General features: G+C 42.4%; 1 protein-coding gene across 2 annotated transcripts; it reads right to left on the bottom strand.

Annotated features, from left to right (window-relative positions):
• Positions 1-31,380: 31,380 nt before the first annotated feature.
• On the bottom strand, positions 31,381-121,560 carry EMP3 (epithelial membrane protein 3 (MAM blood group)). 2 transcript variants are annotated; one of them, XM_063437088.1, is made up of 5 exons: positions 121,399-121,560; positions 57,142-57,230; positions 56,293-56,395; positions 41,202-41,342; positions 31,381-32,356 (listed from the first exon to the last, which is right to left on the bottom strand). In XM_063437088.1, exons 2-5 carry the CDS (start codon positions 57,217-57,219, stop codon positions 32,187-32,189), a joined length of 492 nt encoding a protein of 163 aa, XP_063293158.1. In that variant the 5' UTR covers positions 57,220-57,230; positions 121,399-121,560; the 3' UTR covers positions 31,381-32,186. The 2 variants fall into 2 exon arrangements, with proteins under 2 accessions (XP_063293158.1, XP_063293159.1); XM_063437089.1 differs by having other exon boundaries at positions 57,142-57,227; positions 121,399-121,559.
• Positions 121,561-126,994: the final 5,434 nt, after the last annotated feature.

Below are 126,994 nucleotides of genomic sequence, written 5' to 3'. Positions count from 1 at the left end.
TCTATCAACATGTATGTGTCAAGTAGCCTCTGGCTTAACAATTATAACTCTAGAAAGGGCAATGTCACATTTAAGTTTAGATTACATAATTAATATAAAATTGCAGTAGACAGTTTCCCCAATAAGGCAAGGGAATCAATTTGCAGTGGACACTGACATCCCTAAGGAGAGGAGGCCGAAAGATGCTTGTCATCCATAGAGGACACATTTACATAGAATGTGACGGCAGCTAAGATAATACTACTACTTAACATTGGTATGTATGAGACATAAAAAAGCACACAGTTCAAAAGCTTTCACTAATAACTGGTAAAAAAAAAAAAAAAGCTATTTAGCTACATCCCAACTCCACACTGCTTGCCTGATCTGATGAAAATAGCAAATATCCAATAATAACCAAAGAGTGCCTGGTGAACTAACTTTAACAAAAAAATAATAATTTTACTACAGGTGATTAAAGCGACACTGCGAAACATAATTTCAACTGAGTATGGTTTAACAGGTTATGATGCCAGGAGTCCATTAGGAGAGATGCTATATCTCCAGGTTACCAGGCGTGCGTACAGTAATAGGCTGAAAGCATCAGCTGACAACTCTCAGCCAATCCCTGATAAGATGAATTGGTATGGTTCTTCACCTAAGCTATCTTGTAATTGAGATAGTTGACTGGGACCAAGAATCTCTGTTAAATGGTGAGTAAACTGTTGAGCTATGGTGCAGCACCTGGCACCCATGGACTACAGGCACCATAACCACTTCAATTAACTAAGTAGTGTAGGTCCCTACATTATTCATTTAATAATAAAATGTAACTGAATATTTAAAAAAAAAATTGACAGCCACATGCAATAAACAGTATCTCTTCCAGTATTAAGTGTCTAGGTATGTCTTATGATACTGTGAATGTTCATTTTGTAAGTGGATTTCTCAAAAACAATTTAAAAGATACTTTTAATACTAAATTATAATAAAATTGATGGATGAGCTCATTATACCTTTGCACATGGCAGTGGGAGGTTAGCTGCTATATATCCCAAATCCCTATGCACATTTAAATAGAAATTTAGCACCACTCTAATGGCCATTAATGTGTAAGATCACCATCCCTGTCAAGGCATATCTCCTGTGTGAGTTCTAAACTAACAATTTACCTTGGAGTGGTACTAAAAGGGATTTGGAATAGTCCACAGGTAATGTATTTGCTTTTTTTTTTCTGTGCATTTGGGCTGATGAATACTATGAGCCGTTGCTGCTGCCCAAGAGCAGTGGGAGTTTAAGCCCAGGGCTTAATTTTTGAACTATAAAGCCATGTTACAGACCTGTCACTCACCCCATGTGTATCCTATTATTAGATTTCATTTAATAAGTGTGTAGGGGTTCATATGAATACCACTTTCTGTCTCATTATAGAGGTTGCCTTTGAAAGCAGCAAGGTGAATTGATAGTGGAAGATGGGACAAGTGAGCGCATGGGCGTCAACAAGGGGGGGCACTTGCCGCCCCTGGATTTTCCAGCTTGTGCTGCTATTTTTTTAGTTTGTGTGAGAATACAGTGCAATATCTATGCCGGCCAACGCTGTGAATGGAGAAAGGCAGGGAAAGGAAGCTACAGCTTATCCCTGCTTCTTTCTCCTGACTGCATCCGCAGGGGAGCAGCACAGAGTGCAGCCAGCAGAGAGAGCCTACAAATCAGGTAAATGAGGGGTGGGGGGCAGTCTACAGATCAGGTAAGTGAGTTATGGGGTGGGGCAGCCTACAGATCATGTAAGTGAGGCATGTGGGGGGCAGCCTACAGATCAGGTAAGTGAGGCATGTGGGGGGCAGCCTACAGATCAGGGAAGTGAGGCATGTGGGGGGCAGCCTACAGATCAGGGAAGTGAGGGATGGGTTCAATCTACAGATCAGGTAAGTGAGGGATGGGGGGGGGGGAGACAGCCTACATGAAGGTAAAGTAGAAGGAGCAGAAAGGTTCTGCAAGGGGCAGAAGGGGTCAGCAAGGAATAGGAAGGGGTAGGAAAGGTTTGCAAATAGCAGGGGGTGAAGTAGAAGTGGTCTGCAAGGGACATGAGGGGTCAGCAAGGAGTAGAAAGGGTCAGCAAGGAGATAGAAGGGCAAGCAAGGAGAAAGAAGGGGAAGCAAGGAGAAAGAAGGGGCAGCAAGGAGAAAGAAGGGGCACAAAGGTAAAGTAGGAAAAGGAACAGAAAGGGTCTACATGGAACAGGAAGGAGCTGCAAGAAGCTGGAAGGGGACATAAAGAAGGAGGAAGGGTGTGCAATGAGCAGGAAGGGAAATCAAGGAGCAGAAAGGGTCAACAATTATCTAGAAAGGGCAGAAGTAGCACAAAGGTAAAGTAGGAAAAGGAGCAGGAAGGGTCTGCAAGGAGCAGAAAGAGAAAGGAGCAGAAGGGCGCAAAATAGGCAGAAAGGTAAAGGAGCAGAAGGTGCTAAGGAGAAGAGAAAACCGTGTCAGAAGAAAAAGAAGACTGTGTCAAATGAAGGAGAAGAAAATGAGATTGGAGCAGGAAGGACAAGTGAAGTTATCCCTCCACTTCATTCATTCTGGACACCACATCATAAGGCTTTGGTACCTGGGCCTGGCAGGAAACTTTGGCCCTTCTCATCTCCCCAGGTAAAAAAACATATCAGTGTTAATGTGTTCACTTGTATTTACTGAGTGTCAGGAAACACAGAGGACCGCTGGGTAGGGATGCCACTGATTGGCCACTCCGTTCATCTGGCACTCCAAGCCAATCAGTAGCTCCCCAGCAAAAAGTCTGAAGGTAATGATTCTACTCACCAGAGCAAATTCAATAAGCTGTAGTTGTTCTGGTGACTATAGTGTCCCTTTAACTATTTCATACAAAGTTTATTGCAGCGGCATACTTTTCATTTCGTCACTTATTTTTCATATTCTGTCTGAAATCTTTTTCTTCTGTCTCAGATCTCTTTATTCTGTCACCATACAGATCTCTTTATTCGGTCTCAGATCTCTTTATTCTGTCCCTTCTCTCTTTATTCTGTTTTAAATCTCTTTATTCTGTCTCAAATCTAAGTAATCTGTGCCTTCTCTCTTTATTCTTTCTCTCTTTATTCTGTCCCTTCTCTCTATTCTGTCTCTTCTCTCTTTATTCCTCCTCTCTTTATTCTGTCTCTTCTCTCTCTGTCCCTGATCTTTTTCTGTCCCAGCAGGGAGAAGGAACGCGCCAAATCCCGCGACGTCCAAGAGATCGCGAGAACGCAGACTGAGGACATGCAGTCATGGGCGTCCGCCGGGGGGTTAAAGGGAGGCACTTCCCCCTCCCCCCCCCCTGGATTTTCCAGCGGTAAGTGAAGGATAGGGAGCAGCCTACAGATTAGGTAAGTGAGGGATGGGGGGGGCAGCCTACAGATCAGGTAAGTGAAGGATGGGGGGGGAGGCAGCCTACAGGAAGGTAAAGTAGAAGGAGCAGAAATGAGCAGAAAGGTTCTGCAAGGGGCAGGAGGGTTCAGCAAGGAATAGGAAGGAGCAGGAAGTGGAAGCAGGAAGGGGTAGGAACGGTTTGCAAGGAGCAGTAGGGTGAAGTAGAAGGAGCAGAAATGAACAGGAAGGGGCAGCAAGGAGCAGGAAGGGTCAGCAAGGAGCAGGAGGGATCTACAAGGGGCAGGTGGGGTCTGCAAGGGGCAGGATGGGTCAGCAAGGAGCAGGAAGAGGCAGCAAGGAGCAGAAAGGGTCTGCAAGAAACAGGAAGGGGCAGCAAGGAGAAAGAAATGGCAGCAATGAGCTGGAAGGGGCAGAAAGAATCAGAAGGGGCATAAAGGTAAAGTAGGAGAAGGAACAGAAAGGGTCAACAAGGAGCTGGAAGGGGCAGAAAGAAGCAGGAAGGGGCAGCAAGAAGGAGGAAGGGTCTGCAATGAGCAGGAAGGGAAATCAAGGAGCAGAAAGGGTCAACAATTATCTGGAAGGGGCAGAAGGAGCACAAAGGTAAAGTAGGGAACAGAAAAGGAACAGAAATGAGCAGCAAGGAGCAGGAAGGGTCTGCAAGAAGCAGGAGGGCGCAGAAAGGGGCAACAAGGAGCAGGAAGGGGCTGCAATGAGCAGAAAGGGATCAGAAAGAGAAAGGAGCAGAAGGGCGCAAAATAGGCAGAAAGTAGCAGAAGGAGGGGGGAGTAATAAGAGGGAGAGGGGGGAGTAAGAAGATAAGGGGAGGGGGAGTAAGAAGAGGGAGGGGGTAAGAAGAGGGGGAGGGGCAGTAAGAAGAATGGGAGGGGGGAGTAAGAAGGAGGGGAGATAAGAAAAAGAGGGGGAGAAGAAAAAGGGGGAGTACGAAAAAGAGGGGGGAGTAAGAAGAAGAGTGGGGAGTAAGAAGAAGGGAGTTGTAAGAAGGAGGGGAGATAAGAAAAAGAGGGGGTAAGAAGAAGAAGAGTGGGGAGTAAGAAGAAGAGGGGGTAAGAAGAAGAAGGGGGAGTAAGAAGAAGAGGGGGAGTAAGAAGAAGGGAGTTGTAAGAAGGAGGGGAGATAAGAAAAAGAGGGGGTAAGAAGAAGAAGAGTGGGGAGTAAGAAGAAGAGGGGGTAAGAAGAAGAAGAGGGGGTAAGAAGAAGGGGGAGTAAGAAGAAGAAGAAGAAGGGGTGTAAGAAGAAGAAGGGGGTAAGAAGAAGAAGGGGGTAAGAAGAAGAAGGGGGGGTAAGAAGAAGAAGGGGGAGTAAGAAGAAGTAGGAGGGAGTAAGAAGAAGTAGGAGGGGGTAAGAAGAAGAAGGGGGGAGTAAGAAGAAGAAGAGGGGGGTAAGAAGAAGGGGGGAGCAATTAGAAGAAGAGGGAGTAATAAGAAGAAGGGGGAGTAAGAAGAAGGGGGAGCAATAAGAAGGGGGGAGTAAGAAGAAGAAGGGGATACAAAGAACAGGTGGGGGAGTAAGAAGAACAAGGGGGGAGTAAGAAGAACAAGGGGGGAAGTAAGAAGAACACAGGGAGGAGGGGGGATAAGAAGAACACATGGGGGGTGAGGAGAACACCTGGAGGGGGGAGAGTGAGAAGAACACAGGGAGGGTGGAGGGGGGGTGAGTGTGAGAAGATACCGCTAGGGGAGGGTGGGGGAGAGCTCTAAGGGACAGAAGGGACAGCTCTATAGGACAGGGGGCAAGACAGGGAGCTCTTTCACACTACGCGCACACACACACACACAATGCATCCCTACACATACACAGAAACACACAATGCATCCCTACACACACAGAAACACAACATGCTTCCCTTACACACAGAGAAACACACAATGCATCCATTACACACACACAATGCAACCCTTACACACAAAGACAATACATCCTTTGCACACATACACAGAAACACACAATGCAAACCCTTACACACACATGCAAACACAAACACTGCTTTTCTTACATACACACAGAAACACAATGTATATCTTACACTCAATGCACACACATATAGACACACACCTTGCAACCCTTATGCATACAAACACAGATTCACGCAATGCATCCCTTACACACAACCAGAAGCACGTAATATATCCCTTATACACAAATACACACTGCTTCCACTACACACAAACACACTGCATCACCTACACAAACTGGTATCCCTATACACTACATACCATAAGCACACATATTAGATCCTCTATAATAACACATAACACATCCCCTACACACTCCACTCCCTGTGAGCGAACTCATGGGTGGGTGGAACATATAAGTGGACTTATGGGGCCCAGACCTTGAGCTGTGTAAGGGGCCCCAAAAAATAGAGCTGCTTCCAATTCTCCTAGAACATTGAATTTTGTGACCACAGTTGCAAACAGCCTCCAGATATCCTGTTCTACACCAGACCAGTGGAGCCAAACTGCAGCCCATCATCATCCTCATCTGGTTGTAAGTAGGCAATCTAGTATATTATTAGTGACACTAATCTATAATTTACCTCACATTAAAGGGGCACTATAGCTTAATTAAGTGGTTCTGGTGTCTATAGCCGGTCCCTGCAGGCTTTTTAATGTAAACACACACTGTGTGCAGCACTGGCGTTCATATGGCAGATCATATGGGTGGGGCATTGTGATGTCACATGGGGGGACGGCAAATTTGTATTTTGTCTTGGGCGGCAAAAATCCTTGCACCGGCTCTGATCCTGGGCAGGTGCACCAGTCTACTGGTGACCCACAGGAGGGGAGTGCACTGATTGCACTGCACTCTCCTCCTGCCCAGACCCGTCTTTACCGCAGTGCAAGTGCCCTCTGCCCCTAATTTACAGTGCCTCACACTCACAACAAGCAGTGCCTAGAGCCCTTTGCAGAGACGGGAACAAAGAGGTTCTGCGGCAGCTGGCCGTCCTGCAAGCATTACATTAAACAGCTGTTCCCATGCAACCACAGGTGGCGCTGTGCTGGGAGAATGTGATTACTCTTCACTTCCTCCCAGCCTACAGAGCAGCACATGGGAGAGAGGAGGAGGCATGATTTAATCTTACAACAAATCAACTAAGCAAATCTTTATACATTTGGAGGGGATCAGCTCTGTTTCCACAGTTTATTGGTGTTTACTCTGATGTCTGTATTAATATTGAGGGATTTCTAAGTAGTAACATCAGTGTGTGTCAGCAGGGCCAGCCATTGGGGTGTGCACGCTGTGTGGTCACGCAGGGTGGCATGACAACAGAGGCGCACGGCAGCCATCACAGATCACAAGTTGGGTACACCAGCATATTAAATTTAAACAATTCGCTGGTGGTCCACTGGTGCGCACCAGCAGTAGATGCAGTCAGATTATATCCTCTCCCTCGTGGTTCCGGCGCTCAGTTAGTGAGTCGGAGCACAGGTTCAGAGATTCTCAGCCTGCACTCTGACAACATTGAAAGTCAGAGCCCGGAAGGAGCAGGTATGGCAAAGAGCTACTGATTAGCATAACATCAATATCCGTTATAAAACCAGAAAAAGGTGGGCATGGATGGTGAACTGATTTGGTGGTGCAATGGGCCACTTGACTGGTTTTGCCCCCCAGGCCTACGGCTGCCAGCCCTCCCCTGGCGGCACCCATGCCTGACATCAATCTGCACTTCTTGACACTCCGTTTCAGAAGCTGAATACCACTGAGAGACCTGGAGGAAGCCTTTGGAGTTAAACAACTTGAGAGCGGTTTCACCTTTTAAAGGAAAGAGAGCACACAGGGGCTTCCTGGCATCATAGCATTTTCATTTAGATGAAGTTGTTATGATGACCAGAATGCTCCTTTAATTTGATTAAAGGAACACTATAGTGTCAGGAAAACAAACATGGCTTTATGTGATAATGACTATGCTCCTCCCCACTGTCAAAAAGGGGCCAAACATGGATGTCATTACAATTATGCCCCCCACCCCTGGAAAAAACCTGCGGACGCCCATGCATGCAGTCCCGCGGCGATTAAAGATCCAGGCAATCTCTGGATCTTTCAACACGGCGGGACTGCACGTCCTCAGCGGCGCTCGGGGATTCACAGGGGGCCACAACATATAGATTAAACAAATTTCCTGTGGGGCCGTATTGAACCGGAACGCAAGCCACAATTGGCCCGTGGGCCAGACTTTGGACATGGCTGCCTTAGGGGGTTTGTGCACGTTCAGTATTATATCAAATACTGGAATCTTAGGATGGCTTATATTTAGATAGTTATTCTTTTTTTTGTTCAATTTATCCCTACTTTTCCCCTCACTAAGGAGACTTACAACTATGTTTTACTTAAGATTTTGTCTCTCCTTTTAATTTTGTATTAATTATCTCATCTCCCAATTGTCTTAATATCTCTTCATTATAATCCTTCCTATTCTAAAACACTAATCAGTCTCTTTGTTTTTGTTTTTTCTTACCCTTTAGAGGAGCAATTTCTCCATTCTTCTCCCTTTTTTGACGTTTCTGTATTAGATTGTTTTTGTAATATTATATGTCACCATGTAAATTTACCAAAAAATATTTTTCCTTTAACCTGTGTTTATTTTGATCTTTTAGCTTTTCTTTCGGGAACCTTTGAATTCTCATCATAGGCATAGTTGTTTTCAAATCTCTTGAAAATTTCCTTTTTTCAAAACATCTTTTCTTAAAAACATCTTTTCCCAACTTATTCAAATATTTTTTCATACTTAATATCAAAACTATGAGACACTCACATGCAAAAGAACTTAGTTTGGACTAGATCATTTCAATTCCTTTGCCCAATACCCAAGTCTCCCTCTTTCTTGCGATTATATTTATCATTTCGAACGAAAAGGACTCCAGTGCAGAATTCCAAATAAACGTAAATTTTTCATCCTACTTATAAAAAGTGAAACTTTTTTTTAACTTTTTTATTATTGTTCTGAAATGTAAATTCTCCCCTTAATTTTGAGAAGTAATCATTCCACATTAGTGGAAATATAATCCAGACTTTGCCCCTGGTTGCTATAATACATGTTCTTCCGTGCCTGATCTCAAAAGATGGGCTCCTTGCCTCTGTCAATCCAAGTATTTGTGTGCCGTGTGCACGCTGTACAGATCACTAACTACCCTTGCCAGTTCCTTCACATTTATGTGCATGTAAAATTTTATGTAATTTAATTGTGCCTGGTAGCATATCCTTTTTTTTGTTTGTTTCTTACAGCATTTGTGCAACACATTATTAAAGAATAAAATCAATTTTTGCCAGTGTACCAGAGATTATATACGGTATAATTTTGATTCACAGAATGCCAGAAACTTTCTAGATCTTTATAAATCTCCCATCTATAACGCCTCATCTGCCAGAGATTTCATGGCCCAGCTACTGTAACTAAAAACACTCATAGAGAAATGCTCCTCTCAGTCTACGTTTCTCTTTCAAGCTTTGCAGAACAAATTTCAAACCTATTATGTGAGAGTAAAAAAAAAAAATATTTATTTTTGAAAGCTGAATCTATCAGCCAGTTCAAAGGCAAGTTTGTGACGGTTACTGTGCATTGCAGGGAGTGGGACAGATATCAGAAAACATATTCATTCTGAAATTGAGCAGAACATCAAGTGGTCTTCAAGCAGCATTCAAAGGATAGACTTCATAGTCAGAATACATTTAAATCTCAGTTTAATTATGTAAACCATCTGCCATGTCATAAATATTAATAGTAGTCATTATTGTGGTCTGTCTACTATTATATATTTATCACACCTTGAATGTGGTTGCATTTAGTGTTTAGCTTGAATTTTATTTTCCTTTTAAGGTCTCATCATAATATTGCTGTTATCTGCTGCATCTCATTTATCCTGCTCTGCAGAGAAATCAGATGATCTCAATTTACTTTACATATTTGTGGCTCATCATAGGCATACAAAGTGACCACTTCAAGCTCAGGATTGCAGGATAGGATTTCTCCAATAGCCTATTAGCACAGAATAAAGTGCTCTTCCAAAAATCTAGAGAGTCTGTAAAATAGACGATGCTATAAAACTTTGTGAAAATAGAGCATGAATGAATATCTAATGGCCAATCCACAAGTTCATTTAATATGATTGAATCTTATTGTCAGGTTATGAAGGCAGCCCGGTACGCAGAGCTTCAATCTTTACCTGTCGTATATAAGGAGAATAATTGGATAGTTTGCGTTTTAGCAGTCCTTAGAATTGCCAGGCATATTGTATGCCTATATATATATGCAAAATAAAAAGAAAACGGACAGAAAATCACTCAACGTCAGGGAATACAGAATAGATGGGCGTTCTTATTCTTAAGAATGGCAAAATGACCAAAAGTTTTGTATGTAGTGTTGGAGTTTGTACTGCCACATACATACACAAACATACACAAAAAACACAGATACAAACACACGTACAGATACACTGACACACATGCAGATACAGACACACTAACACATGCAGATACACACGTAGATACACAGACATACAAAAAATTACACATGCAGATACACAGACACACAAAGTCTCACACATACAAACATGTATGCAAAATGTACACATTTTAAGCCACCTCCCTGTTTCCTACTTTTGCTGGCTGAGGCTGTTTGGAGTCAAAGATTCTCCCACTTTGTGCCCACTCCCCTCTGCCTTATTTTCTCGCGCAGCTCTTCTCATCTTACCAGTGCAGCTGTGATTGCCGGTGCCCAGTCACACTATTAAAGGGCCACAGTGTACAACTGCACCCCTGAAAACACCTAACGCACGATGCAGCGGTAGTTCTTTTATAGCCCCGCCCATAATTGGCAAATGGTGGCTCTAATATAGAATAAAATGGGGTGGCTAGCTCTACCCGAGCACCCACCCATGTATGTGGCTCTAATTACTATAAAAAGAGGGACCGTGGGAACAGATGGAGGCTCTAAATGAATATTGAAAAGGAATGGTGGACATGTCATTGTCCATCCTTGCCAAGTAAAATCTAAAAAATGACTTGCCCACCCCCCCTAAGAGCGGCAAAGTCAATAGCCATCTCCTACCCCAATACCTGTAAGGGGGAAAACAATCATATTGGGTTAGACTTCATAAAATTGTCACTTTTTTAAATCCCAGAATTGGAACAGCTCACTTTCATATTGTTTCTAAGTATATTTATGTAGTCTCATCATTCTTTGCCTGTTTAATAAGACATAGAATGTCTTCATAGATATTGGTCCACCATATGTACTACTTTTCATTTATGTGTTTTCGCTATTATCCTTTTAATTTTGTATGCTTTGCAATAATGCATAAGGCTGTGTTTTCTTATTTCTTTAATTTCATGCATCTTTATGAACAAAGTTAAAATTAATATGTTTACAGGGGTATTTTTTTGCCAATCATTTTTGAATGGTTGTAAGCTGTTAATACACAAATATATAAGTCTAAAGAGTGGTCCTCTTCGTTAAATTTAAACAAAATGACATTAAACTTCTAAAGCTGGACCCTCCAGGATTCCTTATTGTGACTATAAAATCTGCCTTGCTATTGCTACCTCTTTTTTTTTTATTATATATGATATGCAAATTAAAGGAAATTATACAGTGTAGAGAGAATTCACAAAACAAAATAATTACTGACCTGCACTTGCAACATAGCTTTGAGATCCGGCCGTGTATCGGAGATAATTGGGAGAAACACAAGCTAAATGGCGAAGGTTGCTTTGAGCCTAAGTGGGATATCATTAAACCTGAGGAGGCTAACTAATTAAGATACTCGGTAGGAAGACATACAATACTTAGCAATTAGTTGAGATACTCCCTAACTATAGGGAGCCATGGGGATGGGGGAGGAGGATAAGTGTATATCTCTGTGCCTTTTAATAGAAATTTTCTATTGCTTGGAGACAATCTAGAGCTTGGCATAAACATTAAAGCATAAACAAGCAAAACTGGTACAAAATTGTCAGGGATGGAGATATCATAACATGCAAACCTAAAGGAAACAGTAAAGGGACACATGCCAGTCCTTAGAGACTCGAGAGGCCAGGCTAGTGCCTAAGACAGATAAATGAAATGTCTGCAAGCAGACAGAGAATAAACGAGAGACAGACTGAGGTCTTGGATAACAAAGATACAGACAATCAATAGTCAGGCCAAGATCAGGATAACAGAAAGCAAAAATGGTCAAACAAGCCAAGGTCAGAAAACAGTAAATGCAATACATGTTATAAACACACTCTCAAGTAACAAGAACCACGACATGACACGGATAACTAGGAAGTATATTGGTATACGGGTTGTGATTGGTTACAGGAGGCCATGATGTCACAAGTGTGTATATTTAATTAAAAAGCACCACATAGACTGACATTATAAAAGGAGACCAATGGAAGGGTTCCATGTCATATATATGTCATTATGAGGCACAGGAAGCTAGGGATGAGAGAGTGTGCTTCATAACACAGAAGAGACATCACTTCTGTGATTGCACGGTGCTGTGAGGGATAGTTATAGTGACAAAAATAAATGTTAAAAGGAACATATAGAGAGCAAACTTATGTGTACGTAAAGCCTGCAGCCTTCATGCAGTATCCTGTCCCCGTCTAAGGTTGAAGAGAACCAAATTTTGGTGATCCCTGTAGCAGGATGGCCCAGTTGAGGTTGGAGGAGTCCTTTTGTCATTCATCGTAGCGAGACATGCTGTAAATTCTGCTACATAATTAAATCTCTGACTTGTGGACAGGCAGTGATCTTGGAGCAGGCCAGCAATAAGACAGTCCAGCTGTACGTAATAGTAAGGTGGCTGGGCTCATTGATTTCCTCCACTGTAGAGCAGAGCAGCTGAAGTCATTACAAATGGACAGGGGGTGAGACTCAAAAGTAAACAGAGTTTTCCCCTGTGGCAAACATCAGGCGACTCTTGTCTAGCATAGAGTGACCATGGACGATGACATCCATGTGGTTAGATGCAGGTGCCGTAGTCGATTTATTTATTTGATATGCACCGTCAAAGGTCAGCATTTTGGCTTGCTTAGGTGGTATGATGGAGGCAACCAGTCACCTTAACAATGTGGTTGCTTCTCTGCCACTGCTGTGTCTGAAATATATGGTATCTTAATATTGTTCCTTCTGCCTCTATCATCCAGCGAGTCTAAGGATCAGCTCCTGTTTCTGAGTTTGCAGGTGGGAATGTGATTCTTGTAGCTTGGTCAGTACCAGTACATTTTCTTCACTGGCTTGAATTCTGTCGTGTACCTCTGTTTTAATCAGAGTAAAATCTGCAATAAATAGTGATTTTATTTTGGAGAGCAGGCTTTGAATGTCCTCCTTTCTGGAATAGCCAGGTAGGTAAGTATTGGAGGCTCTATGTCCAAGGGGCCTTCACCTGTGGAGGGAAGAGGTGCTTCCTCAACAGTGGGCATATACTATTTAGGCTGCGGCTGGCACTAAAGTAGAGTCCCAATGTTGCGTGAGTCTGTAGACTGAAGGGTTTTAAGATTTCTGAGAGCACCAAACCATGATCAAGCCCCCTGCTTCCCCACTCTCCCCCCTCCCCCCCTGATGGGGGTCAAGTAATCAAGGAGAACATCTACACACTTCTCTAGTGAGGCACTTACTGCACATGGTTTCAGATCACTGAAGGACCCTTTCTTCTTGTGCTGCCAATTTCTGACTGGTGGGTAAAATAGACATGAATTGACAGCTTAAGCCATTTGCTGCAGGTTCTGTCAGGTAAGAATAAAAAAAATGACCACTGTTGGCCCATTTCCTGCAAAAAAAACAAGCCTATGCCACCAGAGCTACACAAGATGGCTTCTGCTCAGAGAAGCTACCAAGCTCTACATTGTCATGTTTATAGGTTTTGACAGCCATTTTACAAGGTCATTGCAGTATCCTTTAGATATAAACTGTGAAAATGTATGATTCCCCATTCAGCATTGATAAGTATTCTAAAGCAAAATTTAGATTTTTTTAATCATTGCCATTTATTTGGTGCCAACATATTCTTCAGTGTTTACTGAAACGATTGTGAGGCTATGACAGCAAATAAAAAATTATCACACGTCCTTCAAAAAAACAATCAGAATAGGAGATACATAGTGGGCACAGCTAATGGTCCTCCATGAGCCTGGACACTAACATATCAACAGAAAAAAAATACCATGGATTAGACCTAAAGAAAAATTTGGCATGGAACTAGGAAATAGTTTGGAAGACCAGAAGTATACTTAGGTCTACCTCCAGGTGGCAGTCTTGATCTAAAATTAAAAATCATAATACACAGTAGAATAAAATAATTTTTTTCCTGTGCACACACACGTGATAAATATTTTAAAATCCATAAATAACAAGTGGAATGCTGGTATAAACCATGCAATAGAAATAAAAACTTGCACTTAAACAATATTCCTAATTGTACATAGTGCCAAATATCTGTGTTGCACTAGATCCCCAAAAAGTGTTTATACTACATATACCTTATTCCAAACAAGCTTGTATGAAATGCTCAATAATACCAGTTGTTTTGATTCTTTTGAGACAATAGCAAACTTTTGACCTCAAACGCTAAGATAGAAAAAGATATAATAGTGCAGGCAGTCCAATAAAACAACCAGGGAATGTAATACAGCTGTGAAGTTTCTAGAGGAAATCACAACTCACATATGCCAGAGCCCACAGTCTAGTTTTGATTTATAAGCAGCGGTGTCTTAAATAGGTGACTCCGTCCCCTCTTCTGATATGCAGGTATCTCGTCACTCTTTTCTTAGGTACAGGGTTCAAACAGATTGTATATATTGGTAAAACAATATAATTGTAATAAAATTATAATAACATATACCATACAGAATTTCACTCACGTATACAGGAGCCTTGAAATTTGGTTCACTGAAATGGCTTTGGTGTCTATTTGCCAGGCGACACTCTCCCTGCTCAGTGATTCAACATTCTCATATATAAAATAATTTCACAACTCGGACTCCAACTTTACTTTATTAAATAAAAGTAATAATAAAAGTCACCCCAAAGAGCTAAAAACCCTTATAAAATAGCCTCTGAAACGTGTTTCACTCTTTAAAATAAGGCTTCCTCAGTCAGTAGGTGTATGCGTTTGTGTATGTTTCAGTTATAGTGTACAAGGCCCCAGGGAGAGTGCACAGCTTAGCGGACAAGGGCACATGTATGAGTGTGGGAATGGATGAAGCATGATTGGCTATTTGTTATGTGTGGGAGTGTGGTATGTAAGGAAGTGGATGGTGACAGATTAGACAGACCTCAGTGCCACTTAGGAGCCGGGCCAGCAACCGTTTCTGTGAAATTCCTCCTGTTTCTGGGCCTGTAGGTAATTTCGGCCTGTGTCATGGATATTGAATCCATCCTGTCAGCTCTCAGCGCTGAAGCAGCAGTGGACGGTGGCCGGCAGCTCCGCTTGCTCACCTATTCCAGCCCCAGCCGTCTGGCGGTGCGGTCTCCTCTCCCAGCGGTGTTGCTCCCTCTGTTCCCCCTCCCGTGGCACTCTCCGGGGGTGGCCGTGCTAGCGCGCGTCGGCTAAGCCCTGCAGCATGGGCCCCGAAGTTGCCTTGGGAGTCTCAGCCTGTGCCTGAGGCAGCACCTTCCTGGCTTCCCCCGCTGCCCCTGGTGTCTGGGCAGCGGCATCACACGTGGGCTGCTCTCTCCCTGGGTTCGGTGGCAGTATGTTGTCCCGGCGATCGACCAGGGTGGCGTGTGTGATGCCGCCCAGGGTCACCCTCCCGCGGCCGGCGGTGGTGAGTGGGCCCCTGCAGGGCACGCGGGATGGGTCTATCCCACTGCTGTCAGGTGGGGGGGGATTCTTCCCCTGCTTCCGGGCCTCTGGGCTCCCCTCCCCTCGCCCCCTCGCCCCTCCATTGTAGGTCTGTCCTCCTCTGGGGTTCCTGTGGCTGGGGCCTCTCCCAGTCAATTTTCCTCTGACTCTGCCTCCCTCCTTCCTGCTGACCCCCCTCCCCCGCCCTTTCTCTGCTTCTCCTGCCCAGCTACACTGGCCTGCCCTTTCCCTGGGGTCTCCTTACCTGTTTTGGCAGCCTCCTGGTCTGGGGCGTGGGCTCACCATCTCTCCACTGCTTCCTCAGGCTTTGGGTGCAGTTGCCGGGTCTGTCCAGCAGGTGGCATCTGGAGCTCCTGTGACCATGGAAACTGCAGTGCAAGCTCTGGAATCCCCTGGTTTCTGCTTCAAACTCTGGTGGATGGTCAGCTGCCTTCGGTGTGGTCCCCTCCTGTCCCCATGGCGGGTTCGTCGGTGGGTGGGAGAGCAAGCTCAGTTCCCGGCGCAGCGGTTGGTGGTGTGTTGGTATTTTCCTCAGCGGTGCCTGCACCCCCAGTGCCCTGCGCGGTCATGGGGGGGGGGGCGAGCAAGGGGTTCTAGAGGGTACGGTGGGAGTTGCTGACATGGCGAAAGGGGCAGCGCATATGTGCTGGTCGGGCCCCTTGGGAAGTTTTAGAGATATTTTCCCTGTTGCCCTCCTCTGGGGGACAAGGATGAGAAGGAGTCGGACAAGGATAAGGAGAAGTTTCGCTATAGGAAGATTCCTAAGACTTTCAGGAACTGGGTTCGGGCGTTCTCCATCTTGGCGAGCGTGATTCAGGAGAAGTCTCCCGGCATTGCTCGGCGCTGTTTTGCTATCAGGACACCATTTGGAACGCTTGTCGGATTTATGGTGATCTGGGTTGGTGGCGCTACGACAAACAATTTTGCCAACAGCTCGCAGTCCGCCCCTCTAACTCTTAGGATCAGATGGACATTGGCCTGTGGCTCTCCATCATGATTGGCCCAGCAGGACACCAAGGGGGGACGTATTCCTTTCTTGGGGGCGGAGCTCCGCCCCATCTGCCTTACATCAACATCCAGGCTGTTGTTGAAAGTTCAATGACAGTCAATGCAAGTGGGGTGCGTTGTGCCGTTTTAAGCATGAATGCTCCCATTGCAGGGGGTGCCCTCTCGGCCTCGCGCTGTTTTAAGCGGGTTAAGTCAGGGGACCTGGGGGCTAAGGGCGACGACGCCAGTGGTAGTAGACAAGATGCGCCCCTGGCTCGCCCATTATAGGAACCGTTGGGTTGCGGGATTGCTTTGTACATGGTTCTGGATTTCCTTTCTCGGAGTGCCCACCCTCCAAGTGGTCCTGGACAAGCTCCAGTAGGAGGTATCGCTGGGGCGGGTGGCAGGGCCATTTGATGTCCCTCCGCTGCCCAATTTGGGCATGTCCCCTTTGGGCTTGGTGCCCAAGAAGGAGGCGGGGAAATTTTGCCTAATTTATCATTTGTCATACCCTCACGGGGGTTCGGTGAATTATGATATCTCTGCTGAGCTGTGTTGGGTGTCTTACATTTCATTCGATGCTGCCATTCGCATGGTCAAGGCAGCAGGCCCTGGGGCATTGCTGGCAAAGGTGGAAGTTGAATCGACGTTTTGCTTATTGCCCGTGCACCCAGATTACCATCACATCCTCGGTTGTGTTTTCGATGGCCGGTATTACGTGGATATGTGCCTTCCGATGGGTTGTTCCATATCCTCTTTTTACTTCGAAGGGGATCGACTCATTGCTGCTCTATCTTGACGACTTTCTGTGTGTGGGCCCAGCGTATTCCCTGGCTTGTAGAATCTTGCTCAACACGGTGGAAAGGGCAGCTTCGGGGTTCCCCTAGAGCATGATAAGACGGTGGGGCCGGTGCCTTAGATTCTTGGGCACCGAGATAGATTCGGTGGCCATGGAGTGCCGTTTGCCGCAGGATAAAGTGCGCAAGGACGTGGCAGGGGCCTGGGGCTTGCGGAAGATAAAGCTGTGCCAGCTGCAATCTCTGTTGGGAAAGTTGAACTTCGCATGTCGTATCATGCCCATGAGCCGGGTTTTCAGCAGGCGCCTGGCGGCCGCGACCACTGGGGTGGCAAGGCCTCTGCATTTTATTTGGCTCACGCGGCAGTTGCGGGACGACCTGGATTTCTGGGATACTTTCCTGGCTGAGTATAATGGGAGGTCGTATTGGTAGGCGCTAGAGGTGTCTGGTTTGGATCTTCAACCCTAAACGGACGCTGAGAGTTCCGTCTGCTTTGGGGCAATCTTAGGGTCGCGCTGGTGCACTGACAATTGGCTGGAGGCATGGTGCGCCTCTGGCCTGACTAGGAATCTTGCCTTCCTTGAGCTTTTCCCCATATTAGTGGCATTGGAGTTATGGGGTTTGGACTTGCGAGACCGGTGGGTAATTTTTCATTGCGATAACCTGGGCGTTGTGCAAGCGATTAACCAACTCCAGTGGAGCTGTGGTCTCTGTTTTCGGCAGACTGATGTACCTGGTTCGCGGGTCGGTGTCTACTTCCACTTGGGCCAGATACTTGAAGGTATGGATTGAATGTCACTAGCTGGAGTCAGAGGTAGGGTTCTTTCAGGATACGCCCGCTCAATTGAAGGGTCTGTTGCGGCTCTTGGAGACTTGGGTTTCAACGGGCATGTCACCTTCAGCGGTGTCCTTGCGCCTGTCCGGGCTGAGTTTTCTGTTTAAATTGCAGGGCTGGGGGGATGTGACCAAAGAGTTTCTGGTGAGGCAAGCAGGTAAGGGGCTGCGCAAGGATCTCATTACTGTGGATTCAAAGAGGCAAGTATCGGGTGCGCTCCTGGAGTAAATATGCCAAGTTCTCCCACAGGTGTGTTTCCCGGACTTTGAGATGGGGCTGTTTCTCCTCGCCTTTTTGTTTGCATTCTTTGGGGCCATGAGGATTGACAGATTTGGGGCCATGAGGATTGACAAATAACAGATTTATTTAATCAATCATTGTTAACAGGAGTAGTCCCAGGAGATTGGAAGTTAGCGAATGTTGTGCCCATTCACAAGAAAGGTAGAAGGGAGGAGTCGGGCAACTATAGGCCAGTAAGCCTTACTTCAGTAGTGGGGAAAGTAATGGAAACCATGTTAAAGGATAGGATTGTTGAACATCTAAAAACACATGGATTTCAAGACCAGAGACAACATGGGTTTACTTCAGAGAGATCATGCCAAACTAATCTTATTGATTTTTTGAATGGGTAACTAAAATAATAGATCAGGTTGGTGCAGTAGACATTGCTTACCTAGATTTTAGTAAGGCTTTTGACATTGTTGCACATAGAAGGCTTATCAATAAACTGCAATCTTTACGTTTGGATTCCAATATTGTTTAATGGGTAAGGCAAAGGCTGAGTGACAGGCAACAGAGGGTTGTAGTCAATGGAGTATATTCAAAGCATGGGCTTGTCACCAGTGGGGTACCTCAAGGATCTGTACTTGGACCCATTCTCTTTAACCCCTTAAGGACCAAACTTCTGGAATAAAAAGGAATCATGACGTGTCACACACGTCGTGTGTCCTTAAGGGGTTAATATTTTCATTAGTGATATTGCAGAAGGTCTTGATGGTAAGGTATGTCTTTTTGCTGATGATACTAAGATATGTAACAGGGTTGATGTTCCAGGAGGGATAAGCCAAATGGCTAATGATTTAGGTAAAGTAGAAAAATGGTCAGAGTTGTGGCAACTGACATTTAATGTGGATAAGTGCAAGATAATGCATCTTGGACGTAAAAACCCAAGGGCAGAGTACAGAATATTTGATAGAGTCCTAACCTCAACATCTGAGGAAAGCGATTTAGGGGTGATTATTTCTGGTGACTTATAGGTAGGCAGACAATGTAATAGAGCAGCAGGAAATGCTAGCAGAATGCTTGGTTGTATAGGGAGAGGTATTAACAGTAGAAAGAGGGAAGTGCTCATGCCATTGTACAGAACACTGATGAGACCTCACTTGGAGTATTGTACGCAGTACTGGAGACCATATCTCCTGAAGGATATTGATACCTTAGAGAGAGTTCAGAGAAGGGCTACTAACTGGTTCATGGATTGCAGGATAAAACTTACAGGGAAAGGTTAAAGGAATTTATCATGTATAGCTTGGAGGAAAGACGAGACAGGGGGGATATGATAGAAACATTTAAATACATAAAGGGAATCAACACAGTAAAGGAGGAGACTATATTTAAAAGAAGAAAAACTACCACAACAAGAGGACATAGTCTTAAATTAGAGGGACAAAGGTTTAAAAATAATATCAGGAAGTATTACTTTACTGAGAGGGTAGTGGATGCATGGAATAGCCTTCCAGCTGAAGTGGTAGAGGTTAACACAGTAAAGGAGTTTAAGCATGCGTGGGATATGCATAAGGCTATCCTAACTATAAGATAAGGCCAGGGACTAATGAAAGTATTTTAAAAATTGGGCAGACTAGATGGGCCGAATGGTTGTTATCTGCCATCACATTCTATGTTTCTATGACCCTACAATGGGTCATTGACAAAGACCCAATGTAGATTTGAAAGCTTGCTGTGCATTTGGTTTCAATACATTTTCCTTGCTGAGCTTTAGAGTACCTGGACCTTTTTCTCTCTCTTTAATCTCAAATAGATGACCATGACAAAAAGTACGGTAAGCCTTGTTTTAAGTTGTTAATCATTTCTGAATTTGCCGCCATCACTAGGTGAGAGATATGGATTGTGTTGATGATAAACACTCAAAAATAGATATATACTCTTCAAAGTCATTCTTCACGATGGGCGGCCAGTGATAGATTGAGAGTGTCTCTACATTTACTCTCAGCCAACAACTGGTGTCCAAGGGAAAATCATTTTCACTATTGCTGTGGCCAGAGAAGAAAACAAAAGAACTGAGTAGGTGGGCACAGAGAGGGCAACTTTAGGGGTTGAACCAAAATGTATGGCAGTGTCCAGGAACTCCAGACCCCATAGCAACTTTATTTTGTTGGAGTTGTTATGGGGGCTACAGTGTTAATTTAATTATTGAGCTGGTATGAATTATTTTTTCCAGTTTGCATATTTTGGTCTGCAGAGTCAAATGCACTCTGAATTTCTAACTACCCACTCAGACAGGGTGAATATCCATTTACTGAATAACTCCACTAAATACATATAACCCTGTTTTTATAAATGTAATTTTAAATTATTTCAAGTAACAGCAATATCCAACTTTTATTCAACACCAAAATCCTAAACATATTTACTCTCTAATGTTGAATTTAAGGAGAACCATCCTAAATACACATTTGGATTTCTTTACATTATTTTCTCCCTTGGACAACGTAATGACTTAAAAAGGATCAATTCCGTCAAAGCAAGCTTAATATTTAATATTTATATAGATGACACTATGTCCTTGAAAGTGAATACCTTTAGGCAATATTTAGAAATGTAGAAACCTGAGGAATGTGATTAAATTCATTCTAGAGATATTTGCTCTATATAAGGCAGCGTCTGTTTGAGCAATCATACTGCAAAGTGCACATTTCATTTTGGTTCCAAAATATGAGACAAAGCTTCAATTCATGGAACTCTAAAGGTTGTTGGCACCTTTGGTTTGTATAAGGAAATTAAAAAGAGTTAAAATCTTCCCTTGTGTGTTTAATAAGCTAAACTTTTTATATCAGATATATATTTCAATCTTTCGTTATTACAGATACTTCAGTTGGTTCATAAATGTTCTTGATGAGAAAGTAAACCGAAATAAATGCCAACTTTTTTCCAGTGGATTAATAGATATCACGTATCCCAAGAGTTTTTTTCAGGAGGGATATTTCATATTTTATACCTTAAACCTTCAACCTTGTCTCCTTCTTTAACATTATCCATTTTAATTAGTTTCTCGACATTTCTATGCTAAAAGGGAAGGTAGTTAATGCTTTATAGACGTATTTTTCATTTTCCATTGTTTTACAAAGCAAAATGTTTAGGGACGTTATTATCACCATAACAACTTTAGTTTAATGGAGTGATTTTGGTATATAGATTATGCTTTTGCAGACTAACTGAAATTACCTTGTTTATACATCATTAGTTCTACCTCCCTGTATGTAACATTCCAAAACCATAGAAACATAGAATGTTACGGCAGATAAGAACCATCTAGTCTGCCCAATTTTCTAAATACTTTCATTAGTCCCTGGCCTTATCTTATAGCAGGGGTGGGGAACCTTCGGTTAATGGGATTGCGTGTATGTAGAGTGAGCTGATTGTGGTGTGGTTTTGTATTAATAGGTTGGTTTCAGTCATGTTGTGTTTGTGGTGCAGTGTAATGTAGGTGTGTCTAGATGTTGTAGAGAGTGTGTGTATAGGTGGCATAGTGTGTATAGGGGATGTAGCGAGTGTGTGCAGTGTGTGTGAGTTGTACAGTGTGTGTAGGGGATGTAGCGAGTGTGTGCAGTGTGTGTGAGTTGTACAGTGTGTGTGTGAGGGTGCTGTGTGAGTTGTGCAGTGTGTGCATGTGAGGGTGCTGTGTGCTAGGTGTGCAGTGGGTGTGTGAGGTGTGCAGTGTGTTTAAGGTGTGCAGTGTGTGAGAGGGTGCTATGTGTTAGTTGTGCAGTGTGTGTAAGTGGTGCAGTGTGTGTGAGGGTGCTGTGTGTGAGGTGTGGAGTGTGTGGGTGAGGGTGCTGTGTGTGTTAGGGTGCTGTGTGAAGGTGCTGTGTGTGTGTGTGCTGTTTTTGTGGGTGCAGTACGCGTGTGAGGGTGCTGTGTCTGGGAGGGTGGTACCATGCTGCCATCCCTGGTGGTGCTAGTGGTGAGTGAACTGCAGCCTGTGGGGCTAGAGTTCACTCCCACGAGACCCGGAGCATTGCCATGGCAACGCTCCGGATCTCGCGAGAGGAACCCAGCTGAGCTGCAAGATAGAGTTCCTCCGGATCCTCTCCTGTCTCCCTCCCCAGCCAGCAGCTGCATCACACTGCATGTGGGTTGGTGAGGGAGATCTTTGATCTCCACACCGGCCCGTCATGGAACACAGCGGGGCCGGCATGGACCGGCCAGGGAGATCCTGTTACCTCCCCTGCTGGCCTCGGCCCATGCCCACCGCGGCCCACTGGCAATTTGCCCTGTGTGCCCGATGGTCAGTCCGGGCCTGCCTGTTACATATCTTAGTATCATCATCAAAAAGACATACCTTACCATTAAGAGCTTCTGCAATATCACTAATAAAAATGTTAAAGAGAATGGGTCCAAGTACAGATCCCTGAGGTACCCCACTGGTGACAAGCTTCGAATATACTCCATTGACTACAACCCTTCCTTTAAAGTGAAATCTAATGTTTACACTTTCTTTTTTACACAGTCTTTTATTTCTGCATGTGACCCACAAAGTCTCCCTACACATTTCCTGTAAATTGTCCTGATCATTTCTCATCTCCTGCTCTGCTAATAGCCTGCAGGAGCATTTTGTATGCAATTAAAGTTCAGTTAACAGAACAGGAGATATTAACTTCTAAAGTAAACACATTGTGCTGTAATCTGATTTGATTGGGGGGAAAAAATATATTTCATGGAGGCTGTGGGAGTAACAGCCAGGATAGGTGTGGCTAGGGCTGCATAAACAGAAACAAAAGTGATTTAATTCCTAAATGGCAGAGAACTGAGCAGTGAGACTGCAGGTGCATGATTTAAATACATAACTTGCTTTATTAAGAAGTTGTTTTGTTGCTTATAGTATCGCTTTAAAAATGTGTACGTATAATTTTGGTATTGAAGGAGTCCTCAGTGAAAGCTAACTTCTTACTGCTATCAATAGGTAAACAGTAGCATTTTGAATATATACATATTTTTTTAAATAAGGGTTTGGAGAACACCCCATCTACAATAGAACTGACTAGAACAGCGTTTACCATAGGTCAGGGGACAAGCACCTTCGTAGCCACAAACTCACGGCAGAGCAAAACGAGAAGGAAATTCTGTACCTTAAGCCATCCACAGTGGACTGTACGGTGTAGGATTTAAGCGATTATTGCTTTTGTGTAGAGATCAAAATAAAAGCACTGTTATTTAGGCTAATTTCCTAAATCCTATTACACTAAATGCAATTGGAGGTTTATGCACTGTGATATAATGTAAGCAATCCTCTTGAGGTTAAAATCTTGTCAATAAGAATATACGGTAATTTAAGATTGCCTATACAATTTTGACTGTTAGCTGCAAATCCTCTGGGTTTACAGAGAACAGGAAGCAATTTATTTTTTTCCAGCAAATCCCCGTCCTCCCTTGATTTTCAATGTAGATGCCGTGCATATTCTATCAAACTCTGCACAAAAAAATAATTTAGCGATTATGCAGTTCAACATTCATGAGTAGAGACATTCATAAATAAAACTACCCAGAAAAGTTCCAGCAAGCACAGGGTGTTTCTGTTAAATTGCCAAGTAGCTTCATTCATTCATGGTTTTACAGGAATGAAACAATTCCTAGCTGCACATGGAGGGCAGATTTGAGAATGCAGGATATGTTCCTGGGACCCATTTTTTTGCGGGGACAGGTTGCCAAAATGCAAGACTGTCCAGGTCTGTTGGTACCTATAGATATATAACTTTTTTTTTATTTTTTTAAATTCTTTATTTTTGTTGTGCACAATATTAACAAATAACCTTGGTGCGCCACAACAGCGACATCAGGGTGAATTGGTGAACATTTGCAATACAAGTTGTGACATTCGCTAAACAGGCACATTTTTATGTTAGAGACATCAGTATTATAATAGTTTAGGTTCTCGTTTAAGTGGGTTAGCGAGGTGCACATGTCAGGAAAGGGTAAACAGAGGAGTGACATAGAGACGAAGTATGACATGTGCAATCATTGAATGAACATGGCTTTACAATGTAGTATATGTTAGGTTGATTCTATCCTATCACTTGTCTGGCTAGGCTGGGAATAAGTGGTTGCATATTGCGCTAGACTTAAACCAGAAATAAGCCTACAGGAAGCATATAACAAGCATGTGTGAAAATACTACTGATGGTTATAGATTTGAGGTGTTCTAAACAAAGGAAATAAAAATAAAAGTGAATGCAATCTAAGTTATAACATGTAAGCAAGGTAAAGCTGGCTGATACCCTGGCTACACTTGGTTTGGTATGATTCCACACAGGACATTTAGCCAATGCCACTTAGAGTCCAAGTCTGATGAGGTAGCTTGGTACCGGATTCTGCCCCACCTTCTTGCTCTTTCTGTGTGCGGCGTCGAACCCGGAAAGATGGCGACCTCCATGGGCCGACGCCTCCTTGCGCCAGGCAGCCCAAGGGGACTGCCCCCGGGTCACACCGCTCCCGCCGAGGGAGTCCGGATCTCCATGGTCAAGGTGGGTAGTAGCGTCCATTCTTGCGCTTTCTCGCTTTGTTAGCCGTGCGGGGGGGGGGAGTTGTGCATATGCTTGCCGCTTCGTGTAGTAGTAGGATGACCCCCGGGACCCGCTTGGCTTTTAGCAGGCATATAGAGTGACTCACTGGGTTGCTCTCCTTCACGAGATTCATTTGGTGTCGCTTCAATAAGAGCCTCCAATTTGGCCCAGAAATCAGCAAAGGTCGCATCCAGTCGCTCCAGCACATACTCAGACGCACCTCCTCGTGTCTCCATGGGCTGATTCAGACCCGGCTGGTGGAGCAGAGGCCTGGCCGCCATCTTAGGTGAGTCAGCCGTGATCAGGCGTCGTGGTATGATAGCTGTGTAGGGTCGACAGAGGTGCCAACCAGTGGATAGCGGGATATCCCCCGCCGGTCCAGAGGGGGGGAGGGAAGAGAAGATAGCTTTGTTCACCGGGACCACATAGCAAATGAAGGAGCTCGGAGAGTGGCCGTCTCTCCAGAGCTCAGGCTTCTGTAGGCCGCTGGCCACTATCAGGAAGTACCGGGTCCAGAAAGGCTCACAACGTGTATCCTCTGGTGCACCGAAGACCCCTTGGCAATATGAGTGCGTATTGCAGTCTGATGGATGGGTGGCTCGGGTGTAAATCTTGATTTATTGGGGCCAGATGCAGGAGCTCTTGCAGAGCACGTCTGGCTTCCTTGGCAGTCAAGCTCCGCCCCCCGGATATATAACTTTTTAAGGACATGCATCCGTAGTTTATAAAGGCATTTGTACAGCAAATAACAGTATTATAAATCTCATATTTTTGTGTCTATAACTTCCAGGAGGAAAGGAGACAGGGAACTAATTGCCCAATGCTTCTATTGTCCCTTTAAATATTGTAAAAGCAAACTTAAAAGGGACGTTTAAACACTGCCTTTGATTCTAATCACACTAATAAAATCTATTATTTTTTTTATTTGCATTAAAAAAAATCGCTAATTGACAACTGTTTACCTAATGACTAGGATAAACAAACCATACTTATAAAATCGTGTACACTTTTGATTGCAATCTCAAATTGGCCCATATAAAAAAAAGGAATAAGACTTTGAGAGAACTGAAATTCTATCTTATTAAACACTTTTTAAATTTTGTTTGCCATGTTTAATCAGAATAGATCTTCTAAAAAAAGTGTTTGTTATGTTTTATTTCGAAGTTTCAGATTTGTATTTCAATTTATAGTTGGGCTATTCCCAGTGGGCTTCTTTCTTGGCTAATTACCAAGGATTATGTCTGAACCTTAGAAAATATTATTTCATTCCTTAATACACAATAAAACACACACATTTACAGTATATATATATTTTTTTAATCTTGTTTTGTGATCATGTTGTAATATTACAAATACTTTGTGTTGTAGTTATCTAATTATATCTACCTACCTTAAGACACAATATTTTAATGGTGCAGTTGACTCCAGTTATTAGGTCCCCCTCTCACTTGTAGCCCCATTCCCACTGGGCTAAAGAGGTTAAAACCCCTTCAGCCACTTACCTTAATCCAGCACCGGCTCCCTCGGCGATGGTGACCTCTCCACCCCTACCGATGTCATCTCTGGATTGGAGCCGAATGCGCGGCCAGAGCCGCGCGCGCATTCAAACCGCCCATAGGAATGCATTACTCAATGCTTTCCTTTAGGGATCTGAACTCTTGCTGCGTGAGTTCAATGCGATTTTCACATTGAGAATCGCTGAAGAGGCCTCTAGTGGCTTTCAGGAAGACAGCCACTAGAGGCTGGATTAACCCTGCAATGTAAACATATGTTTTCAGCTGCAGGGTTTAAACTAGGGGGACCTGGCACCCAGAAGTGGTCTGGGTTCCTATAGTGGTCCTTTAATGTTCATTCTTTTCTTATATTTTTTCAGAATCCTACAATTCTTAGAAATCAAGTTAGTATGATTCGTCATCGTTAGGGAGATTTCTTTAAACTTGTCTTGTTGTTTAACACAGCAAGAAAACCTTTTTTTGGTATTTTTTATTTAATGTTGTCTTTGTTTTATATTTAGTTATATTAAAGCTTTTTAAGCAATAATTCAATATATGTCTGTCTGTTAAGTATCTGTTCAATCTAAATTGGCATTTGTAATTTGCACTAGTTAGTCAACATGTATGGGCCACTAGTATACAAAGTTTGTGGGCTGCATCCTCAGAGCACCAGGGAGGGTACTAGGATGCATTTATACAGAACACTAAACGAGTGAGGCAGCATGCATGGTTTGTATACAGCCTTTTGTTAGCCAAGCACTATGTGAGTTAAGGCTTGGGCTGCTGCTCTCCAAATCTGACCTGGCCAACTAAGAGATTCCCCCATGATCAGGGCCGGAGCTAGACTATTTTATTTTGCGCCCTAGGCAAAGCCAGCTACTTGCAATTCCACCACCACCACCACCCAAAAAAAAAAGAAATGAAAAAAAATTGTCAACTAATATTTTTAAAAAACAGATTTGCAGAAAATAAAAAGTTAAAAGCATAACTTGAAGCTACTAAATTTAATGACATAAGATCACTTCCCCCCAGCACTGCCACAGAGGAAAACAGAAGGGGGCGCTAGGATAAAGTGGTGGGAGCATGACTTGCTACAGTCTTTTTTTTTTATTATACATTTCTATAATTTTTTTTTTTATTACTCTTACACTGTGTAGACATAATAAAAAAGTGCCATTATAAAAAAAATAAATGAAACCCCATGACATCCACACTTTGGGATACACAGACACCATTACAAGTTAAAAAACTCATAATAATTTCCAAGTGGAAGTACCCATTCAATTATTAACAACATGTCATAATCTAATAACATGAACAGATGCAGAGCTCCTTCTCACCTCCCTGCCACTGCCAGCGGCTGCCTTTAGCCATTTGAGACTGACTCATTGGGAGGAAGTAATGTTGCACGGCTTATGGCTCATTGGCTGATGGCCTGAATTCTTTTCCCGGATTGGCTGAAGTTCGTGGGAGATGGCATCAAGCAGACTGAGCGAGGTTAATGTGACCAACAGCTTACAAGGGATCTTAATGCTGTCAGTTAGATGCACTGTTGTGCACAGGGAGCCTTAAGATTCCCTGTCACACTCACTTCCCTCTGTCAGCTTCATGCCGTCTCCGTGAACTTAAGCCAATCTTAACTCTGCCTGTGCTGCGCACAACAGTGAATCTTGGGAGCAGTGCAGTACTTATGTGGAAGCTGGTCCAATGGATAGGCTGCCTAGGGACATTATTAAGAATCACAGGGCCCAAGTGCAAGACTCAAAGAAGAGACTCTCACTGGTACACATACACTGACATACAATCACTGACTGTCACGCAGTCATTAGCACACACACGTTCAATTACAGACACACACTCTCACTGTTACACATACACTGTCAGTGAGTGTGTGTGTCATTGAGTGCATGTAAGGCACAAAGTCATTGGCACACACACATTGTTTAACCAACACACTTTCACTGGCAGACACATGCACTTACTGACAGACATGCACACTCAGAAACACATACACTGACACATACACACACACTCTCGCTTATTTGATGCAAACTGACAGGCACACACACACTTACAGGCACACATGCTCAAAGACCTGCAAACAGTCACTGACAGACACACTCACTGACAGACACACCTGCTCAATGACAAACTCACTGACACACACACACACTCACTGAGTTGACACTCCCACACATACTCTGCTTTAGGGAACAGCTGGCTGCATCCTGGGGGCCCTACGTTGGCCAGCCGTCCAGCTCATGGGCCACCCTGTCAAACGGAACACAGGGGGCCTGGTTGCACTTGTGACATCAGCAACCCCTGTAGTTCTGCCACTGGATGCACATTAGGCAGCTAAGGGCCCTAGACCTCTGCCTAGTTTGCCAAGCAGTAGCGTTGGCCCTGCCTGGGAGACTGCATTCTTTTCTTAATCATTATGTATGGTGTGAAGGAATTTGTTGCAGAACTTGATTTAATGAAGACATTAGTGGCAATGGACTTGCAGGAGACAGAGCCTGCTGTTCTATGACTGCTTTGACATGCTGCGCAAGTCATACTAAAGAAGGTTGCAGGGAAATGTGATATTATACTTTGCATATCCTAAAGCCTTGATCTGGGATAACCATATCAAATTTGCGTAGTGTGAGTAGGACAATCCACACCTAGATCCACCAATTTTGCAAAAAAGCCATTCATTTGTATTTGCGAGGCCTATGTCGATAAGTTAGTTAACTTTGGAAAAAGTCTGTCTAGGAACAGTAATTCTGAGAGATCATACTTTCATAGTTTTCCCAGAATTCCTAGCTCTACATGCAAATGAGCACATATAAGCAACTGGTTCTGGTCAAGGAGCTGGTTCTGGTCAAGGAGTTTAAGTCTATGTGTCGTCACATACTAAATATGTTATTTCTTTTGGATCACAACCCAGTTTGAAAGAGTGCTCTGCAAAAAAAATCAAGATGAAGTTTGAAACCTATCCATCCTTAGTTGCATTTTGAGCTGCGAATTCTGGGAGAACAGTGGAAACAAGATGTATTTATTTTGCTCAAGATGGACTTCTGTCGATGTTCTACCTGAGATGTAGAGGGTGCACAATAGTGTATTTTGAATTTGCATAAACCAGTGGAGAGATTTATCATGCTTGCTATCACAATGTATTATTATTATTATGTTATTATTTATATAGCGCCATCAAATTCCGCAGCGCTTTACAATGGGTGGACGAACAGACATGTATTTGTTACCAGACAAGTTGGACACACAGGAACAGAGGGTATGAGGGCCCTGCTCAATGAGCTTACATGCTAGAGGGAGTGGGGTAAAGTAACACAAAAAGGTAAGGATAGTGTTAGACTAGTGACAGTTGCAAAATAGGAATCAGTTGGGAGCTATTTACAGTTTAATTGATACGCTTTTATGAAGAAGTGGGTTTTTAATGATTTTTTTGAAGGAGTGGAGACTGGGTGAGCATCTAACGGAGGAGGGAAGTGAGTTCCACAGGACCGCTGCAGCCCTCGAGAAGTCTTGAAGGCGAGCATCAGGTGGGAGTACGGACAGAAGATAGAAGTAAGTCTTCAGCAGATTGTAAGGGCCTAGACGGGACATACTTGTGTATTATGGAGGATAGATAGGTGGGAGCAGCATTATGTGGAGATTTGAAAGCAAGAACCAGAATTTTAAATTGAGCCCTCTATCTTACAGGAAGCCAATGTAGGGATTAATAGAGATTCATCATTTCCTAGACCAGAACCAGCACCATACGGATAAGACCAACAAGGTCAAAACTGTCTATTGGTCCTTTGGATAACAATGTGTTCTTTTTTTAGAAAGCAGTGTTTGTCAGTGGATAGCACTGCATGCATACCTAGCACCTGATACTCAATACTGAATGAGGCTCTCAATCTCCTCAAACTGCTTGAAGTGCAGGGAAGGGGCTGACTTGCTGCGCTGCTTTTGCTGCTGTTTGCGAATGAGGGAGTTTGGGGGGAAAATGAGAGAATACTTAGAGGCAACACTGTATATTTTGGTGCCGCTGTTCCCAGAGCTGTCCATCTTTGGAATCTTCCCTGACAAAAACCCAAGACACACCAGGCTTATTCAGATGGTGCTGGTGGCGACCAGACAAACCATTGCATGGATTCTAGTTGATAAGTCAACCCTGGCATTGTATCACACCATGCTGTCCTTTGTATTTAGAATGGACAGGATTGAAGACTCCAAACATACAGAAAGTAAGGTCTGAAAATGTAAGACCTGGGAAGCTTACATACAAACCTCAGACATTGACCATAGAGCACTTATTAAAAAAACATTTTGATGCACTAACTGGTATTTCCTGAGAATACTTCAGGGACGGCCCCCAATCAGACTACAATTATGTGGAGTGGGGTGGAGCACTACTTGAACATGGGTCTCGAGAAGTATTCTTCGCCATCCTCTTTTCCTAGCTTGGGGAAAGTATCCCTATATTTTACCAAGGGACCAAACTTGTTCAAGCTACCTGCATTATCCTCCCTAAACAGGAACATGGGTACTGTTTTTTTCACGATTTCTCTGGCGTCTCTCTGATGGAGTCCCTAATATATATGTCTATATATATATTATATATATATATAAATAAAGAGAAAAAGCCTTGCACTCCTACTCACAATTGTATATAACCCGGTGCTCGATTGCACTGAATATGCAGAACAAAAAAATCAGCACTCCCAGGATTTCTTATATAAAACTTCTTTACTCTAAAAGAGTCAACGTTTCAGTTCCGACCAGGAACTTTAATCAGGACAGTCCTGATGAAAGTTCCTGGTCGGAACTGAAACATTGACACTTTTGGAGTAAAGAAGTTTTATATAGGAAATCCTGGGAGTGCTGATTTTTTTTGTTCTGTGTATATGTATATATATATATTGCTTTGGTTTGTTCCTTTTTTTTGTTTATCTTGTTTAAATGGAATCGGTCATCTAGGGTATTCAGAAATTTAATCCTGACACCCATATTGCTGCCGACACTCTGTATAATTTCAACTAAAAATTTTGAATAATAAAAGCTGTGTTTAAAACAGTGTTCCATTGATAAGGTTGACTGCAGAAATTCAGGATGAAGTCTGTAACACGGTGCCTGTCTATGCTCATTTGTATGTCATGTGGGGAATTCTCGGAGACTTGTGGAAACATAATTTATCAGAAATACAACACACAAGGTGGACTTCTCCCCAAGGTTCTACTTCAGATGATGTAGATGATGCATAGCAGTCAATTTTCAAACAGCTTGGGGGTGTTAGTGTTTGTGATCTTACCTCAACTTATTACGTACATATCATTTATTACTGTTTCAAAATGAAGTCCTTGCCAGTGACGACAGAAACTGTAAATATTCACAACCACAGATAATGAGGATGCTTGAAATTCATAGCCGAAAGGAAATCAACACAATATTTGCCAATGAATTACAAAGGATTTGTTAATAGAGTAGTGTTTGAGCGTTTTCAATGGTTTTCTAGTAGTAATACTGTCAATATTATATTTAAGGTATGGCACCGTATTTGCCTTGTGCAAAAGTGGACATGTCTCATTCAATGTAAATGAACATAACAATTAAATATATAGTTTATGTTGATAGAATTATAATGTATGCCCTATGATGTAAAAGGCTAAATTCCTAGCTAAAATGATAAAATTAAGCATTATTATACTATACTTACTATATTTAAAGAATAGTACCTTTTTAAACTTTTTTTTTTATATATATATTTTTCATTCAGTGTAATATATAGATAGATAGATAGATAGACAGACAGATAGATGATAGAAAATAGGAGACACAAATAATCTACCTGTCTATCTAAACACAAACTGAATTTTTTTGGTATGTTCATGAAATCCCTTTTGTGACTCAAAAACAGTAAATATGTAACACGAAAAATAATTTCCAGGGTAATGATAAAATGAAGATTGTAAATAATAGTCTCCCATCCAATTGACTGCAATTTCTTGGGCATACTGGTAGTAATTCAACCAAGCTGATCAAAAGTCCATGTCGTCATAGTCCCTTCAATATTGCCTTCATAGGATTCCCTGATATGTTGAAATGGAAAATGTTGCAGGTATCTTAATCACGTTTTCGCAGGTGGATGTACATAATACCGCTCACCATGCTTAGAGGAAATGCTACCCAAGCCAACACAAAGCAATGGCCAAAATATCCCGATTTTTCCCTATCTGGATGGAATTCTGACACATGACTTGCATAGATCACTGCTGCAGAAAATACGGAAAGACCTGAAATTGATAAAAAGACATCCATAAATTTTTTTTTATTTTTTTTAAATAGCACTTTAATTTATTGGTTAATACCGATGGCAACAATTATAAATATTCATATTCACTTTCAGCCATGTGAGGAATATGATTTGGTATACATGTGGTCTATAAGGGGATCTACATAAGGACAAGTAAGGTCTGATTCTTCCACTATTCCCTTGTTATTAGTGTATTTATTCCCTGTTTGACATAATCTGCACTATTTTGTTGTCCTTTATGTTTTACGGGGGGGGGGGGGGGGGGGGAGGGAGAGGGTTAAAAAGAACATGATTGCGAAGCACATTAATAACGAAATAGAAGTATTGTTTGCAAGAATACATGCTCCTTAAGGGTGTTGATCATGAGGACAATAGTTGGTGTAGCACAAACACATTTGGTTGCTGCCAAATAGTACGTTGCTACTTTAAGCATTATATTTTTTACATTTTAAGGTGGACTGTTAATATATGTTTTACATTAATACTTGTATGAATGTGTGGCTTTTTTCATTTTTGCCACTCATTGCCTTAGTTTGTTTACAGAATTGGAATCGGCTTTATAGCCCTTAACAGAGCAGGCCTGTCTCAGCCCACGAAGAGTAAATTCATTTGAGAGAGCAAATTTAGTGCCAACAATGTGTTTAACTCTATATGTAGAAAAGGTAACTTTATATTGTTCTTCCAGACTACTGAGATCATTAAATAGTTTAGTTACAGTTCATTATTGCACCCTCTTAATTTTTGAGGCATATAACATGAAGAGATTCCGAATGACGACTGTGTGGCCTAAGAGTAGAAATTAATGTTTCCTTGAAATTTTGCTCTTTAAAGTAGTTGGTAATTTGTCCTAAAAACTGTTGGGTAAATAGATGAATTAAAAGTTGGTAATTTTTGTATCATAATCCTCTTCCTGTTGCTTTACAAGATTAATCGACTGGAGGGGGGGTGAGGATGACCTCTACAGAGAGCAGATGCCATTTCGCCTCGCTCCGTACTATGCTCTCTCTAAAGCTTGTTTTAAGGGAGCCACACTGAGCATTTACGAGCTAAACGCCTGCCCTTACACTTGCGAACCTTGCCGCAACGACATATGCCGTTTCCACACACTCCAAAGTTGAAGCGGCAAAAACGCAGATCTGGGGCCTATTACCCACCTCTGGGCCTCGATTTGGAAATGTTAAAACATCTTATAATCCACATCATCAAGCAGGAGGTATATATGGATGGTATGTCTAAGGGTAGTGCAGAGTACATATCCTTTGTTTCATGTTTCTATAATCGTCAATCAGAACAGTCTATATTAACTTAAAAATTTCTCAGGGGGCGTGGCCTGGACGCCGGACGAGATGGCGGCGTGAAACGAGGGCTCCCTTCAGGCTCACAGCTAAAACCCGCTAAAACCCGCACTAATCAACGGAAAAATGGGGAAAAACACCAAGCAACAGCAGGCTGCCTCAACCACCGGCACACCGAGGAACTCTCAACCGGCAGGTATGCGCCAATACCTTACTGCCCCGGCCGACCACACCGCACAGGCCTCCAGCGGCGCAGAAGCCTCGGGCCTACCACGCCCGTCCTCACCGCAGGGCGAACACTCACAACAGGTACAGCCCGGAATTAATCCACCCCAGGCCCAGTTCCAGCCAGACTGGGTAGCACTAATTAGCAGCTTACCCACTAAAGCCGACTTAAAAGAGGCCAACACGGCACTACATAACTCCTTAAAGGGTGAACTTCAAGCCCTAAGAGAGGACATACAGGGAATCCATCACAAGCTAAACAAACTGGAGGCAGAGTGTGACCAAGTAGTGGCGGCGCAAAACACAGCCGCAGACATCATACAGAAGCAAGCAGCCCAAATCCGCCAAATGGCCCTCCACGTTGAAGACCTGGATAACAGAGGGAGGCGGCAAAACATAAGAATTAGGGGCCTACCAGAAGATCTAGACCAAACTGCCCCAATACGCGACACCCTAACTGAAATATTTAACTCCCTCCTGCAGAGGCCAACCGAGACGACCATCATCTTTGTCAGGGCCCACAGAGCCCTCCGACCTAGGGGACCTCCAGATTCCCCCCCTAGGGATGTTATCTGCTGCCTACAACACTTTCAAGAAAAGGAAGACATCCTGAGAAGCGCTAGGGACAAGAAACAAGTCTCACATAATGGCCACGACATACAGCTATACCCTGATTTATCGCCGGCAACATTGGCGTACAGGCGGGCCATGCGCCCACTCACACACGTGCTACAGGCCAACCGGATCAGATACCGCTGGAACTTCCCAACAGGACTTCAAATCGCCACACCGACTGGCCCTCTCACGGCGAGGAAAGAAGAAGATCTAGGGGACCTCATGAAGGAACTACAACTACCCCCACTACACATGACTTGGCCGGACCCACTGGCCTTCTATAACTTTGCTCCTGAGACACACCGCCAGGCACAGCAACCTCCCAGAACCCGGAGGACGAGGCAACAGGCTACTCGTCCCTCGGGAGCCAACGCATAAGAAGACAACCGCAACCCTCCACCTCCGGAACCCACGGGAGACCGACCGCAACCAAGCTCACAGTCGCCCACCCCCACTTCGAGAGACTAAAGATACACCGCACGTCTGAAACGCAAGTATACAGCCCAATGGGCGATAGACACTCAGAACTTACAGGGCCACAGGGAACTAGAGACACAGGCGGACATGTTCTGCCCGCAGAGTATAAAGGACAATGCGATACCAGGACATTGCTCCGGACTCCAGATTCCACCACTTAGCTGAATAGTCAGGGACAACAGGGTCCAACTGGGGAGGGCCACTATTGGGAAGAGAACAAGCTCGCAAACTTATCCAACCTTAGATGGCATAACACAGGGCAGCCCCGTATCCCGGCTGGGCCCCACCGCCGGAGCCCGCCCGACCTGTGACGAACCTCGGGGAGCAGGCGGGGGGCTCCGCTGGTGGGGCACACCTGGGAGGGGAGGAACAAACGACCAAACTCTGTAGAGCAGACGATGAGTAGACGGGTGATACGGAAGACCCAGAAGGGGGGATTGCAAGAATATCTGCTTTATGAATGTGGGAAGGGGACGGGGCCAACAAAGGGCATGCACCCTGGTGATTATCCTCTTAGCATAGCCAAACCACCCGTACTGCTTCCCTACTAAAACCGCCCTGGGTCTCAGACACCCATAATTCGGTCCCAACCTTCCACACGCATAGACCCAGTCGGGGGTGCCACTCACAACACGGGATAGAGAGGCCCAGAACCTCGAGCACTACCTGACCCAGACGTCCTTGTTATGTTCAATCACCGGGTGGGGGAATTGTGTGGGTTTTGGGGGAGGGGGGGGGCGAAATGTACACGATCTAGTGAAGTTTACAAACTGTTTAGAGCTGTTTAGACCTGTTTTCACCTGTTGTGATATGTAACCTGTTATACCACTGCTATATTAATGCGACCTTCTTACAAATGACAGACCAGCCACACGCTGACTTAAGGCACTCAACGACACGCACCCAAACAGGCCTAAGGCCACTACACCCCGAGGCGGGGACAACGGAAACGCACATATCAAACGAACAAAGACGAGCCACATAGGGAAGCCACGTGACCCGACGCGCCACAGGGACACCGACTCGACACACCGGACGCCCAACCGACGCCCTACAGGGAGGCGCCAACCAGGTAACGAACCGCCCACTGACACCTCTGGAGGTGCGGTGGAGTGAGGCTCACCGACGCCTATACCTCATCGTCATTAGGTAGTGACGAGACTCCCGGAGGCTCTTCCACACCTCCACCACTCACCCTTCCACCCGGACCCCCATACCACCTCCATCCCCACCCTAACGCCCACTCCTCTGACCGTACCCTCCCCGACACACCCGAGACTCGACGTGCCTACCCGACAGACAGAGACCTCGGACGGAGACACCCCCCTTAAACCCGTCCGGACACGAACCGACCACACGACATGACGCTGACTCCCGACCAACTACGTGTCCTCACAATAAATGCTAAAGGACTGAACAAACCGGAAAAGAGGACGGGGGCCCTACGAGACTTCCACAGACACAGGGCCTCAATAGTCATGATTCAGGAAACCCACTTCAAAAAAGGGGCAAGACCCAAACTAACAAACCATCACTATAGCCAAGGGTATTACAGCGACTACCATGGTGGTAAGGCCAGGGGGACAGCGATACTCCTTCACAAAAGGCTGCCGTTCCAGGAGGGGGGATGCATGACCGACGACGAAGGTCGATACCTATTCCTCAAAGGGACAATTGCGGGACACCAATACACGTTCGCAAACATCTATGCACCAAACAAACAACAAGCGCGCTTTCTCAAACAGACACTACGCAAGCTCCAACACTTCACGGCAGGGACTCTCATTCTAGGGGGGGACTTTAATATTGCGCTAGACCCGGCATGGGACACTTCATCGGGCGTCTCCCATGTCCCCACACAACACCTACAACACATCAAATCCCTTCTCCGTAGCCAGCGCCTAGTTGACTGCTGGAGAGCCCACCACCCAGATGAAAGGAACTTCACTTTCTACTCCCAACCACATAACTCCTACTCTCGGATAGACCATGTCTATACCACGCACCACGACCTTCCCCTGGTGACTACAGTCACAATCGGTGGGGCCACCTGGTCGGACCACGCCCCAGTATTACTGACCCTGACATCACCACTTTACCGTCCCACAAACCCGAAATGGAGACTCAATGAGTACCTCCTAGCTAACCAGGAGATCTCGGGCTTCATAGGCGAGAAAATAAAAGAATACCTCACACTCAACACGGCCGAACAGACCTCCCCGACAATCCGTTGGGAAGCGCACAAAAGCGTGATAAGGGGACACTACATACAACAGGGGGCACTACTGAAGAAACGGACCGAGGCACGGTTAAACGACCTACTGTCCAACATCCACAAGGTTGACGAACAAAACAAACTAACACCTGACAACACACACCAATCACGACTTCTTCAACTAAGGAGAGAGCTCGCCACCCTACTACACACCAAACACCACAGAGAAGCAATAAGACATAAGGCCCTCTTTGCACAACAGGGAAACAAAAGCGGCAAGCTCCTAGCTGCGATGCTAAAAAAACAGAGACAACACACTTACATTGACAAGATTCGAGACAAACAAGGGAAATTACACCATCTCCCGAAAGACATACAAAACACCATCCGCACATATTACTCGGACCTGTACACGCTGCCACAACCACATACTCAAAAGGCGAAAGCCCGCCTGCACGAAGCGATCAGGAAATACCTAGCTGAACACCCACTGCCGACCTTGGACCCAGACATAGCAGACATGATAGACGTGCCTATCACGATAGAGGAATTAGCGATGGCAATTAAGCAAACTAAGACAGGTAAAAGCCCAGGGCCGGATGGCCTACCGACCAAATACTACAAGACCTATGCTGAAGACTTATACCAACCAATGGTAGAAGCCTTTAATGCAGTCAGGGAGGGACACAATATCCCTAAACAAGCCCTAGCGGCGCATATCTCCATAATCCCCAAAGACGGTAAAGACAGGGAACAATGTAGTAACTATAGGCCCATATCGCTCATCAATTGCGACATCAAGCTACTGGCCAAGATCCTGGCCACACGGCTCACAAAACATGTCCCATCGCTGGTCCACCCGGACCAGGTGGGGTTTGTGGCGGGACGTGAGGCCCGCGACAATACCATCAGAGCGCTTACCCTCATGCACGGTAGTACAGGTAAGAGGGAAGGCCTTCTTCTCCTGTCAACTGACGCAGAGAAGGCCTTCGATAGGGTCTGTTGGGTGTACCTCTTCGAAGTGCTGGCCCAAGCAGGACTGGGACCCCACCTGAGAAGGTGGATAGAGGAACTTTACCGGGAACCGACAGCCCAGGTAATAGTTAATGGAGCACCCACGGAGACCTTCACCATACACAACGGCACGAGACAGGGTTGCCCCCTCTCCCCACTCTTATTTGTTCTAGCACTAGAACCGTTCCTCTCACACATTAGACACAACACAGACATCACCGGAGTGGAAACAGGGCAAGTGCACCACAAGGTCGCCGCGTACGCGGACGACATGCTCTTTGTGGTGACCAAACCCGAGATCTCCCTTCCAAACCTGCAGAAAGAACTAAGGGAATTCGGGAACATATCAAATCTAAAAATCAACCACGGGAAATCATTCATTCTCAACGTCAGTTTAAATGCTACACAAACAGAGCCCCTACGAAACAGCTTCCCATACCAATGGGCCGAACACAAAATTAGGTACTTAGGGATATGGCTGACAAGACATAGTGAGGACTTGTACAAAGAAAATTTCACGACCACACTACAATCATTCCAAAGAGACATGCGAGAATGGTCCTTCCCACACATCTCCTGGCTGGGAAGAGTCCAGGTCCTGAAAATGAACTTCCTCCCACGTCTCCTCTACCTCCTCCAGGCCATCCCCATAGCGATCCAAAAGACATTCTTCGGGTCCCTTAGATCGGAGATGACCAAATACGTATGGAACGGGGGTAGACCTAGATTGAAATTCACCACACTAACTCGCCCCAAAAACAGGGGGGGAATAGCCCTCCCAGACTTCTACCAATACTACGTCGCGGCGCACCTACTGCGGATCGTGGAGTGGTCAAAGGATACCGTCGGGAAGCTCTGGAAAACAGTAGAGGAGGCAGAAGTGGGCAGACCGCTCTCCGGACTGCCCTGGGGCCGGGAGGCAGCGGATGGGAAAGACATGTCCATATACACATGGCACACTTTGAAAGTATGGAGGAGAGCCTCCAAGACCGGCAACATGTCGCCATTCCCCTCCCCCCTTCTGCCCCTTACATATAATCCCGACTTCCCCCCGGGACTAGACCCGAAAGCACTTCGCAACATTCTTCCGGACGAGACCCCTCGCCTACGCCACATCCTCCAAGCAGGTGAATGTAAACCACTGACAGCCCTACTAGGGGAGACACCTATGACATTCATGCACAGGTTCAGACACACCCAGCTGACTAACTTTATCCGAACGCTACCGCAAGGCCCGGCGCTTACCACAATAGAAGCGGTCAGCGCAAGCCCAGATCCACTCCCGCATGGAATATCCTATCTATACTCCATGCTACAACTAGAAACCCCATCCGACACACCACTTTACATGGGTAAATGGGAGACGGCCCTACGCACCACACTCACGGATAAGGAATGGGAGTCCATCTGTTACCTAACACACCACTGCTCAACACACAGTAAAACTCAAGAGACAGCATACAAATTATTAACACAATGGTACAAAACACCACACCTCCTACACCAAATTGACCCAACACACTCTGACCAATGCTGGAGATGCGAAAAAGAGGTGGGAACCATTAAACACATATGGTGGGACTGTGAGAAAATCAAAACATACTGGGAGGGAATACACAAGGTCCTGGAGAAGTTCTCGGATGCGCCCCCCCCCCTGGAACCGGCTGCGATGCTCCTACACCATACAACTGTCCCACACTCCAAATACAAAAAATCTATAACCGTTAGAATACTCAACACAGCCAAACAGGTGCTCCCCCAATTCTGGAAGCAAACTACAACACCCCCGCTACTGACATGGTTTAGCCAAATGGAAGACCTTAGGAAAATTGAGGAACTGACGATGACGGCCAACCAGACCCATAAGACCTACCTAGACATTTGGACACACTGGATCCTTGAGACAGCAAAAGAAGGATTCCAACAGACCATCAGAACTAACGCCAACTGAGACACAGCCAGACTAGACCAACCCACAACAAACACGACTGAGGACGACGGACGAAGGACGCACCCGACCCCCCTCTTCTACCCGACATACCCTCAACCCACCCCCCTCCCACCTCCCCCCCCCCCCTGTTGACCTAGCTACACTCCTGCCTCAGCCCCCAGGAACGCACCAACACAAGGGAAAACGACAGACCCTAAACAAGAGCTTACCCAGCCACCGTAGACCCCCCGCCAACACTACATACAACCCTGAAATCTAAGGAACCAAACAAGTTTCGGACTTACCAACTCACTCAACCCCTCGGGGGGACAGACACAGCATAGGAGGGTCCAACCACAGTAAGGGAATAAGGAAAACAAGGAGGGGAAGGAGCTAACTCACACACTTACTGAAGAAAGTTACCCACAAACTACGCTCCAACAGCTATGGTGGCGCTCACTCTACCTGACTCCCAAACACAACCAAACCACACAGACACTGGGGGAGACACCAGCTAACATACACTTGACTACTTATCCAACCAGAAATGTGACTGAATTGACATTAGTGATTTGCGAAACCTACAACAATGCGGGCCTGCGTGCCCAAACTGTTAATGTTGATTTAAATTGTAAATAACTCATTATGGAGACCTGCGAGTCTCACAGCTTCAAACGTCTTGATTGAAAAAACAAAAAACAAAAAGAAAAGAAATAATGAACATAAAATCTACAAAAAAGAGGCTAACACCGTACAGAGATGATATGTATTGCATGGTATTACCCCCGTATTGTTTGAAAACCTTATTGTCTCCCTTTCTACATTCTGTACCCACATGACTTTATGCCTCAATAAAAAAGAGATTTACAAAAAAAATTTCTCAGGTCCAACATAGCATATTTAGCATATTTTTCTTCAAGGTCACTAGTGTCTGTTGCGCATTGATGGCAGTCCCAGGAGCTCATTTGACAATCTACAGGGTATGGTAATCACACACAAAGAACATCGACAAGGATTTGCACAAACTGTCAAATTACCAGTTACTCATACTTACTCGCCAGAATCTGTAAGATGCCAGTTGCATAAAAGAGTCCTCCTCGTTCCATCAAATAGAGTTGGCACATAAAGATCATGAAAGAGAAACTGGAGAACAAGATTGCAAGCACCATGAGACCCTGGACAGCATGGAACCATTCTGAAAATAACAGAAAATGTTAAACAGTAATGTCAGCTGTTCATACAGCAATGTGTTTTATAGAGCTGGTCAGCATTTGTGTCATTGTATCGGGAATATTGCCTCTGAATCAGTGTTCATTTTGGCGCAAATTTCAATTTAATCTTTTGACTTAAAAGCCATTTTAGTTTTAGCCTTATTTTAGTCATCTGAATTGCTTTAGTTTTAGTCTAGCTTTAGTCGACTAAATCTCCAGTAGATTTTAGTTGACACAACTAAAAGGTAATGGGTTTAGTTTAAGAATCTATCTGTCTCTTTTGCCCCTTCCCTTTTCTCTCTAAGAAACAGTTTAACACATAACATAACATAACATAACATATATCATAACATAACATAACATATATCATAACATAACATATAACATAACATATATCATAACATAACATATATCATAACATAACATATATCATAACATAACATATATCATAACATAACATATATCATAACATAACATAACATTTTAAAATAAATTAAAGATAGATACATGTTTTTCTTATCACAGTTCTAGGGGAAAATAATGTTTATTGTATAAAGGGACATAACCAGCAGGAAAGCGTACCTCTGCAATCCATGCCAGAGCGAGGGTTAAGACTGTATTATGTGAGTATTTACCATAAACAAACACAGAACCATACCATTGTTGATCTCTTTTTTTTTTGTTTGCTACCCAGGAAAACTAATGAAGACAAGGGAATATGACTGAGGGGACAAAAGTGCTACAATTAAAGGAACACACTGGGTACCATATTATGGTGCTTGAAAGTCCTGGTCACCATTTATTTTAAAGGACCACTATAGTGCCAGGAAAACATACTCCCGTGGCGCTGAAGGGGGAGGAAGGGGTTAAACACTTACCTTTTTTCCAGCACCGGGCTCCTTCGGTGCTGGGACTCTCTTCCCTCTTCTGACGTCCCTGGCTGAATGCGCATGCACGGCAAGAGCCGCGCGCGCATTCAGCCAGTCCATAGGAAAGCATTCTCAATGCTTTCCTATGGACGCTGGCGTCTTCTCACTGTGAAAATCACAGTGAGAAGCGCGGAAGCGCCTCTAGCGACTGTCAATGAGACAGCCACTAGAGGCTGGATTAACCCATAGGTAAACATAGCAGTTTCTCTGAAACTGCTATGTTTACAGCAGAAAGGGTTAATCCTAGCTGGACCTGGCACCCAGACCACTGCATTAAGCTGAAGTGGTCTGGGTGCCTATAGTGGTCCTTTAAGGGGTTAAGATATTTACAAACCGTTTTGGAAGGGAATCTTTATAAAGTTGAGTAGATGGCGCCTTTCTCAGCTCCTCTTCTTCCCGCAATGTTTTTGGTTTCTATGAGTAAGCCTGGAATGGGCTCTGGTATTAGGCTGAAAGCATTAGTTAGCCTATCGCTAGCTCATTATTCAGAAAACTGTGTGAGAAATAAGTTTTCTCAGTTGGAAGTTAGTGATAGGCTAAGAGTGTCAGCACCAGAGGCCAGCCCGAGGCTTCCTCATTGAAGCCTAGGACATTGATGGTAGAAGAGTGGTGAAAAGACAGGCACCATCTACTCACATTTGGTGTTAAACAATTTATAAATGATTAAACCCTTAAAGTAAGAAAGCGCCCAGGACCTCTAGGCACCATAACAACTTAATTAAGATGAACATTGATGATGCACAGAGTGTTCCTCATGCCAATGTAAATATTCCAAATTTATCTTCTAAAAGGACTGAAGATTAAAAGCGGCCATTTATAAAGATTCCCTTCCAACCCTGATCTAAAAGATAATACGTGCAAATCACGTAACATAAAGTTTCTCAGGCACAAAATGAAATAACTAAAGAAAGATATAAAGAAAGGGCAACATGATTGCTGTGTGCGCCCATGTTTAAAAAGTGCAAATAGGGGGAGCTTTTCCAATATTACTTTCAAATTTCAGGTAATAGAGAGGCGTTCAATAAAACATGGAAAGAAATAAGCAAACAAGCAATATAGTGTAGTGTATTTAATGATACGTATGCAAAAAGAAAAAAGAATACACACAAAATTGGAGTATAAAAAAAAGTATACAGTAGTGCAAAAGTGCTTTGGCCACACTGGTCCTTTACCTCCGGTACATCACAGACCAATCTTCTTCCCTCAAAGTAAGTCCAGGTTCCCATTTAAAGTGGAAACACAGTCTTTTGCAGAGTGATGAGGTAAGTGGATAAACTAACAATCCAAAAGCTTAAGATGAGTTTCATCTTATTAGACTTCTTCAGGAGTCGAAGAGTCTTCTTGATTGGTTCCCCAATTTATATTGCCTTTAATCAGTGTCAATGCCTTCTTCCTGGCACACAGACGAAATCATCATCACATTACGCGCATATAAGCGGGATTGTTGTGGGCCAGCTCTAAGAATTTTGGGCAGCGGTGTACCAGAGGTAGAGAACGAGTGTGGCCAAAGCACTTTTGCATATTTGTATTATTGTGCTCCTATTTTGCGAGTGTGACTTTATATGGTTTTATTGTTATACATATGATTAAATATACTACAGTGCTTCAATGGCAAAACTACTGCCAGTGTGGCAGCACCGGGGACCCCACTCTCGAGGGGGCTGATCGGGTGTCCCAGGCACTTAAAGACACCAGATGAGTATTTCTGAACAATCAGGCTCCAGAGCCCTTTAACAGCGTGACCAAGCCCCTGTTAGATTAGCAGTGCGTGCAGATACTATCTCCCAGTTGCATAGAAAGCTTGCATGGTTAGTCAGAGAGGAGGAGGCACAGACAGGAGGGTGGGAGAGGAAGGAGAGATCCTGCTCATGCCCCACACACCAGCTTGCAGCAGGACTCCAGGGAAGCCACCCTCCTGCACACAGGAGGGTGGCCTAACTGGAGGGTGGTTAAAAGTAGAAAAATACTGTTTGTGTCATAGTGTGTATTTTGTGCATCTGTGTGTCAGTGTGCGTGTATTGGTGTATCCAGTGGCAATAGGTTAGACAAATATACCCCTACATGCATACACATATACTCCATACAAAAACATGCTTACATGCAAACACACAAACACTGCTCACAATTACAAAACCCTGCATGAGTTGTATGACAGATGGGGATCTTTCTTTTGGCCACCCTTGCACCAGAGGGAGTCCTAAAAATGTTTTTGCACCAGGGCCCTCTCTAAATAAGTTCCGGTACTGTTGTTATCCTCTTATTTCTTTACCCTTTCTATTACCTGGAATTTGTATGTTAATATTGTAAAATTCCCTTATAATTGCACCTTTTCAACATATGTAGACACAGAAATATATATAAAAATATTGCACTGCACTTTTTCTTTTGTGCCTGAGAAACATTATATTACCAGGTTTGCACTTTTATGTGTGGAAGTGTGGTGGAATCTCGGTAAAAATAAATTTAGTAGGCCGAGATTACCACGTGGCATGTGTACGTGCATATGCTGACGTATCGATCAGTTGGTTGCACGAGGCAAGATACGATCAGTAGAGTACGGAGCATGTGCAAGAATACAGGATGTAGTATTCCCCTCCTCCATTGTGCTGGACAGGCCATGCGGTCAAGCAGGAAGTTAATTCTTATTTGTATTGATTGGTCAAGAGAATGTGCGGGTGGAGCTTAATATGGGAGGAGTTATGTGCCTATATAAGGAGCCTGCACTATTGTCCGGGGCTCAGAACTTGCTGTATTTTGGTGACATTAGTCCCTCTGAGTCCCGATCGGTGATCCAATAAAGAATCTCTTCCTTCCTGAAGAAACCTGTGTCCATCTCTCTGTGCTTGGCTTCCGTCAGTTTCTCCGGTATCATTTGGTGCATTGGCCGGGAAGCTCATCGTTCAACGGTAGCTGAGAGGCAGAGGCATGAGACGGTCTATCTTTGCCCACGTTCTCTACGGCTGCACCCCTGAACGTCTGCGTGGACCTCCCTTCGTCTCGGCGCCACTGGTCTGTTGTCCAGGAGATCATCGGCCTCTACGTAAGAAGTGCTGGGGTGTCCCCGTCGATGAGTGTGAACTCAGGTTCAGGAACGAGGAGGTAAGACGACCGCTGTTTTAGACGGCGGACCCACTAGGGGTATACCGATTGTGCGGTAGGCCCAAAAGGGGTTTAAATCTGTGTATGGAATCTGCCCCCTCTGTCGGAGGGAAGGAGCGAAGGCGCACCGCTCAATCGAACGCTCTTTAGTAAGACCGTTTGATTTGGTTTGGAGTCAGGCGGGGTTCTGTGTAAATAGCCCTAGCCGGACACCGGTGTCTTGTCTAGACTAGCGTTCTATATTTTGTTCGCTAGGTCGGAGGGACCGGGAGACTAAGCGGCGTCTGTGTAAATTCGGTTCGCTAGATCTCAACCTATCTTGGCTAAGTGGGAAGGCGTGTAAATTTGGAACCCACTAGATTTTTGATAGAGTAAATAGACTAAGAGGGTTCTGTTGTAAATTCCGCCCTCTAGTTCGCTATATGTGGTGCTTGGGCAGTGTGGCTAACCAAAACGGATGTAGATAGTTTTAGGTAGTCCATTCAAGGTACTGGCCAATAGTTTAGTTGGGATTGTATATGTGTTAAAGATTGTTAGCAAAGTGTATATCTTGTTAGATAGCGCGAGCTCAGCCGTCTAGCGAGAGTGTTAATAGTGTGTTGCTGTATCATAGTGCACGGTACCATAACCCTGTATATTTACTGACACTGTATATAAGTACTAATCATTGTCGTCTATTGCATGTCTAACACCATAACCACTAATAATTGTATTGTGACCTTAAATTGTGCTTTGACTTATGCTAACCGTACTGTAACCGCTATTTGTAAAAGACGATGTTACTGGGGTGTGTTATAGACGGGTAATTCATATATAGAGAATTATAGCGTGGGTGACTGTATAGTTTCGCCAAAGGGCATAATATTGATTATTTAGTGACTGGTGTAACAGCTGTGTGTGTACGGGTATTCCCTGAGTGTTTATTGTGTTATTGTGTACGTTTCACTTGGTAACCGTACCACGTGGTGCTGTTGCCGAAGGAAACGGGTGTGACTGTTGAATAGAACGCGTGCATAGTATTCGTTGTCAACGACGTTCCATTGATAAGTATGGGCGCGTTGGAGTCAACGATTTTGGATCCCTTAGGTTGTATGGTAAAGAATTTTAAAAAGGGATTTAAAACATGTGATTTTGGGGTTAAAATGTCTCCTGTACGTTTGGTCACTTTGTGCACTAGGGAGTGGCCTACTTTGGTTGCGGCATGGCCGCCACGTGGTAGTTTGGATCCAACTCTGGTACAGCGTGTACACGTGGCTGTATCAGGTAGGCCTGAACTTTACGGACAGTTTCCATATATTGATTGTTGGAGACAGGCCGTAAACGACTCGCCAAGATGGATTCAGATATGCCACGAGGAGCAATGTCGCCTCATGGTGGCCAGGACTTGTTTGTCCACTAGGACTATGGTTAGGCCCATTTTGGACACGCCCCCTGAGTCCGAGATCCCTTTGCCGCCCCCTTACTTCCCTATAGGAAGAGGTGACGCGAGTGCAGGAAGTTCTATACCCCTTCCCTCATTGCCCTCATCCACTTCCGCTTCCTCCTCCAGTACAGAATCCAACCCCCCTCGTATTAAATCTTCCCTTCCGGAACCAGAACCAACCCCCGTTAGATCTGAATATCCTGATTTGGCGCCACTTCAAACTTCCGGTCAAGCTTCTTCTAGCTCGGCTGGGAGTATTCTATTTACCAACTTTTCCCAAAATCAAGCTCCCATATCCTCATGTCCTATTACCCCCGACTGGAACCTCTAACCGACGCCTCTTCACGTAGCCCTATACTAACCCGACAACTGACCGGTACCCAACAACTCAAACATTACCAGATGCCTCTTCATCTGAATCCTGGGTCAGCCTATCTCGATGCCGCAGGTCAAATGGCATATGCTGACCCAGTCTTCGTATATGTCCCGTTCACGACTACCGATCTCTTGAATTGGAAGACCCACAACTCCTTGTACACTGAGAAACCACAAGCTATGACCGATCTGTTCACCTCGATAGTTCAGACACATAATCCGACATGGGCTGATTGCCAGCAGTTATTAATGACATTGTTCAATAATGAGGAAAGGACTAGGATTAACCAAGCGGCCATTAAAGCGCTAGAGGATGAAGCCCGTGCTTTAAACCAAGCCAATCCAGCAGCATGGGCCGCAACGCATTACCCTAACACCGATCCCGACTGGAATGTTAATGGCGCAGATATGGTTCAACTAAAAGCCTATTGAGACGCTATAATTGCTGGCATGAAAGCCGGAGGGAAGAAAGCTATTAATATGTCGAAGACAGTTGAGGTGATTCAGAAAAGTGATGAAGCGCCCAGTGTCTTTTATGACCGATTATTGGAGGCATACCGCTTGTATACCCCCTTTAATCCGGAAGACGCTGATAATTCCCGAATGGTAAACTCCGCCTTTGTCAGCCAAGCTTACGGAGATATTAAGCGCAAGCTACAGAAGTTAGAAGGGTTTGCAGGTATGTCTATCACTCAACTAATGGAGGTAGCGAATAAAGTATACATGAACAGGGAAACAGAAAGTAAGAAAGAGGAAGAGCGCAAGATGCGTAGAAAGGCAGATATGCTAGCGGTAGCAATCGCAGGCGTAGATAGACGGGGCCCAGATAGAGGCGATAGTAGATGGAATGAGGAACCCCTGAGTAGAAATCAGTGCGCATACTGTAGGGAAGAAGGACATTGGAGAAGTGAGTGTCCACGAAGGGAACAGTATGAGAGAGACCTACCCAGGGCAGGTTACGGAAACTTTAGAGGCAGAGCGAGAGGTAGAGGAGGCCCCGGAGGGAGCAATGGTAATAGAGGAAGTAATGGGAACAGAGGAAGTGTAAGGGAAGATAGGTACTATCCAGCAGCGCAAAGGTCCCGCGATAGAGAAGGTAGGGACTTTGTAGGATTGGCTGATACGGTCATGGAGGACTATTGATACCGACCGGGCTCCATCCCCCTTGGTCGAGCGGAGCCTATGGTCGATGTATCAATAGGGGGAAAAAGGAGTGCGTTCATGATCGACACTGGTGCTGAACATTCGGTGGTGACTAACCTAGTTGCTCCTCCATCTGGAAGAACTATTACTGTAATAGGAGCAACTGGAAGAAGTGCTGCAAAACCGGTTCTTAAAAGTCGACTCTGTACATTGGGAGGCCACGTAGTAAAACATCAATTCCTTTACATGCCTGAATGTCCAGTCCAATTGCTGGGACGTGATATGCTATCCAAATTACAAGCGCAGATTACGTTCCTACCAAATGGAACAACATCCTTAAAGTTTAATGGACCTTCAGGTATTATGACATTATCTGTACCAAAGGAAGAAGAGTGGCGACTTTATACAGCGTTGACTAGCCAAAACCCTAGGAGTGATGAATCCTTATTCAACATACCAGGAGTTTGGGCAGAGAACAACCCACCAGGACTGGCCCGCAATATTCCACCTATTAAAATCAAACTAAAACTTGGGGTTTATCCAGTGAGCCTAAGACAATATCACATCCCGCAGAAGGCTAAGAAGAACATCCAATCTTATCTGGATAAGTTCATACGGTATGGTATCCTAAAATTCTGTACTTCCCCCTGGAACACCCCATTGCTGCCTGTTCAAAAGCCCGGTACAGATGAGTATCGACCTGTGCAGGACTTGAGAGCAGTCAATGATGCGGTTGTTAGCATACATCCAGTTGTACCCAATCCATATAACCTGCTTGCTTTAATTCCGGGCGGGGCTACTTATTTTACAGTTTTAGACCTCAAAGATGCCTTCTTTTGCCTTCGAATTGCCGCAGAAAGCCAATGTATCTTCGCTTTCCAATGGGAAAACGCTGTGACGGGCTCAAAACGCCAAATGACCTGGACAAGACTGCCCCAAGGGTTTAAAAATTCACCTACCCTATTTGGGTCAGCTCTAAGTCAAGATCTACTGGATTTCGAGTCCATCCCAGGAGAGTGTGTATTGTTACAATATGTAGATGACTTGTTGATAGCAGCAGTTACAAAGGAAATATGTCAGCAAGCAACGCACGATCTACTACACATTCTCTGGAAGGCAGGATACAAGGTGTCTAGAAAGAAGGCTCAGTTGTGTTTGCCAACTGTCAAATATCTGGGATTCCATATCTCTGAAGGTCAAAGAATTATGGGGCCTGAGAGAAAAGAAGCTGTATGTCAAATACCGATACCCAAGAATAGAAGACAAGTGCGAGAATTCTTGGGGGCAGCAGGCTTCTGTAGGATATGGATTCCCAGCTACGCGATACTGGCAAAACCTCTGTATGCAGCTATCAAAGGTACAGAGCACGACCCCTTCTTATGGACTCAAGAACAGCAAACGGCATTTGAAGATGTGAAGAAGGCTTTGATGAGTGCCCCAGCATTAGGTCTGCCTGATCACACACGACCATTCTACCTGTATGTACACGAGCAAAGAAGAATGGCTGTGGGAGTATTGACACAGTACTTGGGATCATGGCAAAGACCTGTTGCCTACATGTCTAAGCAACTGGATGCAGTGGCCAGCGGACTTCCACCTTGTCTAAGAGCCGTAGCTGCAGCCGCCCTGCTAGTAGCTGAAGCCGATAAACTCACTCTGGGTCAAGAACTTTATGTACGAGTTCCACATGCAGTACAGACGTTGTTGGATTACAAAGGAAATCATTGGTTTAGTAACAGCCGTATGACCAAGTATCAAGCAATGTTGTGTGAAAACCCAAGAGTGCATTTAGAGACTGTAAATACCTTAAATCCAGCTACCCTTTTGCCACAACCTACTGAAAGTCAACATGATTGTTTGGAAGTGATGGATGAAGTATTTTCAAGTAGACCAGATCTTCGTGATTTTCCCATCCAGAACCCCGATGTTCAATATTACACAGATGGCAGTAGTTATGTGAAAGAAGGGATCCGCTATGCAGGATATGCAGTAACAACGATAGACAAGGTGATAGAAGCTCGACCACTGGCAAAAGGAACATCAGCACAAAAGGCAGAATTGATAGCACTGACACGAGCGTTACAATTGGCTGAAGGTTTAAGAGTGAACATCTACACGGACTCCAAGTATGCGTTTTTAACCACTCATGCCCACGGAGCTTTGTATAAAGAAAGAGGACTATTGAATTCAGAAGGCAAATAAATCAAGTATGCAGCTGAAATCCTACAACTATTGGAAGCAGTGTGGGAGCCGAAAGAAGTCGGTATTATACATTGTCGAGCGCATCTGAGAGGAGATGGTGATGTAACCAAAGGAAATCGGATGGCAGATAGTGCAGCTAAGCGTGCAGCTGAATCGGGAAGACAGGAGTATGTGGAGCATATAGCTGCTCTTATACCAACTCCACTGTCTCAATGGACTCCAGTTTATACAGCTCAAGAAGAGGAGTGGTTAAAGACTGAACCTGGAAAGTATTTGGAGAACAGATGGTATCAGTTAGAAGATGGAAGAATAGTCATTCCAGCATCACTAGCGGTAGAAATTGTCCAAAACTATCACAACGGGACACATCCTGGGAGAGATAGTACAGAAGAATCTCTCAGAAAACATTTCTACATACCAAGATTGTCCAACTTGACTCAGGCCATTGTACGAAGATGTGTAACGTGTGCTAAAAATAATGCAAGGCAAGGACCAGTAAAGCCACCAGGAGTCCAGTTTATGGGGGGACTCCCCATGTCCGATCTACAAATTGACTATACAGTAATGCCTAAATCTGGTGGACATCGCTACCTACTGGTAGTTGTGTGCACCTATTCAGGCTGGGTAGAAGCATGTCCTACTCGTACAGAGAAAGCAGGAGAAGTTGTGAGATTCCTGCTACGAGAAATAATACCCCGATATGGACTACCCTGCTCTATAGGATCGGACAATGGTCCAGCTTTTGTTCATCAGTGCCTACAACAACTGACTCATATGCTTGGTATAAAGTGGAGGCTTCATACGGCATATAGACCCCAGAGTTCTGGTAAGGTAGAGAGAATGAATAGAACTATTAAGAATCAGTTGGCTAAAATGTGTCAGGAAACCCAACTTAAGTGGAACGTTCTCTTGCCCATAGCTCAATTGCGAATCCGCAGTACACCTACCAGAAGGATGGGCCTCTCTCCTTTTGAAATCATGTATGGGCGACCACCTCCCGTACTTGGTAACTTAAGGGGGGATTTGAGTCAGTTGGGAGAAGGAATTACCCGGCAGCAGGTTGTAGAGTTGGGTAAGACTATGGAGGAGGTACAGAAATGGGTACAAGATAGATTACCTGTGAATATTTATCCCCCAGTTCATAGTTACCACCCAGGAGACCAAGTGTGGATTAAAGAGTGGAATAATGTACCGTTAGGGCCCAAGTGGAGAGGTCCATATGTTGTTCTTTTGTCTACCCCTACAGCGATAAAAGTAGCCGAAGTGACTCCGTGGATACATCACTCCAGGGTTAAACCAGCAGCAGTCGATTCTTGGCAAGCTACAGCAGATCCAGAGAATCCCTGCAAGATCCGGTTAAAGCGCACGACTCAGTCGGAGTGACGAGGAACCTTGTGGATTACAAATTTTTTTGTTACAGAGATTTGGTAAGTGAGTGAGAAGGCCATAATAAAGCCTGTCCGCTCACCAACGAGTGTATAAGTCAGGAAAAGTCTCGAAGGGACCCCTGTGAAGACGAGCAGAACTGCAATTCCTGCAGCCCTTACATCCTGGAAGCTGAGGTGCCTTCGCACGGACGAAGACTGAGGATGACGACGAAAGATGTATTCTTAATAATGTTTTTATATGTGTATTTTTATATTCAGGAAGGTAGAGGTACCGACACTCCTAGCTGTGAGGTATGCATTAAGACTACAAGAACAGGTAACCATATTTCCCAGACCCTAATTTGGCATTCGCAATACGAGTGTAAAGGAGATGTATCAAGATGTAGATACTTAAATATAGAATATAGTGTCTGCCATTTAGGAGTAGGAGAACCTAAGTGCTTCAGTCCAGAGTATCAACCCCGTACGATTTGGTTGACTCTCAGGAATGGAGATCCTCAGGGGACCCTAATTAACAAAACGGTGTAAGAATCCGTATATTCTTCAGGTGTTCTGCTATTTGATGCGTGTAAGGCGATATCAAGTGGTAGAAAGCCGTGGAATGTATGTGGGGATCTTAGATGGGAGAGGACGTATGGGTCTAACGATAAATATATTTGTCCCAGTAGTAAAAATAAGTATGTGAGCCCTAGATGCCCAAATAGAAATTATAACTTTTGCCCATATTGGTCTTGTGTGGGGTGGGCAACTTGGGGACAGACAGCAGACAAGGACATGATTGTGACTAAGTTGCCTACCAGTCCATATTGTAAGTCTATGGAATGCAATCCAGTCCATATACTTATAAATAACCCGACAAGTTCTTAGATAAATATGGTAATTTATTTGGGTTTCAAATATATGGGACGGGTTTAGATCCTGGGACAGTATTGTTTATAGGGATAGAGACTGATACGGTATCCTCCCAAACTCATCAAGTATACCATTCCTTTTATGAAGAGATGAGCATAGATAATAAGATCCCCCATAATGCTAAAAACCTGTTCATTGATTTAGCCGAAAGTATTGCCGGTAGTCTTAATGTTACCAACTGCTATGTGTGTGGAGGTACTAACATGGGAGACCAATGGCCTTGGGAAGCAAAGGAGGTAATGTCCGGTTCTGAGGCAGTTGACCAATTAATATCTACACAAGCCGATTATCATATGAGTGTTAGAGGTAAATCTGAGTGGAGATTAAAGACCTCCATCATAGGTTATGTTTGCATAGCGAGGAAGGGAATGATGTATAACACTTCTGTAGGAGAATTAACTTGTCTAGGGCAAAAAGCTTATGATGATGATACAAAGAATACAACTTGGTGGTCGGCTTCAAATGTCTCAGAACCATCTAACCCGTTTGCAAGATACGCCAATTTAAAGGATGTGTGGTTTGATTTATCCATCACATCTAACTGGAGAGCCCCAGCCAATTTGTACTGGATCTGTGGTAAGAAAGCCTATTCGGAGTTGCCACAGGACTGGGAAGGGGCATGTGTGTTGGGTATGCTCAAACCATCCTTCTTCTTGTTACCTATCGAAACAGGTGAGACTTTAGGTGTTAAAGTTTATGATGTGAATCATAGGAAGAAAAGGGGACCCATAGAGATAGGTACCTGGGAAGATAATGAGTGGCCTCCCCAGCGTATTATAGATTACTATGGACCAGCCACGTGGGCAGAGGATGGTACCTTTGGTTATAGAACCCCAATTTATATGCTCAACCGTATTATAAGATTACAGGCAGTGGTTGAGATCATTACTAACGAGACATCACAAGCGCTCAATCTTCTAGCGAAGCATAATACCAGGATGAGGACAGCAGTATACCAAAATAGATTAGCCTTGGATTACCTTTTGGCAGTAGAGGGAGGTGTATGTGGGAAGTTTAACCTGAGCAATTGCTGTCTTCAAATAGATGACGAAGGGCAAGCAATAGCTGAGCTTACTAGCCATATGGTTAAACTAGCGCATGTGCCTACTCAGGTATGGAAAGGGTACAATCCAAGTAGTTGGTTTGGTAGCTGGTATGAGTGGTTTGGAGGGCTTAAGGCAGTGGTAGGTGGAGTCCTACTGATTTTAATGTTGTGTCTACTCCTGCCATGTCTTATACCCTTAGTAGTTAGGTCTGGGCAAAGCCTGATAGAAAATATAGCAGAGAGGAAGGCTGCTGCACAGATAATGGCAATTTATAAATATAAGGCTCTAGATCAGGGAGAACTAATGCAGGAAGATGAGTGTTGAAGATTCACATCATAGATAAGTCTGGTCTGGTTCAAGGTAACTTGCGGTGTATGCAAACCAAGGTTAAGTGATGCCTCAAGTAATTGTGAAATATCAAGAGGCATCAAAGGGGGGAATGTGGTGGAATCTCGGTAAAAATAAATTTAGTAGGCCGAGATTACCACGTGGCATGTGTACGTGCATATGCTGACGTATCGATCAGTTGGTTGCACGAGGCAAGATACGTTCAGTAGAGTACGGAGCATGTGCAAGAATACAGGATGTAGTATTCCCCTCCTCCATTGTGCTGGACAGGCCATGCGGTCAAGCAGGAAGTTAATTCTTATTTGTATTGATTGGTCAAGAGAATGTGCGGGTGGAGCTTAATATGGGAGGAGTTATGTGCCTATTTAAGGAGCCTGCACTATTGTCCGGGGCTCAGAACTTGCTGTATTTTGGTGACATTAGTCCCTCTGAGTCCCGATCGGTGATCCAATAAAGAATCTCTTCCTTCCTGAAGAAACCTGTGTCCATCTCTCTGTGCTTGGCTTCCGTCAGTTTCTCCGGTATCATTAGAAAATCTTATCTTATTGGCAGCACTTTGCGTTTGTTTTTTTACATACTGGTGTCAGTTGATTATTTTTTTGATGTTTGTGCTAAATAACATTACACTGGATTCTGTTTATAATTTATGTTTTGTTTTTTTCTGGTGGGTTGTAATCGTCTGCAATGAAAAGAATAGGAGTTTACTAATTGTTATATTTAATTTTATTTTGGGGACAGTAAAACTCTTTACCTTTCATATTGATATATTTAATAACCTGTCTATTATTTCATTGCTTTTCTTTATCCTATGCGGCTCAGGGTACAGCTATGTAATAAGCACTGTAGAATTTTTATGTGTAAGAGAGCAAGCGTTAGTCCAAATTGCTGGAGGAAGGCTGAGAAGTAAACTACTAGTGAATATGACATTTAATCAATACATTTAGTGGAGATTTTGATAGCGCGATACATAGATGAGAGTTCATTATTAGAAAGGAACCTCATTATCTACACATGAGCAGACAACCCAAGTCTCCTGGTAGGTCCGGGAGACTACTGCACATTTAATGAGGTTCCCGGACACCCAGACACCATGTGTAATATCCCAGAAATCACACACACAATCTGACACACAATGTATGTCATATTGTGTGCATTTGATTTTCGGGATATTACACACGTTAAATTCCCCCTACTCATTACCCACCTCATGGGTATTGCTCTTGAACAGGGGCCCAGTCAGGTGCCCGGCCCTTTAATAGCTTGACCAGGCCCATCAGCCCCAGCCTAGACCCCAAAAGGTAAGCTATGAGGTGGCTGCAGTGTATGTCAGATTGTGTGTATGTATCTGAGTGTCTTTGCCAGTGTATGTATCTGTTTGTGTTTTTCTGTGTGTATGTGTCAATGTGTATATCTATGTGTGTGGGTATCGGAGTGTGGGTGTGTGTGTATCAGAGTGTGTGTTTGTGCCAGTGTGGGTATCTGAGTGTATGTGTGTCTGTGCCAGTGTGGGTATCTGTGTGTATGTGTATGTGCCAGTGTGGGTATATGTGCATGTGCCAGTGTGGGTATATGTGTGTGTGGGTATATGTGTGTGTGTCAGTGTGGGTATATGTGTGTGTGTGTGTGTGCCAGTGTGTATCTGAGTGTCTGTGTGTGTTTCTCTGTGTGTATGTACGGGCCAGTGTGGATATCTAAGTCTGTATGTGTGTGTCAAAGTTTTTGCATGTGTCTGTGTGTTAACAGTGGGTGTAATATGTTGTGTGTAACTGGGTGGGTGGGCCCACGTGTGGAGGCGGACAGCCATCTCCCTGAAATTAGTTTTTGCTTGTTGGGATGTCTGCATTTGTGCATGATGTGTGCACTTTAATAGAGCCCTATGGTGTATCTATCCAGAGAGAGAAAAGACAAATTAAACCAAAATATCTGTAGACTGCCAAAACAAAATCTTTATCAAACTGAAAAAAAAGCCTCTGCTGCGATATTTCTTTTGTAAAATAAAAAAACAAACAGCAAAGATTTGGCAGCCAGACAGATTAATACATTTTCTCATTAAAGGTAGGAGAACTCACCATTATTAGACACTGTAGAGCACAGCCATACGCTGGTGTTATTATCAAGAAGGCAGTCGTACCATAAGTTTACAGTCTCATCCTGAGAAAACACCCACCACGACTAAAATCCGCAAAGTAAAGATAGTTAGTCAGCGGAATGTTCTGTATAAATAAACCAGTTGAATTTTACTTAAAATAACAAATGTGAATGTCAAATACATTTAAATAAAAAAATTAAAATAATTAAATGTTAAACAATAAAAAAACTAATATTTAGCATCAAAGGAACACTGAGGCACCATAAACACTTAAATGCATTGAAGTGGTTATGGTGATTGGAGTCGGAGGCACTGGGTCCAACATCACTACTAAACAGTTTACTTACAGTTTAGTAGAGGTTTTAGATACCTGGCAGCCTGTAGCTTTGCCTCCAATGACCATAAGAAAGAGATGGAGATATGCTTTTACCTCACATCACATGTATTAATACCAATAATTGGGGCAATGATTGGCTTAGAGTACCAACTGAAGGAAAGCCCATTCAGTTATTGACAAAACACAGTTTGACAGAAAGCTGAACAAATATCCAATACCCTAAGGTACCTTTGCTACAGACATTGGACAGGAGACTTTGGGGTTAAACAGTTAGTGAATGGTTTAATTTCTAAAGGTAAGAAAGTGTCGGGGACCTCCAGGTACCATAACAACTTATTTTGGATCAACAGCAAAAACAGAAGTGAGAAAGGCTGAACTTGATGGGCACGTCTCTTTTCAGCCTATGTAACTATATGTGATATCAATAGAGTTGTTGTGGTGTCCCTAGTCATCCTTTAACTACATAGTCTGTGAACTGAAGTATTTACTTACATTGTCAAGGGTGGCAACAAAGAGTATCACCAAGATGATAAGGTGAAAAGCAGTTACGCCGAAGAGTAGGAAACTCATCTTCTGATCTGCTGAGAAAATCATAAAAAAATATTTTAGAGACAGTCATAATGTGTCGTAATGTGTTTGTATGATGAACATGGAGTGTAACTATCCATTAGAATTTGCAGCAATGCATCACACATTAATACCATGATTCACGTCTTATTGTTTCTTTTCTTGGTAGAGTTAGCATATAGTGTAAGATCCCATACTGGAGTAGTGGAGAGTAAAAGAAAACGATCATGGATTATTCACTAAAGCAAGAATTGACGTGAATTCAAAGTCTAAGCACTTTATGAAACATAATCGGGATCCCAAATTTTTAAAATGTATAGGTATCAAAAAATGTAAATTGCCCTGGAGAGGGGGCAACATAAAAAATATCTTAGGGAGATCAGAAATGGAGTGGGTGTTCAATTTACAAACTCTAACCCCCCAGGGCTTAAACGCTGACTTTGATCTATTTAATTTTTTATAATAATATGATTGTTTTTTAATTAATGTCGTTTTCTAATTAATGTCATTTTATTATGTATGGTTTTATGCAGTCAGTCTGGGACTATCCAATTCATAGCTGTCACCTACGGCATTATAGTCTGGGATACCCCCAGCCTGACTGCATTATTGCTTATATGTCTACCACGAATATATATGCCCAAATATGTATAAGCACCTTAATGAAAGCCTACAATGTAGAGCTTCCACTACTAGTTACTCTTTGATAAGTGTCTCATTATATTATTTTATTCTATTTTATTTTATTTTATCCCATCTTAATTATTCTATTTTTTATCCATCTATTACTAATAATGTGTCTCAAAATATCTCTATTACTTTTTGGTTTTATTAAGTTTATCTAAGTGATGTCTATATACTCATTTTAACTCTCCCAATTTGCACATAATGTTATATGTTATACTTTATATGTTATATCAGCTAGTATTATCCCTTTATTTAGAACTAGCCAGTATTTACCCACTTGTATACATATTTAATATGTATTTCTTAATCTAATATCGAAAGGGCGCGCTAAACTACATTTCCCAAGCGCCCTTTCGCCGATTTGCCGATCACGTGACCCACGTGCCCCTCTCCTATTGGCCGCGGGTCACATGATGCTTTATCATCCGCCCCTCCTGTTATGGACATCAGCATTTCCCCATTCTGTATAAGCCGATCACGTGACCGACGCACTACATTACCCATGGTACCGTGCGGGTCACGTGACGTACGATTATTACAACTTGTATTTTCTAAAGTTCCAAACCTCGTTTTTAAAAAATAACGATCGGATATGACCTAAACAAATGTTTTATAAAAGATACACCCCTTTGGTTCAAAATTCTAATCTCAATTTCAAATCTGTTTCTAAATGTACAGTGTATGATTCTGATTGGCCACCTAACTATGATGTCATCTTGGCGCCATTTTTTAAAGTACTAGTGTACCTATTTAAACTATTCTTGTGCCAGGTTACATGTAAAACCATTTTGATAAAGCCCCAGCGGTGAAACGCGTTATGGTTATTTTATATTGTGTTTTAAATAATAAATGATTTTTTGGTTAGATATATGCACCATTATCATTTTTCATACACAACTATAAATTTTATTATTTTTCCTGGCATTTTTATACTACATATCCTGAAGTGGGGATTATACCACTAACGCTATCCAAAAAGTGCAGTAAGACCTGCACTCCTTTTGTGAGTATATTCTATCTTATTTTATTCATCACTTAAAATACCATCAGAGAGCACTATCTGCTGTTTTTATCTCCTTCTCCTGCAAGCTGGACCAAACCCCTGAAGGACAAGCATTAACAAGCACCAACAAATCCTATAAGCGGGGATTGTTCCGCTGTATGCCTACAAACCCAGAGCTGGCTATAGCTCATCTAAATGTGAGTGTAATACTTAAGATCTAATTCTACTACGTTTTACTGTAATACACTCCGCACGATTGGTCCTCTTTTCTTGTGTCTTCCATATTACAAGACGGTGTGAACCATAACAACTAGAGAAGCCACCCCCACAGCGGATTTAGAGACTAAAAACCATTTGATCTTCGGACACACATTGGAACTTTTTTATTATATTTCTTTTTATTATTTTTATTGTTGTACAGTCTTTTACTGGTTATATATTTTTATCATTGGCGCAACCTTTCTCTGTTTTCTACCTTGTATTCTATGTATAGAGGGTTAGAGGGTTACCCTCTATAAGGTCGCTGCCTGTTCAATATATTATTAGCGCTAACCTACACCCCTTTTTTCAATTTTAAAATTTAGGCTAAAATTGCCAATTTTGAATTTAATTCAGCTTTATTTGAGAAATTCACTTTGAATTCATATTGAATTCCCGACATTTCACACTAATGAATAACCCTGTAAGTATCACAGGTAAACACTATCCCATTGTACAGCGCTACGGAATTTGCTGGCGCTATACAAATAATAAAACAATAATAATAATAATATAAGCATAATGCAAAAAGTTAATTAAACTGTATTGTGCAGTGCAGGAGGAGAGTATATTTAAAAGAAGAAAAACTACCACAACAAGAGGACTTAAATAAGAGGGACAGTGGTTTAAAAATAATATAAAGAATTATTACTTTACTGAGAGAGTAGTGGATGCATGGAATAGCCTTCCAGCTGAAGTGGTAGAGGTCAACACAGTGAGGCAGATTAAGCACGCGTGGGATAGGCATAATGCTATCCTGGCAGTGGCGTACACATGACCCATGGGGCCCCGGTGCGAAAATTGATCCGTGGGCCCCCCCCAACCCCCCGCGCTTACTCTGGCGGGCCGGGGCCGCAACACATTGCGGCGGGCACCTGGTCGCAGGGATTGCAGGGCTGCGAATCCTGCGACCGCGGTATGTACGCCAGTGCATGCAGATGCACACACACTTAAAGGACCACTACAGAAACCCAGATCACATCAACTCAATGAAGTGGTTTGGGTGTCAGGTCCCTCTAGTTTTAACCCTGCAGTTGAAAACATAGCAGTTTCAGAGAAACTGCTATGTTTCACTGAGGGTTAATCCAGCCTCTATTGGCTGTCTCACTGACAGCCGCTAGAGGCGCTTCCGCGATTCTAAGACACTGAACGTCCATAGAAAAGCATTGAGTAATGCTTTCCTATGGGCGGTTTGAATGCGTGCGCGGCTCTTGCCGCGCATGCGCATTCGGAGCTGAGAGGCGGAGGGATCCCCTGCGCCAAGGGAGTCCGGCGCTGGAGAAAGGTAAGTGCTGAAGACACACACACACACACACTCACGAACAGACGCATACACACTAGCTAACAGACACACACATTTACTGACAGAGAACCACTCAGCGACAGACATACATACACACTCACTTACAAAACATACACTCTCACTGACAAACACACACTCACTAACAGACATCAAACAGACTCACTAACACACACACAAACACACTCAGTAACAGACACACACAGTAACACACTCACTGACACTCACTAGCAGTCACACACTCAACAGACACACTCACTCACTGACACTAGCAGACACACACACACTCACACTAGCACTCACACTAACACTCACACAAACACACAAACACTCAGTAACAGACACACACAGTAACACACTCACTGACACTCACTAGCAGTCACAAACACTCTAACACACACTCACACTTACACACACTCACACTAACACACACACACACGTTTTTGTTTTTTTTATTTAATCCCCCCAGCCTCCTTACCTTTTGGAGTGCTGAGGGGATTCCCTGGGGTCCAGTGGTGCTGCTGGGCTCCTGGGGGGGCCGGTCACCCGGCGGGCAGTCAGGCTGGCGGGTGCGCGAGGGAGCACTCTCCCCTGAGTGCTTCCTATTCAGCTCCCTCGCGCGCCGCATACTGATACCGGCGCCGGAAGATGACGTCATCTTCCGGCTCCGGTATCAGTGCGGTGCACGAGGGAGCTGAAAAGGAAGCACTTAGGGGAGAGTACTCCCTCGCGCGCCCGCAGGACCGGCCGTGGGGTGACAGCAGGGCCAGCCTCGGGGGGCCCGGAGGTGGCCGGCTCTAGGGCCCCCCAGGAGAAGAGGCTGGCCAAGTGGCTACATACCGGGTTGCAGGGGCGGCCGGGCCCCCTGGTGGGCCGAGCCCGGTCGCAGCCGCGACCCCTGCGACCCTGGTATGTACGCCACTGTATCCTGGATACAAGAGACTAATGAAAGTATTTAGAAAATTGGGCAGACTAGATGCGCTGGTTTTTATCTGCCATCACATTCTATTTTTCTTTGTTCTACCATGGCCAAGCCCTAAACATATTTATTTCAGTTTACCTCAACCTCTTTTGATGGGGACCAAAGTTATATATATTGTGTTTCATTTTAAAGTTTTAAGTTTCACACTGAACCAATCATCGCATAATCACACACAGCCACCACACATATCCCACTCATGACTTTTGCGTAGACGGGGATTAAAGAGGGGAGATGCAGAAGGTCCTTCTTTGAATCTCCCAATGGTTCCTCGGTACCTCCCTGTATTTTAACAATTCGTTAAAAATTTTAAGGCCTCCCAACTTTTCTCCCAGCATACATGTGAGGTCAATATTTAAATATAGTTTTTTATATTTATATATTATTATATTACAGTCGTCAAATTTCAGATGTAATAGGTTCTCGAACTATGGAAGGTTTCTTCTTTTCTCCTTTGGTGCCTATACTATTGAAAACTGTATGTACTACAGGGTAGCAATTTTCATGCACTGTCCAACAGCTGAATAAGTGATATAGTACATGAAAACTTGGTGGACCTGGCAAAAGCAATGTTAGCTGGTATCCATCTGGTCAATGTTCTTACATAGGATTGTATTCACTAAAGATATGACGTGTTCTATCACAAAACTGAAGGTTATTACGTGTAAAGCACAAGAAACATATACATGCAGGGCTATATACTAAACTGAGAATGCAAAGTGGATTTAAAGTGACTTTAACATTTAAGGACAGGGTAGCTGAACTAAAAAGTATAACAGAGTTTCCAGTTCAGCTATTTTGACTTAAAATGTGAAATTCAACTTAAATTCTCACTTTATTGAATAACTCTGATAGTCATATAGTAGGGTTTAAGGGTCCTGCTCTTGCGAACTAAATTTGCAATGCAACTTAATTAATGCTGCAATTTACAACACTTCCAGGAATGTGTTCCAACCACGTGGAATTTACTTCTTTGGTGTTAACTCACCAAGGATGGCTTTTATAAGGTATACAGGAATGTAAGGATTGCCATACTTAGTCACATCGGATACCCAGAATTCTGAGGAACCGCATGGCCAACCACAGACAAAACCACATAATATATTCACAGGGGTGTATTGACTAAATGTACTGCGCTGCAAATATTGACCAAACATTGTTGATTTGGAATAATTCTCCAATTGATTGTTTTTTTCTTTATTTTGTAATTCAGTTTTTACTATTCGTCCCACAGGGTAATTCACCAATTGTGTACTTTCTTAGTAAGTTTACAATAACTCACAATTTAATGGATAACTCTGAAAGATGTGTTAACATTCCACAAGCAATGCAAATTATTATCGTTATCTAAATATATCACTGCATAACGTAAAGGGACACTATAGTCACTAGAACAACTATAGCTTATTGTACACACACTCAGATACACTTTATCACAGCTCTAGAACTGCATATCAGGTAAATACTCTCATTGGATCAAGAATAAGTATAGCATAGGATTCCTGTGTTTCAGTGTCCTATGTAATAGGTCCAAATACTTTACCTCATCCACAAACCCTAAACTATAATGAAGTTGACTTAATGAAGCTATTGCCTCCCATTAATACTGAAGTATTTTGTTTTATATATAGAATGCAAAAGTTTTATTTCTACTTTTTTACTGTTATTTTTGGCTTTCTCAGTATTAGCCATCAGGACTGGGGATATGTAATGATTATTTTTTTATGCAATACCAACCATATTGTTTCACAGCTTTGATCTACATTAACAGGATACAGGCTGGTCCAAGACATTGTGCTGCTTGGGTCCAACAACTGCTGTTTCTCCACCAGGATGGCACATTAAACTTCGACTCCTGAAGCCATACCCAAACAAAGAATTTCCCACACCCATTGAACATAAAAAGCTCTAGTCACCCCAACTCAAATTTCACCTCCACTGCTGCCTTATGGTTGATTTACACTCCTCTACATTCCCAACTGATTTTCCCAAGTATTGCTTACCCTTACTTTCCTAGCTCCTATATAATTTCTAAATTCCATTTTCTCATTCGCATGTGTTGACGGATTCATTGCTCCACAACCACTTTCCCTCCAATTCAATAAATCTAGCCCCTCTACCCCAAATCATTGACCTCAGCAACTTTCCCCCAAAATTCAATGACCCACTTCCCTCCCCTCCAAATTCATGGAACCCAGTCACTTCCCCTAATTCACAAAACTACCCCCAACCCCACTTCTCTGCAGACAGACACTTCCTAATTTCAATAAACATAGCCACTTCCCCCAATCAACTGAACCCATCCACTCCCCGACCAATTCATTTAACACACCCACTTTCCCTTAATTCATTAACCCACCTAACGGCACAAAAAAAAACCCAAAACAATCCAATAACCACAATTGCAATAAAACATAAATCAGGGAAACATATGGAGTGTAAAATTGATACTGGCTGAGCAGCAAAGAAAGAGGATGGATATTATTGGAGGTTTGGCTTTAAGGTCCTTACACTTTGTTCATTGATCAGGTTTTCTCTTGTGTCACTTTGTTACTGTTGGAGGTTGAGTAAAGAAAGTTATGCAAAATACGAGCCTCCTGTTCTACCTTAAAATTCACACTCTGATTAAAGGACCACTATAGGCACCCAGACCACTTCAGCTCAATAAAGTGGTCTGGGTGCCAGGTCCCTCTAGTTTTAACCCTGCAGCTGAAAACATAGCAGTTTCAGAGAAACTGCTATGTTTACATATGGGTTAATCCAGCCTCTAGTGGCTGTCTCATTGAAAGCCGCTAGAGGCGCTTCCGCGCTTCTCACTGTGATTTTCACAGTGAGAAGACGCCAGCGAACCTAGGAAAGCATTGAGAATGCTTTCCTATGGACTGACTGAATGCGCACGGCTCTTACTGAGCATGCGCATTCAACCGTTGACGTCCAAAGGAGGAGGAGAGTCCCGAGCGCCAAGGGGGAGCCCGGCGCTGGAGAAAGGTAAGTGATTTAACCCCTTCCTACCCCTAGAGCCCGGCGGGAGGGAGGCCATGAGGGTGGGGGGGACCTATTAAAACTATAGAGTCAGGAAAACGAGTTTGTTTTCCTGGCACTATTGTGGTCCTTTAATAACTTTTATAGTATGCTATCTTACATGTTTTATTTTTAATATATATTTATGGTATGTAAACCATTAACCAGTGGAAAAAAAAAAATATGTTTGGTAACATATATATATATATATCAAAAATATTGAGGTGAGATCAAACACGATAAAACTCCCACAGTGAAAATAGAAAATTACTCTTATGCAGTTTCGAAATGTTCTCCTTGTTCTTTAGGACGTCCAGGCCTGTTTAGTTAACAGTGCACAGTGAAAAGATGTTTAAATCCATGTAAGGAGAAGCTGACAGAACTACAGCTATCAGAGTTGATGAAGGTCAGTGCAACATCTACATATTGCCAGCAGTCTACTCCCCAGATGGCAGAGATAGCTATTATCCTCTCCCTGGTGTCTGTGGATATATAGGCTTTTACAATTAGTGTTTATATTAACCATTTGGTTGCCAAGGGGTAGCTGACACACTGTAGTCTGTTGTTAATAGTAGGTCAGTATGTATTGAGAAGTGGTAAGTCTCCAACCAACTTACACAACTAAATCAAAATAGCCATGCTGAGAGGAAACCCTTGTTGGGCCAAAATTTGTTGTAATCACAATTTTTTGTTAATAAACGTTCCAACTGCTGCCATTTTATTATATATTACGGTACTTAGTTTATCTACGGCATATCACTTGTCAGTACTGTCATCATTATTGTAAACTCTGCATGTTCTAGTATGTGGTCATTTCAGGGTATTTTTTTGTTTTTTTAATTAGTTGAAATAATGTTTTTCCTCATTACAATTTAGACTTAAAATGACATTTTGGGACTCAGTACTGATTGTTTATGAAACAATCTGCCCTTCAATAAACGCAACATTATCAAATCCTTAAAGGGACACTCCAGGCACCCAGACCACTTCTGCTCATTGGAGTGGTCTGGGTGCCAACTCCCACTACCCTTAACCCTGCAACTGTAATTATTGCAGTTTTTCATAAACTGCAATATTTACATTGCAGGGTTAACTCCACCTCTAGTGGCTGTCTATTATACAGCCACTAGAGGTCACTTCCTTGTTTCTAGCACAGGTTTCCTGTGCTAGAGCGTCGCTGGACGTCCTCACGCTGTGTGAGGACCTCCAGCGTCGCTCTATTCCCCATAGGAAAGCATTGAAATGATTTTTCAATGCTTTCCTATGGGGAGACGTAATGCGCATGCGCGGCATTTCCGCGCATGCGCATTAGGTCTCCTCGGCCGGTGAGCGAGATTAGTCTCGCCCACCGGCCGACGTAATCACTAGGAGGAGCGTCGCGGAGGCGGAGACAGCGGCGAGGGACATCGCCGCTGTCCCAGGTAAGTGACTGAAGGGGTTTTCACCCCTTCAGTAACCGGGGATTGGTGGGTGGGAGGGAGAGGGACCCTCCAGTGCCAGAAAAACGGATCGTTTTTCTGGCACTGGAGTTTCCCTTTAATATTCTTCATCAGAATCGGTTTGTGGGTTTGTTTTTTTAAGGTTTTTATTGCGTAAAAAAAGACATATAAAAGCATGAACCATATTGCAGGAGTAAAAGCGTGGTATAAAGAACATTACAATTCGCAAGTATTACAGCTTGGTACGAAGAAGCATGACAAGTATAGGTAATTAATCATGATGAACTTGTTAACATAATATCACATCACAGTAGAGTAGTAGTAACATACATCGTATACTGGTTGGGTGAATTGTTTAGCGGATGGTGTGTGAAGAATATAGCCTGGGTAACCCGTGGGTAGACCCGGCCTTATGTTGGGACAGCGGGTCTTTTGTTGCTGAATCAGTGGTGCTGTACGTTATAATATGCCCAGTGATGGGTGTGGTGAGTCTATGTCTATGTACAGTGTCCAGGTAAAGTATGTCCGGGTGGGTTGGTCATGAACTCCAGTGGCGTACACACGAACCATGGGGCCCCGGTGCAAAAATTGATCCGTGGCCCCCTGCGCTTACTCTATGTGGATCACCTATGACTAACTATCAGGGCAAAGGGGAATCCCCTCCTATATTTGATGCTCCTTGCCCAGAGTAGGTCGGTAATTGGTCTAAGCTCTTTTCTTGCTTGAAGCGTCTTCATCAGAATTTTGTATATAAAACTGTTGGTTAATGTAGTAATAATGGGACAGTCTCATACGGAAACCAGCGGAATCAGTAGGCACATTGCATTGTTAACTTCTCCCCTTTTACAAGTCTGCACCACTTTTCAGAGCACAAAACTTTTTTTAGATATATAATCTTATGTGGTGTTTTGTATTCTGCTGATGTCAAGATTTAACATGCAAATTTAATTTCCACACAAATAGCAAAAATATGGGTTTTGTGAGCTACTGTTTTAAGATAGCTGAGCATGGAAAAATACAGTTGTGAATATTGAGAAAGTGCCTTAGCACCCCAGCAGCCATCTTGTTCTTATATCAGCCATGTTTTCCCTCTGTGTGACTTTGTGTGCATGAAGGGTTAAGTTTTGACATGTGTTTGTGTTCTTTTGCTCCAAGTAGTCTTATAAGAAACAGTTTTTTCTATTCAATTATCATAATGGAAAACAGGTACAGGTGGGTTATCACCTTAGGACCTTAGGTTAAATGGTCAAACGTGATTGATTCAGAAGTAGATTCATAGCAGGATGAGTAGATTTAGAGGCAACTAATTATAGGGTACTGTGTTTTCATTGGATACAAGATATGTATTGATCTTTTGTCACTATGCTATTTCTGGCATGTAAGCTGTGTTGTTTAACTGTATATAAGTTATGTGTTTTTCATATAGGGGAGGGCAAACGTTTTTGACTCTCTCCTTGTGCACAAGCAATAAAGGAATTTGTTTATTGAGCTCTTGCGTGAAGAACCTGTGTTTTACGTTAATGAACATTTCACACAGTTAATAATATTAACATTAATGGACCAAATATCTGAAAATTGGTATAGCTGATATATATATAGTATAACTGCTTTTTACATATTTTACACTGTAGTTACTAATTTGATCAAAGGCAGACTGTAGACACCTTCTGGCATACTATGGCTTCTTGAGGCTATACGTCATTGTGCAAAGAGACAGGGCCAGGCAAACTATGCTGGTCGGAATCCCCTGACTATGACATATTGTTGCTGACTATCATGAAAACTATAAGCCAAGGACAACCAAGGCACCAGAAGGGAAGCAGATGTTTTATATCACAAGAGAAACTCCTTTGGTACACGAACACTGGATTTTGGTGGAAATATATTTGATACAAAGAAACAGAACCAGTGCACATAAAAAGATACAAGATTAAAACTTTCAAGGTTACTAAAATACACTTATTTCTATTTTAGTACTTGGGTTTTTGAACATTTTCTCTCCACTGATATAAAGCTACACCCGATTTACTAGATGACAAATTTGAACTGCTTTAGAAGAACAGACAGCTACTGAGTGAGCAAAACAGATCCTTAGGAAATCGTGCAAGAAGGTGGGGTGGGGGGGGGGGGGGGGGAGCTGCCTGAGTTTTGTCATGCGTACTGCAGCACAAAACCAGGATACACCACTGAATAGACGTGCAATTTGTTTCGTTCTGAATATATATACCGACGAATTTCGTGAAATTCTGACATTCGGATGCTTACGAATGTCCAAAGTTCGAATTGTCGAAGTTCCGAACCAAATGGCAGAAGTCCTGAAATTGCCAAAGTTCCGAAAGCGGGTTAGGGTTTAGGTTTTGGGGGTAGAGTTAGGGGTTAAGGGTAGGGTTAAGGGTCCAAATTATCGAAGTTCCGAATTGCTGATGTCCCAAATTGCCGAAGTCCCGAATTTCGGAAGTGCCAAACGAAACCAAATGCCATTTCTCCGAATTGCTGAAGCAGACAAATATTTTTACTTACCCGAATTTCCGAACCAAACCAAATATTTTGCCCATGCACATCCCTAATATCTAAAGTAAGTTCACATCTGATTGAAAATGAAATATTTTTTTTCATGAAGGCCGTGTGAGTCAAAGCCAAGGGAGGTGTTGCTAAGGCTACACGGACAGAAGCAAAAGTGATTTATTTCCTAAACGGCAGAGAATTAAGCAGCAAAACTTCAGAGGCATAGTCTACATTACAACATTTTTATTAAACTAAAGTTGTTTTGTACTATAATATCCCTTTAAGTACTTTTCTTATTCTATCTTGTTCCATGGTGTGTATGGGATTTAAAAAAAAAAAAAAAAGACACAGAGTCCTTTGGACAGTAATTATGATCTAACAACCATGATGATTTTTCCTTAGAACCCAAGAATTTAAAATGTTTAAAAGTAGCAATGATTGCTGTAGTATTATAATAGTATTATTATTAAACAATTACCGACATCATAAAAATCATTACTACCAATTAAATAATAAAGAAAGTATTTAAATACATTATTAATACGACATTTTACTCAATTCAACATGTGGATTTGTCATTCTTTGATTCTATTAGGGCCATATCATGTGTAAGATCTAAAATAACCACAGCAAGGTGAAATAAATGGTGTTAAAGCATATATCTTGTTCAATTTAAGTCGAACAGTGTCCCTAACTAACAGCTCCATTTATTCTGTGCTCAAGGCCATTTCCTAATGAGCTTTGCAAGTTCCAAATTGAGTCATTTAAAAAGTGATAAAAGAGGCTTCACCTGTTAAAATGATTGGTTATTTTTTACTATCTAGTTTGATCAGGTATAATTATAATAAATAGTGTGCTCATTTTCTTAGAGATTGCGATTCCATAAAAAGACGCATTGTAAAAAGAATCTTTGTGTAAAGAAAATCTAATCCTAAAACAACATTGAAGATACAATTCTACAAGTAATGTAATGAAATACATTGTTGCCAGAGTAAAAAATAATAATAAAATGAAGGCTAAATTAAATATGTCATCCTCAGGTAGGTTTGCATTTAATCTACTGATTGTGTAAGTGATGTGAAACTTTCAGGAAATATATATATAATTATTATGGTTAATACAATGTTAAACAAAAATCTGCACACCAGTCAAGCCATAAGACTTGCTTTTCCCACAGAAATCACAAATCTGCACTGATGTTACTATCACAAAGGATTCTGGGTGGGCATATGCAAATTAGAGCCAGGGAGGAGCGTGGGCGGAGCCTGACCCAGCGCCGCGGGATATCGGCGCTGGATTCAGGTAAGTCACTGAAGGGGTTTTAACCCCTTCAGCAACATGGGATGGAAGGTAGGAAGGAGGGTTTGATTTCCTGGCAATGGAGAGTCGCTTTAACTACACTAACGGTTATTCGTTAGTTTCAATTTAAGGTCAAAATAGCTGAATTGGAAGAAAAATCTCTAAGTATGCTATGCTTCCAGTATGGCTGCTTAGACAAAATCAGAATAAAATTTTGAATTTACTTTGAACTCTCACGTAAGTCAATAACCCTGTATATGTTGTTACTACAGTGAATCTTTAATGAAGGCAGTCATTGAGTTTATGTAAACATCCCATGGCTGTGCAGTACTGACACAGCAAGCACCTACAGTGGCTCCGCTTTCATGGCTGATAATATATCTATATATATATATATATGTATAATATTCAATATATTTATAAAAACGATATATACTTTGCTTGGGTGCAGTCCCATGTTGAATATATACAAAAATAAATCAACTTTTTGTCGTAAGCACAATTGATTTTTGAAGACCCAATAAATGCACTATTTGCACTATTTTTGAGACCTGTGAGTGCTCCCTATATTTCATTTATATATATATATACACCCAAAAGACTGTGGTGAGACCAAACATAATAAAACTCCACACATTGCAAATATAAAAAAATACTGTTATGCTTCACCTGCAGATCTCAAGTTGGACTTTGAAGGGTCCTTCTTGGGAATACAAACTCGAGAAACCATGTTTATATATACTTCGTGACCTGAGAGTTGGCATAGTTCCCACTACTATTGATGAAGTGCCTGTTTCTGGTCTAGAGTTGTTAAAATCCCCCTTCCCCCATCATATGTGCAGTTGTTGTTCCTATTTCAAGGTTTCAGTCCCTAAACTAGCAGGAATGCCAGAGAGGTCATCTATGTACCTACAGCAGTTCTCAAGAATCTAGCACAAGGAAGCATCTGAGGACAACAAGTAGAAAAGAAGTCACAGGATTAATTTCAGTAGCCTTAATTTGAGACTTTGAAAACATTAAATAATTTAATGCATGAAAACACACACAGGAAGAGACTGAGTGAGCTGATTTTCTGTCTGCCTTCACACAAAAATGTCCTTGTCTTTTCCTACAAATTATAAACAGATGTGAGTCATCTGACCGCATTAGGGATCCCGTCCTACATCATGTGCTTTTGTTACTCTCCTTTTCTAAGGTAGTAACTGGACTGGACTGGACTTTGAGACTTCTTATATTTAATTTGATTTATTTATTTAATATTTCATTTATTCATGTGGGTGGGAGATAACTCAATATAGATAACTCAATATCAAACTAGTTTATTCTTGTTTATTTTAGTAGGGTTTGTTTGTAATCGTATATTGCAAACATTTGCTGTATAATGAAAGTAAATTGTATCATTCACTAAGCCAGTGTTTCCCAACCCAGTCCTCAAGGCACACCTACCAGTCCAGGATTTAAGGATTACCCAGTTTTGTCTAAGGTGTTTTTAGAAAAAAAAGAAAAAACACCTTAGACAAAACTGGGTAATCCTTAAATCCTGGACTGGTAGGTGTGCCTTGAGGACTGGGTTGGGAAACACTGCACTAAGCACCTTGAGAAAGCCTATATATTAAAAGCTTACATAACAGGGTTGGTCAAAAACATCCATCGGAACAGAATTGGCAAATAGTGATGTCGCGAACTTCCGCAAACGTTCGCGAACCAGGCGAACCGCCATAGACTTCAATCGGCAAGCAAATTTTAAAACCCACAGGGACTCTTTCTGGCCACAATAGTGATGGAAAAGTTGTTTCAAGGGGACTAACACCTGGACTGTGGCATGCCGGAGTGGGATCCATGGCAAAACTACGATGGAAAATTACACAGTTGATGCAGAGTCTGGTTTTAATCCATGAAGGGCATAAATCACCTAACATTCCTAAATCACAATGGATATGGATTGACACCTGACATATGACATATTGACACCTTGACATATGAATTGACACCTGTCCTCAGAGACCCTGATACACACTGACACAGAGCAGAATAGGGACTGTTCCCCCTACATAGGGTCACTTGGAAGATATGGATTGACACCTATCCTAAGAATCCCTGATACACACTGACACAGAGCAGAATAGGGACTGTTCCCCCTACATAGGGTCACTTGGCAGATATGGATTGACACCGATCCTAAGGATCCCTGATACACACTGACACAGAGCAGAATAGGGACTGTTCCCCCTACATAGGGTCACTTGGCAGATATGGATTGATACCTGTCCTCAGGATCCCTGATACACACTGACACAGAGCAGAATAGGGACTGTTCCCCCTACATAGGGTCACTTGGCAGATATGGATTGACACCGATCCTAAGGATCCCTGCGTGGTGGGTGGGGGCCATAAAAATAATGAGGGGGGGACCTACTGTCCTACCCCCCTAGCCCCCACCCCTGCGCGGTGGGTGGGGGCCATAAATCACAATGGGGGGACCTACTGTCCTCCCCTCGCCCCCACCCCTGCGCGGTGGGTGGGGGCCATAAGAATAATGAGGGGGGGGACCTACTGTCCTCCCCCCCCGGCCTCCACCCCTGCGCAGTGGGTGGGGACCATTAAAATAATGAGGGGGGGGACCTACTGTCCTCCCCCCCGGACCCCACTCCTACGCGGTGGGTGGGGGCCATAAATCACAAGGGGGGACCTACTGTCCTCCCCCCGCCCCCACCCCTGCGCGGTGGGTGGAGGCCATAAAAATAATGAGGGGCGGACCTACTGTCCCCCCCAGCCCCCCACCTCTGAGTGGTGGGTGGGGGCCCTAAATAAAAATCCCCCCCAATCAAAGGTGACTAGGGGTCCCCAAGCCCCTAGTCACCCACCCCCCCACCCCAAAAGAAGTTACCCCCTACCTACCCCCTCACCCTAAAAAATAGTGAGGGGGAATAAAATAACTAACCTGTAAAGAAAAACTTACCATTTGACGTCTTCTTTTTTCTAAAATCTTATTTTTTCAGCCCCAAAAATAAAAAGCCATAATAAAAAGCCATAAGAACCGACGCAATTTAAAAAAAAAAAAAAAAAAAAAACGAGCGCAAAAAATAATAATCCATCTTTACCCATGGAGGGCTGGGATGGGTGAAGGGGGTACAGGGCTGGGATGGGTGAAGGAGGGCACTGGGGTGGGTGAAGGGGGGCACAGGGCTAGGATGGGTGAAGGAGGGCACTGGGGCTGGGATAGGAAAAGGTGGGTGCAGGAGCTGGGATGGATAAAGGGGGCACAGGGGCTGGGATGGGTGAAGGGGGGCACAGGGTCTGAGATGGGTGAAGGGGACACTGGGATGGGTGAAGGGGGTACAGGTGCTGGGATGGGTAAAGGGGGCACAGGGCTGAGATGGGTGAAGGGGGCACTGGAGCTGAGATGGGTGAAGGGGCACTGGGGCTGGGATGGGTGAAGGGGGCACTGGGGTGGGTTAAGGGGGTACAGGTGCTGGGATGGGTGAAGGGGGCACAGGGCTGAGATGGGTGAAGGGGCACTGGAGCTGAGATAGGTGAAAGGGGGCACTGGGGCTGGGATGGGTGAAGGGGGGCACAGGGTCTGAGATGGGTGAAGGGGACACTGGGATGGGTGAAGGGGGTACAGGTGCTGGGATGGGTGAAGGGGGCACAGGGCTGAGATGGGTGAAGGGGGCACTGGAGCTGAGATGGGTGAAGGGGGCACTGGGGCTGGGATGGGTGAAGGGGGCACTGGGGTGGGTTAAGGGGGTACAGGTGCTGGGATGGGTGAAGGGGGCACAGGGCTGAGATGAGTGAAAGGGGGCACTGGGGCTGGGATGGGTGAAAGGGGGCACAGGGTCTGGGATGGGTGAAAGGGGGCACAGGGTCTGGGATGGGTGAAGGGGGCACTGGGGTGGGTTAAGGGGGTACAGGTGCTGGGATGGGTGAAGGGGGCACAGGGCTGGGATAGGTGAAAGGGGGCACTGGGGCTGGGGTGGGTGAAGGTGGGCACAGGGCTGGGATGGGTGAAGGAGGGCACAGGGCTGGGATGGGTGAAGGAGGGCACTGTTTTTGGTTGAATTAACCCTTTAAAGTATATCTGGCCCTGTTTGGGGGACGCCATGACTCACACAGCCATGCTGGGTAGCACGCATATATCTGTATGACAGCTGCACAAAGACCTTGCACCAGGAGGGGGGCCCTTGATCGCCTATTGACCGAGGGCCCTATAAGTTGTCAGTCCGCCCCTGCATCAAGGTATCTTTGGAGATCTTGTAAAGAAGTTCCTTATTTCTCAAGCGTACATGCAAAAGAAGAACTGAACATAGTGTAGGACGGTTGATGTGATAAAAAATACAATTTATTTGAAACACTTACAAGAAGTGAGAAGTAAAAATGCCCATCAGATATCTGTGTCCCTCCTTCAAGATGGTCAATAGAGGCAGCAGGTAACAGAAATCACAGGCAGTAATACAAATAGCTCTACGCGTTTCGTCTATATAATAGACTTCCTCAGGAGGCTCATTACATTAAAAAGCATCAAAACAGAGTTTACCACCTGGAGCTATCAGTTGAATTATCTGGGATTAGAGAAGCCCATTCAAGGAGAATGTCACACACATTCCCCACTGGTTATAAAGAAGGTTATTCATTAAAGGGGCACTATAATGACCAGAATCACTACAGCTTAATGTAGTGTAGGGTTCGACAAGTCCCATGTGCCAGGTTGCCATGGTAACTAGGAATTTTGTTCTGGTCCCTGCGTGTTTGTTAGCTTGTTCAGCTGATGTGGCGATGTAAAATATAGGAAGCCGACATTTAGCATGTTCAGAATGCTTGCGCGTGTTCCGGGCCGGCAAGAGGAGGTAAAGGAGGGAGTGGAGAGGAGGGATGGAGGCTTATTTTTTTTTAACAATGTGCACGGAGGAATGTGGGAGGGGACGCAATGTGGGAGGGGAAGATTTTCACAACTGTCGGCAGTGTGCAGTGCACGCTGAGGACAGACGTTTTCTATGCACAGAATGGACATTAGGCAGCCTGGAACAGAGCTCAGGGCTCCCAATGTCACGTGTGCTGGAGGTGCAACTAGCCCTGAGCGCACATGCAAACATCTCAAACTGAAACACTGCACATACATACTCCTACAACCATGACCACTTCAAATCACTGAAGTGGTCATGGTGGTTGGAGTACCCCTTTAAATGTTGTCAAGATAATGCTATAAAGCTACAATTCCCCACTTGCATCTTAAATACATCCTAAGTCTAGTAACCAGAGTTACCAGAGAATACACTTTTGGAAAATCTCTGGGATGATTGCTAACAGATGTGCGTGGACTAACAATGCTATATAAACTATTTGTACCTTTAACTGACAACATCTTATATGAATATGTGTTTCATGCTGGAAAAAGTCTATCCTCATGAATTGAATGGATAATTACTGGTGTGTGGTCCTAAACTTATAGCTTTTAAAGAGAGAGTGCATTTTTGTGTTGTACTAATTCAATTTAATTCTCCAAATATAAAACAACATCAAAATAACATGTGCCGGCCATAAAGGAACAGACTTGCAAACAAATAAATACACGTTACAATGCGGTAGTTAATGGACCCTCATGAAACCATTTGTTCCACACAATTAGCTCTACATGAGGTCATCATAAAATCAATTGCAAAAAAAAAAATCACTACTACATAAAAAAGATCAATTCTAACAGAAAAATATAAAACATATAGAAAATAAATGATACACATAACAAACCAATACCCACAAAAAGTCATGATGATAATATATAATTACACTATCATTAAATAAGATTCATAATAATATTATCAGATAGTATATGAGATATTTTCTGAAAGTATAAAGCTGTACTGTGATACTGTACTGTGAGATTTAACCTTCTCTCATTTTTGAGAGTCTCATTTTTTTAATTGAACATTTCATTCAGACATTGTATTAACTATATTTGATTTGAACATTTGATTTCATTCATTTTGACATTTTAATATTTTTTTAATGCTAACATTTTCTTTTGATGATATGATAACTTGCTCTTTTTTATTACTTTTATATATTGATATTTTATTTTAATATTGTAATAATTATATTTTTTGGACAATTCATTTGGATGTTTTAATTGTTGTTGTTTTTTCATTTAACCCCTTAAGGACCGGACTTTTTTTGCGATGTTGTACATTTGCGACCAGGCATCTTTTTGACACTTTTGTGGTGGTTGTGTTTAGCTGTAATTTTCCGCTCTCTCATTTACTGTTCCCATACAAATTATATATTGTTTTTTTCAGGACAAAATGGGCTTTCTTTACATACCATTATTTATATAATCTCATGTAATTTAATTTTTAAAAAATGAAAAAATATGATGAAAAATTGAAAAAAATACATGTTTTTTGACTTTTATGTAAAAAATCTTTTACTCATCTACAAAAGCGAATGAAAAAAACTGCTAAATAGATTCAAAATGTTGTCCTGAGTTTAAAAATACCCAGTGTTTACATGCTTTTTGCTATTTTATTGCATGTTATAGGGCTATAGGTACAAGTAGGATATTGAGGTTTCAAAACCTATATTTTTAAAATGTATCAATAGTGACATTGTAACACTATTATCTGTCATAAATCGCTAAATAACACCCCACATGTACATATTTTTTTTAAAGTAGACAACCCAGGGTATTCAATATGGGGTATGTCCAGACTTTTTTAGTAGCCACTTAGTCGCAAACACTGGCCAAAGTTAGCGTTCATATTTGTTTGTGTGTGAAAAAAGTAAAAAACTAAATTGAACGCTAATTTTGGCCAGTGTTTGTGACTAAGTGGTTACTAAAAAAGACTGGACATACCCCATTTGCAATACCTTGGGTTGTCTACTTTTGCAAATGGTATGCCATCATGGGGGTAATTCTCATTCCTGGGCTACCATACGCTCTCAAAGGCAACGTAACCAACCTGGCCATTTTCAATGTAAAAATATGACCCATATATTTGACCCTGTAACTTTCAAAAACGCTATAAAACCTGTACATGGGGGGTACTGTTCTACTCAGGAGACTTTGCTGAACTCAAATATTAGTGTTTCAAAACTGGAAAATGTATCACAACAATTATATCATCAGTAAAAGTGCTGTTTGTGTGTGAAAAATGCAAAAAAAGTCACTTTCACTGACAATATCATCGCTGTGATATGTTTTACTGTTTTGAATAACTAATATTTGTGTTCAGCCAAGTCTCCCGAGTAAAACAGTACCCCCCATGTACAGGTTTTAGGGTGTCGTAGAACGTTACAGGGTAAAATACAGTGATAGCAAATTAAATTCTCTGTACTCTCGGCCTGGGTTGGCAGGCAGGTCCCTTAAATTGCAATCAATAAAATAACTTAATTATGTAAAAATATTACATAAATACGCACGTAGAATTTAAATATATATGCATATTTATATATTTGAAGTCTACGTGTATATTTATATAATTATTTATGTAATTTTGTATATGGACATATGAATAGTTCGTATTCTTTTTATTTATTTATATATACATAGATATATATACAATTTCATTCTAAGTGTATTTTGATATAAATATATATATATTAATATCAAAATACAGTTAGAATAAAATTTCGTATAGATATATAATTTTTTTTTAAATTTTTATTATTATTTTTAATTTTTTTAGTTTAATTTAAATTACTTATTATTTGTAGTTTATAATAATATATACACAATATATATAGTTATTATATATATTATATATATACACGTGTGTAATTTAATTATAAGTGTATTTTTATATTAATATATGTACATATTAATATAAAAATACACTTCGTATGACATTATATATATGATATTTAGACGTATATTATATATATATAATATACGTCTATATATCATATATATATACACACATATATAATTATAATTTTTATTTATTAACTTTAAACTTTATTTTTTTTATGATTTTACACTAAGCAGGGAGACTGCCTGTCAGCACAGACAGTCCCCCTGCAGGCAGAGACATGGACACCTATTGTGACCATGTGGTCGCCCTGTTGGGCGATCACATGGTCACAGGGGTCCTAATCCGCCATGGGGAGACTGTCTGGGCTGCAGGCAGTCTCCCCACACCGGGAGCACCGCCGATCGCCGCCGGGGGAACGACGGCGATCGGGTAAGTACATTGGACCGTTAGGACGGTTCAGGACCGTCCTCGGTCGGCAATGCAAAAATGCCGATGACGGTCCTGAACCGTCCTCGGTCCTTAAGGGGTTAAATGTCTATTTAAAAGAAACAAACAAACAAATAAACAAACAGTAAACTAAACTAAATACAATCAAAAAGGAGAAAGTATACAGTGGAAACTGGTGTGAAGTAACAAAGCATTAGGACGGTTTAATATTTTCTTCTGGCTGACATTATTTTGGATTTAATAAAGTAAGGCGTACAATAATTGTGTGCTAAAAATAGTTGTGCAACAATAACTTTAAATCAATAGGAGGTAATATCCTCAAGATGAATGAAATTTTTTTGTGGAATGGCAAAAATAAATACAATTACCAATAGCTCTTGCAGTTTCTGAGCAATGGCTGAATACATGTAGGATTTAAATAGAAGCAGCACACAATCAGTTTACAAAGAACACTTTATATATAGAAAATCTATTTTAAGTCGTTTTCAGATATTTTTGATAACATGTTTTCGCGAATAGCACCAGTGGTTGTGTTTTTTTATAAAATATTTACAAGGGTGTACTTTATCCTCTTATGTTTACTGGAGGCTTAAAGGGACACTATAGTCACCTGAACAACTTTAGCTTAATGAAGCAGTTTTGGTGTATAGAACATGCCCTTGCAGTCTCACTGCTCAATCCTCTGCCATTTAGGAGTTAAATCCCTTTGTTTATGAACCCTAGTCACACCTCCCTGCATGTGACTTGCACAGCCTTCCATAAACACTTCCTGTAAAGAGAGCCCTATTTAGGCTTTCTTTATTGCAAGTTCTGTTTAATTAAGATTTTCTTATCCCCTGCTATGTTAATATCTTTCTAGACCCTACAAGAGCCTCCTGTATGTGATTAAAGTTCAATTTACAGAGCAAGAGATACAATTATTTAAGGTAAATTACATCTGTTTGAAAGTGAAACCAGTTTTATTTTTCATGCAGGCTCTGTCAATCATAGCCAGGGGAGGTGTGGCTAGGGCTGCATAAACAGAAACAAAGTGATTTAACTCCTAAATGACAGTGAATTAAGCAGTGAAATTGTAGGGGAATGATCTATACACCAAAACTGCTTTATTTAGCTAAAGTAATTTAGGTGACTATAGTGTTCCTTTAAATATATTTGAATTTTTGTAATGCGAAAGGTATGGATGCAGAGCAAGATTAAGGCAACCCACAGCGGCCTTCTAGTGCCCACAGACTAGACAGGGGTCCCGGAAGCATTAATTTTCTGGAACCAATTAACCATCCCTATGTGAAGAATTAAGGGGGTGGCCCAAAATGATAACCTGCCTAGGGCCCCATGAGATCTTAATCCTTCTCTGGATGGATGGATTTGTACAATCACACTTCTGTAGTAGTTTAAATTGGACCTATTTACTCCTCAAAGGGTGAAGATTACAAACAACTCCCCTTCACACATACAAAAAAGAAAGGGGCTGACATAATGACAGTTGATTTGAAGCCTATGTTAACTCTTAAGGATTTAAATAGAATAATGGTTTGTCAAATTACATAACAAACTAGGTAAATGAATGAGAAATCCCAAAATCCCCGTATTTACATGTCAGGTGCCTGTACAATTCTAGGGTGGCCCCTGCTCCCCAACCCAAAAATAAGGCAGATAAGTAAGTATGTATGTGCATATTTATTCTGCAATGTGTTGTATTTGAGTCTTTGGGTATAGTGAGTGTATGCAGCTGTGTGAATGCCAGTAGAGGTTAAAGTGCTTGTTTTCCCCAACATCTCCAAAGGAGAAGAAAACATCTGAGAACAAACTGCCAGCCATAACCCAAAATGAATCCATATTAAACTATTGCCCCATTTCCCTTCTAGGCTTTGACACAAGATTCTTGAGATGTCACGCTACAGCAAACAAAAGAAAGTCACCTGACCAAGGTGACCAGTCACTTTGGTGCTGCCTGATGTACCTCATATATGTGATTTTTGACCATCATTAATGTTTTCTCACCTTTCATAACTTTTGTTTACATGATTCTGCTATTTTATGTAGCTCTAGTTTAATCTCCTTCAGTGTATCCTCTTCTGCCCATCCCCCAACAACCCCTTTCTGATAGTATAACCCAAGTTTCAATGACTGGGCTCCTATAGTTCTCATTTTTAACACCTGATCAAATTATTCCATTAGAGTCCACTATCACTTTCATGTCAATGACAACCAGATGTGCCTATCTTTCCCTGATCTCTTGTCTTCAATCTAGCACTATAACCACTACAGCATGTTGATTGACAGCTTATCTGAGTCTCCTGGGAGCCTGCCCATATATGATCGTCTCTTGGCAGCAGAACTACAGTGGGTATGATGCTTGGAGTGTTGCTTTAAAATGATATAATGGTCAGAATGCTGTAATGTCTTAATACATAGTCAGCAAATATATTACAATCATATCCAAACATATAAGTGTATTGGAATAAATCCCAAATGGTGTAATTCAATTACATGCATTTAGAATCTCTCTAAGGCTATAAACATTCACTGTAAGATGTAATATAAATTACGCAGTGCATTTACCTTATGTATGAGCAAGAGATTATCAAATCATATTCTAAAAACAATTCTGAACAGGGCATGAAAAAACAACAGACAACATTTTATATTAATCTATTCTTCTTTAAAATATATGGCCAAATATATGAAAACACCAACTCTCTGCGTATCTTTTTAAAAATATGATAATACATATGTACTTGGGTTTTCCACTAGATATTACCAATAATAAAAGTGAGATAGTGCATTGGTGTTGTACAAATAGTCTTGTCTCGCAGGAGTTTCAAATTGTCTCAGAGGGGTTCATTGGGTTTGAGATGAAAACTTTCGCATGTCAGTCAAGATCTTCAAAAAGATTTAGACAATCACTTTGCATATGGAGCTTTTTGTATCACTGGTCATTAACGTACCCATGGTTTTCTCCAAAGCTCTATCTATTCCCTGTTTAGGCAGAATAACCTGTATATTTTTATTGTAACTAAAGAAAACCTTTACTTGGGTGTAGATGAAAACTCCATACTTTAAGCCTCACTGGTCCTTTGTGCAATCCTGTTTATAAATAGGCTGCCGAAGAGCTTTTTGTTCTGGCCCTGTATATGTTTGTATAGTACAAATTTTCCAGCCATTTTCATAACCAAAATGTTTAATTGACCTTTATTATGAACATATCTAAGACTTTTTTCTATCATAATATCTTTAGTAATATCCTTCTTTAAAAGAGGTAGCCAAAATTACTTCACATATTCAATCATCTGTATACCTTTAAAGGGATTCTATAGTGTTAGGAATACAAAGTTGTATTGCTAACACTATAGAGCCTGCTCGTTCCTCCTTCCCCCCGGCAGCTAAAAGGTAAAAAAAAAGGCAGTCTTGGTCCTGCAATTTAATCATTGCGGTTTCTCAAAAACTGCAATGATTTACTTTGCAAGACTAAGTGGGACATTTTAATGAGATTAAGTGGTCTGGGTGACTATAGTGTCCCTTTAACCCCTTAAGGACACATCACATGTGTGACATGTCATGATTCCCTTTTATTCCAGAAGTTTGGTCCTTAAGGGGTTAATCCTATTAATCTCATAATCTGTATGTGTTTCTTATTCCAAAATTTTGCACTTATCAACATTGAATTGAATCTGCCACATTGATGCCCCAGTTCCCAGATGTATCCAACCCATTTGCATAGATGTAACATCCTACGCAGTCTTAAATGTATTACATTATGCGTTTTATATGATCTGCAAGCACTGACACTCAACGCACGCCCACTGCAAGATCCTTTCACTCCTAGATTTAATGATTTCACAATAACAGAACATCTAGCTGACTGGCAGTTCTAACAGAAATTTAAGGAAATGGCTATTTGAAAGGTGTGGCATCCTATGATGATGCCATGTTGAAAATCCTTCAAGGGGAACGGTTACTTCTCTGAAATTTATACCACTGTATAAAACATTGAAACTCACATATAACTGTGTGATCCTTTTTTCCCCCATGAAATGTTCTGTTTTCTTATATACTTATATTTAAAGGGATACTATAGGCATCAAAACAACTTTAGCTTAATGAAACAGTTTTAGTGTATAGATCATGCCCCTGCAGTTGCACTTCTCAGTTCTCTGCCATTTAGGAGTCCAATCAGTTTCGTTTTTATCCTGCATGATAACAAAAATGGTTTAATTTTCATTCTAATATTAACTTAGTTTAAACGTTTTTGTCTCCTGCTCTGTAAATAAATGATGATCACACACAGGAGGCTCCTGCAGGGTCTAGCAGGCTATGAACAGAGCAGGAGGTAAGACATTCTAAATTAAACAGAATTTGCATAAAGGAAGCATAAATATATGATCTCTCTTTACAGGAAGTCGCATGCAGGGAGGTGTGGCTAGAGTGGCATAAACAAAGTGATTGAACTTGTAAAAGGCTGACAATTGAGCAGTGAGACTTCAGGGGCATGATTTGTACACAAAACTGCTTAATTAAGCTAACATTATTATGGTGCCTATATTGCCCCTTTAAGATACAAAAAAAAATGATTATTATTCAGTCCAGACAAAGCAATGCCAGGGAAAATATTGCTAGTGAAGAGAAGAGCTTGAAACATTGTTTGATTTGTATTCTTCTCTGCATGTGTTATCTGTGCTGACTACTAGATGCAACATACAGAGCTTATAACAGAGTCTGACAGGGAGATGCTTAAAGGGACACTATAGCCACCCAGACCACTTTAGCTTATTGAAGTGGTCTGGGTGCATTGCCCAGGTCCCTTAAACTGGAGCAGGTAATTATTGCAGTTTTTGATAAACTGCAATAATTACCTGCTAAAGTTAACTTCTCCTCAAGGACTTCTGGGCTCTTCGCCAGCTTTTGGTCGCCGAACTGACGCTGGACGTCCTCACACTATGCATGGAGCCATCCAGCGTCACCCAAAACCCCTAGGAAAGCAGTGAATAATGCTTTTCTATAAGGAAATCCCAAAGCAAGCGCGGCCATTGCTGCGCATGCGCATTATGTCTCCCCCACCAACGTTAGGAGGGAAGGTGGACCCTAGCCAGCGCTGAGGGACATCAGCACTGGACCCAGGTAAAATTACAGAAGGGGATTTTAACCGACGGAGGAGGGTACTTTGACAGAGGGGGAAGCTATAGTGCCAGGAAAATGAGTTTGTTTTCCTGGTCCTATAGTTTCCCTTTAATTGTAGCTGTGTGTTTCTACATTTCATTTCATTTTTCAAACATTACAAATACATATTTATTAAATGTACGGTTAAAGGGTACTTTAAGTATCAAAATAACTTTAGGTTAAGGAAGAAGTTTTGGAGTATAGATCATGCCCCTATGGTCTCACTGCTTAATTCTCTGCCATTTAGGAGTTAGATCTCTTTTGTTTGTGTTTGTGTTGCATTCCTAGACTCACCTCCCTTGACTGTGACTCACAGCCAACATTAAAAATGGTTTAATTTTTAAGCAGATACTATATCAAAGTTCCATTACTTTAGCAGGGCTATTTACTAAAGTGAGAATTCAGAGTAAATCCAAAGTATACTTCAAACTTAAAGTCAAAGTAGCTGTTCTAGTTTGGCTATTATGTCCTTAAATTAACTTTGAATTCTGTGTAGTAAATAACTCTGTAGACATTGTTATCTCCTTCTCTGTTAATTGAAGTTAAATGCTATGCATGAGGCTCCTGCGGGCAATTAACAGAAAGTCTAAAAATTAAAACTCTCCTTAAAGGAAGTGTACAGGGAGGCTGTGTAAACTATAGCATTGGTAGGTGTGGCTAGAGTTGTATAAATAGAGTGATTTAACTCCTAAATCGTAGAGAATTGAGCAGTGAGACTGCAGGAGCATAATCTATACACCAAAACCAATTAAATTAATATTGTATTAAAAATCCTGGGAAGTGACTGCTGCCTTTTTAAGGGACACTATAGTCACCAGGACAACCACAGCTTAATGTAGTGGTTCTGGTGTCTATAGCTTGTCCCTGTAAGCTATTCAATGTAAACTGACTTTTCAGAGAAAAAACTATGTTTACATTGTTACCTAGTAACAACTTTAGTGGCTAGTGGGCTTCCTGAATTCAGCCCTGCAAATATTGCAACATTCCAACATTCAGTGTCTTCATGCTCTGAATTCACCCGTAGATATGCATTATTTAATGCATCTATATGAGGAGATGCTGATTGGCGCAGCAAGCGATTTTGCTCTGGGGAAGTATTGGATTGACTGAGATCATCAATATTGATGAGCTCAGCCAGGGGGAGAAGGGCCGACCATGGAGAGAGCAGCTCAGCAACGGAGAAAAGGTGAGGTTAGCTCTCATCTTCATACAATTGGAGGGGGGCTGGGCACCGAAAAATTGAACAAGTCACTATAGCATTAGGAATAGTTTTGCATTCCCAACTTTGTAGAGTTCCTTTAATCGAGATCTGCCCATATAGTTTACTTCTAATGTAAAGCAGTCAGTACTTTTTTAAGTCAATGTTTTCAACATGTGAAACAAACAACACAGGGTGGAGGTGTGTGTGGCCTATTATGGGAAGTGTTTGTACTTGCAGCAGTAAAGATGTTGGCAGCCAGTTCTCTCTGCAAATGCACATAGCATTGTATCATGCACAAATACATGTGCAGAGGGCTGGCATACAACCGTAGCCCTAATATGTTAATTGGGTACGACTCCTGCCAAACAAATGTATCCTATGGCAATTTTCCACTGGTTTTAGCTCCAAGTACTTATGCATAATACAACATAACCTATAAATATATGAGAATAGAATTCCACCTGTTTGCAACATCAGTAAAAATTAACAGTTTTCACAAATACTATATTAGAATATGTTCTCTGATAACTAGAATGTTCATGGTTTTCTGCCACAATGCCTTCGGAAAAGTCTATATTCTGCTTAAAATCATAGAAAAGAGCCACTGGATATTTTCATTGATCTTTACTTACAATCCATAGTTGTTTATTCATCTATGTCTTTCGGAATTAATCATAATTCTTATCTTGACTTTTCTTTGGCTATATTAAGTTCCCTCGCTGTAATGCAATTCAGGTAAAGGTCTCTTTTCAATTCATCAGATTCCTTTAAAAACTCTTTTCAGGGTCCATCCTACGTGACTGGACAACCCTCTATAAACCTTTCCAAGATTTTAACATTGTTTCTAGGTGTATAAAACATATCCCGAAAGACGCAGGACTTCTCTCTGTAACCCATACATTGGTGCACATGGCCATTTTCCGTTATCTGACGTTGGACGTCCTCACGGACATTCAGCGTTGGATTTTTCCCATAGGAAAAGCATTGAATAATGCTTTTCTATGTGGAGGTCTAATGCTCGTGCGGCCATTGCTGCACATGCGCTTTAGGTCTTTCCCGCCAGCTGACGTTGGCACGGGAGGAGCGTGGGCGGAGCCTGACCCAACGCCGAGGGACATCGGAGCTGAATTCAGGTAAGTAGGCAAGTTTTACCCCTTTCAGGGACATGGGATGGGGGGCACGCCAGGATTCTCTAGTGCCAGGGAAACGGGTTTGTTTTCCTGGCACTGGAGAATCCCTTCAATCAGTTCTGCATCTCAGAAATAATTGACAAACTGTTTTTTTGTTTTGTTTATTTTTTTGTTTGCTTTGCTTATAGGCAGCAGTATGTGTAGCTAGTGGTGTCAATATAGTATCTAAAATCTCCTCATACAATTCACAGGACATGTACTTAATTGTAATGCAGCTATTAGTTTCTGATAAGCTTTATTAAACATACATTCGGGAACTTAATATAGTCAAGATCATCTAAACATACAAATCAATGTGTTCTAGGCTGTGACCTTGACTTCCCTGAAATGCTTTTGCAAGACAAATAAATAAATCATTTTCATGTCCTTCACTTATACACACTTAAATATGTGTCATCTTGAATAACAATCAAATTAATGCCTATGCCTTAAATAATAAATATATTTTCTCTGCACTGATTTTGGTTTATGGCTAACATGCTTTATATAATTATAGATTTTTGGAGAAAAAAAAAAAAAAAGATGCCATCAAAGCAAAAGATAGACATGTTTGTTAATGGTGGAATTCATTTCCAGTGTCGGATTTGCAAGTAGACATATAACCCTCTCTTTAAAACATCCTATGAAACAGAATATTTGCTTTTGCACTGACTTTTTGCATAAAATAAATATATATAAATTGACTAAACACTGCTCAGTCACAGCATTAAAACCCTTGACAGGTGAAGTGAACAACATTGATTTACAATGATTGCAATGGCACCTGTCAAGGGTTGGGATATATTAGTCAGTTTACAGTCAGATCTTGAATTTCATGTGTTAGAAGCAGGAATAATGGGCAAGTGACTGAGTCAAAGATTTGAGTGACTTTGACCAGGGCTGTCTTTAATATTGATTGGACCCTGGGCAAGTATTTGCTTGGGCCCCCTGGACCCTGCATCACCCACTCCCTGGTATGCATTCATACCCTCTACCCTAACACAGTGGTGGAACTAAAGTAGAAAGCCCCGGTGCAAGAATTGTTTTCGGTCTCCCAATCTTAAGGTTGGCCAAACGGTAAATATCTATCTGTCTTGCAACTCCAATAATGCTTTGACAGATGGGGCTCCACCATTTTTCCATGCTTGCATGTATGTAGCATTGAGCCGTATTTGTGTGTTTGAATGTAAGCATGTTTGTGTATGTAGTATGTTAGTGTGAATGGGATGTGTTTGTATGTGGTGTTGGAGTTTGAATGCAAGTATGCGTTTATGTTGTGTAGTGATGGTTTTTAAATGTAGTAGTGTGTTATATATATATATATATATATATATATATATATATATTTGTAGTCGGGGACAAAAGCCGTATACATGATAAGTTAGATATATGAGCAAGTCGGTTGTGGTGTGCCGAAACCAACGTATCGGGTAGGTCTGTAATAAAAGAGGGCAAAAAGTTGAATAAGATACCTTATTACACATCTTTACGTTGCAAGTTTCGTAAAGGCTTGTCCTACTCAACTCTAGCTCTGGTTGTGGTATATATCTAGTAATATACTGTGGATTTCCAGCGTTGTAATGTTTATGGTGTGAGCAGGTACATTTGTCTGGAAGCAGCTCATGCTGCCCTGATTCTGGAGGAATGTCCCGAAAAGGCATTGGGGTTGAGTCCCCGCCTAGTTAAGAGGGTTCTGAGGTACATTATGAATTTAACTATAGTGAGTGGTTTGCCCTGCAGTTAAATAGGGGCATATTGAGATTTAGTCCAGTGAGTGATAACCTGTAAAGGTCTGACATTTTGACCGGCACCTTATTGTCCGTAGGATAGTCCTTATGTCCCTACGTATTACATATGGTAAGAGGATGTGAACTGTTTGGGACTAGGATAGGCACTTAAGATTTGGTGTATTCCAGTCAGGTAAGTTTTGTAGTGTTAAGAGAGATTTTATAAATTGTGTGGACAAAAAGGAGAGGAGTGTCGCAATGGCGACTAGTGAACGAATATCGGTATTATGGTAATCGGTGGTAAACTTATTGTAAAGGTGAAATCTCTATTGTATGCTCATGATGTATAATCAGAGAGGGCAGCTCAATCCAGAAATCTGCCAAATGCCATGAGGCGAGTTAGTGCAGTATTAAGTAATGGAATGTGGGTATAGCCAGCTGCTTTATTGTCAGAGAAGCACTTGACAGGTTCCCCTATCCACTCATACCTCCCCAGGCCTTAGAGGCGGCCACTATAGGGTAGATTCAAAAGAGTCTCAACTGGCCAGGCATCTCAGAAACAAAAGTCACCAAATTGGCTGTGAAATCTGTGTGTGCGGACACATTGGTCCATGTAACTGGGAAATGATGAGAAATGGCTGGAATAACCTGGCCTCCTATTCCAGTGTGGTATGAACCTGAGCCATATGTGTAGGTCTGCTTACAACTAGTGCCAGAATGCAACTGTCGGTGGGAAGAAGACTCAGCGGTCGGGAAATAAATATGCAGAATAATTGTCATGGCGAACTTCAATGTGCCCAGTAGGACTGTAGATCCATTCTCTCCCCCTCCCCACCCCCCCGCTTGTTCTTCAGAAGGAAAGGTTCCCAGGACTCCGATGCGCTGTACCTTCTCTGTACGTGGACATGTTCTGTAGCTTATTAGTGTCAAAATGAATGCCTAAGAAGGTCAGTTTGTGAAAGTGGAACCCATAGTGTGGAAAAGTGCCATCGTCTTGTGAATACTAACCAGAGCGGAGTGAGGGCATTCTATTGTGAGGAAGTTATCTAAGATAACGGGTGACTGCAGGAAATTCGCAACATAGTGTGTTAGCAAATAAGACAAACAGCTTGGGGTTACTCTTTGCTCTAAAAGTTACACGTGTGGGAAATTCATGACCATCCCTCCATAAAATGCCATGAATATGCCCTCGGGATGGCTGAATAGGTAGAAGCTTAGAGGCATAGGAAATATCTGTCTTGCCCACCCAAGCTTCGGTCAACCCCTTTGGCATAGTGCTGGGAGAATTCCTTAGAGGAAATCAATGAGTTGAGGCTAGGGGTGGGTAATTAATATGGTTGAATACCTTCTTAAGCAACGTGATTGTGTTGCGGGGTCTATTAATGCGGACTGAAGGTTCTGACACTCGTGAATACCGGACAGGAGTGTGACCAGACCTGTGTGGAACTGGTGTGTGGAAACCTTGATGTAGAAGTCAACTGAGTGACGGAAAGGGTGTGCTTAGCGGTAAAACTCCAGGTTGTCGATGCAAACCTTCTCTATGGTGAGGAGAAGTAGAGCCACTTACGTTACGAAAGTCTGAAGGCTAGGATGAATTCTGGGATAGTGAGTTTCTGATTGAGTCTGGGATTCTGGTGTATAAAACGACGTACAGATCAGCGTAGTAGCAAGACTTGTACTCTAAGACATCGTGGGAGGCAATCAGTAAGGAGACTAAATTAACCTTTCCAGATGTTTTTGCGTATGGTCAGGGACACAAAGTACAAGGGAGTAATAATGTAAACCGATGTGCTAGGGGCGGGATTTGAGAGGGATTTGGGAGTCCTGTGGCTGGGATGTGCATTAGTGCCTGTGGAGATTCCAGTCTCTGTAGTCCATCGTTGATGTTATGTATGGAGGCAAGTAGAGTGGATATCAACTGTTTGACTTCATATATACGTAGTGAATATTAAACGCTTACCAGAGCTGAATTAGTAATGGGAAACTGACCATATCCGTGCACAATCGTAAATAATAACAAGAAATATAGCAAACATAACCGAACTACAGGGGGCATGTAAGGATAACTAGTAGCAGGCTAAATATTTTCAAAAAAGTTTAATTTCATGTATCAGGGAACAGTGTAAAACTAACGAATTGGTACTATGATTGTGGTGGCCGCTAGATGGAAGCATGTAACTGAGATAGACTGGAGACTAGTTCGGTAGACATTTGACGAAAAGAAACTAGGGAATAGGAATGGAACAAAGAGCAGGCAGGAGTAGGTGAACTGACTTAAGTCCTGAACGGGAAAAAGTCCAGAATGGACGGTATGTAAGAACGTAAACGTGTGAACAATTGTGTGTTCATGGATTTGACCCGTACAGGCAGACTCACGGTTCGTGGATTTGACTGGTACAGGAAACAAACGACTTGACCCGGAAGCTTGCGGTGAGGTGAGAGGTCAGCTATGCGGCTGGAAAGTACCCAAACTTGGTGGACACAGAGGTTTGGTCCAGGAAAAGGCCCGGGAAGCCGGTAAGAGGTCTCATAGCGCCGTCAGGAACGAACGGCCAGTTCTGGAGAGGAGGTGAGTAGTCTCTAACTGCGTGTGGCTGGAACAGCATCATGGGAGTTGTTGGAGCTGGGAGAACTTGGTCCGGCGTGGAAGTCTCTGACCGCATGTGGCTGGAACGGCGTGATGGGAGTTGTTGGAGCAGGAAGAACTTGGTCCAATCGGCGTGGGAGTCTCTGACCGCATGTGGCTGGAACAGCATGATGGGACTTGTTGGAGCAGGGATAACTTGGTCCGATCATCATGGGAGTCTCTGACCGCATGTGGCTGGAACAGGGAGAACTTGGTCCAATCGGCTTGGGAGTCTTTGATCGCATGTGGCTGGAACAGCATGATGGGAGTTGTTGGAGCAGGGAGAACTTGGTCCGATCATAATGGGAGTCTCTGACCGCATGTGGCTGGAACAGGGAGAACTTGGTCCAATCGGCTTGGGAGTCTTTGATCGCATGTGGCTGGAAGAGCATGATGGGAGTTGTTGGAGCAGGTAGAACTTGGTCCGATCATCGTGGGAGTCTCTGACCGCATGTGGCGGGATCAGCTGTGGTGGAATCTCAGTAAAAATAAATTTACTAGGACAAGATTGCCATGTGGCATATGTGTAAATGTTGTATCAGTTAGTTAGTTACACGTAGCTAAGATACAATCAACACTGTATTGAGCAAATGCAGGAATGCAGAAACTGAAAACACTTCCCCTCCTCCATTGTTCTGGGTGAGCCATGTGGTCTAACAGGTAAGGGAAGTTAGGCTTTGTTCAGCTGATTGTGTAAAGAGTATATGTGGGTAGAGTTAACTATAGGAGGAGCTATATGTCTATATCATGCATTTACACAGTCAGTTCTGGGCTCAGATCTTGTTGTATTTTGGTGACATTAGTCCCTCTGAGCCCCGGTCGGTGAATCGAATAAAGAATCTTTTCCTTCCTGAAGAAACCTGTGTCCACTTCTCTGTGCTTGGCTTCCGTCAGTTTCTCCGGTATCATTTGGTGCATTGGGCCGGGAAGCTCATCGTTCAACGGTAGCTGAGAAGCAGAGGCGTGAGACGGTCTATCTTTGCCCACGTTCTCTACGGCTGCACCCCTGAACTTCTGCGTGGACCTCCCTTCGTCTCGGCGCCACTGGTCTGTTGTCCAGGAGATCATCGGCCTCTACGTAAGAAGTGCTGGGGTGTCCCCGTCGATGAGTGTGAACCCAGGTTCAGGAACGAGGAGGTAAGACGACTGCTGTTTTAGACGGCGGACCCACTAGGGGTATACCGATTGTGCGGTAGGCCCATAAGGGGTTTGAATTGTGTATGGAATCTGCCCCCTCTGTCGGAGGGAAGGAGCGAAGGCGCACCGCTCAATCGAACGCTCTTTAGTAAGACCGTTTGATTTGGTTAGTCAGGCGGGGTTCTGGTGTAAATAGCCCTAGCCGGACACCGGTGTCTTGTCTAGACTAGCGTTCTAGGGTGTATATTTTGTTCGCTAGGTCGGAGGGACCGGGAGACTAAGCGGCGTCTGTGTAAATTCGGTTCGCTAGCTCTCAACCTATCTTGGCTAAGTGGGAAGGCGTGTAAATTTGGAACCCACTAGATTTTTGATAGAGTAATCGACTAAGAGGCGTCTGTGTAAATTCGGTCCTCTAGCTCGCTATATGTGGTGCTTGGGCAGTGTGGCTAACCAAAACGGATGTAGATAGTTTTAGGTAGTCCATCAAGGTACTGGCCAATAGATTAGTTGGGAATTGTATATGTGATAAAGATTGTTTAGTAACGTGTATATCTTGCTAGATAGCGTGAGCTCTGCCGTCTAGCGAGAGTGTTAATAGTGTGTTGCTGTATTATAGTGCACGGTACCATAACCCTGTATATTTACTGACACTGCATATAAGTACTAATAATTGTCGTCTATTGCATGTCTAACACCATAACCACTAATAATTGTATTGTGACCTTAAATTGTACTCTAACCAATGCTAACCGTACTATAACTACTGTTTGTAAAGACGATGTTACTGGGGTATGTTATAGACGGGTAATTCAGATATAGGGAATTATAGCGTCGGTGACTGTATAGTTTCGCCAAAGGGCACAGTATTAGTTACTTAGTGACTGGTGTAACAGCTGTGTGTGTACGGGAATTCCCTGTATGTTTTGTTGTATGAGTTTGACTTAGTAACTGTGCCACATGGTGCTGTTGCCAGGGAAACGAGTGTGACTGTTAGAGGTGTGTTTGTTGTGTTTCTTTGAATTAGACGCTCCGTTGCTAAGTATGGCAGCGCCGGAATTTAAAGATTGTTGATCCCTTAGAATGTATGCTAAATAACTTTAAAAAGGGATATAATGTGTGTGATTTTGGGGACTACCTTATGTAGTAGAGAATGACCAGTTTTTGACTGTTAACACAGTTTGTGTTACTAGATGGTTATCAAAACTGGTCTGTCCATCCCCAATGGAATCTGACCCATCTGACCATCCCTCAACTAAATTCTTTATCAAAAACTGGTGCAGCTGGTATGTCCCCCTGTGCTCTAATTGTCTCTGGCTCTCAGATGCCTGTCCCCTCCTATTTCTGTGCCTACCTACCCCCCCAACTGGTTCTTTGTATTCAGTTTTATTATTAGCAGTCAAAATTGTGAGGAGAATTATTAATAACAGTAACTGAATCCACTAAAATCAGATAATTCTCAGCAATTACAAAACACCATAACCACTGATAATACCATAACCACTGATAATACCATAACCACTGAAAACACCATAACCACTGATAATACCATAACTACTGAAAACACCATAACCACTGATAATACCATAACCACTGAAAACACCATAACCACTGATAATACCATAGCCACTGATAATACCATAACCACTGAAAAAACCATAACTACTGAAAACACCATAACCACTGAAAACACCATAACCACTGAAAACACCATAACCACTGACAATACCATAACCACTGAAAACACCATAACTACTGAAAACACCATAACCACTGATAATACCATAATCACTGAAAACACCATAACCACTGACATAACACTATAATTACTGAGCCTTGTGTGCCTTTAGTAACAGTAAATTAGTTTTGAAATACAACTGGATGAAATGGTCAATGGTATAGGACGCTGGAATACACTTTTACCATTTTTGGTTACTGGTCAGGCTCCTCCTAGCCCTGTCCGAAACATTTTGTTAACCAAGTTACTGACCAGTAAAATTAATTTATCCATTTCCACCTACCTCACCACTCCCCGACCGGAACTTATGACTAAACAACCCTATCTAAGTCCCACCCTAACCTGACAAATGACCAGTGCCCTCCAACTTTGACATTTACAAATGCCACTGCAGCTTACCCCTGGTCCCCCACACATTGATATTAATGGTCAATTACAGTTGGCAGACCCTGTATTTGTTTATGTCCCTTTCACCATGACTGATCTGTTTAATTGGAAGACCCATAATTCCTTTACGAAAGCAGACGAGTCACCTAGTGCTTTCTATGAGAGATTGCTGGAGTCATATAGATTATATACTCCTTTTAATCCAGAGGCCCCTGAGAACTCTCGAATGAACAACTCAGCATTTGTCAGCCAGACCCAAGGTGATATCAAAAGAAAATTGCTAAAGTTAAAGGGATTTGTAGGAATGTCCATATCACAGTTAATGGAAATTGCAAGTCAGGTGTATATGAACAGGGAGATTGAAACAAAGCAATAGGAAGAACGTAAAATGAGGATGAAGGCAGATATGCTAGCTGTAGCTATCCTAAGTGTAGAGAGACAGGGAAGGGAGGTGAATAGAGGAGTTGAGAATAGGCTGAGTAAGGGAGGAAGTAGGAATCACTGTGCGTATTGTAGAGAGGAAGGATATTGGAAAAGTGACTGCCCACAGAGGGAATATAAAGCAAGTTATAGATAAGACAAGAGAGAAGGTTACGAGATGGTTACAGAGGTGGCTATAGAGAAAGTCTTGGAGGGAATGACAGTAGTAACAGAGGAGGTGTTCAGGGAAGTAGATACTATTCCCCTACCCAGAGATTAAGGGATAGAGAAGATAGAGATTTTGCCGGTCTGGCTGACACTGTCATGGAAGACTATTGATACCGACTGGGCTCCATCCCCCTTTAGCCGAGTGCAGCCTATGGTCGATGTATCAATAGAGGGAAAGAGGAGCTTTTTCATGATTGACACTGGTGCTGAGTACTCTGTGGTAACTAACCTAGTTGCTCCTCCTTCAGGAAGACTATAATTATGATAGGAGCTACTGGGAAAAGCGCTGCTAGACCAATTCTCAGGAGTCATACTTGTATTCTAGGAGGCCATTTGGTTAAGCACCAGTTCCTGTATATGCTGGAGTGTCCAGTTCAGCTTCTAGGACGAGATCTATTATTAAAGCTTCAAGCCCAGATAACTTTTAAACCCAACAGATCAACGTCTCTGAAGTTTAATAGATCACCAGGCATAATATCAGTATCGGTGCAAAGGGAAGAAGAAAGGCACTTCTACTCTATAATAAAAAATACAGACCCTAAGAGTGATGAATCCTTATTTGACATTTCAAGAATATGGACAGAGAATAATCCTCCAGGACTTGCTCGCAATATTCCACCAATACACATTGAATTAAAGCTTGGAGCGTATCCTGTTAGCCTTAGTTAGTACCATATATTATAGAGGGCTAAGGAAAATATACAAACCTATGTGGATAAGTGTGTAAAGTACCTGTGAATATTTATCCACCTGTTCATTCTTACCATCCAGGGGATCAAGTGTGGATAAAAGAATGGAACACTGTTCCATTAGGTTCCAAGTGGAGAGGTCCCTATGTTGTTCTTTTATCTACCCCAACAGTTGTAAAGGTTGTAGAAGTGACTCCGTGGATTCATCACTCTAGGGTAAAAAAAACCAGCGGCAGATTCCTGACAAGCTACCATAGATCCAGAGAATCCTTGCAAGATCCAGTTGAAGCGTGTGACCGAGTTGGATTAAAAGTGGTTTTTGCGAAGATAATATTGTTAAAAGGGAACATCAACAAAGATCTACAAGTGAGTGTTTTTGACGGCCATAATAACGCCTGTCCGCTCAACAACGTGTTATTAAAAGCCAGGAAAGTCTCGAAGGGACCCCTGTGAAGACGAGCAGAACTCCATTCCCTGCAGCCCTTACATCCTGGAAGCTGAGGTGCCATCGCACGGACGAAGCCTGAGGATGAAGACGTCGAAAGAAGTGTTTTTGATAATATGTATTTTTGTGTCTTTTTATATTCAGGAAGGTAGAGGTACCGACACTCCTAGCTGTGAGGTTTGCATTAAGACTACTAAGACAGGTAATCATATTTCCCAGACCCTAATTTGGCATTCACAATATGAGTGTAAAGGTGATGTGTCTAGGTGTATATATCTAGGTATAGAATATAGTGTATGCCATTTAGGAGTAGGAGAACCTAAGTGCTTCAATCCAGGGTATCAACCCCGTACAATTTGGTTGACTCTCAGGAATGGAGATCCTCAGGGGACCCTAATAAATAAAACTGAGTTAGAAACCGTACATTCTTCGGGTGTTCTGCTATTTGATGCATGTAAAGCAATATCAAGTGGTAGAAAGCCGTGGAATGTATGTGGGGATCTTAAGTGGGAGAGAACGTATGGGTCTAATGATAAATATATTTGTCCCAGTAGTAAGAACAAGTACGTAAGTCCAAAATGCCCAGATAGGGAATATAACTTTTGCCCATATTAGTCTCGTGTGGGGTGGGCAACTTGGGGACAGACAGTAGATAAGGATATGATTGTTACTAAGTTGCCTACAAAGCCATATTGTAAGTCTAGGGAATGTAACCCAGTCCATATACTCATAAATAATCCTGAACGATTCATAGATAGGTTCGGTAACTTATTTGGGTTCCAAATATATGGGACGGGTTTAGATCCTGGGACAATATTATTTATAGGGATAGAGACCGATACCGTAGCATCCCAAACTCATCAGGTTTTCCATTCTTTTTATGAAGAGATGAGTGTAGAAAATAAGATCCCCCATAATGCGAAAAACGTATTTATAGATCTAGCCGAAAACATTGATGGTAGTCTTAATGTAACCAACTGCTATGTGTGTGGAGGTACTAACATGGGAGACCAATGGCCATGGGAAGCAAAGGAGGTAATGTATTCCGGTTCTGAGACAGTTGAACAGTTAATATCTTCTCAAACTGATTATCAAGTGAGTGTTAGAGGTAAATCTGAGTGGCGATTAAAGACCTCAATTATAGGTTATGTTTGCATAGCAAGGAAAAGAATAATGTTTAATACATCTGTAGGAGAATTGACTTGTCTAGGGCAAAAAGCTTATAATGATAGTACAAAAGATACAACTTGGTGGTCAGCTTCAAATGTCTCAGAACCACCTAACCCGTTTGCAATTTATACCAATTTAAAGGATGTGTGGTTTGACCTATCTGCAACATCTAGTTGGAAAGCCCCAGCAAATTTGTACTGGATCTGTGGTAAGAAAGCCTTTTCGGAGTTGCCGCTGGACTGGGAAGGGGCATGTGTGTTAGGTATGCTCAAACCATCCTTCTTCTTGTTGCCAATTGAAACAGGAGAGACCTTGAGAGTTAAAGTTTATGATGTGAATCATAAAAAGAAGCTAGCATCCTTGAATGTAGGTAGCTGGGAAGATAATGAGTGGCACTGGCTACCTTAGCGCGCTTCATTGCCAATAGGAGGGATGTAATATGTGAGGGAACTGGTTAACAGCCAAACTGTATGCCCATGAAGTGTTATTGTATTCTAATACAGGGATTCAAGCCTCATTCTACCATTAGGCAATTATGGATTCCTCTGTAAAGCACATAGCCTTCTTACCAGGTAAACCAGTTGGGCTGTTGATAAAGTCCTCCATTCACTTCCAGTGCAAATAGAAGGAGGTGTATGTGGAAAGTTCAATCTCAGCAACTGTTGTCTGCACATAGATGATGAAGGGCAGGCAGTGGCTGATCTCACAAGCCACATGGCTAAACTGACGCATGTACCGACTTAAGCCTGGAACGGGTACAATTCTAGTAGTTGGTTTGGAAGTAGGTACGAGCAGCTTGGAGGGATCAAGACATTGGTAGGAGGAGTCATGTTGATTATAGTGTGTCTCTTTCTACCATGTTTGGTTCCATTGGTAATTAGGTCCATACAGAGTGTCATAGAGAGCACGACAGAAAGGAAACCAGCTGCGCATGTAATGGCTGTTTGCAAGTATGAACCCTTAGCCCAGAGAGAATCAGAATGAGGAGTGCTAAAGGAATTTGTAAGGATGCTAAGATGCTTACGAGGTCTGTTCTGATTCATGGCAACCTGAGGTGTAAGCAAACTATGGTTAAGTGATGCATCTGGAATTGTGAAATATCAGAAGCATCAAAGGGGGGAATGTGGTGGAATCTCAGTAAAAATAAATTTACTAGGACAAGATTGCCATGTGGTATATGTGTAAATGTTGTATCAGTTAGTTAGTTACACGTAGCTAAGATACAATCAACACTGTATTGAGCAAATGCAGGAATGCAGAAACTGAAAACACTTCCCCTCCTCCATTGTTCTGGGTGAGCCATGTGGTCTAACAGGTAAGGGAAGTTAGGCTTTGTTCAGCTGATTGTGTAAAGAGTATATGTGGGTAGAGTTAACTATAGGAGGAGCTATATGTCTATATCATGCATTTACACAGTCAGTTCTGGGCTCAGATCTTGTTGTATTTTGGTGACATTAGTCCCTCTGAGCCCCGGTCGGTGAATCGAATAAAGAATCTTTTCCTTCCTGAAGAAACCTGTGTCCACTTCTCTGTGCTTGGCTTCCATCAGTTTCTCCGGTATCACAGCGTGATGGAAGTTGTTGGAGCAGGGAGAACTTGGTCTGATTGTCGTGGGAGTCTCTGACCGCATGTGGCTGGAACAGCGTGATGGGAGTTGTTGGAGCAGGGAGAACTTGGACCAATCATGGTGGGAGTCTCTGACCGCATGTGGCTGGAACAGCAGGATGGGAGTTGTTGGAGCAGGGAAAAACTTGGTCCGATCGGCGTGGGAGTCACAGTAGGCCAAGACCAGCTTGTTTGGAGTTTTAGGCAGTCTGTGTTGATGACCTTTGAACCGGAAGTAGAAATGAACCAGGCAGCATCAGCCCTGTGGTGGGGCCTGAGTTTAAATAGCCAGGTAACCCCTCCCACAACTTCAGGCTACGCCTTCCAATATATATATACTTTTTATGTTTAACAGAGAGGTGTGTTCATGGAGGTTTTATTGCAGGAGTATATTTGTATGCAGTATTGGTGTTTGAGCGCTGAGATATATGCACATATACACATACACTGCCACACACACACTGTGATGCACATACAGACACTGACACACATGCAGATACACAGATATACACACATGCAGACAGACCGATACACAACTTGACACACATGCAGATGCTCAGACGGACAGATACACACAGGTACACACTGATACACATGCAAATACACTGACTACATACAGATACACACACAGACATAATGACACATTGACGTGGGGAGCGAAGGCTAGTCTGTCTGGTCTGAACACACAGAAGAGTAACTATAGCTCAAATTGCTGACAAACTTAATGCTGACTATAATAGAAAGGTGTCAGAATACACAGTGCATCACAATTTGCTGCGTATGGGGCTGCATAGTTGCAGACCATTCAGATTGCCCATGATGATCCCTGTCCACCGCTGAAAGTGCCTTCAATGGGGACTTGAGCATTAGAACTGGACCATGGAGCAATGAAAGAAGGTTCCTTGGTCTGATGAATCACATTTTCTTTTAGTTTAGGTGGATGGCCGGGTGAGTCTGCGTTGTTCACCTGGGGTAGTGATAGCAGAAGGATGGACTATGGGAAGAAGGCAGGCCGGTGGAGACAGTAGGCATTGTTCTGCTGGGAAACTTGGGTCCTGACATTTATGTTGATGTATTTCTTATATCATTAAAAAATGTTTTAAAAAAGGGCAACACGAAACCCGTAAAACCCTAGGCTATTTATAAATGTTATGGAGAAAAAAAGCTAATGCTATCCTACTATTGTGATTATTATTCCATCACATCCACTTAATTATGTCTTATGTAGGAAACTAAGCTTTGTCTGCCAATATATGTACTAGGTGGGTGCTAAATTATTCTTTTCTCTTAGCTCTGTATGAGAGTGAATATGTGCAGTCATGCCTAGATCCATTCATAAGAATAATATGGCTAGAACTATTAATATAGCAACGGAAGCCACATATTGGCTTGTATGGCATTGTGCAGCATCCCTGAAAGTGACCCTGTCAGTTATATTTAAACGTTGCTTTAATCGCCCTCAAATACATTGAATACATCAAATATAATAAAGATACATGATGTATTTAATGGAAATTTTTGAGATATACTCAATTACAATTATTTACTTACCTCCAACAGCACTGTTAGATAGAAAACAACACAAACATTTAATTCTAACAAAATACATATACATACAGGATACAGGGCCGGCAAGCTCACAATCTACAGGGATGAGGGACAAATACACAAAGGTAAGTAGGGGAATCAAGTGATTTGAGTGTTCCAGAGGAAGGCATTTTTTTCGAGGAGTAAGCATAGTAAGTGGGAGATGGTAAAAGAAGGTTGTAGGGGAAAAGGAGTAAAGGGGAGATCTGATAGGCTTCTCTAAAGTAGTGTGTTTTTAAGGATCAACCACTGGTGGTTTGTCTCTTTTACATTTTCTTTTAATACTTTTCATGCAACTATTCAGATGTTCTAGTTAACCTTCTTTGGACTTCTATATTCATTTCAGTCACACATTTGGAGCAGTTGTTAAACAATGCTTATATATCCCAATATAGATATTTTTACCTGATATGAGAAAAGACTATATTAACATCCTTCAGTATAATTTTACTTTTGACTGGAGACACTTGGATTAGTTTTGACTTATCATTAAGAATTTCACAAACGTCATTAGTTTGATCAGGATATCAGAGTCCTTAATTACTCCTCAAGAAGAAGATCATTCTGTGTTGTCCTCACAATCTGGAGAATCATCATAACATTTGGGTACCAACATTATAGGGTTCAATGGAATGCTTTACAATTACTGTTCCTTGCTTGTTTACAGAATTCATATATCTAGAAGTCGTAGGTGGCCCAAAGGGTAACAATGCTATTGAAGGAGTACTTGTCCCTTAAGTTCTCAAACTGTCAATTTGAATGTAAAACTGTAAATACTAAATGCAAGATTTAGATTCCCCTTGGTCCTCTAAAAATCTAGAATACGATGAGCCTAAAATTACTATTGTTGTTGTTTAATATTATAAATGGTGGATTTTGGGGTAAAGTCCAGATTTCCAGAAAACAATCTTGCCCCTGATCTACGGACAGACAACGTGTGGCAGAGATAGTCACCATTATAGTCCATACTGTTTATTTCTTACCTCCATTCCAATGATGCCATGTCATTCGTTGTCATTATGCTTCATTAACACTCTCCATCCCTTGCTCTTCCTGCTCTTCTCTTTCATTCGCTCTGCTTGGGGACGCTTACCCAAGCAGGACAAGTCTCCTCTGTGAAGACAACGCCAGAAGGCTGTGGTTGCTATGTGTGGAGACTAAAATCACCAACTATGGGTGGTATTTTCTGCTATTCCTTGACAATCAGTTACTCGGCATGAACTCTTGCAGAATAATTAACTGACAGTTGGGAGAAAGTCCTGTTTTTCTCCCAATTTTTACAATGCTAGCAGATCTTCTAGCAGAATATATAAACAGAATGTGATTCTTTTTCAAAAAAGCAGTAAAAAAAAAGTGAGAATGGTTATAGGATATGCTCACTTTTTTAAAATGAAAAAAAAAATAATAATATCACTTTTTTATTGTATTACAATGCATTGCCTCTATAAAGCATTAAACATGGGGATCAACTGAAGTATAGCTTTAATTTAATTTGCAGTAAGCCTAGGAAGGTAATGCCTATCTGAAAATAACATTCACTATTTAATTTTCCATGCCAAAGCTGTCAGAGGCGAAGAACATTTAACTACAGATTTGATATAGATTATGTGTGCTTCTCTGATTTTTTTTCAAAGCTGCGCAACAATCAATAATAACTCAATGTAATGCCGCAGTAGTCTGCTAAGCATTAAAGATCAAGGTTAACTTGAGGCGTTTCTCCATTTACTTCCTGCATTAGTGCCAGATATAAGTAATTCTAATCCACGCGGCTGGCCGGGACTCGATTATCTCAACTTGGTAAATCTCACATATGCAAATATGACATATATTGGAGGCTAATGTAGCTAATTTGTATAGAATGCTATGTAAAATCACAAAACATTATCGTGATACATTCATGCAAAAACCTAGTGAAAATAACACAATTTCTTCTTCCCTTTACTGTAAAATTAGATTTTATCAAGGTTTTTGAAAAAAGCTTGTATGAAAAAATTCAAAAAAATGCAGTATAATATTTTCAGCACTACGACTCCTACCGTTGGCTGGGTCCCTGTTAATATTTAAGGCAGTATCCCTGGCCTGTCCAGAACTTTATGCACTGCTCTGTTAGTCCAGGTGAACCCAACAGGGTAGGTAAAAAAAAAAGAGGGGAATAGGCAAGTACCAAGATAATGGGATAGCTACCCATAAATAAAAGAGAAGGGAATAGAAAATGTGTAAAGGAAGAGTAAATACACAAGGTTAAAATGTACAAACAGCATGAAGTGAGAAACAAAAAATAAAAAGCGCAGAAGAGCGCAAGGATGGAGAAATTATTTTGCAACAGGTTATATAAAACTTCGAAAAAGTGTCACAAGGTTTTGGAAAGAGGCCACTGACAACTTGTCAGCACAATGAGCTGCGGTTGGGAAGAATGAAGGAACGTCAAAGGGGAACACAAAAAGAGACAAAAAGCAGAGGTATAAGGAACTACAGAAAATGACAAAAAAAATGGCAAGAGACTAAACTAAATCAATATACAGTAGAAAGGGAGATGAATAAAGGCGCCAACGTACAAGGCTAAATTGATCGTCAATGATTAAAGGCACAAATTATATTTGTGTTACAAATTATATTTTGAGGTTGCATCTACCAAAGGTTTAGCTAACATTTTGTTAGAACATATGGGATTATTCACACAACTTCATATTTTGGTGAATTCAATTCAAATTGCAAAACTGAGGCTTAAAATGCTTATTTTCAATTCTCTAACTCAGTAAAAGTCACAGATTAGATATTTTAGCTCCCATTTTGCAATTTAAATTTAATTTGCTACAATGTGTTGTTTACTAAATAACCTGTATAGGCAATTAGTGTGTCCAGTCGCAAAATTTTGAAAAAAACAAACCATAGAATGTAATTAATTGCAGTAACAGTTCGACTAGAAACACAACAGTTTTCTCTTTTTGCTCAGCATGTAGAATTTTAAATTAATACTCAGATTAGAGAAAAAAATAACCGAAGCTGTTTACTTACTCTGTAATCAAAGAGTACACAAATGGGAACTAACATTTGTTATAGTTCAACATCACAATTACATTTATCATCCAATAAATAACTAACCTTTGATTATCTGGGTTTATGAACAGTAGTGAATTAGGGATAAAAATACACAATATGGATTTGGCAAATGTTATAGACAACAAACTAGGCAAAAAAGAGATTCCCCAGGCACTCAAGGTGTTCAAGCCGCAGGCAGTTTTAATAGAACAGAAAAGAGCAGCAACATTTCGACCTGCTAACAAGTCTTTTTCAAGCTGAGACCTCTTAGCAGGTTGAAACGTTGCTGCTCTTTTCTCTTCTATTAAAACTGCCTGCAGCTTGAGTGCCTGGAGAATCAATTTTTTGCCTTATTGTTTTGGGATTGCTGGTCCTGCTCTGGAGCACCGGGTGGCTTCTGGGATTGAGTGCAGCTCCTATCTTTCTTATTGCAACATAGACAACAAACAAGGCAACAATGTGCAATGTCAAACAACAGTTGTTAAGACCACTATGGTATTGTCATATAAAAAAGGGGGCATTAATTCTCGTGATGAAAATATAATTTTGCCTCTTTATAAATAAATGGTAAGAATACTCCTGGAATATGCTGTGCAATTTTGGGCACCTGTTCTAAAGAAGGATATTATGGCACTAGAAAAAGTGCAGAGGCGGGCCACAAAATTTATAAAAAGATTGAGATATTTTAGTTATGAAGAAAGGTTAAACAAATTTAAATCTCTTTAGAATGGAAAAACCGCACCTCAGAGGGGATATGATAACATTATACAAATATATTCAGGGACAGTACACACATTGTCTTGAAATCTATTCATAAACAGTACTATACTAGGACACAAGGTCATGCATTTAGACTGGAAGAAAGGAAATTTAGTCTAAGGCAAATGATTTATTTTTTTTACAGTAAGAACCTAGGAATGAGGACTTCTCAGCACGAAGAGGTTGCTTTTATCAGAGTCTATACAGATGTTTAAACAGCAACTTGATAAACACTTGCAAAAAACAATATTCATGGATATAATTTTTAATTTGTGGGGTAATAGCTGCTTAATCCAAGGGGAAATCTGACTGTCATTCTGGGATCAAGAAGGATTCTGTTTCTAGTTTGTTGCAAAATTGAAAAGCCTTCTTTTGGATGCAACATTTTTGCCTTCTTTTGGATCAACAGCAAAAACAGATGTGAGAAAGACTGAACTTGATGGACACATGTTTCTTTTCAGCCTTTGTAACTATATGTGATTAATAACATTATATATTTATATTATATATTTGTGTATTTGTACTCAACCTCCTCTAGACTGTAAGCTTGTTTGAGCAAGGTCCTCATCCACTTATTGTTTCTGTAACATTTTGGAATTGTCTCATTTATTGTAAAATTTCCCCTTTTTATAATATTGTAAAGTGCAGTGGAATAAGTTGGTGCTATATAAATGCCAATAATTACAATAATACATTTGGTGTATTTTGCAAAGGAAATCTGTTTGTTATTGCTGATATACATCAAACTGTAAAACATACAACACAAAATTGAATTTTTGTAATGAATGAAAAGAACACAAATACGCATTCCCCATATATTTCACTGTATTGACATTATTGCTGCTCATGAAGATATACTTGAAACAATCCTTGATAACACATTAGTTTGAAGTGTCAATGTCAAACAACTCATTAACACCCTTTTTTTAACAGGAAATTCCTCTGGGCCATGTATCTCTTAAAATAAAAATATGCAAGATTAGCAATCTCTCATTAACAAAGTGAGCAGCAGCGTGCTGGTAAATAATTCCATACACAGTGGAATTTTCCGAATATGCTAGAACAGTATCATTAAAACCTTCTAACCACTATTTAAACAAATGTTAACACAAAATGTTTGAAAACTGAAGGAGGACCTCTTTAAAGGGATGCTCCAAGAACAATAACCACTACAGTCTGCTGTAGTGCTTATGGTGCCAGAAGTGCCTTGATGCCATCCCAGTCTAAATTATCAAACTGTTTTAGAACAGCTTGACAACTTTTTTGTATCCCACTGTCTCCCAATGACACACCGAGAGTATCAGCTTAGTGTTTTCAGCCTGTGTTACGGCCCTATGCTGGCTTAGCTGCAGAGAGACATCCAGCTTTCCTGAAGGAGAAAACAAGATAGAGCGGGCTGTAGTGGTTATTACAAAAAAGCCCAATTGTCCACACAGCCTTAAGAACGACCCAAACATAACCAATACATGAAGACTCACTGAGCGCAATAGCACACGACGTGATCCAAAAACACGTACCAAACTATCCATCACAACCTCCGAACTATACAAACGCATAGGAGTACCCATACACAACACGCTATATATGTAAGATGTCAATGACGCGTATGATATGGTCATCCCGCCTCGGTGCAGGCAACTGACTATTATGATTGATGCAATGAGAACCAAGCCTCTGCGAAGGCGACTATACGCAACAGTAAAGAACAAATGTAAACCAAGCTTCTGACACGACACAAATAAAAATATTTAAAACAAAAAAGCCCAATTGTAGGTATATCCAATTATTTCACAACAAAGTAAAAAAAATCCTTCTTGACTTCATAATCGCAATAAAATTTTTCCTTGGATCAATAACCTGTGCACCTATGTACATATCAGTTATGTCCTTAAATATTCTGTTTTTGAAAAAAAATAAACATCCAGGTCTTTTTGAAAAATATCTATAGAATCTGATAAGACAACCTCTTCAGGCAGAGAATTCCACATCTTTATTGTTCTTACTGAACCCTTTCCTCTGCTGTAAGCAAAAACTCCTTTCTTTCAGTCTCAATGTATATTCCTGCTAACTAACAGGTTAGCACATAGTGGTTTATACTGACCCTTTATATATTTGTAAGTGCTATCATATTCCCTCTGAGGCACCTTTTTTTCTAAAGTAAGCAAATGCGTTTTTTTCTAGCATTTCTTCATAACTAATATTTTCCATCCCCCTTACTAATTTTGAAGCTTGCCTCTGCACTTTTTCTAGTTTTGCAATGCCCTTCTATAAAACCCGGTGCCCATAATTGCACTGCATATTCAAGGATGGGTCTTACCATTGATTTATAAAGAGGCAAAATGATATAGTGATGACATGGAACAATACCCTTTTTTTATACATGACAGCTACCTTTGCAATGGCAGACCAATATAGTTTATCTATAATTATTCCCTCGTCCTTTTCTTTTAATGTTATTCCTAACTCAGCCCCATTTAATGTGTAAGTAGCTTGTGGGTTTCTTATTCCAAAATGCATGGCTTTGCATTTTTTCTGTATTGAATCTCTTCTGCTTGGCGTGTTAAGATAAAATAAATGTGGGATTGTTGAAAATGGACAAAGGAGGGGGCGTGTCTGACTTCCGGTGAGAGCGGTCGCATGGCTTAGGAGCTCCGCCAACATCCCGACCTAAAAGCAACTTTATTCACAGCATTTGTCGATAAAACTTGATAAAACTCACCTGCCCTGCCGTAGTGAATGCACAGGCACACCATGCCCTCAACTAAACAACTAAAACTTTCTGAAACGGCCAGAACGAAAAGATCTGAACGACGCAAAGAAACCCAAGATGGCGACGATGCGCTTAACCTGTCGGATGGCCAGTCTGACTACGAAACGCACACTACCAAGTACTCAGAGGGCCCGGTTACGGAGCGCGGCCTCCACAAAATGCTGCAGGAACTCCGGGCGACAATAACAGCCGACTTTCATCGCATAACTGGTGAACTGCACAAAGAAATCTCCAACTTAGGCGAAAGAACGAATAACCTGGAAAACAAAACGGATGAATTATGTGCGGCCCACAATGACATAGCGGACAAACTCCAGGTACTTTCGGAAGAAAACGCAATGCTGAAAACCAAAATGGCGGACATAGAAGACAGGTCTAGAAGACAAAATGTACGTTTTAGAGGCATACCGGATGATGTTTCCAGCGATGCTATGCCTGCTTACATTCTTTCCCTGTGCAAGTCTCTAGTCCCGAGCCTGCCCGATTCAGCATGGGCCTACGACCGAATGCATAGACTACCGCGCCCGGCTCGCTTGTCAACCGAAGTCCCAAAGGATGTTATTGTCAGGTTCCACTATTATGCGCATAAAGAAACGCTACTACTGGCGGCGAGGAAACTCTCAACTTTGCCAGAACCTCACCAACACGTCGCTCTGTACGCAGATCTATCGGCGGCCACGATGGCGAAGAGGAAGGAGTTCATCACGATCACTAAGACTTTACGAAACAACAACGTAATCTACAAATGGGGTTATCCCACAAAACTGGTTATATGGCGACAAGGTCGGAACTATGTGGCGAATGATCCGAAGGAAGGTATGAAGCTGATTACATCCTGGGGTCTATGGACTGGATCGCCCAAAGGACCAGAACCCGCTGAGATTGCGCCACCTAAGAGGTTCCAGGCAGAGTGGCAAATGGCCAAATCTCCAGCCAAAGCCCCTTGAACGCTTTAACATATCTACCTACTTGCAGGTTATGTTATTCTGAGGTTTGCCTTAGCGTTGTTATTTTGCCGATATGTGCAATATATATATGTCTTTGCCCTAACTGATCACTATGTTTGAAATAGGCCCACTTTCAGGTACGCCTCATGGGCCTTGCCCACGCCACGTGGTGCCCTCTCAGCGTTATTTAACTCACGCTTCCAATCTTTCCTTTATTACCGCTAAGCTGGCCTGCATTTTAGTTACTTAGTGCGCAACCTCACTATTCCCGGGTGCACGTTGTCATACATTTCCAACTCGTATAATTTCTGAAAAATGTATCTCAATGCTATTTGAAGGATTTAACGAACCTCTGACAACTCGCCCACTAAACCCATACCACTTGTGTTTACGCAAGGCGGTACCCCAACATACCCCATGCACTCCCAGTTATGTTCATACCCAAATGTTGTTTAAGCCCCAATCAAGTGCTCTCTGAGAGCGGGTGTTGTGTATTGTGTATTGTGTATTATGTAAGTTATGGTTCTTCAGAACTCACATATGTGGTTATTGTCAGTATTATACCAATTTAAGGATACAATCCATAGGTCGGGAGGAGCCTCAAAGCCCCTCGTCGTGTCACTCCTGGGTACTACAGTTTTACCCTGAGAATGACTACGTTTGTTAACCTTACCAAGGGTTATGTATGTAAATACTTTCGTTACTGGTATATTTTCTCTTCTGTGTTTCCCCTCCCCCATCCCCCTTTTGTTCCCCACCTAGATGGTTCCCAGGAAAACCCATTGCAGGAAAGACGTACTACCTGCCGTCCCCCCGTGACCACTCGTTCTGTCTGCATGGCTTCAAAGTTTCAGAAAGACCCAAAACTCTCATGGCTCCAGGTACTCAGAGCTCGCACTACACCTTCCACCAGGATAGTTCGCCCCATAGCCTTATTGATCCTAACTCATTATGGCCCATAAATCAATGACAATCCTCTCCATAAATGCCAAAGGCCTCAATAGCCCTTATAAGAGAAAACAATTATTACAGGAAATGCATAACTCAAAGGCGGCTATTGTATGTGTACAGGAGACTCACTTTTCGAGCAAAAACCCTCCCCAACTTCGTTCCCCGAAGTACCATACAGCTTATTTTGCTCACTCGCGAACAAAATCTAAAGGAGTTGCAATATTATTCCACACGGACTGGGTGTTCACATTACACAAACAATATACTGACAAAGAAGGCAGGTTACTTATATTGGTAGGAGAATTAAATGGAATAATGGTGACAGTAACATCCCTTTACGCCCCCAATGAGGCCCAAATTTCGTTTCTAGGCAAGGCATTCAAAAAAATTTCATCCATCAAACAAGGTCACTTAATCGTGTGCGGCGACTGTAACTGCACCCTAGATCCCTCCCTGGACATCAAACGCACACACAACAAGTCTCCCATCAAATCCTCCGCACACAACAGCAAATTACTCTCTCATCTCATTCATACACACGACCTCTACGATACATGGAGAAATTTATATCCCAAAGCTCAGGATTACACATACTTTTCACCCGTCCACTTGACGTATACGCGCATTGATATGTGTTTTATTGACAAATCTACACTTCCCCACCTGTTAGATCACACCATCGGTCTTAGAACGTGGTCAGACCATGCTCCAATACTGATCACACTTGAGGTACCATACCCCCCAAGAGGGAGAGGGAAATGGCGCTTAAATGAGGCCATCCTTGACGACCCCAAGAATAGTCGACAGATTTCCACAACCCTCGATACTTACTTTTCCCTCAACTCTACTGAAGACACTTCAGTTGAAACTCAGTGGCTTGCACATAAGGCGGTTATCAGAGGGGAATTCATAAAAATAGGATCTATGGCCAAAAAACGCATCATTTCCAGAGACGCCACACTCCGTCAAAACCTCCTGACACTGGAAACCTCCAATAAAAAATCTCCTTCTAAATCTATCTCCAAACAAATTGCTAAACTGCAAGAGGAAATTCATAATCTCCAGGCCCAGGTGTACGCCAAACGCCTACTTAAAACCCGCCAATCATACTACGTTCAGGGTAATAAAGCAGGGAAACTCCTAGCCAATCAATTAAAAGTCAGATACTTGCAGACAAAAATCCCATATATCCTATCCAAAGACAACACCAGAATTTACAACCCTAACGGTATTGTGGAGGAATTGTCCCATTACTATGAAGATCTATATAACCTAGCCGCTAACGGGACCACGCACATACCGAACTCTACTGAGATATCACACTTTCTATCCCAAATCACGTTGCCACAAACAACAGAACATCAAAATGAACTACTAGACGCACCTTTCACTGAGGAAGAAGTAGCACAGGCGATACGTTCCCTACCCAAATATAAAGCCCCAGGACCTGATGGCCTCTCCAATTATTACTATATCAAATTGTCGTCATCCCTAACACCGCATATCACTAAACTATTTAATAAAATTAGATTGATAGGCAAATTTCCTGGCGAAATGTTAGAAGCTTACATCATCACCCTGCCTAAACCTAACAAATCACCAACAATCTGCAGCAATCTACGCCCTATCTCCCTACTTAACGCTGATGTTAAATTGTACGCTAAACTGATTGCCAATAGACTTAAACCCCTCTTACATAGCCTAATTTCGGAGGAACAAGCAGGATTTGTTCCCGGGCGACAAGTAGGCGACAACACTAGGTATTGTATGGATCTGATTGATTGGGCCAATAAGCATAAAGTACAGGGCGTCTTAATGGCGCTAGACGCAGAAAAGGCGTTCGATCGCCTGAACTGGGACTATATGACCGCAACACTGTCGACATTCGGCTTTTCACAAGCCTTTCAGACCAGTGTTCTGGCCCTTTACTCAGCACCATCTGCTAAAGTATTTAATTCTGGCTTCACATCTAGAAATTTCCGAATATCTAACGGAACAAGGCAGGGGTGTCCCCTGTCTCCGCTGATATTCATCCTATGCCTAGAGCCATTGATTAAAATAATAAAACAGGACAGGAATTTACCCGGCCTTGTTACTCCAACAGGAGAGAAAAAACTGGCTCTCTTTGCGGACGATATTGTGCTTTTCCTTGCCAAACCGACTGAATCTATTCCACGACTCTTAAGTACTTTATCTACCTACGGCTCCATATCGTACTACAAAAACAATGTCGGTAAAACACAAATCCTCCCTATAGGCGTTAGCAAACAAGTGACACAGGATCTGACAGATAAATACCCCTTTGACTGGAAAACGAAGGCCCTTTCCTATCTGGGGATAAAACTAACTCACTCTAGATCACAGACAATAAAAGAAAACCATACAGCGGTCCTCACCAAAATCACTAAACAAATGGCAGGGTGGGAAAAACTGTATACTTCCTGGATAGGCAGGATCAACTCAGTAAAGATGATGATTCTCCCACACATACTCTATTTGTTCAGAACACTGCCCATAGCTTTGCCTGCTTCTCTTATCAAACGGTTCCAAGCAGCAATTAATGCCCACATTTGGAAACGAAAGCCACCGAGAGTGGCCTTTCGGTCGCTTTGGCGTCCACTCCGACAAGGCGGGCTCAGTGTGCCAAACATTGCACATTACTACAGAGCAACACTGTTGGCGCAAGGCCTAAACCTCCTATTGGGTACGACGACTCCGGTATGGGTGAATCTTGAATCCGCCTGCGGTAACTTAGTCTCCCTCCCAAATGCCTTGTGGGCCTCCATTTCCCCGTCCACTCCCTCCATGCTCCCAACAACCCGATTCTTATTAAATTCTTGGCAAAAGTGGAGCACATCACTGTGGTCCAAGGAGGAGTCACTGTATCTGGCACCTCTATCAGCCCTCTCCAGTATCTCACCTGATCTCCCAACTCACAGGTGGATGTCACTAGGTATATCCCATGTTCACAAATTATTTGATAGGAATGGGCTACACCCGTTTCCAACACTGCAGGCGAAATATAGCTTACCACCAAGAGATATATTTTTATATATCCGACTGAAAAACATACTTCACTCCAATTCGATCACACATATCAACCCATTGGCATTTGGCAGTCTAGGGAGGAAATGCTTCAATGCAACAATGTCTCGTCAATCTTGTAAGTTTCTCTCCCTATGTTACTCAATGCAACACGACATCAACAAGCTTGCAAAATTGCCCTACATGCTTAAATGGGAGGAAACTTTAGGTATAGCCCCCACTATAGATGAATGGGAATATGTTATTTCGTGTACTCAAAAGTCATCGCATTGTGCCACGCTTTGGGAAGCATATGCAAAAATGCTGATGAGGTGGTACCTGGTCCCGAGCAGACTTCACAAAATATATCCTGACTCCTCCCCATTGTGCTGGAGATGTAATAAGGCGGAAGGGTCCCTAGAACATATATTCTGGTACTGCGAAGACATACGTGATTTCTGGCGTGACATACAAAACGCCATTCACTCACTTTGCAAAATTAAGATCCCATTATCACCCAAAAGCTACCTGGTTCACATTATTGATGACCTGCAAATTTTGCCTGCAAGGGATGCGGTAATTAATATACTCTTAGCTGCCAAAATCAGCATAGCAACCCACTGGAAAAGTCCCACCTGCCCCACGGTAACAGAGGTTCTTCGTAGAACTGACACCACATACTACCACGAAAAAGAATGGGCAAAACAGGGAGGACTGGCCAAATTCCTAGGCAAATGGCAAGATTGGGAGACATTCAGAGAAACGGCCTTCTAAGAATTGTAATCGTACTGATATCTTACTGTTTGGGGTAGCATGCTGGTCACCACATCCACTCCCCTATCCTCCCCCCTTTTGTGTCCCATTGTACTCTTGTTCTTCACTCTACTCCCCTGGGGTACCTGCCTTAAGAGGTTAAAAGTGTTTTTGATTGTTATTGTGTACAACATTTGACAAACAGCCGCTTACACTCACGCATCTTGTAACACAATAAGTTGTTGCCTCCTTGTAAATGTCCACCGAAGAGTATCCGTGTAAGACACAGCAGATGTACCAAGTAGATACCTAACCGCGCTGTAGTGTATTGTTGTATCTGTCGCTGTCCAAACTTTTACCTCAAGCATTGTAATACTATGTTTAAACCTCCTAATCCTGTACATTTTATCTTTTGTTTTGTATTGTACTGTATTATTTTCCCCCTGTCTGTAAGTCTGTTATTATTTGTAAAATCCAATAAAACATATACATTGAAAAAAAAGAAAATGGACAAAGGAAATACAATTTTAAACCAAAATAGCTAGGTTGGAAAAATAGCTAAATTGAAGAATTTTTAAAATGTTCTATCTTGACTTGTAATTGCATTTTTATTGTCTATAATCTATAAGTCCTGTTCTAGTGAAAACACCCCATGACATCCAACAGGTCAAAAAGTCAAAACAATGACCAGTACTCAATAGTACAAATAATGTTAACTCTTCCTGTATAATCCATCTGATGTAACACTGTTATTTGATGATTTCAGACACCCTTCTTTGCCAAAATGCTTTCAAATATGACATGAGAAACATAGACATAATTGAAACTGATATAACCTGCCTTTACACTGAGCACAATATCTTTATAAAGCTCCTATGTCCGCACATAACTCTCAATAACACTGAGCAGCTTTGAAGCAAAATGTTCCAGAAGTCAAAAATCCAATTCCTGTGTTTCTTTGATCTGTCACTTTTGTTTGCCTTAGAACCATTGTACTTAGAACAGATTGACTGCACCCCTGTTTTTTTTTTGTTTTGTTTTTTTTTAAATTCTTTATTTATTACAAGGAATGTAACCACAGGCATGTGAAAGTATTAAAAGATAATACAAAGTGCGGTAATACAGTATCACATATATGAACACTTAGAACATTAACATATAATAGCATTGAAAACATTTATATTAAAGAGAGCAGAAATGTTAATCAGTGCATGGTTTTCATAACTCGTAAGAGTTCCGTTGTTATAAATGCGTGAACATGTATGGAGTTACACCTTGTTGGTTTTTATTTTAGTAATATAAGAAGATATCGGACATCCCCTGCACACCTCTTAGGCCTATATACATCCCTTGCTTATTGGAGTATCGGGCCTAGGTTCTCGTCCAAAAAGCCTATGAACCCCAGTTCTATATATAAGACTATTTAGTTTATGTGATACCCTTGACTTCGTATCACTTGTGGTGCACCCCTGTTTTTATAACTTATTGACTGAGCCCAACCATAGAAACAGTCTTACAAATACTTTCCTTTTTAATTAAAAAAAAAGCACGTTTGTGCTACATTTGGAATCATTGTATTTTATAGATTAATGTAGCAAGATGTGCATCTGATTTTCCCATCCAAATATATACCATTCTCTGTTAACTGGTTGGATATTAAAGGATCACTATAGTGTCAGGAAAACAAAGCGGTTTTCCTGACACTATAGTGCCCTGAGGGTGCCCCCACACTTAGGGTCCGCCTCCCGTGATGCTTCAGCAGCTTACCTTATTCCAGCGCCGGGCTCCCTCGGTGCTGGTGACCTCTCCTCCCCCGCAAACGTCAGCTCCCCCATCCGACGTCAGCGGAGCCGAATGCGCATGCGCGGCGAAATGTGCCTCCAGCTTCGCAGATGCGCATCTAGTGGCTGTCCGGAAGACAGCCACTAGAGGCTTTAACCCCAAATGTAAACATAGCAGTTTCTCTGAAACTGCTATGTTTGCATCTGAAGGGTTAAAACCTGAGGGACCTGGCACCCTGACCACTTCATTGAGCTGAAGTGGTCTGGGTGACTATAGTGTCCCTTTAATATCTAAACGTCAAGTTGGACAGAGATATTTCAGTTTGCCGTATCCTTAGACTTTGTCTCTCTACAACGTAAAGGCTTCCAACTTCCAAGCAGTACTCAACTCTTAGACAGACACTTACATATCAATGGGAACAAAAGCACAGCATGTTTGTCATATAGTAATCTTGTTGAGAATGCCTGCTATGCTGTTTTGAAGAGAGAACTTTTTATTTTAATAATATTCATGGAAGCTCCTGCTCAGTTCAACATTATTGTTATCTCAGACATTTTTTAAACCCTAAATTACTTGTTCTTACTATGCTGAATTTAAAGGATCTCTGCCACTTTTTGGGGATAAATTCACTTTTTAAAGGACCACTATAGGCACCCAGACCACTTTAGCTCAATGAAGTGATCTGGGTGCCAGGTCCCTCTAGGGTTAACCCTGCCTGCTGTAAACATAGCAGTTTCAGAGAAATTGCTATGTTTACATATGAGTTAATCCAGCCTCTAGTGGCTGTTTCATTAACAGCCGCTAGAGGCGCTTCCACGCTTAGTGAGAAGACGCCAGCGTCCATAGAAAAGCATTGAGAATGCTTTCCTATGGACTGGCTGAATGCGCGCGCGGCTCCTGCCGCGCATGTGCATTCAGCCGATGACGTCGCTATGGAGGAGGAGAGGAGGAGGAGAGAGAGGTAGGTTTAACCCCTTCCACCCCCTAGAGCCCGGCAGGAGGGGGTCCTGAGGGTGGGGGCACCCTCAGGCACTATAGTGCCAGGAAAACAAGTAAGTTTTCCTGGCACTATAGTGGTCCTTTAAATAACAATGTCAATGGAAGGTGAACTGCTGAGATAGATACTTATATTGTATAATTGGTGCAGCTGTTAAAACCCCTTCAGCCACTTACCTTTCTCCAGTGCCGGGCTCCCTCGGCGCTGGGGAACTCTCCTCCTCCTGCCGACGTCAGTGTCAAATGCGCATGCATTCAAACCTCCCATAGGAAAGCATTACTCAATGCTTTCCCATAGACGTCAGCGTCTTCTCACTGTGATTTTCACAGTTAGAATCGCGAAAGCGGCCTCTAGTGGCTGTCAGTGAGACAGCCACTAGAGGCTGGATTAATCCTCAGTGAAACATAGCAGTTTCTCTGAAACTGCTATGTTTTCAGCTTCACGGTTAAAACTAGAGGGACCTGGCACCCAGACCACTTCATTGAGTTGAAGTGGTCAGGGTGCCTATAGTGGTCCTTTAAACTCTATAAATGCATGGAATATTCCTGTAGACTTAGGTCACAAGAAAAAGTGGCTCAGTAACCAATCAATCATCACACAAGGAAGTCAATCTACTTTGTATGTTGATACATATCTATATCATTCTTCATGGTTTATAGACTCAAGGCCGGGTAAATGAGTTCAGAACATATTATGCGATGCATATTGTCATAATGTGGGTATACAATACTGTTTGTACATTGGGATACACATGTTAAAATCTGCATAAAATGATACTACTTGGGACCAGTGTGTGCTATGATAGTTTTCCTGATTTACTGGAAATCTCCCTATCCAGGTTATACTGTGCAGTGATTGTAGATAGCAATATCTGGGTACTTTTTTAAAAAAATGAAGTAATTTGGATTGTAATACTCTGTTTTGGGCATTCTCTCATTCTCTGTTACAGTAGTAACGAAGGATCACATGAAATAATGCCAATGAAATTAACCAATTAGTATTTAAAAAGATGGACACAGAGACCCTAGCTAACTGAACATTTTGACTTAATTATTCATATTTTTGGATCCCGTTTTCTCTGCATTTTGGGATTGCTACATATTGTATATTTCATAATACTAAGTTGTGAGTAAAATGTGCTACAATGATCATTGCACAATGATTTTGTTATGCTATGTATTCTAGAAGACACATGAGCGATACAGTTACTGTGAACCAGGGAATTTTATAAAAAATACAAAATTAATGCGTAAAGGAACATTATATTCACAACACTATAGAGCCCTAGCCGCCATTTAAGGCATCTTCCCCTTCTCCTCCCCCAGGGGTTAATAGTTAACTCCTTGAGACTCAACTTGCCTTCTTTCTCTGTACGTGAGTGGTTCAGCTCCTTGGCTGAGATAATCAAGATTGATGATCTCAGCCAATCCAATGTATTTTCATAGAAAACCATTGGGATGCTAGTGTGCATGCACAGCCAAAGGACACACTGCACCAATCAGATTGTCTTTGTGAGACCATCTCATTGAAATAGTATTTACTATATGTAGGTTATCCCTATAATGTAAACATTGCCGTTCCTAAAAAACGACAGTAGTTTGAAGTAGTCTTCAAAGCATAAATGCATAAAAGGAAGTTGAAGAGGAATAGTAAATGCACAATAGGCTCACAAATGCATAGAAGACTTTTTAATTTACTACTACTCCACTTAGATATAAACTTAGTAGGGATCGACCGATATAGATTTTTTAGAGCCAATACAGGGAACGTTCAGGCCGATAGCTTACCGATATTTATTTTATTAAGTGGTAAATGCACAAAATATACATGCCAGTCAGATTTATTTTTAAGTTTTCAAGAATATTTATATGTGTGTGGAGTGGATGCAGTGGAGTATTTGATTAGTAAATGCAGTGTGTGTATTGCAATGTGTTTGTGTAGTGGAAGCAGCATGCTTGTTTGTGTAGTGGATGTAGTGGATGCAGTGTGGGTAGTGGCTGCAGTGTGTGTTTGTGTAGTGGATGCAATGTGGATAGTGGATTCAGTGTGTGTGTTTGTGTAGTGGATACAGTGTGTGTGTGTGTTTGTGTAGTGGATGCAGTGTGGGTAGTGGATTCAGTGTGTGTGTTTGTGTAGTGGATGCAGTGTGGGTAGTGGATTCAGTGTGTGTGTTTGTGTAGTGGATGCAGTGTGTTTGTGTGTAAATATGTGCGGTAGGAACTCACCTCCTCCCCACCCCTTACCTGTCTCTTAGTGCCCTCCCTTACCTGTCTTAGTGCCCCCCTCCCATTCCCCTGTTCTCCACCCCCTTCCCTGTCCCATAGTGTTCTTCACCCCCACTTCCCTGTCCCAAGTGGTCTCCCCCCTCCCCTGTCCCATAGTGTTCCTTACCACCACCCCACCTTACATAGTGTTCCTTTCCATCCCTCTCCCCCATAGTGTTCCTTATCACCCCTCTCCCCCATAGTTTTCCTTACCACCGCCACCCCTGTCCCATAGTGTTCTACCACCTCCATCCCATAGTGATCCTTAACACCCTTCCCATTGTGTCCCCCGGGACAGGGGGACCCTTAGGGTCCCTCTCTCTGCTCCCCTCGGACCCCGCTCCCCGGTGTGTCTCCTGGTAGCGTGGCCGAGCGGAGCAGTGCGCACCGCGGTACAGGAAATTCGGTCTCCTGTACCCGGCCGGACTGACAGGAAGTGCTCTTTCAGTGAGCACTTCCTTTAAGTCCGGCCGGGTACAGGAAACATAAGTTCCTGTACCATGGTGCGCACTGCTCCGCTCTGCCACGCTACACAGAGTGCCTGGCAGGAGGGAGCGCTGTGCACCTCCTGCCAGTCACTCCGATCTAGCGCCCCCCTGGGCCGGTGCACCCTACGTCAGCTGCTTGTGTCGCCTTATGGACGCGCCGGCCCACTCATTCATTATCGGTATTGCTGGTGATTATCGGCCGATACTGATACTTACAAAAAAAAATCGGAATATCGGCCGATAATATCGGCAAAACCGATAATCAGTCAATCCCTAAAATTTAGACTCAGACTTCATCCGTGGGATTTGCCTGTATAAATCTTATTGACCAGCAATCAGACAATAATGGACAAGTAACTATATTTTTTTATAGATGTTTTCAAAGCAGTTAGCTCAAACATTTGAATCTAACAGAACTGGCAGGGTATTATTCTGTCTATAGCCTGTCCCTGCAGGCTCAGCCATGTAAACGCTGCTTTTTCAAGAAAGGGCTGTGTTTACATTGCTGCCTAGTAACACCTCTAGTGGCAGTCACATAGATGTACACTAGCGGTACTTCCTAGTCCAGTGCTGCACTGTCTACAGCACCAACGTTCAGCATCTCCACATTCTGTGTGGATGCCCTGCACACTCCCCGTAGAGATGCATTGATTCAAAGCAGCTCTATAAGGAGATATTGATTGGCGCATTTTGGGTCTTGTGTAATGGGCAATTTTTTAATTCTAACAAATATATTTTGCAATATATGTTTTTGACCTGTCGAAAATGCTATCTTTGTTTTCCAAATCTTCACTGATATTTTGAAAGAGACACAGAGGTCTCTGTTTTTTGCTATTTTCAGCGATCTCTGTTTTTCTCTATTCTGAGTGTAAAGGGCTGATTCACAGGGTCACACAGTCTTCAGCTGACTGATTTGATTAAACTCTGATTTGGTGATTCTCTTGATAAAATGTCATAGCTGAAATCTTGGCTTCAAACCATGGCTTTAACACAAGCTGATTCATTTGAGGATGTATTTCTAACACCATGACAACCAGTTTGAAAAACAATCTGAGATCTACCAAGTATAGGTGGAGTCTCACTGTCTTTGCAACCAACATGAGCAAAGCTTCTGTTTAGCACTGCTCAAGTCCGCTGGAGTTTTACAAACAGTTTGGTTAATTTATGAGTTTAGGAAGCTAGCAATTCCTTAAAGGAACGTTCCATAAATATATTTAAAATAAATAAATAGATAGATAGAGAAAAAAATAAAGCTAGTTGAGAAGTCATTAAAAACTAGGCGCTGTGGGCAGTTACCTGCCTCTTGAGTTTAAATCCACGGAGATAAATTAACATGAAGTATCATTGATGATTGAGGTTCATCAAAGTTTGTTTAGAAAAGTCCTAATTTCTATTGGAATCATCAGTTTTATAAATTGAAAAAAGAAGACACACTCTCTGGGTGGGCAAGATATCTAATGATCTCTGCTGGAAGGGATGTTGGCACAGAGGATCTCACATCTGGATGTGGTGCAGATGATGGTTCATCACATAATTTTGGTGTAAAAAATAATCTATTGGAATCTGTCTTTCAGTGCCCCTTCAACCTTGTCCCTTAGTCTTTTCTCCAATCTCGCCCAATGGAGGGCTTTCTTAGGTAATCCCAAATGGTTTTTAATAGTTTCTCCCTGGCAGCCAGAAGGACAGTATTGACTAAGTGTTTGGGCATGGAGGATCCCTCCATTCATTAGGACATCGACAATAGGGCTCCTTCTCATGGTGGCCTCATCCTTTCCTTCTCTTTCATTCCTTCTTGCTCCTTCCTTTTCTATCACTTGTTTCATTTGATCAAATTTAGCCCTGAGTCTCACTCCTTGAAAACCAAAACTATAATCTTCCAGCTCTTCTTGCAACCTTTTGTTCCCCCTTGACGATGCTGGGAGCAGGGATATGAAGTCACTCCGGGCCCCAGGTTCACTAAACAGCAAGCGATGGAGCAGAGCAAGAAGAGCAGAAAAATGACAGCAGCCCCACTGGACAGCAGGGAAAGCTCTCCCAAAGGTAGGGAGGTTGGGTTGACATAAATTAAAATTAAACTAGAATGTAAGCGAATGTGTGTGTGTCTGCCTGTCAGTGAGTATGTGTGTGTGTGTGTGTGTGTCAGTGAGTTTGTGTGTCTATCTGTCAGTAAGTATGTGTGTGTGTGTCTGTCAGTGTGTGTCAAATCAGTTAGTGTGTGTGTGTCTGTCAGCGAGTGTATGTGTGTGTCTGTCAGTATGTGTTTTCTGTCTGTCAGTGAGTCTGGTCTGTGGGTCTGTGTGTGTGTGTGTTTGTGTGTGTATGAATGTCTGTCTTCTTTACTGGTAAATTTAAAGACACACTATATTGTCTTAAATGCAAACATGTTTTCCTGACACAAATTATTTAGGTGACTGACACCCCTCTGATTACACTGAAAAAGGTATTCCCGCTTCCATGGCTGAGATCATCAATCTTGCTTTCCTAAAGGAGGCTATCGCACATGTGCTGCTAAATGCCGTACCATATGAATCAGAATCTCCTCATACAGATGCAGTGAATCAATGCATCACTGTTGAACGATCAGCATCTTCATTCAGTTACTTTTTTTCAGCGACACAACAGAATTTATCAATCTGTTCTCCACTTTTTCAACAGAAAAGTGTTCAGTTTCACTTCCTTTTTATTTATTTTAATTTTATTTTTTTGCTACTTTACATTTGGCTGTTTTCTGAATTGGATATCTCAGAGAACACTGGTGGAATTTGCTATGAAAAAACATCAGTTTATAGATGACTTTTAGATCACCGTAAAATATATGATCAATATAATAATGGAACTTAACAGTCACATTTTCAGAAATCTTTTCTAAACTTACCCCATAGAGTAAGTTTTGAGATTTTATTTCTTAAAAGAACACTATAGTATCAAGAATACAAATGTGGTCTAATAGGTCTAAATAGCTGTTTAGGCCACTGGCCCCCCTTACCTGAAGTTAAATTTACTCATGTTTTCCAGCGCCAAGTGAGTTCAATCGCCACTGGCCCCGCCCACACAAATTTGATCTCAGCCAATCCAATGTTTTCTCACAGGAAAGCATTGGGAGGCTATCACAAATTCGCAGCAAAAAACACTCTGCAGCCTTGACCCAGGAAGCACTTCTAGTGGCCATTTGAGTGACTGCCACTGGAGGTGCCTCTTTTCTCTGAAAAGGCAGTGTTTACATTAAAATGCCAGCAAGAACAGGCTATAGAAACAAAAACCACTAAATTAAGTTGTAATTAATCTGGTGACTATATTCTCCCTATAAGCTTACAATGAAAGTGAGCATTGAAATTGTGATACAAGTTGCATATAAGTGCACTAATAAAACATATAGACACCAGGAAGCACTATATAAATCTAGATTCTCCCTACTACTTTAATTTGAGGGGTGTGAGTAGGGGTGTGGCCAGGGTCAACACCTCTATTATAAATTTTGAGACACCGACAATATGAAGCTCCTATAAAAGAGGGAGATTAGGATAGACAAGAGGGACAGAGGTATTTGAGCCCAAAATAGGGACTGATCCTCCTAAATAGGGACACTTAGAAGGTATGTATCACCTCAATAGGTATAAATTAATTGTAGAATGCATTACTATAGCGTACACTAGTTTTCTGTTACATATGTTATAAGAACTCACCATTAGCAAAAGTCTTCCCTCCGTTTACCTTTCTGCAATGTCATTTTAAAGACAAATACAGATTTAGACTTTTAACGAATTGGAATTTTTTTTAGTGCCACCAGTGGAAAGAATGTATCTGAATGTGGAAATGTTGATACGCTAAGAATGAACCATTTACATTTTCTGAATTAAGAAGTAGAGAGATTTTCAGTCACATACTCATCTTAATAAATGCATTTTGGAGTAAGTAACACAAGTAATGCCAAGCATGTGACTGTCACTTTAAAATACATTACAAAAAAAAAAAAAAACTCACTAAAATAAAAAAAGAAATAAAACTTAGCTAAAACAGAAAGCATGACTGCAATCGTGATTGGAATGTCTAACTTTCCAAACGTTGCTTACTCCATTTAAAGCCAAAGTAAGCATTGCAACTTCTAACTTTTTTGGCTGAAAATAAAATTAAGAAGACGTATATTTTCTTATCATTCAACATTTTTTTCACATGATATCAGTAACTGGTAAAACCACGTAATAGGTTTAAATAGAGAATTACAGTGAATCGAGTACGGAATCTGAAAAAAAATATGCCACAGAGCATTACTGTTCATAAAGAGAAGTTGAAGAATCTTTTCATCCTAATATTTTGCCGTTAGTTTTCAAATCCTATTTTTTTTTTTTTTTCCGTTTAAACTCACTCCAGAAAATAAACCCTTTGGCATTTGACTGACGATAAAATGACAACAAAAGAAATAATACAATAAAAAGTAAACATCTTACCTTTCGGGCTCAGGCAGAGAAAATAAGTAGCCCTTGTAAAAGAGTTTCTTTTTTTAAGTCCTTCTGTAAGCCTTTTTTCCCTGGCACTCTTCACATAGAGATGATGTGGGAGTATACATTAAGTTGTTTGTACTACAGCACTCCACCCCTCTTCCAAAGTTTGATGGAGACCAATACCCACCTAACCCACACCCCTCTGAACCACATGTCACAGATAACTATGCTGAAACATATTAATCACCCCTCCTCCCCTTTATCCTTCCCCTTTTTTAAGGGCAGCTGTCTTGCACTAACATCTACTTCTTTGCCTGACAGATGCTTTTGGTTAAGTTAAGATCCTACACAGTTAAGTGAAACAAGGCAGTGAAAAGCTTGCGATAAAAAAAATCACAAATTTACAAGCTGTGTGGCTTTGTGAATTTGAGATCTATTTAGAGATTATTACAAGTATCCCTCCTCTTTGCAGAACGAAACATTCTTTAAGCTCTTTTACAATGTGCGTTTTTAAAAAAATGGTATAACTTCAAAATATAAATGTTGCCACTCTTTTTTTTTTATGATAACATGCATTCCTCAAGTGCAAAAAGATAAAAATAAAAACAAAACAATAGTTGACGATATACATGAGTTAATTGTAACATAACAGATGGGTCCCCTGTGGGTGAACCTTTAGGCTTCTGTTTAGATCCCCTTACTTGTCCCCGTGGGGTCCCTCACTTTCCCGCTCTTGCGCATGCGCCGTCTCTATCCAGCTTCTCACGTGATGTCTCCCTTAATCTACGTGTTGTTCATATGTGCGCAGCGTCCAAATACCTGCCATGCGTCCCTCCCCACTCGCCTCCATTCCCTTATGTGTCCCTCTTATGTTCAGGCCTCATGACTGTCGCCCTGTGCACCCTCTATTTGTAATCGGCGGGGTATGACCTTGGGCATTCTCCAGGTGGTCATGTTGAAAAGGAAAGGGGTCTGTGGTGGCTTTAGTGCCAAAGCTTGGGTCTGGTCTCTTTTTGTCAACTAGTGTCGGCATGAGATGAAATCGTCTGTCCCAGATCTATTTCTCTCACCTCCACTCTTGTATCTCGCTAGGAGGCTGTACTGATTTAACGAATAACAATGTCTCGAACTTGTTATAGCATGCTAGCAGCTCATGTGGAGTTAAAAATAAACAACTTGGTATAACACGCTAGCAGCTCATGTGGAGTTAAGAATAAACAACTTGGTATAACAAGCTAGCAGCTCATATGGAGTAAAAGTTGCCTCTATAAGTGGCAGCTACGAGAGTAAACAGTAGGCACAGCTGTAAAAAATATCAACTGAAGGGTCAAAATAAAGAGTTAACATTAAAAGAAACAGACTTGTGCTATAAAAATGGCCTTAAGTCTCGTTTGGGCCTCTGCTTAGTCCTGCCAGGCATCTTATTTGTGATCTCCCCTCAGGGCTACCTGACCAATGGAGGGTACTGTTGTGATGGTCTCCGCTCCGCCGCCGTGCCAGAGTTTTCTCCCCTCTCGGGGGTGTGTTTCTCTGTGTTTAGAGACCGGCTCGTTCTGAGTGTAGCGGGCATCACCTGTGGCAATTGGAGCTTCTGTAGAAAGTCTGCGGGGTCTTCCGTTGCAGACAGCGACAGCACTGCGTCTCCACGTGGTACCACCAGGGTACCTGACGCGCCCCACCGGTACTTGACTCCGTGGTCTCTGAGTAATTTAGTGACCCGCATGAATCTGTGTCTCTCCAGCAGGACAGCGAATGGTATTTCATTGTAGATTCTCACTTGACAATGATCCACCGTGGTGAAGTGTGTGCTCTGTGAGCAGGTCAGAATTGCTGCTTATACTGCTATTCCCCGAGTGACAGCAATAATGTCCCTGAGAGCGTCCACAGGGGCTGTTGCAGCTTTTTGAATCCTGAATGCGGAGGCTATGGGCGGCAGCCTTCCTTCTCCCCTCACCTCCATCACAGTGGCCAATTTATTGGCCATCTCCATCACTGTCTCAGGTCCCACTGTTTCATGCGTATGTTTTACACAGTATGCGTATGTTTTTATTTTGATGCCTGGCTTCCATGGTAGTGACGGTGCGGGTGAGTCGCTGGAGCTGCTGGGAGAGATCCTCTACGTTGGCTCAGGTCTCTGTGAGGATGTTATCTCTTTCCTCCTCTCGGGTCTCAACAGCTCCCATGCGAGATATGATGCCGCTCATTTCCCTGCACACCACGTCCAGGTCCTTCTTCCAGACCCCACGGAGCTTGAGCAGAAGCTTTTTAATATCCCCTTTGGTAGAGGGTGATGTGTCCGAGTCGGAGTCATCTCTCCGGTATAACCCTTGTGTTGTTGCCAGTTCCTCTTCATCTGGAGATACCTCTGACTCACTGGAGCCTCGATGCCTGCCAGGAGCCATCTTGGGCTGTGTTGGCTGCCTATCGAATGACTACCTAATATTGTGCAGTTTAGAAGCCTCATAAGCCATCAGTTTTTTATGTTTGCACCCCATCTCTCTTTTGGGGGGTTCAGGGTCACCAATATCCCAGTTGTAGAGTTAGGTTGCAGGTTTTTCGTGTTTTTTTGTGTGCTTTTGGAGTGTTTAACAGGAGCTCCATGTAAACACATCTGCTTAGATGCTTAGCTAGCCACGCCCCCAAATGTTGGCACTCTTTAACAATTCATCAACAAAGTTACACTTTTTTTAACCTAGGGCAGAGGAGGGGTGCAAGTTGAAAGATACACACTCATCAAACACATACATTCTGTTTTTTGACAGTATATACAGTGGAGGCACGCTTATTTTAATTTTAGAAGTAAAGGTGTGAGAAGTAAGTGAAATATGTAAACATTTCAAAAGAATGTACTCCTGATCCAATTATAGCTTTGAATTCCGTACTTCCAGGATATTTCAGGGAACCAAAATTATATATAGCCACTTTGTCACCGTAAATATATTTAAGAAAACATTCAGTATAGAATTATAAAATGGAATGTGGATTTTCTGTAAAGCTGGAAGCAAAGCTCAATTTCTTGGTTTCGGCAAACGTCCCCATTTCCGGAGCACTGGCATATTGCCCAGAACAATTCGGCAGCATCGTAAAAATAAAGAGGAAGGATCACTTATTCTAAAGTCAAAGTAGAAAAAAAAGACATATTGTGTACACATGCGTTCTGGATGAATAAAAAAATAAAAATAATAAAAGACTCTCACTGCTAGAACACGCATAATTAAAAAATGACTACATCCATGTAGCCTTGGCAGGAAAAGTAAAGACTTTAAAAAAACAGACTTCAATGGATCGCTAAATCTCCTTTTTTGTACCGCATCCACAAGATGGTTATTACACAACCTGTTGGAAACATATTTTTACCAGCACAGGTTTAATGGACATTGGTCTTGCCCCATAAGAGGGCAGATATTTTCTATCAAGTTCCTATTAGTTCAGGTTCATCGGCACTAATAGTATTGGCTACTCCCAGGGCTGGTGCAAGGATTTTTGCCGCCCAAGGCAAAATAAAGATTTGCCGCCCATCCCCCCTCCCTTAGCGGTCTCTCCTCACCCCCCTCCCCTAGTGGTCTCTCCACCACCCCCTCCCTCCTTTAGTGGTCTCTCCCTCCCCCACGTTCTCCTCAACCCCCCCTCCCTGTGTTCTCATCTCCCCCCGTGTTCTACTCTTCTTCTCCCCCGTGTTCTCCTCTTATTCCCCCCTCCCTGTGTTCTCCACTTCTTCCCCCCTCCCTGTGTTCTCCTCTTCTTCTCCCCCCGTCCCTGTAATCTCTTCTTCTCCCCCTGTAATCTTCTCTTCTTCCCCCCCCATAATCTTCTCCCTCCCCCGTGTAATTTTATTTTCTTCTCCCCCCTTCCCTCCCTGTAATCTCTTCTCTTCACCCCGAATCTTCTCTTCTTCTCCCCCCTCCCTGTAATCTTCTCTTCTTCTCCCCCTCCCTCCAATCTTCTCCACTCCCCTCCTCATTCCCTGTAATCTTCTCTTTTTCTCCCTCCAATCTTCTTCACTCCCCCCTCCCTCCCTGTAATATTCTTCCCCCTGCCTCCCTGTAATATTCTTCCCCCTCCCTCCCTGTAATATTTCCCCCCCTTCCTCCCTCCTTGTAATATTCTTCCCCCTCCCTCCATGTAATACTCTTCCCCCTCCCTCCCTGTAATATTCTTCCCCCCTCCCTCCCTGTAATACTCTCCCTCCCTGTAATATTCTCCCCCCTCCCTCCCTGTAATACTCTCCCCCCTCCCTCCCTGTAATACTCTCCCCCTCCCTCCCTGTAATATTCTCCCCCTCCCTCCCTCCCTCCCTGTAATACTCTCCCCCTCCCTCCCTCCTTGTAATACTCCCCCCTCCCTCTAATATTCTCCCCCCTCCCTCCCTCCCTGTAATATTCTCCCCCTCCCTCTAATATTCTCCCCCCTCCCTCCCTCCCTCCCTGTAATACTCTCACTCCCTCCCTCCCTGTAAAACTCTCCCCCCTCTAATATTCTCCCCCCTCCCTCCCTGTAATACTCTCCCCCTCCCTCCCTGTAATATTCTCCCCCTCCCTCCCTCCCTCCCTGTAATACTCTCCCCCCTCCCTCCTTGTAATACTCCCCCCTCCCTCTAATATTCTCCCCCCTCCCTCCCTGTAATACTCTCCCCCCTGTAATATTCTCCCCCCTCCCTCCCTCCCTGTAATACTCTCACTCCCTCCCTCCCTGTAAAACTCTCCCCCCTCTAATATTCTCCCCCCTCCCTCCCTGTAATACTCCCCCCTCCCTCCCTGTAATATTCTCCCTCCCTCCCTCCCTGTAATACTCCCCCCTCCCTGTAATATTCTCCCCCTCCCTGTAATACTCTCCCCCCTCCCTCCCTGTAATACTCTACCCCCCCTCCCTCCCTGTAATATTCTCCCCCCTCCCTCCCTGTAATACTCTCCCCCTCCCTGTAATATTCTCCCCCCTCCCTCCCTCCCTGTAATACTCCCCCCTCCCTGTAATATTCTCCCCCCTCCCTCCCTGTAATACTCTCCCCCATCCCTCCCTGTAATATTCTCCCCCCTCCCTCCCTGTAATACTCTCCCCCATCCCTCCCTGTAATATTCTCCCCCCTCCCGCGGCTGCCTAGTTCGCCTTATAGGAAGCGCCGGCCCTGGCTACTCCAGAGGGAAGCCCTTAGTAGAATGTGTGGTCCAGATGGGCATCCAGAAACTAAGATTCAGTCAAACAAGTGAGTGGTTTCTAGAAGAAATTACAAGTTCCAAAAAAGCTAAATCAGTTGTCCAGAGCAAGTCCAGAGGTCTCGATACAGTATGAGATTCCAGCAGTTGCCAAGCCACTGATCCATGTAAGCTGCCATTATCCCAGAAGGAGATTCCATTAACCTTTTCTAGACTGAGAGCATTATTCACTAAAGAGAGAATTTAAAGTGAATTTCAAATTTAAGACCAGTAAAACTGAATAGAAATCATAGCTGACTTAGAGAATGTTTCCAATTTGACTATTTTAAACTTCACGTTGAATTCTCACTTTAGTGACTAACCGTGTTAAAGTCAGTGAATGGCCACTTCAATTGGATATATATTGCACAATTCTAAGTACATCAAGAGCATCAACATTCCATGCATGCCAG

This window comes from Pelobates fuscus, chromosome 11, assembly GCF_036172605.1.
Source record: "Pelobates fuscus isolate aPelFus1 chromosome 11, aPelFus1.pri, whole genome shotgun sequence".
Lineage (NCBI taxonomy): Eukaryota > Metazoa > Chordata > Amphibia > Anura > Pelobatidae > Pelobates > Pelobates fuscus.
This window is presented reverse-complemented; position numbering and strand designations above follow the sequence as displayed.

Bases quoted from the DNA above. Each gene is read 5' to 3' on its own strand.
- EMP3 (XM_063437088.1), bottom strand. From the start codon at position 57,219: ATGAGTTTCCTACTCTTCGGCGTAACTGCTTTTCACCTTATCATCTTG. The intron at 41,343-56,292 runs GTGAGTTCTCCT...TGTTATTTTCAG, and splicing joins CTCTACAGTGTCTAATAATG to AATGGTTCCATGCTGTCCAG. The intron at 32,357-41,201 runs GTAAGTATGAGT...TATCAATTTCAG, and splicing joins CATCTTACAGATTCTGGCGA to GTCTTTCCGTATTTTCTGCA.